The sequence below is a fragment of the Peromyscus maniculatus genome, chromosome 22 (assembly GCF_049852395.1).
Source record: "Peromyscus maniculatus bairdii isolate BWxNUB_F1_BW_parent chromosome 22, HU_Pman_BW_mat_3.1, whole genome shotgun sequence".
NCBI lineage: Eukaryota > Metazoa > Chordata > Mammalia > Rodentia > Cricetidae > Peromyscus > Peromyscus maniculatus.
In genome coordinates this window covers 6,036,881-6,181,059 of record NC_134873.1, presented here as the reverse complement: position 1 = coordinate 6,181,059, position 144,179 = coordinate 6,036,881, and the positions used below count along the sequence as shown (strand labels likewise).

At 40.9% G+C, this 144,179-nt stretch overlaps 1 protein-coding gene and 1 long non-coding RNA gene across 17 annotated transcripts; one reads left to right on the top strand and one right to left on the bottom strand.

The window, feature by feature from the left end:
* Positions 1–51,724: 51,724 nt before the first annotated feature.
* LOC102904751 (uncharacterized) lies at positions 51,725–116,405 on the bottom strand. 14 transcript variants are annotated; one of them, XM_076559067.1, is made up of 14 exons: positions 116,026–116,176; positions 112,732–112,792; positions 111,867–111,991; positions 106,392–106,640; positions 105,872–106,016; positions 104,845–104,928; positions 103,282–103,457; positions 91,647–101,602; positions 78,127–78,201; positions 77,650–77,762; positions 76,169–76,564; positions 57,960–58,086; positions 57,702–57,762; positions 51,725–57,151 (listed from the first exon to the last, which is right to left on the bottom strand). In XM_076559067.1, the coding sequence occupies exons 12-14, from the start codon at positions 57,991–57,993 to the stop codon at positions 55,693–55,695; spliced, it is 1,554 nt and encodes a 517-aa protein (XP_076415182.1). In that variant the 5' UTR covers positions 57,994–58,086; positions 76,169–76,564; positions 77,650–77,762; positions 78,127–78,201; positions 91,647–101,602; positions 103,282–103,457; positions 104,845–104,928; positions 105,872–106,016; positions 106,392–106,640; positions 111,867–111,991; positions 112,732–112,792; positions 116,026–116,176; the 3' UTR covers positions 51,725–55,692. The 14 variants fall into 14 exon arrangements, 13 of the variants coding, with proteins under 13 accessions (XP_076415182.1, XP_076415179.1, XP_076415181.1 ...); XM_076559064.1 differs by lacking the exons at positions 76,169–76,564; positions 77,650–77,762; positions 116,026–116,176 and adding exons at positions 113,664–113,766; positions 115,127–115,209; positions 115,599–116,008 and having other exon boundaries at positions 94,154–101,602; positions 104,783–104,928; XM_076559066.1 differs by having other exon boundaries at positions 76,169–77,762.
* LOC143270168 (uncharacterized) lies at positions 83,873–92,651 on the top strand. 3 transcript variants are annotated; one of them, XR_013047151.1, is made up of 6 exons: positions 83,873–84,067; positions 84,493–84,968; positions 86,303–86,462; positions 86,731–87,459; positions 87,629–87,698; positions 88,231–92,651. It is a non-coding gene; the product is annotated as an uncharacterized LOC143270168 (long non-coding RNA). The 3 variants fall into 3 exon arrangements; XR_013047150.1 differs by having other exon boundaries at positions 84,493–84,808; positions 86,303–87,459; XR_013047149.1 differs by having other exon boundaries at positions 86,303–87,459.
* Positions 116,406–144,179: the final 27,774 nt, after the last annotated feature.

Below are 144,179 nucleotides of genomic sequence, written 5' to 3'. Positions count from 1 at the left end.
AACACTTACATTTCTTAAAGAGGAGTGGTGATATAGCTTGGTTGGTAAAGGGCTTGCCTTTAGGAACATGTACCAGATAATAATAAGGCCACAGTTTGATTCCCAGCATTGTATAAACATGCTTGTAATCCAAGGACTTGACACAGGGAGAATAAAACATCTAGGTTAGGCTGGGATACAACTATTCATAGGAAAAAGAATTCATAGGAGAAAACTCACTCGCATCTCTCTTTCCTACCCCTTAACCCTCCCTACTATCAAAAAGCTCCTGTCTGAATGAATACCTCACTGCTTGTGCATCTTTTCCGTGAATGTGTATTGAAAGTCCAGGGCCCAGAGCCAATTGCTCAAAGTAGGCAGGAAAGCTGGGGTGACATAGAAAGAGGAGCCTGGACAAAATAAGAGATGAAGTTTTTTGAGACTTATCTGTGTCAAGGGGGAGATCTGCCTCTTGAGGGAATCTGAACAGAACAGGCTGTTTAAATCTTAGACTGTTGTAGATTTGGTACCTTAATGCTTGCTTAAAACATCCTTAGGAGTTAAAGAGGACTGATAATTGTGTTTGGCAACAGCAAACAGTAGAAGTGTGAAGTGAGGCTGGAGCCCTCTTCCAGGATATTACACTGAGGGATGGTTTTTGTTCAAAGCAGGGAAGAAAGGCAGGGTGGGGGTGCATGTGATCAGAGGCCTGATATGGTGCTAATGTCCATGGTGCTAGAACATTCTTGATTCCTCATTTCTCTGACTTAACTGTTTTGGTGATCTACAAAGAACAGACTAAGGCCTATAATGGCAAGTAGCTTGTCCAAGGTCACATAATCCATAGAATGCCAAAAACCTAATTCACAAAAAAAGTCAAATTCAAGAAATATATTTAACCAATGCTCTTGAGACTATCCTTGGACATATAGCCAAGCTGTGTTCAAGCTCATGATCTTCCTGCCTCAGCCTGCTAAGTATTGGCATTTCAGGCCTGTGTGACCATGCCAAGATAAGAAATATTAAACTAGAGCTTCCCAGAAGCCAGGCCTTGAACTGATTGCTTATGTGTCTGACTACGAGATGGGTTTGCTGCTACTGTTTGCATAGTTAGTGAAGAAACAGATGTGGACAGAAAAAGTGGTTTGTTTTGTTCTTTCAAAAGGAGGGTGTCTGATTATCTTTGCATTTTTATGGCTGTGAAATCTGTCAAGGAGAACATAACTGTCAGTTTGGGTCCTGAGAAATTTGTCAAAGGAGAGATTAGCTGTCAGTTTGGGCCGTGAGAAATCTGTCAGGGAGAATGTAACTGTCAGTTTGGGCCGTGAGAAATCTGTCAGGGAGAATGTAATTGTCAGTTTGGGCCCCAAGATATTTGTAAAAAAGAAAGTAATTGTCAGTTTGGGCCCCATGAAATCTGTCAAGGAGAATGTAAGTGTCAGTTTGGGCCCTGAGAAATCTGTCAGTTTGTGTCCCAAGATATCTGTCAGTTTGGGCCCTGGGAAATCTATCAAGGAGAATGTAGCTGTCAGTTTGGGCACTGCAAAAATCTGTCAAGGAGAACATAACTGTCAGTTTGGGCCCCCCAAAATCTGGCAAGGTGAACATAGCTTTCAATATGGTCTCCCTGAAATCTGTCAAGAGAGTGTAGCTGTCAGTTTGGGTCCCACCAAATCTGTCAAAGAGAAGGCAACTGTTACTAAGTTATGTGATGTTACCCCCTCTGCTCCACCACCGCCACTGGCAGCTACCCCTCTGCCACAGTATTCCTGGGGCAATCTACCCCAATACCAGCCTGCCTCAGGAGGTGGCTACTCTTTCTCGGTGCCAGATGTCTTACAACCCCTCACAGTCTGTGCCACTTTCAGTCAGTTGGCCCATAGAAGCCTTCCCAGTCAATATGGGCCAAATGCCTTTGACCAGCCATGGATTCCCACCCCCATAGCTGATCTCCCCATCATCTGAAAGGCAGCCAATGAGTCAGGCTCAGATTCCCCCTACTTTCAGCAGGTCCTTGCTCAGTGGTTGATGGAGTTACAAATATATTTCCATTGGTACCATTTGCTTAAAGCTGTGTTGGAGCCTGCAGTCTTTCTCAGTTGGAGGTCAGCCTATGATGATCAGGCAGAATCCAAGGCCTGGACTGTAGATGTAACCAACCATCTCATTAAATAAGAAACACAGAACCAATGCAGGGATGAAAGCCCAAGAGGTCAGAGGTAAGACCCTTACCTGTCACTGATGCAGCTATCCTCTTCAGCTAAGAGACCTACTTCCTATGTGTTTGTCTTTATATAGACTTTCTGTTCTGCCTTCTCATTGGTTGTAAACCCAACCACATGACCGCCTCATCACTGCCTGTCTGTACAGACCTCCAGGTCTTCTATGGTTGGTATTGAGATTAAACATAATCACTGGTCCCTCCCAATCAATCCCTAATTAAGAAAATACCCTATGGACTTGCCTACAACCTGACTTTTGGAGGCATTTTCTTAAGGCAGGCTCATTCCTCTCAGATAACTCTTGCTTGTGTCAAGTTCTCATAAAACTAGCTAGCACAGTGATGATTCAAATTAATTGGAATAAATGGAAACCCAGATGAGTGACCTCTGATGATGGAGATCACAGAAAGGAGCTGCTAGAGCCTATATCCTGCTGGATTTAACTCCTGGGATAAAAGGAGGGTAAATGCATTCTGCTGTTAGTACTTCTGTTTGACTAGGCTCTTCAGAAAATTCTTTTCCCAGGCTCTTCAGAAAAATTTTAAACAATATATCAAGCTGACTAGGTGGCACATACCTGTAGTGCAAGCCTCCAGACTAGCATCGAGGATTCTATTTCATATAAGAAGTTTTTATGAGGTGTTTCAATGGGACCCAGAGCTTTGTATATGCTAGGTCAAGGGTTCTATCCCTGACCTATATGCCTAGGACCCTGGTTTCCAAGTTTGGTGTCTTAAGTATTGCACATACTTGTGTAGTCTGACCTTTTTGTTGGGACTGCCAGATCCCCAATTATCACAGGGAGACTTACATTAATTATAAAAGCTCAGCTGACGGCTTATGTTTGTATCTAAACAGCTCTAACAATTTACATTAACCCATATCTTTTAATCTATGTTTTTTACATGGCTCAGTTAACTTTTCTCCATCCATGTTGCTTCCTCTCCATCTGCCGTGCCTTCCCAATGAGAAATCACTTCACATACTTAGAGATTAATTAAGAAAAATATGTTCAGTAATAACAAGCCTCCAGCTCTGGCTAACACTCAAAGAGGAGCTGGCCAGGAACAAATTTGCTAACATATACGCCATAGGCCTATGCATTCCACATATGTTCTCAACCTGGAGAAATGCTACTTACTGCCCTACTGCTATCATGGCTTGCTCAGTTTGCTTCCTTACACAACTCAGGATGACCTACCCAGGGTGGCAACAACCACAGTGACATGGGCCCCATTACACCAATCATTAATCAAGAAAATATCAAATAGACTTGCCTACAGGAGAGTCTGACAGTTTGTGTCATGCTGACTAAATCTAACCAGCATACCTACTGAGTCATCCCCCAACACCCTAAGACAGATTTTTAAGCAAAGCTCAACTCTCTTAACACTTTCTTTTTGGCATATACTTGTGCATGCACACACACACACACACACACACACACACACACACACACACACACACACACACAGTTTTGAAAACCTGTCAAATTTAGGACTGGAGAGATAGTTCAACAGTTAACATACCTTGTTTCTCTTGTAAAACTCCTTGGTTTGTTTCCCAACACCAACACGATGGCACATAATTATCCTTTGATGTTGTTGCAGGGGATCTGATGCTCCCATTTGTTGTCTATGGACATAAAACAAACATGTGATAAACATACATATATGGAAGCAAATCACTCATACACATGATATAAAATAATGTACAATAATTAAAAACATATACCCTCATTTCTCTTATATGTTATAATAGATAAATAAGCCAGAAATACACAGAAATGTGACAAGTATCTGTAACCAAAACTATAACATTGTAATTAAAGAAATCAAGAAACAGGATCAATAGAGAGAAATTTCATGATTGTAGACAGGAAGCCTAAATAGTATTTCAGTGCACAATTTGTGCTATAGATTCAGCAACACTCCAATTAAAAGTATATCTATTTCTTTTGCTATCAACAACAGAAAAATGATAACAAAAGGTCATCATGAATAAAAAAATGATCAATGTAAACCTGAGTAAATACCATACACAGTGACACAATCTGACTTCAAAACTTTACATACAACTACAATAAAGTCTGTACTCTGGGAAAGAATAAATAGATCAACAGAACATCAGCAAAAACTTAGAAACAAAAATCACAATTAAAACAGTGTCAATTTTAACAAATCATGGGGCCATCAAACCCAGTAAGTCTGGCCTTACTGACACATGTGACTAGACCACCCTGGCATCTAGATGCAAATGTGTTAATGAAACAGAGTTTACACCCTGCACAGAATACATCTGAATGTTCAGAGCCAAGTGCATCCATTGTAGAGGACACTAGAGGAACTAGGACTTTGAGAGGCGGCAAATCTCCTTTCCATGATGATATAAAAGCAGCACATGTGCATGCTTTGAAGAGTGAGGTCAACAACAAGGATATTTTCACATCTGGTCTTCCGGGCTCTGTCCAGGTGCAGCCTGAGGAGTGACTACATTCAGAAGCTGCAGGTTCCCTAGCATGCCTTGGGAATGGCAGGAACAACACTGGACTCATGGAACCTCAAGACCACAAGGGACTCCAGTGGATCACTCAGGACCTCACAGGACCACAGGGGACCTGAAAGGACTTCAGGGTGCTGAAAATCTGGCCTTCAGTTCCCATAGCCCCAGGAAGAGCACACAACTGCTTCCACCACTTCTCCTGGTATGGGAAGGCTTCGGCAACAACCTCTCCCCGACCTCAAAAAATGAAACAGTCTAAACAGAAAGCCATTGAAGACAGTCCTTAAAACTTGTGATAATGATGCTGAACTTAGCTCTTCACAGTTGATGGCCTCTGGTGGGCAGGGGTAAGGAAGGGACTCAGTTATCTTTAAGGGGATGGCCACTGGGACTATAGCCAGCTTTCAATGAGTATATGGACAAGACAAATACTACTTGGTATATTTCTTTTATTGTTTTTTTAGAGGGTGGGTATAGGGTGTAAAGGTGGTAGGGTGGACCTAGGAGGAATGAGAAGTGACTGTCATCAGGACACAGTGTATGAAATTCCAAAAAAAATCAATAAACACATAATGTTGAAAAAAAGAAACTAGAATAAACAAGTCATGAGGCTCAAGCCAGTAAGCAGTACTCCTCCATATCCTCTGCTTCAGTTCCTGTAATCAGGTCTCTACCCTGACTTTCTATCATAATGGACTACAACTATAAAATGAAACTAAACCCTTTCCTTCCAAGTTGAAATAAAGGAGTGGCCATGGGTGTGATGACTCGTCACAGACATTTTAAAAGAGATAAAAGTAACTAAAAGGACACTTAGCTATATTGGCGTTAAAATACCATAGGCCCTTCCCTGGAAGAGGCAATGCCATTAACAAGAGACTATATGAGATGGTCTCCTGTAAAATGTTAGCTGATAAATGTTGTATGCTGACAAACAAATTACAACAAATGCCCTGTGTCTATCCTCTTACCAGATTTGTACATACCAGCATAAGAGAGTGGCCCAGTTGGAAATTTCAGGAGTTCAAGCTAACCTCCATGCTGGGCAATGAATGGCTGGATTACAACTTGTTTTAGTCAAATGAGCTGCAAGGGTCTCTGTTATAAAGAAAGATGTGATGGGATAGAATGAGTGGCTTTCCGTGTTGCCCCATGCAGTATATATAATAAACTATTCTCTATTGTGGTCCCAAGGAAGAAGCCATGCTCCACACACAAATCCTTTTCCTGTTACTGCAATGGCGAGCACAGTCCATTACTCAAATGGGTAGTTTAAGGACTGTGTGGTACTACAAACCATTAATCCAAGAATTAAGGATTAGATTCAGGGGACAGCAATGTCAATGCCCTGACTGGGATTAAGGCAACCATAGAATACACTCTTAGAGCTTAATAAAAAGAAATCTTTTCAGTAATTACAAATCTCTAGCTCTACCTAACACACATAGAGGAAGGAGCTGGCCAGGAACAGATTTGCTAACTTATATATAGCATAAGCTTAGGCATTCTACATATGTATCAATCTGGATAAATGCTTCTTTTTTTTTTTAAAAGAGATTTTCTATTCATTTTACATATCAACCACAGATTCCCCTGTCCTCCCTCCTCCCACCCTCCAGCCTTCCCCTCAACCCACCCCCCATTCCCACCTCCTCCTAGGCAATGTCTCCCATGAGGAGTCAACAGAGCCTGGCACATTCAGTTGAGACAGTTCCAAGCCCCTCCTCCCTGAACCAAAGCTGCACAAAGTGTCTCATCATGAGCACTAGGCTCCAAAAAGCAGGCTCATGCACTTGGGACAGGTTCTGATCCCACTGCATGGGGGCCTTCTAAACAGTTCGAGCTAAACAACTGTCTCACTTATCTAGAGGGCCTAGGCCAGTACCATGGGGGCTCCTCAGCTATTGGTCCACAGTTCATGTGTTTCCATGAGTTTGGCTGGTTATCTCTGTACATTTCCCAATCAGTCTCAATATCTCTTGCTCATAGAATCCCTCCTCTCTCTTGTCGATTGAACTCCTGGACCACTGCCTGGGACCTGGTGGTGGATCTCTGCATCTGCTTCCATCAATCACTGGATGAGGGTTCTATGATGACAGTTAGAGTATTCAGCCATCTGATCACCAGAGTAGGTCAGCTCAGGCACTCTCTCTACCATTGACAGTAGTATATGGTGGAGTCATCTTTGTGGATTCCTGGGAATCTCCCTAGCACTCTGTTTCTCCCTATTCCCATGTTCATAAAGCAAATGAGTAAGCAATGATAACAGAAGGGCATAAGAAGCATGTGCTAACTCGTTTTGCTTTATGAAACAACTAAGGAACACCTGCCCAGGGTGGTATCACCCACAGTGGAATGAACTCTATTATATCATTCACTAATCAAGAAAATATCCTACGGATTTGCCTACAGGTGAGTCTGACTCTAGCTTGTGTCAAGCTGACCCTAAGACAGATTTTTAAGCAAACCTCAACTCTGTTAATACTTGCTTTTCAGTGTGTGCATAAAGATTCAAAAATCTATTATGTTTAGAACTGGAAAGAGGCTCAACAGTTAAGGCAATTAATTGTACAAGATATGAGTTTCATTCCCAGCACTAACATGCTACATACAATCATCCATAGATCCTGTTACAGGGGATCTGATGCCCCATGTCTTCTGTGGGCACCAAACACCCACTACGTGAACATACATACATGCAAGCAACAATACCCATTCACATAAAATAAATAAATGTACAAAAATGTTACATGTCACTGTAAATAAAACATCCAGAAATACATAGAAATGTGACAAATATCTGTAGGCAAAATTACAACTTTGTAATTACAAGTATCAAGGAACTCTATAAAAGGAGAAAAATTCCATGATTGTGGACAGAAAGCCTCAATATTATTCCAGTAAAGAATTTGAGCTATAGGTTCAACAATAGTCCAATGAAAAGTCTAATAATTTTTGTTATCACTAACAGAAAACTGATGAGAAAACAACTTACAAACAAGGAATAAAAAATAATTAATACAGGATTGAGTAAATAGCAAACACAGTGACACCATCTGACTTCAAAACTTTGCATACAACTGCAATAAAGATTCACTGTCTGGAAAACAATGAAGAGATGAACAGAACATAAGAGAAAACTTAGAAACAAAAACACAATTAATATAGAGTCAATTTTGACATGTGACGTCAGGAAACCCAGTAACTCATGTGACTGAGCCACCCTGGCATCTACATACAAATGTGTTTATTCCCTCAACAGAATTAACTGCAGATGGATCCTACACCTGAAAGTTCAGTGCCAATTGCAGAACTTTTAGAAGACTCTAAAAAAAAACTAAGGATCTGCAAGTTAACAAATCTGCTTTCCAAAGCAATGATGAAAATGGATCATGAATGTGCGCTGCATGGTGGCATCCCAGTAAAAAAATATCCAGTCACAGTACACCTAGCCTTGCGTTCTGCACAGCCACAGTGGCAGATGAAAGATATTCAGTGGTTGCCTGGATACACGGGTTTCAGGGAAAGTAGGGACCTCAAGGAATTCATGGACCTTACAGGCCACCAAGTCCAGCTACCTGGTCCCATATCCCTGGAATCCCACACTGGCTCTCATGGCTCCTCCCCACATGGAAATGGTGGCCTCTTGCTTATTATGGTGTGGATTTCAAGATAGCCCAGCTCTCTACAATGTAAGCATTGCAACTTGGATGAAAAGGTGTCCTGGCAGTCTGGAGCCAAGGAATATCACAAAGTCACTGTAAGCATAGCGGCTTACAGCTCTGCTCCAGGGAAAGGTTTCCATAATGCAAGTATCACAACTCTGCTCTGGCAGGGGGGGATTTCCTCAGCAAAGTTGTTACAGCTCTTCTCTGCCCTGCTCCAGCAGTGTTACAGCTCTGTTCAGGTCCCCCAAAGTGTAACAACTCTACTGACTAGGGCAAAGTTTCCCCAGCGAAAGTGCGATGATTCTGCTCCACTTTGCTCTGCCCTGGCTCCAGCAAAAGTTGTCACAGCTGGGCTCTACTCTGGCAAAAATGTCCCATGGTAGAACAAAACTCACTCAAAAGATTTATTGGGAAGGAAGAATCCGGGAGGGTGGCTGCCTCTAGGGTGAGAAGCAGCAGCAAATTGAACAGGGAACAGAGTTTATGTGGGGTTTCTTGTAGAGGGGGACAGAGCTTTATAGGGTGGCTTGGGATTGGTGGGGTTTTGTAGCCTGATTTTGGGGAAAGCTCAGAGATTGGTGGGAGTTTGTGCTCAGGGCCCCCAGGGATTGGAATATTTTGCAAACATTGATCAGCTACCTGACCATGATGAACATTTTGTGAGGATTTAATAATCATCACAAAGTTGTTCTTATTTGCACTGTTGCTTTTTATTAAATCTTCAGAGTACATTAAAGTTTCTTCAGGGGTACATATGTAACAGCATGCATGTGAAAATTATTTTCCATGTCTTACGGAATTTGAAAATGTTCTTCAATATTGTTGTCTTTCCATTTGTAGCCTAAAATACAGTACCAGAACATTTATGATGTATTACTGGAAATTATGCAAAATTTAAGTTACCATATTTCATGAACCTTAGAACAATGCCTGCTTTATTTCCAAAGTATTTCTATTTCACAGTTGAAATCACAAATCACTGATCTCCAAGGAATGCTTGTCCCTGTAAGTTAAAAAATGGACAACTCACATTCATACCTATTACTTATTGAATGAGATTCCTTTAGGTTTCCAACATCACATCTTTGTAGAGACTCTTATTGAAAGGATCTAGCAAAGCCCACTCTTTGTGAGTAAAGTTCACATGCACATCCTTATAGATCACTACAACTTAAAATATCCCATATATCTATATAATATCAATGGTGAGAGTGAGTGCATTAAAAAGCACCCAACATTGAGAATATATTTTTATAATTCTGTGCTTCATACATTAATTCCATGTTGAAGAATTTCAAATGCAGTCACTGACTCATTTCAGAAGGGAATACAAAAGAAGAATGACACCTCCCATTTCTGTGCCAACTGAATAGAATATGGTATTGGAAGAGAAATGCTTATTAGCATATATAGAGTGACATACAAACAGAGCAACGTTACTTAATCATCATCAAAATTGTATCAAAATCACTAACTTCAAAAAGGATGGACAGTATGGATGTGGTGGTTCTCACCTTTAATCTCAAAGCTCGTGAAGCAGAGAAGTTTCACACTGTGATTTCTAGGCCAGCCTGGTCTATGTTGAGATTTCCAGGCCAGCCAAAGGCACATAGTGAGACTCTGTCTAAAACAAACAAACAAACAAATAGAAAGCACACAGGGGTTCAGTCAAAGATCCTACAAAAAGGTAAACATTCACTTGATATTTATCTCTCACTTGGTATTTGCTGACACTTGCCCATCAGAAAACTGAAATGACCCCTTTTAAATGGTAAGCAAAATATAATATTCCTATGAAGGAATGCATTTTTAATAAATTAATCACTAACGGATCAGAGAATTCACAAAAGACATTAATAAAGTAAATGCTGATCCTAAAACAATAAAACAACAAAAAATGAAGTATATAAAGATGAGTCAACACATAAGATCACATGTTGCTCTTGAAAAAATGCTGGATCAATGCCCAGCACTCACTGGAGGCTCCCAACTCTTCTTAACTCCAGGTCAAGAGAACCCAATGCTCTCTAAATACCAGTCAGACAAGTGGTACACATCCATATCTATACATAGGCAAAAGATTCAGATATTTGAAAAATTAAAAAATGTAAAAATGCACACAAAGGTAGGGACAATTTTACATACCAGCAATTCAGTGATTCAGGAGATCACTATTAATGTCATGAATGTATGCCATCTTGGTTAAAAAAAAGATACCTTCTGCCAAAGTTCAAAAGTCATGATGTGGATAAGGTTCAGCACAAGAGCAAATGCTTGACATGTACAAAAATCTAATTCAATCAGCCAAAAATATGAACATAAAAATATCATGTCAATAAAATGGATCAATGAGGAAAAATAATTGCTATTTTACCTTACATTAAATATGTATGGTTCCTATAGTGGAGGTGCCTGCATGGCTACACAAGAAGGGAAGGGGCTGTTCAGATTGAATCACACAAAGAAGTGTGGTGAGGGTATAAACACGCAATGCCCTTTCCCAGGGACTAACTTCCCCTAAAAATGCTCCTACTTTTAAGGGTTTCATAAGCACACCAATGAAGGCCACAAACCAGAAACTAATGTTTAAATTCATCATCCTACATGAGAGAATTTTCATTCAACCCACATTTTGATACAGGTCATGATATGCTCATAGTCAACCCATAATGCAAAAAAGCATTTATTTAGTCTAATTTCAAAGATTCCCATATTATGTAACAGTCCCAATACTGATGTAATGTCCAAAGTTTCTGCCAATGCTCAAGGCAAGATCTTGACTATCACAGCTTGTGAAATCAAAACACAAATTATATCTACACTTCAAACAGTGGCACAGAATACATATTTCTCTTTCAAATAAAAAAGGAAATACTAGAAGAAGTCAAATATAAAAATCTTCAGGGCAAGCATCAATTCCTGCAGCTCTGTGTCAGAGACCTGGGGCTTTAGATGACTCTTTTTCACTGCAACTTCTCATACATCTTTCTCTTTTGCTACTACCACTTTCTACATGCAGCTTTTCTGTAGTTGGAGTTTCCTCCAGTCCTGCTCAGGCCTGCATCCACTCAGACCCAAGTAAACACACAGGGACTTATATTACATATAAATTGTATGGCCATGGTAGGCTTCTTGCTATCTAGTTCTTATGTCTTAAATTAAACCATTTCTATTAATCTATAAATTGCCACATGGCTTGTGGCTTACTGATACTTTACATCTTGATTCTCATGGCAGCAGGAACTGGCAGCATCTCCTGACTCAGCCTTCCACTTCCCAGAAATTTCCTCTCTGCTTACCCCACCTATACTATACTTCCTGCCTGACTACTGGCCAATCAGCATTTTATTTATCAATCAATCAGAGCAACACATTCACAGCATACAGAGAGACATCCCCAGAACTTTTCATGGCAGGTTTCTCAAAGTTTGAGTATCTTAACATATTGTGACCTCATAATACAACTCAGGCTTCATCTACATGGTTTTATGAATGAAGTCTCACGGTCTCCTCACGGGGACAATGTTTCTGCCAAACAGATGGTGTCAACTCTGCTAAACTGAGAGAGGAAGAATAAATGATCTATAAATTTTGCATCATTCTTTTTTCAAGAAAAAGAAGCACATAGATGATATCACCACATGGGTTTCTAGCTTTGGATGGACCTGGCCCCATTGGAAGGGAGCTGCAGCAGGTTCTGGGGTAGCTTTTGGGGAGTAGGAATCATCTTGGCTTTTCCTTTCACAGTTAAAAATGTTACAGGGTCGGGCAGTACCCTTACAACCCCTCTTCTACATTTCCAAAGAAGTGCAGGTGCCTTTTTATTAATGGCTCTAATGCCCTGATAATTTCCAACTGTTTCAGCACATAACTGCCATCCAAATCTAGCTGGTGTTGTTTTTCTTTCCAACCCACACAGGATTCATTAATTTCTGCCTCTATTGTTGCTCTTTTTCTCCATAGACCTGCATGAATCATCAGTAATAACTATGCTACAGCCTGAACATTTTGTCAACAATTCAGTCCATTAATCTTTCACTTAGCCATAGTCAATTTCACAGGACATGCACAGAGTACAGAGAAATAATATGCTAAAATATTACTAAAAAATCTGTCTTAGTGACAGTTCTATTGCTGGGAATAAGCACTATGACCAAGGCAACTCTTATAATGGAATACTTCTGATTTGGGGACTGATTATAGGAACAAAGGGTTAGTACATTATCATTGTGAAAGAAAGCATCACAGTGGGCAGGCATGGGGCTGACTGTCATATCCTGATAGACAGGCAGAAAGAAATATTTGACTTGCACTAGTGTTTGAAACCTCAAAGCCCACCTACAGGGACTCACCTATACAAACAAGACAAATCTACTCCTACAAGGTCATAACTCTTAATTTTATACAATTATTTCCACTAACTGGTGACCAAGCACTCAAAGAGAGGATAATTTAGACTGTTTGATAAATATAAACCATGACAGAAATACAACCTAATAGCTCTAAAGGAACAGAGTGAAAGTCATTGAGGGAAACAGAGAGAAAGAGACAGAGAGGGGGATGAATAGATAGATAAATAGACAGGTAGATAGATAGATAGATAGATAGATAGATAGATAGATAGATAGATAGATAGATAGACCAACAGATAGATGATAGAGAAGAAATATTTCCTCCAAATAGTAGGAAGCCAACTCCTCTAGTTGGGTTACAGGCTTCCTTAATATAACCTTTCCTACACCATCTAAGAAGAGATGAAACAATTCAAGACCTCCAAATTTAAGTTTAAGTCCCTATTTTTTCTGAGTTCATGATGTTAGCCCTTATTTCTCTCCCTACTCAGTTCCCTCAGAGACCCTGGGAAATCTTGGATCAGGTCTGGTGGAAGCAAGGCACTCAGTCTCTTGGTGTCTTCAGTGTGACTGCCGTAGGTGATGCCACCCAGAAGCTATAATTCTAACTGGGTAAAAGCAACACACAAGGCTACTAAAAATACTTGATTTAACAATTTCAATAAGATGAAACATGAAAGCATTGATTCCAGCCAACATGGAGAGTCAAAAATCTGCCTGTTCACAGTCCAGACCATACTCAACTGGGAGAAAATGGAGCCAAGAAACATCTTGTATGAACTCAACTGTCTCTGCTTGAGGCCATGGAATTCTTTCTTCTATTCTTTAGTGGTGTGGAGCTTACCTGCGTAGGCCATAGGTACCATCCATTACTATATTGATGGTAACCTCATGAAAGTGTCTCTTTTTAAGAGTGTAACAGAGCACACTTAACCTTTAAGAAGTGTGGATCCCACAGCAACTTGTGTCTGATGGAGGATGTCCTAGCCTTAGCAAGGAACTGAGCTAATCTTGAATAGAAAGCAACCATGTTATTTCCTGCCATCTTGGCATTATGTCAGTATTATACTATGACAATACAGAATTTGATATAAATTCAAGAAGAGTCCAATAAAAAAAACAATTTATTCTGCTAACAGAGAACTGATGACAAAAGTTCATTATGAATGAAAAATGATCAATACAAGATTGAATGAACAGTACACACAGTGACATCTTCTGACTTCAAAATATTGCATACAATGCTGTCCTGTCTTGGAAAGAATAAAGAGCTCACCAGCCAGTGGTGGCACACGCCTTTAATCCCAGCACACTGAGGCAGAGACAGGCAGATTTCTGTGAGTTCTAGACCAGGCTGGTCTACAGAGCGAGATCCAAGACAAGCACCAAAACTACACAGAGAAAGCCTGTCTCGAAAAACCAAATAAATAAATAAATAAAGAGCTCAAAAGAACATGAGAGAAAACTTTAAAAGAAATTGTAAAAATAAAGTCAATTTTTACAAATGAGTCCAGGAAACCCAGTAAGTCCGACCTTGCTAACAAATGTCACTGGACCACAGAGGCATCTGCATGAAAATGTGTTAATAACAGAGACTTTATGCCCTGCACAAAATTTGTGCCCTGAATTTCGAGTGCCAAGTGAAGAACTCCAAGAAGACACTAGAGCCACTACAGCTCTTTGAGTTGGTAAAGCTACCTTCTCTGGCAACTGTAAAGGCAGCTGAAGCTCATTGCATGATGACACCAGCAACAAGGATGTTTTCACACAAGGGGTCCCAGTCCCCACACTCTACAGAGTACAAGCAGTGAAACAAAATTAGAGGTCAAGCTGCTGCCCAGGAATTGAGGACATCAGGGCACCAAACAATATGGCACAGGATGCCAAGTCTGGCCACAGGTTCCCATCAGCATCCCTGACCCCAGGATGAACCCCACAAGGGTTCAAACAGCTCCTCCCATTATGGGTATGGTGGCCCCTTACTCCCCATGGCATGGATTCTGAGTTTACCCTGCTTGCCTCACAGCTCCCATCAGCAGATCAGTTAAACACAGAAACACCAGAGTCCCCCTCAGGCCCTGGGTTTTCTAGTCTGCAGCATGACCAACCAGAAGTACCCACCCACCCCCACACACACCAATTCTGAATGTTGAGTAGACCTAACAGGTCCAACTGGAGGCCCTGATTGACTAGCAAGGCCCTAAGTAACAGGAGCAGTTCCCTTAGGGATAGTGCTGTGAAGAGATGCAGCACAGTGGTTCTCAGCCCTGGCTTCCACCCAGGCACAAAACTGTCTTCAACATACAGAGATTGGTATTGCTGCATAACTTTTGCCTGGCCTCTAAAGCTTAGCCCTATTGTCTTCTTGCACTCACTCTTCTTATTCTTCCTGGGCATTTCCTCTTACTCCTCCTAGGTGCAGGGTCTCTAGCATATAGAGACCATTACTCAATGTGCAGTGGAGCAATTCCCCTGCCTCACAGCTTAAAAAGCACCCAATACATCCAGGTCAAATTTAATAAATACTTAGTTGATATTCACCAGGCATCAGCAATTTCAATATGGTACACCTAGGAATGCTCACACTTCTGTCAGCTGTACATTGGTAGGCAAAACTCTAACACTTTCCAAGCCTTCTGTTGTGGCACTGGTCTATCATGCCAGCATTTGTAAGGTCAAGGAAAGGCATCCAAAGGTTAAATTGGCTTGCTCTATGACACCAAGAACCAATAGTTAGGGTCCCCAAAGGGGTGGTGACTAGGGTGAGGATGTAAGGTAAGAAGTAAAGCAGAAAGTTTGGGATCAGCATGTCTTACATAAGCTGATGGGTCATGCTAAGCAAATTCACTAAAATGTACACTTCTGATACATTATTTGCAGATGGAGAATGGGATAGTCAGCAGAAAGATAATTTAGCAATGCTGGCAAGAAGAATACAAGGTACCTCAGACTGAGTTCACAGTGGCAATGAAACTGATAATCACAACCTCTCAAGCTAAAGAGCTGGTTCCCTTGAGTCATGCTCATACAAGCACCTGGCTAGACCTTGTCAAGTCAGCCTTTGGTCATGACAAAAACATAAAGTTTCCTTGGTGCTTTCATCAGGGGCTCTGAGTAATTCTTCCATGGGCCTGGCTCCCAAAAGTCCCACCTGCAACCTAAATGAACAAAAATACATATGAAAACGAAAACAAAGTGTGGTGATATTGTGTTCCCCAAAATATTATACACCCTAATAAACTTATCTGAGGTCAAAGAACAGAACAGCCACTAGATATAGAGGCGAGAAAATGATGGCACACACGCCTTTAATTCTATCACCTGGGAGGCAGAGATCCATCTGGATCTCTGTGAATTTAAGGCCATACTGGAAACAGCCAGGCATGGTGACTCATGCCTTTAATCCAAGGAGGTGAGCCTGTAATCCCAGGATATGATGGCAGAAAGCAGAAAGATATATAAGGCCTGAGGACCAGGAACTAGAGGGTTAAGCTTATAGGCTTTTGACCATACTCTCATCCAAAGATCAGATTCCCACATGTTCTCTGGAGGAGCAGCAAGCACTCTTAATTGCTGAACCATCTCTCCAGGTATCACAACTCACAAACATATGCATGTACTCCTGAACACACACACACACACACACACACACACACACACACAACTAAAATTAGTCAGACCATGGCTCCATTTCTTGAGGGTCCAGCCCTTATATGAAAATGCCAGTCCAGCCTGAACAAAAGTACATGCCACCTTACAGTACAGACAGATTCACAAACAAGATAAACAAGAAGAAAAGGTGTGTGTAGGGGTCCCAGTGCTTACCTACTGAAGGGAACAAATGCACACAATGTAGAGGGGCCTACGCACTGAAATACACCACTCAAGGGGGCTGCTCAACCAGCATTGTGCATGAGGAAAGGGAGAGAAACCATCCCTGTTTTGTTCCTGGTCAGCAAAAGGGGAGTGGCCTCAAGAGTAATCCTCCAATTGTTTTTTATGCCCATTTTGTTGGCTGTAATAGCTGGCCTAAAGTCCTCCTCTACTGAAGAGGTCATTAAGGCCCACAATAAGCATTGCCAGGAACAATGTAACACCAACTTATCTATTGCCTTCATTCCTTCCATGACTGATATTTCCTCTGCCTCTGCTGACAAGGAGACAGATGAGATAGGTGTAAAGCAAAGGAAAAGGATGAAAAGAGAGGAAATGATTGCAGCAGCATCCAAGCCTATACCAGCAGCCTCTCTCTCTGTTCCCCACATGCCTCAAGTGGCTACCGCCCCCCACTGCAGTATCCATGGAGTGATTTGCATGGATGTCTGCCTGATGAGCCAGCTGCTCTGCATACCTCCCAGCCTATTCTACCTATGGTGCTGCACATGCTCATCATGGCATTTCCAGTTAATGTGGGCAGCAATGAGGCTAACCAGCCATGCATACCTACCCCTCTTGCAGACCTGTCTTTGGTCTGTAAGGCTGCTAATGAATCGGGTCCTGACTTGCCATATTTTGATCAAGTCCTACAACAATGGGCAATGTATTTACAGACTTATTATGACTGGCACCATCTGATGAAGGCTGTGATGGAGCCTGTGGCTTTCCTTAATTGGCAAGCTACCTATGATGACCAGGCTGAGGCTCAGACTCATTTTAACATAAAGTAAAAACATTGCTGTTTCTCTTGATATGCTCACGGGCTGAGAACCATGTTAGCCCTACTGCACAAGCCCAAATTGAACAACACACTTTTTTTCAACAGGTCTCAGAATTGTCCTTCAAGGCACCTAAGTCTTGTACTCCTTGCTACCCATCTGTGTACTTTTGTAACCTCATCCAGCAGCCAGGGAATTGTTCACCAACTTCCTTGCACACATTAATGAAACAGTGGAGCAGAGGGTGGATCCTGGCCCTACTCAGGAGATGCTGATTAAACAATTGACATGGGAAGTTCTTAATGCTCCCACCTGCAATGCAGTAGCTGCCATCTGCAATGAGACTATTCATAATAGCTACTAGAGATCTTAATCCAAAGAGCAGCCCAATTGCTGCCCTCACAGCCTCCTTTAATACTCTCCTTGCTAATAAACAGAATAGGGAAGAGACTCAAGATGCCCCTGCTGATAGAACACGCTGGGGATATGGCAGACCTGGTTATCTTAGGAGGGACTGCACCCGGGCTAAGGCTAAGACGAGATGCTCAAAATGTAATAAAGGGTTCCATTGGACCAAGGACTGGCACTCCCAACTAGCCAAGGTTCCTTTAAACTCCAGGTGGAATGCTCCTCAGCCCTGCAAGTAAGCGGAGACTTTGCAAACCCAAAGATCTTTTGGACACTGCCTATCTTTCCTCACTCTCCTATGATGATCATCTTCCTGGATGGGCAGTCTGTTAAAGGATTGGTGGATATGGGTGCAGATGCCACGATTTTAACTGAGGCAGAAGCGCTCTGTTTCCCACAGTGGAAATTTAAACCTGGCCTTTCAATTAGTGGACATGGGAATCAACAAGATTCCAAAATAATTACCCACCCAGTTCATTGGAAGGACCTTTGTGGCAATAGAGAAGCCATTCATCCTATCATCTCTACTGTGCCTAGAAACTTGTGGGGCAGGGATATCTTAGAGGATTTGGGGGCTGTCCTTACAACAAATGATAGGTCCTTCTTTGATGATGCTGTTGTCCATGAAAAAAAATGGGCCTTCCTGGCCAAGAACCAAAGCAACACCCCCAATTCAAAGGGCCACTGTCCCTCCAATGTTCAGTGCTACTAAACAACCAGATCCTATTCCATTCAATTAGCTTTCTAAACAAGATGTATGGATGGAACAGTGGCCTATTATTGAGCCTAAATTATCAATATTAAAATGGCAGGTGGAGGAACAGTTATATGTTAGACATATAGAACTGTGGTGATATTGTGTTCCCCAAAATATTGTGTATCCTAATAAACTTATCTGGGGTCAGAGAACAGAAAAGCCACTAGATACATAGGATAGGCAGTGGTAGCACACGTCTTTAATCCTAGCATTCCAGAGACAGAAATTTATCTGTTCAAGGATACAGCCAAATATGATGACTCACGCCTTTAATCCCAGAAAGCAAGCCTTTAATCCCAGGCAGTGATGGTAGAAAGCAGAAAGGCATATAAGGTGTGAGGACCAGAAACAAGAAACATTTGGCTGGTTAAGCTTTTAGGTTTTGAACAGCACAGTTCAGCTGAGAGCCATTTGGATATGAGGACACAGAGGCTTCCAATCTGAGGAAACAGGACCAGCTGAGGAACTGGCAAGGTGAGGTGGCTGTGGCTTGTTCTATCTCTCTGATCTTCAAGTGTTCACCCCAATAACTGGCCTCAGGTTTGATTTTATTAATAAGAATCTTTAAGATTCCTGCTACATAGAACTGTCCACCAGCAGGCATAACACTCCAATATTTGTTATTCCAAAAAAAAATTCAGAAAAGCATCATCTATTGCAAGACCTTCATGCAGTCAATGACCAGATGGAAAAGAATGGGCTCAGTGCATCCAGGCCTCCCACACCCCAGCATAATTCCTCCTTCCCATTATATGACAATATTAGATATCAAGGACTGATTTTTCAAAATTCCCCTAACCCAGCAAGATAGGAGTCACTTTGCCTTTATAGTCTGGGAGCCAAACATGCATAAGCCAGAAAAAAGATAGCAATGGATAGTCCTCCCACAGGGAATGAAAAACAGCCCCTCAATATGGCAATTACATGTTGTTCAAGCTCTAGTTAATATTCCTAAGGATATTATATTAATATATTATTATGGATAATTTGCTATTGACACACCCTAATTCAGCTTATTTACAACAAATTGTTAAATCAATGATACAAGACTTGGCTTCCTTAAAGTTAGTTATGGCACCAGACAAGATCCAAATAATACTTCCTTTTTCATTCTTGGGCTTTGTTATTGCTAAGGATGTTTGCCCCTAATTCTTCAAATTAGATATAAAGGACAGATACTCCCTTTTGGAACTATAACAATTATGTGGGACAATAAATTGGCTTACACCCTTCCTACCTATTCCAGAACAGGAAATGAGGGAACTGTTCTCACTTTTAGAGAGCCCTACATGCCCCTCATAGAATGTCAAGCTCACTACCAGGGCCAAAAATGTTCTAGAAAAGGTTCTTACTATACTATCCACTGCCAGCCTGCAGCACCATAAGCCTATCATAGCCTTTTCAGCTTGCTGCCTTATACAACTCAGGACCACCCACCCAGGTTGGCACCAAGCACAGTGGGATGGGCCCCATTATATCAATTACTATTCAACAAAATACCCAATAGATTTGCCTATAGACCAGTTTGACTCTAGCTTCTGTCAAGTCCAAATCTAACAAGTATGCATACTGCATCATCTTCTAGCCCCCAAAGACAGATTTTAATGCAAACTTCAACTCTCTTCACACTCACTTTTCATCATAGGTTTGTTTCAAAAATCTACCAAGTTTAGAACTGGAGAGGTGGCTCAGCAGTTAAAACCATTTGTTGCTCTTGTAGAAGACCTAGTTCTTGTTCCCAGCACTAACATGGTGACACCATCCCTACATCCTGTTGCAGGGGACCTGATGCCCCCTTCTGTTTTCTATGGGCACCGAACACACTTGTGGTTAAAAAAAAAAAATGTACATGAAAGCAAATTACTCATATGCATGAAATAAAATAAAGAAATTTAAAAGCACATACCCTCGTATTTCTCATGTTACCATGGATAAATTATCCAGAAATAAATAGAAATGTGACAGATATCTATATAGCCAAAACTAACTTTGTAGTAAAAGAAATCAAGAAACTTGATCAAAGGAGAGAAATTCCATGATTATAGACATGAAGCCTCGAAATTATTTCAGCACAGTATTTGAGCTACATATTCAGCAACACTCCAATAAAACAGTCTAACAATTTTTTTCTACCAACAAAGAAAACTGGCGACAAAGGTCATAAGGAATGAGAAAATGATTAAACCAAGATTGAGTAAATAGCACACACTGACACCATCAGATTTCATTCACCTGCATTAAAGACTGTCTGGAAAAGAATAAAGAGGTCAATGGAATATTAGGGCAAATTTAGAAACGAAATCACAATTAATATAGAGTCAATTGTGACACACGAGGCCAGAAAACCCAGTAAGTCTGGCCTTACTAACAAAGTGACTTGATCACCATGGCATCTACATGCAAATGTGTTAATAACACAGAGTTTGCACCCTACACAGAATTAACTACGCCTGAATGTTCAGTGTCAAGTGCAGAACTTGTAGAAGACACTAGAGAAATTAGGGCTTTCCAAGGGGGCAAATCTACTTTCCATGACTAAAATAAAAGCAGGGCATGTGCACATGCTGAAGATTGAGGTCAACAACAAGGATCTTTCCACAAATGGATTCCTGCTCCCTTAAATTTGCCCAAGTGCAGACCCTGGAGTAATGTCATTCAGAGTATGCACGTTCTCCTCACAGCTTCTGACAGCGGGACACATAACTGCGCAGGGAACCATGGGAGCCCTCAACCTGTAGCATGATGGACCAGAAGTGCCTTCCTCATTCTGAATGATGGTCTGTCTGGTGGCCCAGATTGGCTAGTGAGGCTTGAGTGACAGGAGCTACTCCCTTAGAGACAGGGTGTTGTGAAGGGACACAGCGCAGAGGTTCCCAGCCCTGGCTTCCACCCCAGGCATAGAACTATCCCAGACTTTCAGAGATTGGCTTTGCAGTAGAACTTGCATCTGGACTGCAAAGTCGTCCCTGCCTTATTCCTGCCCACACTAGGCACTTCCACTTCTTCCTCCTTGGCACAAAACAGGGTCTCTATCATACAACGATCATTACTCATTGCACAGTGGAGTGATCCTCCTGCTTCAAAGCTGAAAGGATGCCAAAACCATCCAGGCCAAATTTAAACCATGTGATTGATACTCAACAGATATCATCAACTTCAGTAAGACATGACTAGGATTGCTCACACCTCTCTTAGCTACAAATTATTAGCCAAGACACCAACACTTTCCTGGCCTTCTGTATAAGGATGGGAGTGGTTTTACTTCAGGTTCCTTATTAGTGCTTGCTGATATTATTTAATTGATGTATATGCCTCTATGGAAAAACATGTTTTCCATGTCTGAATTGTGCTGGTGATTACATACAGCTTGAACTCATAAGAACTTTATTTATGTGATCTTTCTTAACTCAGATTAAATTGTCTGGGGCTATGAATACTTTTGGCTATTGAATGAAATTTTAGTCCACCTCATTCACCTGCTCCATTCTCCCAAGTTCTCTTGCCTCTAGTGGAGTCATAGCAGTGTGCCACTACAACCTGAAAACTTCTGTTCTTAAAAGAAGGGTCTCACATAATCTAGTACTTTTGGAATTAGAGCAGTGGTAGCTGTATAAAGTAGTGTTAATGGTGAACCAAACAGTTTAAAATGGGGAATTTCACTTGTGTGATTTATATTGCAATAAGGTAAAAACACTATAATGAATTTGTACTTCACTATTTTTTTCACTGAAATTCATTGCTTATGAATGCTTAGAAAAGAAGAAATTTGAAAGTCCAAATCTTGTGCCAGCAAGATTGCTTAAAGGTACTTGCAGTCAAGCCTAATGACCTGAGTTCATCTCTTGGAATCTATAGGGTACAAACTCCTACACTCTCCTCTGAACTCCACATGTTCACTCTGAACTCCACATGTTGTGTACAGAGCCACTTCCCAACCTGCTACATGTGTACACACACATGCGCCCACCCCAGAATAAATAAATATGCATACACAAATACATACACACATGCAAAAAGAAAAAAACCTGGAGGGAAATTATTACTGAAGAGCTTTTCTTTATTAAGCCATATGAGTGTGCCTGGTGAGGTTGCCTGGTGCCCATTGTATCACCTCATAAGGCATTGACATTTCTGTCCTCCTGAATCTACCCCTAAATTCTCAGAATAAAGGTTTGTATCATCACACAATTCTAAATATACCCTTTTGAGTCACAGAGTGGGCTGTCCATTTCTGTAACAGGAAAAAAGTTTAGATTTGGAGAATGGCTTGTTTGAGACCAGAATAGAACGAATAGTTTATTGTATGCACTGCAGGGGGAAACAGGGTACTCAATGGCTGGATTCCAAGTTCTTGACTGTATTCTTGACAGTATACATTATATATCCTTATTGTACTTATTGTATATAGTTTTCCTTATATTAGTTAAAACCTTTTATTATTTTAGACAAAAAGGGGAAATGTGGTGATATTTTGTGCATCCCAATAAAACTTACTGGCGAATCAGAGGACAGAGCCAGCCAGTAGATTAGACATAGAGGCCAGACAGTGATGGCACACACCCTTAATCCTATCGCTCTGGAGACAGAGATCTGTCTGGATCTCTGTGAGTTCAAGGCCACACTGGGAACAGAATCCAGGACAGTGTCACACACCTTTAATCCCAACACTTGAGATCTCATGCCTTTGGTTGAGAAGCACACATGCCTTTAATCTCAGAAAGTAATATGACAGGACTCTGAAAGATATATATGACGTGAGGAAACAGGAACTCTCTTGAGACTGAGGATTTTGTAGAGGTAAGAACTTGTAGCTGGCTTGCTCTGCTTCTTTGATCTTTCAGCTTTCACCCCAATATTTGGCTCCAGGTTTAAAAAAAAAAAAAATAAGACCTTTTAAGATTCATGTTACATGACTCTGAATTGCACAACCTCCCACTGCTGAATCCTGAGTGCTCAGATAACAGGCATGAGCCACCATGCCTGGTTTATGCCGCACTGAGAATGGAACACAGGGCTTTGCACATTCTAGCCAAGCAGGCTACCAACCTTAGCCCTGGTCCCTGGTTTCAATCATGTTAATTTTTATGCCTCTCTCTGCACATCCTCCTATTCCTCACACAATGCTAATGTACTATGCTTGGCCAAGAAGGAGTTCATGATAAATATGTCCTTGAAATGCTGAGTTCTTTTTAGGAAATGCATAATTGAAAATATCTAGAACTAGTTCTGCCTCAGGCTATTAGTGCACTTTTTTTTCATGAGATGGAAACTGGGCATCTTGGCTCATGCCTGTAATCTTACTACTTAGAGCAGTGAGGCAGAATGATTCCAGGAAGTACAACCCAGTCAGTAGTACATTGCAAACTGAGTTCAGTTTAGACTGCAGTGTGATATCCTATGTACAAATAAATGAACTAATGGATAAAATAAAGAGTACTGTCTTTCTGAACCATGATCTCAGAATTTTATTCATCTTTGTGCATTGGTGTTGGTATCAATACCATTTGTACTGACTGTAATAAGAGTATTGTGATGAATGAGCACAGGACTAAGAACTTGATTTTTTACATTTGTGTATGTATTTGTGTATGCATATTTATTTATTCTGAGTGGGTGCATGTGTGTGCACACATGTAGCAGGTTGGGAAGTGGCTCTGTATAACCTTCAGTTCTCACTAACATTCAAAGAGGAGCTGGCCAGGAACAGATTTGCAAACATATACAACCATAGGCTTATGCATTACATATATGCTGTCAAACTGGAGAAATGCTGCTTTCTGTCCCCCTGCTATCATGGCTTGATAAGTTTGAGTTCTTATACAGCTTAGGGCGACCTGCTCAGGGTTGCACCAACCACAGTGGGTTGGGGCATATTACATTGATCATCAATCTCTCATCCCCCAATGACAAATTTTTAAATAAACCAATTCTCTTAACAATTGGTTTTCAGTGTATATATGTATCAAGGTTAGGACTAGAGAGGTGACTCAGCAGTTTAGACCACTTATTGCTCTTGTAGAAGCCTTGGAGTTTGCTCCCAGCACTAACATGGTCATGCAAAATCATCCCTACATCCTGTTGCAAGACATCCAATGTCTGCTTCTGTCTTCTGTAGGTACCAAACATACACATGGTGAACATACACACATACAAGCAAAACATTCATACAGTTCAAGTAAAAAAATGAATAAAGCAAATTAAAAACACACACTCATATCTCTTATGTGTCACTAAAAATAAATCATAAATACATATAAATGTGACAAACATCTGTACCCAAAATTATAAATTGATAATTAAAAGAATCAAAGAAGTAGATAAAATAGAGAATTTCAGGATTGTTGGCAGAAAATCACAATATTATGTCAGAATGGAATTTGAGCTAGAGATTCAAAAAAGTCCAATATTAACTATAACAATTCCTGCCATTAAGAACAAAAAACTCATGGCAACAAACAGGTCATCATGAATGAAAAAATGATCAACACAAGATTGAACAAAATAAATGAATATAGTAAGTTAAAAACACACACTCACCGGGTGGTGGTAGTACATGCCTTTAATCCCAGCACTCAGGAGGCAGAGCCATGTGGATCTCTGGGAGTTTGGGGCCAGCCTGGTCTACTGATCAAGATCCAGGACAGGCACAAAAACTACACAGAGAAACCCTGTCTCAAAAAAAAACAAATCAACAACAACAACAAACACCCACTCATATCATAGAATACACAGTGACACCATCTGACTTCAAAACTTCCCATTCAAGTACAAAAAAAAAAGGCTATACTTATTGGGAAGGAATAAAGAGCTCAAAAGAACATCAGAATGTAGTAGGAAGGTTTCTCTGGTCCCTTCTGGCCACACAGTCCCACAGCTGCTTATAAAATAATCACTCAGAGGCTTATATTAATTATAACTGCTCAGCCATTAGCTCAAGCTTATTACTGACTAGCTCTTACACTTAAATTAACCCATAGTTCTTATCTATGTTTAGCCATGTGGTTTAGTACCTTTTCTCAGTTCTGCCTTGTCATCTTGCTTCCTTTGCGTCTTGCTGGTGACTACTGACTGTCTGTCCTCTTCCCAGCATTCTCCTACTCTGCTTGCCCCACCTAAACTTCCTACCTGGCTACTGGTCAATCAGTATTTTATTAAACCAGTATACAAGAACATTATCCCACAGCTTTTCCCTTTTTTTATCTAATATAAAAAATGTTACAACTAATATAAGAAAAATAAGTACAATAACTATATATAATATATACAGGCAATAAATAAATCAACAATATCTAGTCCATTTGCATTTGACAAATTCAATGAAAATATTCCATTATCTATTCTATTTTGGTGAGTCCAAAATGTACCTAATTTACTTTTTATCCTAACTTGTATTACCAACCAAAAGCTATCTTCTATGTCTTTCCAACTTACACACTTTACAGCTCTTGGTGAGTTTCTTTTCTGAATTTGTTAACAAGTAAAACTATAACTATAACTATCTAATCTTCAACTCCCTCAGAGACCCAAGAAAGGAATGATATTACTTAGTAAAACATGAAGTACAAACAAGCAACTTCCAAAAAATGTGAGTTATGAGAAAAACAGCTAGCTGCCTGGACAGTCACCTGAGATACTGAAGCATCCATTCTTTGGCCTATAGGCTTAGAATATCTGACAGATTCATTTGTGAATTAGGATTTTCTAAAGAGCCTTTCTACCTTGTCTTGGCAAGAATCAGTGTCCTTTGTTTTGTGTCCTACTTGTCCATTTTGGACAGCATACTGTCAGCAGTTGATGTGAGGGCACTTTCTTGCCCAGTGGCTAACTTTTGCCACAGTGAAAGTAAACTCCATATGAAGTTTCTTCAATGTCCATCATCTTCTCTGAAGTAGATTGGTGCTGCCAGGAGCAGACATGTTTCATAGTCATTAAAAAAGAAAGAAATCTATTTTATTAAAATATCTTAAATGCCACATTCTGTAGATGTCTGAAGGTTTTGAAGATGACCTGTCTATCTAAAATATTTATCTGCTTGACCTTAAAAATATACCTAATATGCCTACAAGTTCAATTGTAATGACTAACTACTAACTTACATTTCTTTATATCCTAATAGTTAGTAATAATAACTTTCAAGGACTAGCAAATTTCATTAAATTGTTAAATGAACAGTATAGGTACAATGCTTTGAACAAGATTAGAAATATATGTATAATATATTGTAACAAAATTAATCTCAAATTTGTATCAATATATAAAAATCCAATCCAATATAAAATACTTAAAACTAGTAGATGCCTTCTAAAAATAGATTCAATAATCTATCTTTTTATCTTATCATATCCATATCCTCTCTTTTTTTTCAGAGTAGATTCAATAACTTACCCTTTAGTTTATCATTTCTATGTCTTTTTTTCCATAGTAGATTCAATAATCTATCTCTTATCTATATCCTTTTTTCTTTTCTTTTTCTTTTTCTGTCCTTTTTTTCAAATAAGAACCTTAAATCCAATCTCCTTCATTTAGCCTTTTTCTGGATCATTAACAATAACTTGTAACCAACCATCCTAAACAATGACAATTATCCAAAACCCACTGAAAGACCAAAAATCACCCACCCCACCTCTTGGGATTGTGAGTGGTATGTTTTAAAATTACTTCCTGTTGTCTGGGAGAGAAAGCATCTTCAGGAGATCCTGAAAAAGACAATTTTTGAGTTAATTATTAAGTCCTGGGAGAGGTAGCTGTATCATTTGCTGTCCAGTCTCTGCATAATTCAAAAGTACAGAGCTTGCCTCAAGTCCTTGCTTGAGTAGTCTGTGAGGCTGGATCATCTCAGCTAGCCATCTTGAAATTTTCCTGAGCAGTTGGTAGTCCAAAGCTGATCTTAGTGATCAACTTAGTGGTATTATCATTGTATTGGTGGAGTCGTCATTGTGGATCCCCATCATCTTTTTGGAGACTTTAAATTTGCTGTTAGGCACAGTCATGATTCCCTGTAGAAAATTGATAGAAATTCAAATACGAAAACATGTTCAGGCAGCTAGATGAAGCCTTTTTTCTAGAACTAGTTAGTACTGTATATGACAATTAATATCATGACAAAAGTTTAAAATATATATTAATCTTATAAATATTGATATGAAATTCATACCTTAAGAAAAGTTTTAAAGAATCAAAACAGAGCCAAAGAATTATGAGATTAGTAGCAATAGAACAGTCCCTTAATTTTGGTTTTTCTTTTGTCCCATATCAGATGGCTCTTCTGACATGATACAGAGATTTTGCATTTTTTTAACAAGCATGCTTGGGTTTAGAGAATGAGAGAGCCACACTCCAATTCCCAAGCTAGTTTTAATTTTTAATTGAACTACGACTACATAAAGACCATTTATGTTAAGTGTCTGTAGAGAACAGCAGAAATAAACATTTAGAAAGACTTATGAAATTTTATATGTGATATACCAATAGGCCAATTTACTCTGTTTCTTATGACACTTTTTTTTTCTGGATGATTTGTCCTTTTTCTTCAGATGTCTCATCTTCCCAGTGTTCTTCAGATACCTTATCTGTATGCCTTCATTTTCCTGAAAAACAAAAAACAAATACCTTCCCCAACACTAACTTTGGGAAAGTTCCCTTTTGGCAAGTTATGTCTGATTAAATAAAAAGCATTTGTTAGTGTTATAAGTTAGTTTAAATTGAATGGTCATATTGATGAACTATCTTCTAATTAAGAGGTCTCTCTTGTTCAAATCAAACCTTTATCAATTTTGATGGCATCCATAGCTTTTCTTCTCCTGTAGAAACAAAAGCAAAATCTTGTCCCCAGTGTAATCCATATCCTGGTTCCCACTTTGAAGTCAGCACATCTTTAATGTATATAGACTGGGTTAATTCTGTAGTTTTTTTCTACTATCCAATGTCTCTCCATAGCTGTTGTTCCTTTCTCATCAGCATTGAGAAAATTCAAGTTAATAGAGCATTATGTAATCTTTTTTTTGGGGGGGGTGTTACCCACTTCTGTTTATTTATCATATCCTGAAGAGTTTGATTTGACCTTTCTATTACTGCTTCCCTGTAGTATTGTGTGGTATATCTGTAATATGCTTTATATTGTAACAAGCAAAAAACTGTTTCATTTTACCAGAGATATATGCTGAAGCATTGTCAGTTTTAATTTGTACAGGTATACCCATGATGCCCATAACTTCAAGCAATTGTGTGATTACAGAATCAGCCTTTTCATAACTCAGAGAAGTTGCCCATTGAAATCCTGAATATATGTCAATAGTGTGATATACATATTTCAATTTTCTAAATTCTGCAAAGTGAAACACCTCCATCTGCCAGATTCCATTCCTCTGAGTGCCCTTTGGGTTACATCCTGCTGGTAGTAGTGTCTGCTTATAAAAAGAAAAAATATGACATTTCCTTATAATATCCTTGGCTTGTTGCCAGGTTATGGAAAAATTCTTTTTTAAACCTTTACTATTGACATGATTTTTTTAATGAAATTCTGAGGCCTCCAGCACATTTCCTATCAATAGTTCATTGATCTCATCATTACCTTGAGCTAGAGGGCCTGGCAGACCTGTATGAGATCGGATGTGAGTTATATATGAGGGATGATTCTTATTCCTGATTATATCTTGTAACTGAATAAATAATGAAGTTAATTCTGACTCATCAGGGATAAATTCTGCAGTCTCAATATGTAAGACTACTCTTTAAGCATACTGAGAGTCAGTAACTATGTTGAGGGGTTCTGAAAAATCCATTAATAGCACCAGAATAGCATATAGTTCTGATTTTTGGACAGAATTATAAGGACTTTGAACCACTTTACTTAAATTTTCTGATTTGTAACCTGCCTTTCCTTGTTTGTTTGTATCTGAATAAAATGTAGGGGCTCCAGGTATTGGTGTTTCCTGTACAATGTGAGACAGGATCCAGTTGACTCTCTTTATAAGTTCAATTCTGTGGCTTTGGGGATATTTGTTGTTAATCTCTCCTAAAAAAAATTACTACAAGCTCTTTGCTGATGTTCACTTTCTGCTCATAATTTTTCAGTATCTTCATTAGTTAAAGGTACTATAATCTCTGCTGGGTCTATTCCTGCTAATTGATGAACTCTCGATTTTCCTTTTAAAATCAACTCAGAGATCTTTTCCATATAAGTCTTTAATTTTTTACTCTGTTTATTTGATAGAAATATTCATTCCAATATAATATCTTCCCTCTGCATTAAAATTTCTGTAAAAGAATGCTTAGAGGGTAAAATAACCAGAATGCATTCAAGCTTTGGATTCACATGATCCACATGTCCTTCCTGTATTTTCTTTTCTACCAAAGCCAGTTCTCTTTCAGATGGATAACTTTCTTGGACTATTTAAGTCCTTGTCACCCTGTAAGGTTTTGGACAAATTACTCAGTTCATCATTTTTTACCCCAACAGCAGCCTGTAGATAGGCATTTTTTTCTGCAGATAGGAAATGCTGTGGGATAACGCTCTTGTACACTAGTTTAATAAAATGCTGATTGGCCAGTAGCCAAGCAGGAAGCTTAGGCAGGATGAACAGACTTAGAGAATGCTGGGAAGAGGAAGAGCAGACTAAGGAGTCACCAGCCAGACACAGAGGAAGCAAGATGACACGGCAGAACTGAAAAAAAGGGTACCAAGCCACATGGCTAAACATAGGCAAGAATTATGGGTTAATTTAAGTGTAAGAGCTAGTCAGTAATAAGCTTGAGCTAATGGCTGAGCAGTTATAATTAATATATGACTCTGAGTGATTATTTTATAAGTGGCTGAGGGACCACATGGCCAGGAGGGACCAGAGAAACCTTCTAACTACATCAGAGAAAACTCAAATAAAAACAAAATTAAAATATAATTGGTGTTAGAAATAGCTCTGTCCCATGCCATGTGGTTGGGGAAGGTAGAACTCAAACAAATGCAGCCTGGCTTTCTAGCCCTAGCCCATGTGAGAAGACTCAGCAATATTATTACACCAACCAGGAGCCCCCCACTATTTTGTACACTATTTTGATCTCTTTATGATAAAGAAGCACGGGCCTTCCCAGCACCATGGGACTGAGTAGGATAAGGAGACCCACACACAGGCTTGGGGTGGTCTGCTCCAGGCTCCAAGGGGAAAGCACAGATGGGCCCCTTGTGGCTCCAGGAAGGCAGGCACTACTATGGTGAGTAAATGTATGGTGTGGTATGGGAGAGAAAGACAGAGAGAATTGTTCATGTCTTGAGAAAGAGGCATATCTAAAGAGGTGAAAGTAGTGAGGAGTGGGCTGAAGTGGGTGACCTGATTGCCAGCCAGGGACATGGTGATGTCTGGATCTGGCATGCTCCTGGGGCCCAGGTGTTGGTTCATGGCTCTGATGCAGCTGTAGTCTCTGTTGATGTCAGTGGCTCCTGATACCACTAAAGGCCAAAATAATAGGGCTGTACAGAATTGGCCCTACCTCTTACTTGCTGCAACACTAGGGAGAATTGGTCATGCCCCTCACTGGTTGAAGCACTTAGGATAGAGGGTCCCACACCTCACCTGGGCAGTACAATAGAGCTGACCCTGATCACAGGGGCATGGATGATCTGACCTTGAAGGCATGAGAGTGTGAGAGCAGGTTGGGCCCCTTGTATGCCATGTGGTGGTGTGGATGAGGGAAAGATGTCCTTCTGTCCTTGCCCCTTGACACATGCAGCAAATGGGGGACCTGACGCAACCCCTCACCAGCTGCAGCACCCAGGAGAACAGACCCTACAACTAACCTGGACAGCACAATAGAGTTGACTGTGTAAATATAAGGTGGCATGGGTAAGTGCTTCAAGCCACAGAAATATGAAGTAGAAATTCAGCTAACAATGGCAAGAGTCAAGGATTTTTCCAGAGGAATGCCAAAACTCAAGGAGTCTTGATGATATTGGCTTTTGGATGTATTAGCTGTCTCCTGCAGTGAATTTCTTGTGTGCTATTGTAGCCTTCCCATGTGATTAGTCTAACAAGAATTTCAAGCAATGTGATTCATCATTTATTTGGGTACAACTTTCCCTACACATTTGGAGTATTTGGATAACATTACCCAGCTGTGCTTATTCTTCATTAGCAAACATCTGGCCGAGGCCATTCTCTGGACAAAAGTATTTCAGCTAATGTGATGGTATTGTGTTCCTCAAAATATTGTGCACCCTAATAAACTTATCTGGGGTCAGAGACAGAACAGCCACAATATTAAACATAAAGGATAGGCAGTGGTAGCACACGCCTTTAATCCTAGCATTCCAGAGGTAGAAATCCCTCTGAATCTCTGTGAGTTCAAGGCCACAATGAAAATGGCCAGGCATGGTAACATACCCTTTAGTCCCAGAAAGCAAGCCTTTAATCCCAGGGAGTGGTGGTAGAAAGCAGAAAGATATATAAGGTGTGAAGACCAGAAACTAGAAGCATTTGGCCTGGTTAAGCATTTGGCTGGTTAAGCATTTGGCTGGTTAAGCTTTCAGGCTTTCTAACAGCACAGTTCAGCTGAGAGCCATTGTGATGAGGACACAGAAGCTTCCAGTCTGAGGAAACAAGACCAGCTGAGAAGTTGGCCAGGTGAGGTTAGCTGTGGCCTATTCTGTATCTCTGGTCTTCCAGCTTCACCCCAATACCTGGCTCACAGGTTTGATTTTATTAATAAGAACTTTTCAGATTCATGCTACAAACTAAGATACTTTTCTGCATTCAAGGACAAACAGCAGATAGATAAGCATTAGCTCATCTCACCTATAAATAAGAGAAATAACCACTAACAATTAAATCCTCAACTCCTTACCTTCATCCTAGTTTATTTACACAAGACCCTGAAAGACCCTAGCCCTTCAGGCTTACACCCCCAAGCCTCAGGAAAGGAGAAACTTCAAGCACCAGGAAATGAGAAACTAAAAATCTAGTTCCAAGAGCAAGCTGACTCAGCCATTATCCAATCTCCCCTGCAACCATATAACAATGTAAAAAGATTTCTGTTAAGAGATGTGCTCAACTGTGACTGAGATAGTTGCAGGTGTTCCAGGAAGGACCACCGTGACCTGTATGTAAACTCCACTCCTGCCCTGATACACCCCCCTTGAGGTTTCAGGAAAAATATACCTGTTGATGTAACTGTACCCCCCTCTGTGATCACTTTGTACCCACACCATGATCTTGTGAAACGAAATTGTATGGGAATTGTAATCTTATGGCTTTTGTGGGTTTTTCCTTTAAAATCCCCCATGGGGCTGCAGTAAGATGCGGCTCTTGCTCTTAGAAGCAGAGTTTGCCTTTTTATATAGAAGCTTAAATAAAAACCTCTTGCTATTGCATCAACTGGACTGGAGTCTGGGTTCTTGGGGTGCCCACTTGAGACCCTAAATTTTGGGGTCCAACAACCCTAATTTAAGAGATTTACTGCTTAAATTTCTGGGATGTTTTTGGCCACCTGATAGTTACTGTGTAAAGGTAATTATTTTCCACTGATCCAAGGAGACTACTGATAAGGCCAGATGGAGGAACGGTGCCAAGCTTCATTTCTTGTGCAAATCAAGCTTTTATCTTCACTCTTTTATCTCTGTCCAAATGCTAGTTCTACTTCTAAAGATTTCCCCTTTAGCAATTAGCTCAGAACAAAAGTGCTTTTACTAACCAAATTTTACACATTGTGACATAGGTTGCCTAGTAACTGAGGAACTTCTGTCACTCTACCAGAAAGCTGCACAGCCAGAGACTTGCTGATTTGATAGGTATATAAACTAGAAACTGCAAAACAAGAGGAATGAAGATGGAAAGAACAAAGCTAGAACAATGAGAAAACAGCAGAAGAAGGGACAGAGAGGAGCTAAGTATGAGAAGAGAAAAGAAGCTGTGTAGATAGAATTGACTTAGAAGAATAAAGTGAATGGACTAAAGAGTTTGGTGTGTTTAGATTCACTTGATATACCTCAGATTAGTATCCCGGGCACTTGTATTGTCATTCCCAGCAATATGGGAGAAATCTCCTCAGGGCAGGCACCTGAGGGGAATTTGATAGATGAGCCAGCCCTGAGGGTGTGAAAAGAGCTTGTGGTTGTGGGAGTGAGGGAAAATGCCCTCCCCTCTTGCTCCTACCAACTCTAGGTGGTGAGGGAGCAGACCATACCCTTTACCAGCTGCAACACTCAGAGAAGCAGGCCTTGCACCTCTTCTGGGCAGCACAGTAGAACTGACCCTGTTGGCAGAGGTAACAGGGCAGGTTAACTGGCCCTGAGGGTATGAGAGTGGAATAGTTGGCCACATTCCCCTCATCTGCTATGTGGCAGAGAGAGAAAGGAAAACGTGCCTTCCCCTTTTGCCTCTGCCACCTGTGGTGGATGAGGGAGGTGAGCCTCCCCCTTACAAGCTGCAGCACTTGGGAAAGGGGGCCTTGCACCTCACCTGTGCAGCACAGCACAGCTGACACTATTGACAGGGCTACTGGTAAACTGCTCCAAGAACATGCATGTGGGGAATCTGGCCCTGCCCCACATCTGCCATATGGTGGTGCGGGTGAGAAAGAGATTCCCTTTCACCCATCCCCCTTACCACCTGTGGTGAGCCCTGAGGTCATAAGACTGTGAGAGCTGTCCCTGTCTCTCACTAGTTGCAGCACTCCAGAGGCCCCTCCACCTCACCTGGGCAACACAATAGAGCTGGCCCTAATAGTCCAGGTGTGGGAGAGCTGACCCTGAGGGCATGAAAGCAGAACTGGCCCCACCCCTTGCTCATCGCTGCAAGGGGTGAACTAGCCAATGCAATGCTGGAGAGCTCACTCTGGTGGTGAAGACAGGAGAAAACTGGCAGGAGAACCAATCCTATACTTACCCAGGCCCAGAACTAAGGTTATGAGTTAACCCACACCAACATCCACCCCATCTATGATCTGTGAGACAATGTGAAAGGATTAGTTCTACAGATCCAAAGCTGCAGGATCTCCATAACACAGGGCAACAACAGGATATCCAAAAGCAGTTCCAGTGAGGGCCCAGCATTAATAGTATAGTAGAAACCAGAGACCTCAAACCAGACCAATGACTCTTCTTTTTCCTTTTTGTTTATTTATTTTTATTTAAGTTTTTTTTTCATTTTACATACCAACCACAGTTCCCCCTCCTTCCTCTCCTCCTGCTCAACCTCCACTTACTCCCCACCCTACCTCCCCATCCACTTCTCAGAGAAGATAAGTCCTCCCATGGGGAGTCAACAAAGTCTGGTGTATCAAGTTGAGGCAGGACCAAGCCTCCCCCCACCCAATATCAAGGCAATGCAAGGGTTCACTCCATAAGAAATGGGCTCATGCACTAGGGATAAATTCTGAAAATCAATGACTCTTTGCAATGACTCTTTTGCATGTGAAGATATATTGACAAAAGGGTTTATTGTGTGACTCACTGTGTCAAACTATAGCTTCCATTTTGAGATTTTACCTTTTCTTTTCTTTTTCCCTTAAATTTTATTCTATTTAGGGGGTTGCAAGTGTGGACAGTGGATACAAAGGGATAGGGAAATGAATGGGATCAAGATGCATGATGTGAGAAACATAAAAAATAAAAGAAAGTCATTTCCGGCTTCTGATCTTGTCTGATGTATGGTCAGAGCACAGCACATAGGACCACTAGTGCCCCCCTCAACCCTGGATACCATCCTGCAGCATGGCAGCCTAAAAGCTCTCTCCTACATTTTGACTGGCAGGCCTTCCTGGAGGTCGTGATTGGTTAGTGAAGCCTGGGTGACAGGATTAGCTCCCTTAGAGACAAAAATTTGGGGACAGAATTGACTTTGACATTCTGAAGTCATTCAGGAATTACATAAATATTAAAAGCTAGCAGTGGTCCTACCTCAGGTGACATATGACTCTGTGTGTTTTGGAGAATATCTTCTCCCTTGGTATATCGTGGCTTACTTTGGCCCCTGTTGGGTCAATGAGTTTGGATGATATGGTTGATATTTCCTTTTGTCCTATTGTTGGAGGGGTGCTATATTTCTAATGACTTCCAATGTCTCCTTGCCCTGCACCATTTTTCTCGATGTCCTGAGGCTGGAGAAGCCAAAAATCCATAATGTTTCACTAGATATATCTACCAGGACAGAGACATGACCCTTTGCAGCCAACTCAACCTCCCAGTCTCAAATTGTTTAAATCACAAAGGCTTATCCAAAGGTAGGTCAGAATATTCTGTAGAAAAATGTTTTTTAGCTCTCAAACATATATTGCCTTGAGACAAATTTTTAAACTTTAGAGCAAATAAGAAAAGTACAAAAGCACCCCTTGGCACTCTGCATTTTTTATTTTTTAATAATTGTTGTTTTACCAGAAGGGTCATGTAGTTGGAAGTTTTCCTGTGTCCCAGCCAGCCAGTAGTTGGGACAAATCTCTCCCATTTGCATCACCCAAATAAGAGGCTTATATTAATTATAATTGCTTGGCCATTAGCTCAGGCTTATATTAATTATAATTGCTTGGCCATTAGCTCAGGCTTATTACTGAGCAGCTCTTACACTTAATTTAACCCATAATTCTTACCTATGTCTAGCCAGGTGGCTTGGTACCTTTTTTCAGTTTTGTCTTGTCATCTTGCTTCCTCTGTGTCTGGCTGGCAACTCCTGACTCTGTCCTTCCTCATCCCAGAATTCTCCTCATCTGCTTGCCTGCCTATACTTCCTGCTTGGCTACTGGCCTATTGGCATTTTATTTATCAACCAATCAGGGCAACACATATTCACAGCATACAGAATGACATCCCATAGCAGGGTCAAGGATACCATGGAATATGGCCCACATAATCAATGGACCAGGACTCATGGAGGCTCACAGAAATCACAGAGCCTGTAGGGATCTGATATAGGTTCACTTCATATGTTATGACTGAGAAGTTTGGCATTCTAGTGTGGTTCCTAACAGTGGAAGTGGGAGCTATTTCTGACTCTGCCTACTTGTGGGACCCTGTTCTTTCTATTGGGTTTCCTAGTGATGCCTTGATATGATTGTATGTGCCTTGTCTTATTGTAGCTTCTTATGCTGTGCTTGGTTGATGTTCTGGGATGCCTTCTCTTTTCTGAGGGTATATAGAGACAGGGTGCATCTAAGGAAAAAGGGAGGTGAGAGGAAAGACTGCAATGAGTGGATGGAGGGGAAACTGCAGTTGGAATACATGAGAGAAGAATTAAAAGGTAATAATAATATTTGTATTAATGCTCTTTGTGCTCCTTCATTTATGCCTTGTCCTGGCAGATAATAAGGAATGCCTATAATATGATTAATAGTCCTTTCTTTACAGGGATGTTAGTGTGCATAAGTATGAGTAATAAGGAATAGTTGTGGTTCTTAACTAGATATTGTGTTCCTACAGGAGTATAACAGGATGTGAAGATAAAATTAAAGCAGTTTCTATTGCAGAAAATATTGCTACAACATACACAGAATCTGAAACAATATTTAAGGGTTCCTATATTAACTATAATACATAAATCAAAACAGCCAGTTCCATCTGTTGGGCTGAGGAAAAATAAGTACTCATAGATGAATGAATCTCTGGACCATGAATCCTTCCTAATCCATTAGATGAGCCATCAATAAAATAAGTATCTGCATGTAAACAGGAGAAGGTTGGGCAATTTTTGCAAACACAAATTCAGTTCTTATATGAAAATCTCATAGCTTGCCAGTTGGGTAATGATTTCCTATCTGTCCATAGTAATCTGCAAATGATTTGAAAGTTGAGAGAGTTATTGAACTTGCTGAAAGAGTGTTTGTTAGTTAAGAATAATATAATACAGCAACAATCAAATCCTTGTATTGTAGATATCAGGCTCTGCCCTCATATACTAATTGAGCAAGAAGAGGAAGATAAGCAGTTAGTGTCTTCTTGACCCTTATTATGGAAATATTTCCAGTCCAAACATTTATCATCTTTTGCTATAATACCTGTAGGAGAAAGTTTAGTGGTGAAAATAAGTTAAGTTTAGAGGCAGCAGAGAATACACATGCTATATACAAATGCCTCTTTTAGTCTGGACTCAAATAGCTGTACTTATTTTGCTTCTCAAAGTAATATTCAACTATCAAATGCCATTCCTCACTCCTTCTGCGGTTTTCAATAAAATGATTAATGTATAATTAGTTATTTCAAAAGGATGACAAATCCAATATGCCCCAGTAATTTCTAAAAATCATTGTTTTTAAATTGTCTAATGAACATTTTTTTTGTAGTTTAGTAGCTGTTCTGATCATTGGTTGCCCCAAATATTGCAATGTCTAATCTTTTAACCCTTTCCATGTAATAATAGGCCCATTTTAATGTAGCATATCCCAAGACATGCCATATATCGATTGTTGCCTTTTGGAGGTGACTAACAGGATGTCACCTTTATAATAAATAATATAAGCCAGAGGAAAGGCCTCCATCTTAGGCTCTAAAACCTTTCTAATGTAGTATTAAAACATAGGGAGTCTGTCATGTCTTGAGTTAATACAGTCATTTGACATGGGAGCTGGGATTCTTTATGATTGGGTGAGGCAATGGTGGTGGTTTGAATAGGAACGTTCCTATAGACTCATGTGTTTGAATGCTTGCCCCATAGGGAGTGGTACTATTAAGAGGAGTGGCCTTGCTGAAGGAAGTGTGTCTTTGTGGGGGCAGGATTTGAGGTCTCAGGATCTCAAGTCACTTCCTGCTGCCTGCAGATCAAGATGTACAACTCTCAGCTCCTTCTTCAGCATCATATCTGCTTGCACACTGCTATGTTTCATGCCATGAAGATAATGGATTAAACCTCTGAAACTGTATACTAGCCCGAATTAAATGTTTTCCCTTATAGGAGTTGCCACAGTCATGGTGTCTCTTCATAGGAATAGAAGTTAAGACAGAAATTGGGATCAGGGACTGGAGTATTGCTATGATAGGCGTGACCATCCTTTTGTTTACAGCAATATGGACTTCCAGAGTTTGGATTAGAAAAGCAGTTGGGCACTTTAAGTGGGTGCTTAATGGGCCATACAAGTAGGAGCATGGACGACACTAGTGCTGAGAGTGATTTGAACTCTGCAGGCCCAACTCAAGAGGTTTCAGAGGAGAAGAATTTTAGTAAGCTGTCTAGAGATTATTCTTGTGATATTATAGTGAGGAATGTGGCTGCTTTCTGCCTTTGTCCAAAGAGTCTGCCTGAGGCTAAAGTGAATTAATTGCATTGGCAAAGGAAATCTCAATACAGTGTAGTATGGACTCTGTCACATGGTTACTAGTGTTCACTTTTGTAAAGATTTATAATGAAAAAGGAGCAAGCTGAGCAAGGAAAACTGAAAAATGTACAATTTGAGGAGAAAAGGGGGACAAGGAAAAGGTTCGGAGCTAAGTTCAAAGAGATAAACAAATTAAGAAATGGAATAAAGGGAGTGGTGGCTTCAGGACAAGACCCCAGCCAGATAAGCTTCCAACTTGTGGAAAAAAATTAAAAAAAAGCTTAGAGCTGGATGTGGTGGTAAACATCTTAATCACAGCACTCCAGAGGCAGAGCAAATGGATGTCTGAGTTTGAGACCAGCCTAGTCTACAGAGCAAATTTCAGGACAGCTAAGCTCAGGCAGAGAAGGAAACCATCAAAAACAGAAAGCTGGTGAAGATGAAACTGAACAAGGGGGCCATGCTCCAGCCTCAACAAGCAGCAGAACTTGGCAGCTTTGGCCTCATAGGTCTGGCTTTAGAGTCAAAGATACAAAAAAGGGGTTATAGAACCTCCCTCCACAACTAGGGAAAACTGCCAAGGCCAGGCAAGTGACAGGATTGTCCATGAATGGAGGCCGAGTGAGGGCATTGTGAGAAGCTGTGACAGTGAAGCCTGGATTGCCTTGGAGACCCCAAGATGTTGGAGATACCAGAGTCATGGTCTACCTGCTGAGGAAGCTGTTAATAGGGAGTGGAACTAGCCAAAGGGAAAGTGTGTTATGGTGAACAAAGCTGAAAGGAGTTTGAGATCTGAAAAGCTCTCTGTCATGGAGATGCAGACTTTGGAGTCTGTCCAGTTGGTTTCAGTATTTCCTCACTATTCTCCCTTTCCTCCATTTTGAAGTGGAAATGTACATACTGTGCCATTATATTTTGAAAGTACATGGTTTGCTTTTTGACTTTGATTTTATGAGGGATTACACTTAAGAGATTGCATGAATCTCAGAAGAGGCAGTGACTTTTGGACTTTTAAACAGGGTTAAGACTGTAATAAACAATAGGGACTTTGAAGTTGCACAGAATGCATTTCTTCATTGTGGTATGGCTATAAGCCTATGGGGGCCAGGAATTGGAATGTAGTAGTTTAAATAGGAATGGCCCCCATAGACTCAAATGTTGGAATGGTTGGCCCATAGGGAATGGCACTATTTAGGAGATGTGGCCTTGTTAAAGTGGGTGTGGCCTTGCTGGAGGAAGTGTGTCACTGTGGGGGTGGGCTTTGAGATCTCAGAAGCTCAAGTCGTTTACTTCCTGCTGCCTATGGATCAAGATGTAGAACTCTCAGTTCCTTCTCCAGCACCATGTCTCGCTACATGCCACTATGCTTCCTGCCATTAGGATAATGGACTACATACTTCTGAAACTGTAAGCCAGCCCCAGTTAAATGTTTGGAGGAATTTGGACTTTGGGAGTTTGGGTTAGAAAATCAGTGGAATGCTTTAAGTGCTGCTTAATGAGCCATAATAGTAACAGCATGGAAGACATGGGTACTGAGGGTGATTTGAACTGGGGAGGTGGGGGTGGGAGGTAGCTGTGATGGAGGAAAGTCTTTCTGTATACTGAGAATATGTGTTGCTCTGATTGGTTGATAAATAAAGCCGTTTGGCCTATGGCAAGGTAGCTTAGAGGCAGGCAAGAAATTCAAAGAGAGAGACAGGAAGAAGGCAGGGAGAGATGCCAGTGAGCCGCCCAAGGAGGTACATGTAATGGGAATCAGGTAAAGACAGGGAACATGTGGCAATGCATAGATTAATAGTTATGGGCTAATTTAAGATATAAGAGCTAGCTAGCAAAAAACTTGAGCCATGGCCATGCGATTATAATTAATATAAGCCTCTGTGTGTTTTCTTGGGGGATGCAAGTGGGAGAGATTTGTCCCAACAGCTGGCAGGCCAGAACACAGGAAATCTTGTGGCTGCAGGCCTGACTCAGGAGGTTTCAGAGAAGCACTTTAGTATGTTACCTGTCCTAATCCAATGAAAGTAGAAGAGGTGATTTGTGTTTGCAAAGTAGAGGGCCATTCTTGTCCAGCTTTGCAAGAGGCATCAGCTCTAGTGTCTATTAATTCTTCAATATCTTTTCCTTGGATTTTCAAAAATTTTATAGGTTAAGAGGCCTTAATCTCTTGGACCCAAAAAGCCATGTCATTTCATCTGAACTCTTGATTTCTTCTTTCATTAAGTGAGATGGATTGTCCCATTGATAAATTAGGCAATAAAAATAGTTGAGCTATAAATTAACCTGCATGAATATGAATAGTTTTTGTGGGAGGTTGTATAACAATCTTAATCTGACCTGTGAAATCTAAATCTATAATTCAGGGACAATATTGATCCCCTGGAGAGAGATGGAACTTTTGTCTAATATTAGTACTATAGTTCGTGAAGTTTAGAGGCCAAACACTCCAGTAGGCAGACACACTACAGGAGAATCAGAAGCTAATATTGTTATAGAGGCGGAGGGGGGCTGGAGAAATGGCTCAGAGGTTAAGAGCACTAGCTGCTCTTCCAGAGGTCCTGGGTTCAATTCCCAGCAACCACATGGTAGCTCACAACCATCTGTAACAAGATCTGGTGCCCTCTTCTGGCCTGCAGTCATATGTGCTGTATACATAATAAATCTTTAAAAAAAATATTATTATGGAGTTGGATGAGAGGTCTACTTGTATACTGCCTTGGGTGGCCCTGTGGAGTTGGTGGATTGACCTAGGTCTATGAAGGGATTCTTGCTTGGTACTTAGAAGACCCCCATTATTTGAGGGGTCAAGGGATGGTCCTGCACCCAGCTTCCTGACATTGAAAATGGCTGAGGCACAGAAGCAAGAATATTATTGAATGTAGGAGTAGGAGAGTTGGGCAGAGGCAGAAGAGTGCTGTTTTTATGAAATTTATACCTATAGTCTTTCTGCTAGTGAAATCCTTTTTGACATCAAGGGCATGAAGTCCATGGTCCTGACAGTTAGGCTGGTTCCCAATCAATTGCCCCTGCAGGCTTTTTTAATCTTCCATTGGTACAAACTCAACTAAAATGCCCAAGTTGACCACATGTAAAACAAGCTCCACTTTGTAGATGTAACCAATCGTATTATTAAAATAAGAAACACAGAGCCAAGGTAAAAGAGAAAAGCCGAGAGGTCAGAGCTCAGAGATAAAATCTTACCTCCTGCAGTGCTCCTAGCTTCCCCGAGAGAGGGAGGTACTTCCTGTGTCCCTGTTTAAATAATCTTTCTGTTCTGCCTTCTCATTGGTTGTAAACCCAACCACATGACTGCCTCATCACTGCCTGTAAGTACCGCCCTCCAGGTCTTAAAGGCGTATGTCTCCAATACTGGCTGTATCCCTGAACACACAGAAATCTACCTAGCTCTTCTAACCACCACGCTCTTACTATGGCTCTAATAGCTCTGACCCCAGGGCAACTTTATTTATTAACATAAAATTAAAATAACATTTCAGTACAAATAAAATATCACCACATTTCCCCTTTTCTATTTTAATAAAAAGAAAAAAGGCAAAAGGTTATAACTAACAAAAGAAAAACTATATACAAAAGTACAATAACTATATACAATATATACAAGTAGCAAATACCTAAACGATGTCTAGTCCATTTGTATTTGACAAATCAGAGAAAATAATTCCCTTATCTATCCTATTTTAGTAAGTCCAAAATGTATCTAATTCACTTTCTATCCTAATTAATCTTCAACTATAACTAACTAATCTTCAACTCCCTCAGAGACCCAAGAAGGAAATAATATTAGCTAACAAAAATAAAAACAGGAAGTGCACAAAAGCAACTTCCAAAAATTTTGTGAGTTGACAGAAACAGCCAGCTGCCTGGACAGTCACCTGAGGTTTCTCCACAGTGTTGGGGCATCATCTTCAGCCTATAGGCTTATGGTATCTGACAGACTCATTTGTGAAGTAGGTTGTACACAAGGTCAACAGTTCAACCTCACACTGGGTGAGAGCAGTCCATGTACCAGAAACACCTGAATTCCACTAGTGTCATGTCATGATTCAGGATTTTAAATTTTGGAAATTGTTGATGGTTTTTGAATTCAGCTGTCCATTCTTCTTGGCTGTGTATATATGGCTTCATCTAAGCATCCCTTCTCCACATCCCTCTATTAAATGCCAGTCTACTATTGAGAGGCGTGAGCTTTCAGTTGCTGTTCCATTGCACAACAGAAGCCATCGGCCCACTGCCTGTTCAGCTGCCTTCAAAGAAAAGGGCACTGTACCTTTTCCAGATTGTGAAGGCCACTTCAGGGATGGTGCCATATTGTCCTGGCCTCAGAAGATGCCGTCTGATAAAGCCATAACCACACTTGTTTTGGCAGGAATTGGTAGTCCTTTGTTTCGTGTTCTGTCTGTCCATTTTTTCTGTTGATTTGAGGATACTTTGTTGTCCAGTGGCTAACTTTTGCCACAATGAAAATTAACTCCATATGCAGTTTCTTCAATGCCCATATTTTCTCTGAAGTAGATTGGTACTGCCAGGAGCTGACATGTCTCAAAAAAGAAAAATTTCTAAGTTATTAAAATATTTTAAATGCCATATTCGTTAGATCTCTGAAGGGTTTGAAGATGACCTGTCTAAAATATATCTGCTCAATTTTTAAAACATATCTAATATGACTACAATTTCTATTGTAATGTCTAACTACTAACTTTCATTTCTTTATATCCTAATAGTTGGTAATAATGTAAAGTATTTAAAACTAGTAATTGTCTTTTTCTTTTCTTTCTTTTTTTTTTTTTTTTTTTTAAACAAGAACCTTAAATCTAATCTCCTTTGGTTAGCCTTTTTCCTAACCCTTGACAACAACTTGTAACCAACCCCCCTAAACAATTGAAAATTATCCCAGACCCAAAACCCATTAAAAGAACCAAAAAACCACCTGCCCCACACCACTTCTTTGGCAATGTGGGTGTCATATTCTTAAAATTGCTTCCTGCTGGGTATGGGTGAAGTTATCTTTATCCTGAAAGAAAAATTTAGGTTAATTGTCAAATTCTAGGAAAGGTAACTATATCCTTCATTATTATCCAGTCTGTGTATAAAGCCAAAGTTCAGGGTTTATCTCAAGTCCTTATTCAAGTAGTCTTTGAGACTGGATCATCTCAGCTAGTCATCTCAAAATTGTTCTGAGCACCTTGTAGTTCAAAGCTGATCTGTAGATGATGTTTGTCAGCTTAGTGATATTATTATTGTCCACGTGGAATTGTTGTTGTTGTTGTTGTTGTGGGGCCCCATCTTCTTTCCGGAGACTTCAGTTGATGTTAGGCCTGGCCGTGATTTCCTGCAGAAAACTGATAAGAGACTCGAACACAAAGACATATATATGCAGCTAACTGAAGCCTTTTTTCTAGAATTAGTTAGTACTCTATATGACCATTCATATCTTAACAAAGTTTAAAATGTATATATATACTAATCTTGTAAATTTTGATATAAAATTTATACTTTAAGAAAAGTTTAAAGAATCAGAATAGAATCAAAGAGTTGAGATTAGTAATAGAATAGTCCCTTAATTAATTTGGCTTTTGTCCTGTCCCATAGCAGAAAATGGCTCTTTTATTCTGTCATGATACAGGGAGTTTGTATTTTCATTTTAACAACATGCTTGAGTTTAAAGAAGGAGAGAGCCATTCTCCAACTCCAAAGTCAGCTTTAAATTTTAATTGAACTGGGACTATTAGAAAACCAATAGTGTTAAATCTTTAGAGAAAAGCAGAAACAAACATTTAAGAAGACATAAAATTTTTTAGATAATATATACCCATATGCCATATACTCCAATATACTCTGTTTCCTGGGATAGATGATTTGTCCCTTTTCTTTAGTTGTCTCATTTGTCTTGTGTCCTTCAGATTCCTTAACCTTCATTCTCCTAAAAGACAAAAACAAAAACCTTCCCCCAAGACTAATTTTGGGGATGTTCCTTTTTGGCAAGTTATTATCTGATTAAATGAAAAGACATGTGTTACAGGTACAAGTTAGTTTAAATTGGATGTTCATGCTGGTTGATGAACTATCACCTCCTCTAATTAAGAGGTTTTTCTTGTTCAAATCGAACCTTTATCAATTTTGATGGTACCCACAGCTTATCTTCTCCTATAGAAACAAAAGCAAAACCTCGTCCCCAACGTAATACATACCCTGGCTTCCATTCTGAGGTCAGCACATCCTTAAAGTATATAGGCTGATTTAATTCTGTAGTTTTTTCTATTACCCAATGTCTCTCTGTAGCTGTTGTTCCTTTCTCATTGGCATTCAGAAAATTCAAAGTTAATAGAGCATTATGCAGTCTATTTCTGGGGGTTTTTGTTACTCCTTTCTGTTTATTTAGCATATCCTTTAGAGTTCTGTTTGACCTTTCTATAACTGCTTGACCTGTAGGATTATGTGGTATACCTGTAATATGCTTTATATTGTAATAAGCAAAAAACTGTTTCATTTTAACAGAGACATATGATGGAGCATTGTCAGTTTTGATTTGTGCAGGTATACCCATAATGGCCATAACTTCTAGCAAATGAGTGATTACAGAATCAGCTTTTTCAGAACTCAAAGCAGTTGCCCATTGAAATCCTGAATAAGTATCGATAGTGTGGTGTACATATTTTAGTTTTCCAAATTCTGTAAAGTGAAACACGTCCATCTGCCAGATTTCATTCCTCTGAGTACCCTTTGGGTTACATCCTGTTGGTAATGGTGTTTGATTATAGAAGGAACAAGTAGGACATTTCTTTACTATTTCTTTGGCTTGTTGCCAGGTTATGGGAAAATCCTTTTTTAAACTTTTACTATTGACATGATGTTTTTTATGAAATTCTGAGGCCTCCAGCACATTTCCTATCAATAATTTATCAATCTCATCATTGCCTTGTGCTAGAGGGCCTGGCAGACCAGTATGAGATCGGATGTGAGTTATATATAAAGGATGACTCCTTTTCCTGATTGTATCTTGTAATTGAATAAATAGTGAAGTTAATTCTGAAGCATCAGGGATAAATTCTGCAGTCTCAATATGTAATACCACTCTTTCAGCATACTGAGAGTCAGTTACTATGTTGAGAGGTTCTGAAAAATCCATTAATACCAACAGAATAGCATACAATTCTGATTTTTGCACTGAATTATAAGGACTTTGTACCACTTTACTTAAATTTTCTGATTTGTAACCTGCCTTTCCTTCTTTGTTGGCATCTGTATAAAATGTACGAACTCCAGATATGGGTTTTTGCTGTACAATTCGAGGCAAGATCCAATCAGCTCTCTTTATAAAATCAATTCTGTTGCTTTTGGGATATTTGCTGTTAATTTCTCCCAAAAAATTACTGCAATCTCTTTGCCAAGGTTCACTTTCTGTCCATAATTTTTCAATGTCCTCCTTAGTTAAAGGTACGACAATTTCTGCTGGGTCTATTCCTGCTAATTGACGAAGTCTCAATTTTCCTTTCCAAATCAAGTCAGAGATTTTTTCCCCATAAGTTTTTAATTTTTTATTTGGTTTATTTGGTAAAAATATCCATTCCAATATAATATCTTCCCTCTGTATTAATATTCCAGTAGGGGAATGCCTAGAGGGTAAAATAACCAAAATGTAATCCAGCTTTGGATCAATACGATCCACGTGCCCTTCATGTACTTTCTTTTTTACCAAGGCCAATTTTTTCTCAGCTTCAGGTGATAATTCTCTTGGACTATTTAAGTCCTTGTCACCTTCTAAGGTTTTGAACAAATTAGTCAGTTCATCATTTTTTACCCCAACAATAGTTCGTAGATGAGAAATATCTCCAAATAATCTTTGAAAGTCATTAAGAGTCTGTAGTCTATCTCTCCTAATTTGCACCTTTTGGGGTCTAATTTTTTGTAGCTCTATTTTATATCCTAAATAATTAATAGAATCTCCTCTTTGTATTTTTTCAGGAGCAATTTGTAATCCCCAGCAAGGCAAAATTTTCTTTACTTCTTCAAACATTCTTTCTAAAGTATCTGCATTTGAGTCAGCTAGTAAAATATCATCCATATAATGATAAATTATAGATTTAGGAAATTTTTTACGTATCACTTCCAATGGCTGTTGTACAAAATATTGGCACAGAGTTGGGCTATTTAACATTCCCTGTGGGAGGACCCTCCATTGAAATCTTTTAACCGGTTGAGAATTATTATAAGTAGGCACTGTGAAAGCAAATCTTTCTCTGTCTTTTTCTTGTAAGGGTATTGAAAAGAAACAGTCTTTTAAATCAATAACTATGAGAGGCCATCCTTTTGGTAACAGAGTAGGCAAAGGAATTCCAGATTGTAGAGAGCCCATCGGCTGAATTACTTTGTTAATTGCTCTAAGGTCTGTTACCATTCTCCATTTACCAGATTTCTTTTTAATAACAAATACAGGAGAATTCCAAGGGCTGGTTGACTGTTCAATATGCTGAGCATTTAACTGTTCTTCTACCAGCTCTTCTAAAGCCTGGAGTTTCTCTGTTGTTAAAGGCCATTGCTGAACCCATACAGGCTTGTCTGTTAACCATTTTAAAGGTAGAGCTGTTGGTATTTTTGGAAGATTATCAGTTGTTGTGCCCTGTTCTTGTATAATATGGATGGCTGGTGACCACTCAAAATAATGCCTTCTAATATTTCTCTCAGAAACATGTGCTAGTTTATGATTTGTTTCTGAGATTGGAGGGATTTTAATCTGAGTATTCCATTGTTGCAACAAGTCTCGACCCCACAGGTTCATAGCTATGTTAGCGACATATGGTTTTAATTTTCCTCTCTGTCCTTCTGGACCTATACATTCCAGCCATCTTGCACTCTGTTTCACCTGAGATAATGTCCCAATTCCTAACAGTTGAACGTTTACCTCCTGAAGAGGCCAAGCTGGATGCCAAAATTCTGGTGCAATTATGGTAATGTCCGCACCTGTGTCTACCAGACCAGACAACAAAACACTATTTATTTTTATCGTTAATTTTGGTCTCTGTTCATTAATAGAAGTTTGCCAAAAAATTTTCTTTATGTTTTCTCCTGAATTTTCTATTCTCTCTTTTTCATCATCCTGACCAGCCTGATTTATTCCAATAGTCATTTGGTTATTTAATCGCTCAGAGCAGGGATTTCCTCTACAGCTGCAGGAAAGGTTTGAACTGGTTTTGCTATGGGGGCCTGCATGAGGCCCCTCCGGGAGTTTCCCGAAAACTGAGGCAAAGGATTACCCTGTCTGTCCTTTGTTGATCTACATTCGTTGGTCCAGTGTTTTCACTTACCACACCTTCTGCATACTCCAGAAGGAAGGGGCATTCTGTTGCCATTGTTCCTTGAAGAAACATTGCTTCTAGGATTGACATGTTTACAGTCCCTTTTAAAATGTCCTTGCTTTCCACACCCAAAACATCTAACACTCCTCAAACCTTTTGAAATTACTTTTCCTACCCACGTATCATGCTCATCAACCTCAACATTAATTGTTTCTCTAATCCAATCTTCCAAAGGTGCAGATCTTGCCCTTAACGGCCTGATTATTCTTTTGCATGCTGCATTCGCATTCTCAAATGCCAAAGCTTCAATTATTGCCTTACTAGCTTCTGATCCTGAGACCATTCTGTTTACTGCTGAAGCCAGTCTTTCTAAAAAATCTGTGAAAGATTCTTTAGGGCCTTGCATAACCTTTGTGAATGACTCATGTTTTTTTCCTGGTTCATCAACTCTGTCCCATGCATTCAAGGCTGCCATTCGACATAAAATTACGGTTTGAACATCATATAAACATTGTGTTTGTATTGAAGCATATTGGCCTTCTCCAATAAGCTGATCCTGACAAACTTGTATTCCTTTATCCCTCCATTGTGTTTCTACGTTTCTAGCTTCCTCCTTAAACCAAGTCAGAAATTGAATTCTCTGGCTGGGTTCCAGAACAGCTTGTGCAAGGTCCCGCCAGTCCTGTGGTATAATCCTATTATATGTTGACCAAGAGTTTAACATTTGCTTTACATATGGGGAATGCATGCCATAAGATACTATTGCCTCCTTAAACCTTTTAAAATCCATCAGTTCAATTGGAGCCCAGATATTTTGTGTAGCCATTTGATCAGGCATCTGCTGTACGGTTACAGGATAAATTAAGGATGACTGTGTGAAAACAGGCTTTCTTTCTGTAACCTTATGATCCAAACTTGAACCAACTTCACTGTTAAAATTAACAGGTTTTTCTAAAGCTGTTATCCTGGCACTTAAATCGACTATCTTTTTAAATAGTAAAATGAGAATAAGCATGGTGATTAACTGCATAATTCCCATAATACTAATCTTTTCATATAGTTGTTCCATTGTCAGACTGCCTAAAATTTCAAACAAAACCCAATTTTCTTCCAATGTACACAGGAAACCCATTTTTTTAAATGTGGAAAAAATTTGTCTTTTAAATAGTTTCCTTTATGACTTACCAAATCTGCGTAGAACAGTAGAAATCCGAGCGAATTTCAAAACAGCCACCTAGAGTCCTAGGTGTAAATCCAGAGAGAGAGAGAGAGAGAGAGAGAGAGAGAGAGAGAGAGAGAGAAACAGAGAGACAGAGAGAAAGCAAGAGAGAAAGCAAAAGCGAAAGTGAAAGTGAAAGTGAAAGTGAAAGCGAAGGGGTAGCCGGCTAAAGCTTAAAGCCAGCCACTTGTTCCCTCTGAGCCGAGTCAAGGCTTGGCTTTACAGCCAAGGGCCCTGTTTAGCAGGGCAGGCCTGAGCTGTTTGTAGCACTGGCTTTAAGCAAGCAGCTCACAGTCCGGCCTGAGCCCAAGCAGACCTGGGCTGGGGCTAGGGAGCCGGCTGCTCCGGCTAGGGAGCCGGCCCCAAGCAGTTTTTAATGGATTCTTGTCACGTTGGGCGCCAGATGTAGATGTAACCAATCGTATTATTAAAATAAGAAACACAGAGCCAAGGTAAAAGAGAAAAGCCGAGAGGTCAGAGCTCAGAGATAAAATCTTACCTCCTGCAGTGCTCCTAGCTTCCCCGAGAGAGGGAGGTACTTCCTGTGTCCCTGTTTAAATAATCTTTCTGTTCTGCCTTCTCATTGGTTGTAAACCCAACCACATGACTGCCTCATCACTGCCTGTAAGTACCGCCCTCCAGGTCTTAAAGGCGTATGTCTCCAATACTGGCTGTATCCCTGAACACACAGAAATCTACCTAGCTCTTCTAACCACCACGCTCTTACTATGGCTCTAATAGCTCTGACCCCAGGGCAACTTTATTTATTAACATAAAATTAAAATAACATTTCAGTACAAATAAAATATCACCACACCACTTTGGGAAGAGTTGTCTCCACTTCTGATTCTTTAGGAACTGGGTACTTGTCTGACCCTGTAAGGCTGCCACAATTGCCACTCCCTATAAGTAGAAAGGGGTCACTTCCCCACATGCCTTGATAAAGTCACTAAGGTCCTCTAATTTTCTTATGGGACACAAAAGTGCTTTACTGGTGTATTTGCATTTTCAAAATCCAGTTATTTGATAATTAGCTGTGCTGACTCAGGAGTACAAACCATATACCCTATAGCCTCAGACAACCTAGCAAGAAATTCTTCGTATGGCTCAACAGGCTTCTGTCTAGCATTGACCAGCCCTGTGGCTTTGATGTCTGAAGGATATGCTTTCAAGACCACAGCAATTCCTCAACTTGCAGAAAGTACACCTTTATGTAATCTTAAATGTTCTGCTGCACCTCCCAAGTACCCCAATCCTACAAGCATATCATAAGTCATTCATTTTTTACTTTTTTTTTTTTTTTTTTTTTTTTGCTGTTTTTCTATTACCTCTTTTTAAGCAACCTCTTCATAGTCTACCATCTATAGGAGGAAATTTTTTCTCAAGAGACAGGCTCTGGCCACTTGAAACCAGTCATAAGGTGTCCTTTACCTATTAGTTAAACTTTCCATTAAAACTAATGTGTAGAGAGAGGCAAGCTCATAATCAACTATTGCTTGTTTCAGCTCCTTAAGTAATTTATAAGGTAGAGGTTACCAGAGGGGCTTTTCTTCCCGTTCCTCACCAAACATAACAGAGAATCATGTAAGATCTTCTCCAAGTGGTCAGATTTTCTTATGAGCTCCTCTAAAACCTACTGAGGTGGGGTGGGGTGGAGGGACTACCAGGGGTAGTGTACCTTTCAAGGTCCTTCAGCCTTTGAGGTCAGTGGAGGAGGGTGCCAGTCATAATTATGATACTTAGTAGCCACCTCCCCAAGATCTACTTCTTCAACAGGGAGTAAGATATCATCTCCCTTTTTGTCATCAGATGGCTCATGTGTCAAACTTACCTTTGAACCACAGGTGGATTCCTTTTGTAGCAAAGGGGTCCCTTCATGTGACAGAAGAGGGGCAGAGGAAATAGTCTTCCCCAGTGGTTCACCACTAGTGTCTAATGCCTGATACAAGGCATTCCATAAAGAAAAGTTAGAGGCAGGCATCTCTTCTCCTTTCTCTATATACCAGGTCTGAATGTCAGTCTCCACTATATCCCATATTTTCAAGTCCAAAGTCTCTTGTTCTAGAAACCAGCAACTACACTATAGCACAAATAGCAAAAAAAAAGCTAAAAGTTGAGATGTGTTAACTTTTGTGCTCTCTTTCTTTAGGGTGTGTTGCACAATATCTATAAAGAGCCTTCTCTCTTTAGGCTCATTCTGCCCCATCTTGTGCAAATCCTTTTTTAACTTCTCTAATGTTCTGGCTATTCATCCTCTTTATCTGGTCTATTCTCTACCAGGGGATCTGCTGTGCCCATGGGTGAAGTCCTACCCAAACCACCAAAAGGTGGGCTTACTTACATCTTTTATGTTTCCATTCTAGTACCACCTGATGAAGTCCAGCTCCAGCAGGGTTCAGGTCCAAAGGAGAAGGTATGGAGTCAGTGCAGGAAGAATGGAGACACACATAGGAATGTGTTGATTACACACTCTTTATTTGTCTAAGAGAGGACCTCTTTTATTTATCCTTCTAACAATGAAACTATTATGTGCAGCAAGGTATGAAAAGCATGGGCTTTACACAATGGATTCCCAAGAACTTTCAAGATTACATCACAATGTTATCAAAGTCTTCTATCCACCTTCTCCTTCCAGTGTCCAGGGAACAGATAAGTTACAGGCTATCAATTCTATATTGAAAGAGCACCACCCCTCTGGGAAGGTTGGGAAGGAAACAGCTGGCCACTGAGGTTACCAAGTGAAAAAGTCTTTTTATACTAGCTAAAATATTTTAGATGGTTGCCATTTGTGGTTACAAGGTACTAGACATTGACTTTTAAGAAACAAATATAACATAGTTATTTTCATTACACTAATCAGGAAAAGCCAAAAACTGTACCCTATGGGGGACCCATCAGAACTGAGACAAACAAGTACTAAATGTTCTAGAACATTAAGGATAGCTTACATAACCTGTATATAGGTTGCCATTTTACTTATAGCAACACTAGTACCAATCCCTATTTGACAAGACTTTTGTTGTCCCACTCCTGACCAATCAGGATTTCAACCCCCATTTGAATCTGGAATTGTTCTACTCCCCCCCCCATCCTTTATTCTTTAAAACCTCTGCCTCAAATGAGCTGGATGTTCTCCCCATCCAACTGCTATGTCAGAAGGGACAGATGGCACAAGCGCAAACTTGCGATAAAGGCTCTTTGCTTTTACATATGAACTCAGACTCCTAGTGGTCTCTGGGAGTCTCATGACATGGGCATAAATAACAGGGCCCAGGAAGTTAGCTTTTTCACAGGCTGTGGCAGAATCATGAAATTGGCCTGACCTAGCTGCCTTGAGTCATAGTTGTTTTTTTTTTTTTTTTTTTTTTCAAAATATTGGCTTCTAGGGCACAATGTGCCTTCCATTTCCTGAGAGACAGATACACTCCCTCAGGCAGTGAAGCATTCAAGCTGCTTTGTGTTTCTCCATATGTACCCCCAGAAGTCAAGGAAACATGGAAGCTGGACAGGACTATTGGTCTTAGACATTAATCTTATTTATCCTGTATATCTTGCAAATGTAATTGTATCCTGCAAACTACAACTGTACTGGTGCTGGCCATTGTCATTATATTCTGTTTCTGATAAAATTATAAAAAATCTGAATGTCAATAAAATTGTCACAGCCTCAGTCTTGCTGTGACCACTCCAACCAACATGATTTGATTCCTCATAGTCATATTAGGGAATCTTGGCCAGATAAGTAAGTGTGGGCACTTAGAATAGGCTCTCCTAATACCTCATCCAAATATAATTCAAAATTAGGTTGATTAGCAAATTACTCACCCAATGCTTCATGGTCTTTTTCAGAAAATGGAGGATATGTATCTAAAGGAGGTTTCAATAAGAAAGGTGATGAAGCTATAACCTGCATAGATGTTGGTGATTCCATCTTTACTTTCAACTTTGCCTGAAAAGGAAAAATTGCCTTTTTTTCCTCTTTGATGAACTCAAAAGTGTGATCATAAAGTTTATATTGATTCATATTGAGTCAGACTAAAGTCTCATGCAATAGCCAGTTCTTTGAGAGCTCCAGATAATTTATACTCTATGAGTTAAGTAAAGTCACAAAAGTAAAGTTCTCATGAGTTCAAGCTGTATACAATGACAAAAACAAGCCACATGGGAGAAAAAAATGTTCCATACAGCCATACAAAGGCTAGCTTAACATTTAAAGGAATAAAAACAGCAAGCAATAAGAAGTAATATGAGCCGGGCGGTGGTGGCGCACGCCTTTAATCCCAGCACTTGGGAGGCAGAGCCATTGTGAGTTCGAGGCCAGCCTTGGCTACCAAGTGAGTCCCAGGAAAGGCACAAAGCTACACAGAGAAATCCTGTCTCGAAAATAGATTGTTAAAAAAAAAAAGTAATATGAAGTAACCTCTCACTTCTTTTTGCTATATTAGGAGGGGCACAAAACCACATTCCAAGAATAATTCTGTGTTTTGAAGAAACTGAGGTCACATGACTCTTGATTTCATTGCTTGGCATGTTCAAGTATTCAAAATTCTCCTCATATGACTCCATTCCAGGACAATATTCTGACAATGCACACAAAAATTAATTTTATTTTAATTAAAAAATAACACATACACGAAAAAGTCCTTTTTTTAAATATGGAGTTGCAACACATACAAACATATAAATACATACATACACATATACATGATTTTATATAAATATATAATGTATATACACATTTACATCATTAGCATATCTGGTTCCAAGAAGACAGAAAAGTACATCAAACATCCTAGACTAAGATTTACAGGTATTTTTGCACCACTGATGTGGGTACTAGGAACTAAACTTAGGTACTGAATGACAGCTGTACTACTGACTCAAATCTACAGCTCCCAAAGATGCTAGTATAATGCAAAAATTAAAGATGCCCCATTACTCCTGTCTTTTATTACTAGCATGATGGAAGTCCCTGCTACAAGGTGAATGAAGAATTGAATGGATTTCTATACCTCTGTGAATGGACTCTATACATTGCTTCTCATTGTCATTGTTAACACAAGGAATAATTTAGTAGAGTCCACATTATGTTAGAGAAACTTTAATAATGTGATATATGGTTTTTAAAGTTGATCACTTTTTTTTCATGTGCAAAGATGTTTTGCCTACATTTGTGTCTCTGTGAGGGCGTTGATCATTGGAACTGGAGTTACAGTTGTGAGCTTCCATGAGTTATAGGAATTGAACCTGGGACCTCTGGAAGAGCAACCAGTGCCCTTAACCACTAAGCCATCTTTCTAGACCCCCTTTTTAGTTTTTGAGAAAGGGTGTCTCTACATAGATATAGGCATCCTGAAACTCACTATGTGGACAAGGCCACCCTCAAACTCAGAGAAATCCACCTGCCTCTGTCTCCCAAGAACTGGATTACAAGTGTGCACCACTCTGCCCAGCAGAGAGATGTTTTAAATATTATCCATCTTTGAATCAGCCAATGAAAGTATAAGAGTTAAATAGGAACCATCATTATTTTCATGAGCAATAATACTTCTTAAAATTTTTGCAATGTATTAACTTCAACTATGTTCTCAACATTTTGGTTGAGTTTTTTCTTCTTTAATTTTATCTATTTAAAAAATTTTAACTGTGTGTATATACTTGTGTCATGATGTGCATATTACCAGTCAGAGCACAATTTACAGATGTTTGTTCTCTAGTTCTTCTGTGTGAGTACTAGAGATCATACCAAGCTAGTCTCCTAAGCTGGTGTCCTAATCATTTCATTATCAAACATTTTTTATGCATGTGCTGGTGTAGGTGTATGCCATAATCCAAGTGTAGTATTAAAAAAAAAACTTCTATGAGGAATATTGTTTTCCCAGAGAATGAAATCAAGCTTAGCAGTAACTACCTTTAGCCACTGAGACAATTCTCTGCCATTCATTTGTGTTTCTGAGAAAGTGTTAGGAACAAGTATTTTAGTCCTCAGAATAAATTACCATAAAAAAAGGATGAAAACATGAATACCATTTTCATTTGTAAATAGGTCTTATTATTTAAACTGTCCTACATTCCTATATTCTTGGATGACACTATGTTTATAATTTGAAAAAGAGACAATATTTTAAGATGTTGTGCTTCTACTAATCTTAATCAAGGACCAGTATGATAGCTCAGTGGGGAAAATATATGTGGAGTGTAAGACTTTACCTCATTTATTAGCATCATGGGGTTTTTCACAATTGTAAATTCTGTCATGCTTTCTAAGTTGCTGCAACATGCAAAGTCTCTACCACATTGTTTCCATCCATTGGGTTTCTCTACAGTATGACTTCTGTCATGCATTTGAAGATTACTTTTACATGCAAAGGCTTTACCACATTAATTACATTAATTGGGTTTCTCTCTAGTATGCCCTCTTTCATGCCTGTGAAGATCACTTTTACGTGTAAATGATTTACAACATTTTTTACATTCATAGGGTTTCTCTCCAGTGTGACTTATTTCATGCCTGTGAAGATGACTGTTCTGTGCAAAGGCTTTACCACATTGTTTACATTTATAAGGTTTCTCTCCAGTATGACTTCTTTCATGCCTTTGAAGATTACTGCTACGTCCAAAAGCTTTACCACATTGACTACATCCATAGGGTTTCTCTTCAGAAATATTTACTTCATGACTTAAAAGATGATTGTTCTTTGCAAAGGCTTTATCACACTGATTAGATTCATGGGAATTTTGTCCAGTAAGACTTTTTTCATGACTATGAAAATGACTGTTCTGTCCAATGGCTTTATCACATTGATTACACTCATAAGGTTTCTCTTTAGCATGATTTCTTTCATGGCTTTGACAATTACTGTTACGTCCAAAGGCTTTACCACATTGCTTACATCGATATGGTTTCTCTCCAGTATGACCTCTTTCATGCCTGTGAAGATGACTGTTACGTGTAAAGGTTTTACCACATTGCTTACATCGATATGGTTTCTCTCCCGTATGAGTTCGTTCATGCATTTGAAGATGACAGTTACGTGCAAAGGCTTTACCACATTGCTTACATCGATATGGTTTCTCTCCTGTATGAGTTCGTTCATGCATTTGAAGATGACAGTTACGTGCAAAGGCTTTACCACATTGCTTACATCGATATGGTTTCTCTCCTGAATGACTTCTTTTATGCCTGTGAAGATGACTTTTATATGCATAGGCTTTACCACATTGATTACATTCAAAGGGTTTCTCTCCAGTATGAACTCTTTCATCTCTTTGAAGATGGCCAGGACGGGCTTTACCATGTTGATGATGTCCATGTCTTTTCTCTTTAGAATGAGTTCTGGATATTTGATGAGGACTATGAGATACAGAGTCTTTATCCCTTTCATTAGATTCATGGGATTTTGTTTGCAAATGAGTTCTTTGTTGTAATTGTAAAGACGAATCAGATCTGAAGGCTTTATCACATTCATTACGATCCCCTTCATTATTGGTTGTTTTGTGTGTTTGAAGATGCCTGTGATGGTTAAAGCCTTTCATACGTAGCCCAAATTTATCACTTCCTTTTCCCATATGAGTATTTTCATGTCTTTTAAAAGAACTGGAAGAACTCAGAGTTTTACCATACTTATTGCGTTTGTAACATTTTCTTTTACTGAGAATCATACTACGTGTATAAAATGAACCAGTTGGAAAACCAGTTAATTGTAAACCTGTCTCACATTCACCTTGTCTTCTTATTGTGGGGACTGTTACACATCTTCTAATTGTTTTGGTAGAGACAGATGGACATTGTTTCTTTCCATATCCCTCACGATCACATGGCTTGTATCTAGAGTGACCGATGATATACCTATTAAAGGGAGAATAATATATAGAAGATTTTCACATTGCACTCACACAGCTGAACCTTTTTGTTATTCATAGAAATGTGGTATAGGGATTGAGGGCTCTCTGACAACAACCTTTTAGACTCTCACAAACTGCCCCTCTCAATAAACTATGGTAAGTCACTACAAGTATATCAGTAACAATAGGTTTAATATGGACGATTTGCTTAGAAAAGGTCTTGGACATATACTAAATCCCTAATCAATGTGTGTGACTTTTACAATACTTTAATCGTGTGAAAGTAAGTGGATGGGCAGTTCTACAAAATGGTTCTCATGGGGCCATGATTAAAACTGTGTCATCTGTTAAAGTGTTGATTCCTTGTCTTGTTTCTTAAAGGAATATTTTGTAAACATTGATCAGCTACCTGACACTGAGGTATATGCTGTTGTGAGAATTTAATAATCATCACAAATATGTGCTTATTTACACTGCTACTTTTCATTAAAACTTCAGGGCACAGTAAAATTTCATCAGAGGTGCACATGTATCAGTTTGCAAATGAAATTTACCTTTTAAGTCTTCTAGAACTTTGACAATGTTCTTCAATATTGAGGTCTTCCCATTTGTAACCTAAAATACAGTGCCAGAAAATGTATATTACTGGAAATTGTGCAAAATTGAAATTAATATTTTCAGTGAACCTTAGAACAATGCCTGATTCATTTAATATATTCTTCCTCTTACACAGTCAAAATCACAGAAGAACATGTCTCCAAAAATGGCTTGGCACCTTAAGTTTAAAAGTGAAGGAAAATTCACATTCTTACCTATAGAAGTGAGGTTCCGGTAGGTTTCCAGCATCACTTCTTTGTATAGACTCTTTTGGGAAGAATCCAGCAAAGCCCACTCTTCAGGAGTGAAGTTAACATGCACATCCTCATAGGTCACTGCATCCTAAAATGTCCCATATATGTTCATAATTGAAATGGTGAGACTGACTGAATTGCAAATGTACACTTCATTGAGAATATATTTCCATAATTCTGCATGGTCATTATATTAATTCCATGTGACAGAATTTCAAATACAGTCATCAACTCATTTTATAAGGAAACATAAATGTAGGATAACACCTTCCATTTCTATGCCAATTGAACAGAATATGTCATTGAAGGAGAAATGCCTATTAACCTATACAGAGAGACATACAAACAGAGCAACACTATTGAGTAGATAAACAAGATTGTATCAAAATTATTAACTCCAAAAAATAATGGACAATATGGGTATGGTGCTGCAAAGCTTCTCAGGAGAAGAGACAGGTGAACCTCTGTGATTTCCAGGACAGCCAAGTATACATAGTGAGACCCTGTCTCAAACAAACAAACACACAAACACAAAAACAAACAAAAAATAGATAGCACTCAGGGGCTTGCTCAAAATTCCTCCTAAAAGGTAAACATTCACTCCAATTCTGTATTTTCTATCAAAAAACTGGAGTGACCCCATTTAAACTCTAAGACTAATATGACATTCCTACAAAAGAATGCTTTTTTAAGAAGTTACTGACTGACAGATCAAAGAGTTCTCAAAAACATCAGTAAAGTAAATGCTGATCGTAAAACAATAAAACAGCAACAACAACAATGAGGTCTATAAAGATGGGCCAACAGGTAAGAAAACCTGTTGCTTTTGAAAAGGACCTGAATCAATCATCAGCACTCACTTGGAGACTCACAACCATTCAAACCTCTAGTTCAAAAGAATCCAATGCTCTCAACTAATTTCAATAAATGGCAGGCACAGAGGTGGTGTACTCCATATATATTGGCAAAAGATTCATACACATATTACAAAAATTTTAAATAAAGCAAAAACATATACACAAACATAGGAAGAATGTGACATGCCTGCAATCCAGTGATTCAGGAGATCAATAGTAACGTCATGAATGCATGCCATCTTGGTTTGAAAAATGATACCTGATGGGTTCACAACATGCCCCCATGGTTGGCTGTGTTTGCATATGCCTGGTGGACCTGGACACTTCCGCCTAGCCAATTCCAGGTCAAAATAGCCATTTCTGGGTCAAGGTGTCTTGTGTGACCAGGATCCGTGAGTTTGCATGGTTATGTAAGTGCACAACGTAGCCATGTGATCTACGTACATGCATGGAGTAGTTACGTCGACCTGTGTATGCACCTACGCCACCCAGCCTTTATAAGCCGGCACCATATTCCTGGCTCCTTCTTCTCCTCTACACACATGTCTTCCACAGGCCTGGGCACTCTCTGTCCCTTTCATCTTAATAAAACTCTTATTAGCGGATTCTGTTGTGTTTCGTGACATTTCCTCGCAGAGTAAGATCACCGCAAAATAACTAACAATACCCTCTATCAAAGTTCAGAAGACATGATGAAGGTAAGGCTTAGCACAAGAGCAAATGCTTGACATGAATAAAAATCCAATTCAATCAGCCAAAAATATAAACACAAAAATATCAGGCCAGAAAAATGGATTACCAAGGAAAAGCAATGGTTTCTATTTTACCTTACATTATTTAGGGATGGTGTCTCTGATAGTGGTGATGACATGGCTATATGAGAAGGGAAGGGACTGATCAGTTTCAAACACACAAACAAGTATGTTGAAGGTATAAACATTCAACGTCCTTTCCCAGGTACCAACTTCCTCCAGAAATGCTCCTCCTCCAAAGGGTTCCATTAGCACCCCAGTGAAGGCCACAAACCAGAAACAAATGCTCAAATACATTATCATTTCTGGGAGATTTTTTTTTCATTCAACCCACATTTTGACACAGGTCATGATAGTACCACAGTCAACCCATAATGCAAATGCATTTATTCTAATTTCAAAGATCTCCATATTATAAAACAGTCCCAGCACTGTTTCAATGTCTAAAGTTTCTTCTGATACTCAAGGCAATCTCTTGACTGTATTATTTTGTAAAATGAAAACACAAAGTATATACTCCCAACACACAATGGCACAGAATACAAATTTCCATTTCACAGAAATTAGCCAAATTTGGACCAAGTCAAGCCTGAAACCTGCAAGGCAAACACCAAACCCTGCAGCTCTGTGTCAGACACTCGAAGCTTCAGTTTCAAAGGGCGTAGCTGGCTCTTTCTCACTGAAACTTTTCATACATCTCTGTTGTTGCCGACTTCCACTTCCTACATTCAGTTTTTCATGTCAATAATCTCAAAGCTTGGGTATCTCAACATACTGTGACCTCAAAATGCAACCCATGCTTCATTTTCATGGCTTTATGCAGTGCAGTCTGACGGTCTCACCAGTGAATCAATGGCTCTGCCAAACAGATGGCTACAACAGTGCTGAACCATAGAGGAAGACTTCATGACCTTTAAATTTTGCATCTTTCTTCTTTTAAAAAAGTACCACACAGATGATACCACCAATGGTGTTCTAGCTTGGAACTGACTTGGCTCCAGTATAGAGCAGCAGAAAGTTTTGTATAAAGTAGCCTCTGGGACTAGGAATCACTTTGACTTTTCCTTTCATATTTAAACACTTTGCTGGGTGGTATAGTGCCCTTACAATACCTCTTCTGTATTTCCAAAGAAAAGTAGGAAACTTCTCCTTAATGGCCTTAATCTCCCTGATAATTACTGACTATGTTTCAGCACAGGACTGCAGTCCAAATCTACCTAATGTTGTTTTTCTTTCCAAATAAACAGGTTTTGTTAATTTCTGCCCCTATTGTGGCTATGTTTCTCTATGGATCTGCATTAACCTTCAGTAATAATCATGCCAGAGACTGAATATTTTGTAAGTCTATCACTCTTTCATTTATTCTTATTCAACTACACAGGAAGCAGACCAAATGCAGAGAAATAATATGCAAAAATATTAGGGACTGTTTTATTGCTATGAAGAAGCACTATGACCAAGGCAAGTCCTGTAATGGAACACTTTTAATGTGAGGATTGGTTAGAGTGAGAGAGGGTTAATCCGTTATCATCTTGAAAGGATACATCCCGACAGGCAGGCACGGGACTGAGAGTTACATCCGGATACCCAGGCAGGTGCCCAGAAGGAAACACTTGCCATTCACTGGTCTTTTGAAACCTCAAGGCCCACCTGCAGTGCCAAACCTTAATAAACAAGACTAACTCACTCCCAAAAGGGCATAGCTCCCAATTTTACACAATTAGTTCCACTAAATTGGGACCAAGCATTCAAGGATAGGTGCATGAGGAGATTGAGAAAATATAAACCATGACAGGAGTATCACCTAAGTAGAAAGAACTCTAAAGGAACAGTGGATGATTTTTTTTTTTAGGGAAACAGAGGAAGAGAGGGAGAAGTAAGACAAAAGGATAAAAATATTTCCTCCAAAGGTGGGGGGAGGAGCAGATCCTCTGGCTGGGTTAAAGGATTTCTTAATATAACATTCTCTAGCCCATCTAAGATGAAATTTAAAAAATCAAGGCCTCCAAACTCAGGTTTAAACACTGTCTGAGCTGGCTTGATGCAAGTTTTACATTCAGTATATTCAACCAGTACACTGAAATAGGTGGATTAGAAAGGAGTGCTACGAGAGGAACCAGCTGGTAGGCTCAGTGAGTAAAGACACTTGCAACCCCAGGGTCTGAGTTGATGTCCATGACCCCCTTTACTGCTGAGGACTCTGCAGATGCCCAGGGTCTGGTCAGCCACCTGAGACTGTGCTGGTGTCTGAGGGCCATACGGATCTGGGTAGCCTGTGCTGCCACCAGGGCCATGCTGATGCCCAGGCCCCAGCTGCTGCCATGGGCCATGCCTGGGTCTGTGATCCTGCTGTGGCTGGAGTCTGTGTTGATGTCCATGGCCTCTGTTACCATAGTGGGGGGGGGGTCACAGGAACCAAGTTTGTTGAAATCTGAGGGCCATGCTGAGCTGGCCCTGCCCCTCAGTGGCCCTGGGATAGCTGACCTGCCCCTTGCTGGATACTGAAGCAGGAGAGCTGCCCCACCCTCTGCAATAGGAAAGATGCCCTCACCTCTCACCATAGGTGTGCATCTCACTTGGGCAGCACACTAGAGCAGACCCTGTTGTCGGAGACCCAGGTGACCTGTCCCTGAGGGTGTGAGAAGGGCAGAATTGAATGCCCCCTTTCCTCTGTCTGCAGTGAGGTAGCATGGGTGAGGATAAGATGCCCTTCTTCTCCCACCCCTTGCTACCTGCATCAGGTGATAGATCTGGCCCCAGGGTCATGAAGAGTGGGAGAACTATCCCTCCTCCTTACCAGCTTTAACATACAGAAGAGTGGACCCTGCACCCTGCCAGGGCAGCACACTAGAGCTAACCCTGTTGTGGGGGGGATGCAGGTGAGCCATCCCTGAGGGCATGAAAGTAGGAGAGATGACTCCCCTCCCCATGTTCCCCCTTACAATAATGGGGGGGAGGGGAGTGCTGCACCTTGCCTGGGTAAGACAGTGGAGCTGGTGCTGGTGGTGTGAAGCTGGTGGAGAAGCCAGACTCGAGGGCCTGGAAGAGAACTGGCCTCGATCCTTGCTGCAGGCTGCTCTGGGTGAGCTGAGGCTGTGCTGGAGAGTTCACCCAGGTGGTGACAGTTGGGGAAAGCTGGTGGACTGATCAGCCAAGCTACCATCACCCAAGCCCAGAAGCAGGGCTCTGTGTTGGCTCACCCCAACATCCACCTCATCAATGAACTGTTGCAACAGGTGATGGGGACAAACCAACAGATACAAAACTGTAGGATCCCCATGACATAGAATAACAACCAGATATCCAAGAGGAGTTCCAGTGAGAGTCCATTATCAATGGTGTAGCAGAAGCCAGAAGCCTCAAAAGAGACCAATGACCCATGGCAAGGAACACTTGCAGGTGAAGACTAAGGGTAAATTGTGTGGCTCAACAGGCCACACTACAGCTTCCATAATGAGATTTCTTTTTGTTTGTTTTGGTTTGGTTGTTTTTTCTTCTGTTTTTGTTTTGTTTCCTTTGTTTAGTTCTTGATTTTTCTTTTAAATTTTGTTTTGTTTTATGGGGAAGGTTGCAAAGGCAGATGCTGGGGGATGGGGAGATCAGTGGGATCAAGATGCATGATGTGAAATCTGAGAAGAATCAATAAAAGTTAAAGGAAAAAGACACTTGCAATCAATTCTGAGAACCTGAGGTTGATATTCAGGAAGGAATTCACTCCTCCAACTTGTCCTGGGCTCCACACATCTACTTTGACATGTGTGTTCATGCACATGGCAAAGGCCCAAATTCAGAATCTTGAAAACTCAAAATAACAATAACAAAAATGCACCAAAAATAAAAAAAAATACAGCCAAAAAGCTAGCTATGTAGTAGTACAAAAACTGACTACCATGGAACTCCTTTCATCTCTATGCCAGGACGGCAGTAGCAAGCAAAGGACTCATAGCTAACATTAAGTTCTCTCTGCACACCTTCCTCAGGGGAAGTGGAAACAAATGAAGAGTTCTTCATGAAAATACTTACCTCCGGGGCACTTTCTTTTGCATTAAAAAACTAACTCTACTCTAAGTTGGTAAAGAAAAAAACTAAAAGAAAGACAAAAAGCAAAGAAATTTGTAATCAAGTGAATAATTTTAATATAGGGGCTGCTCAATCAACCCCTTAGCGGGATGCACCAAGGCCTGCCTCTGCGTGTGGACATTGTCTCAGGCCTGCTCAGGCAGTGCTTACACGGCATCCAGACTGAAGACTGAGTCTGCTCTACTGTCATCAGCTCATTCCTGACCACATTTGTGACAGGAACAGTTTATTGTGGGCACTTCTCACCTCTGAGAATCTGGAATCTCAAAAGCCACTGGGCAGTGGCATTCCCCCAAGGAAAGGTGTCGAGTGTCACATGAATCCTCCACACTGCTGTCCTGCAAGACTTACCTATGCTACTGGGATCTCCACACAAGTGCTGGGTGTATGACAACCATCCATGGCCAACCTCCTACTGTCATGTAGTATACATGTGGGACAGGTACCAGAGCATTTGCCTGCATGCCTTCCATCTGAAAGACACCAGCCTGCAGTCCTGAGATTACCACCAGGAATCATAATCATGCTGCACTGTATTACAGCCTCTGTCTTCTGGATGGTTAAAACTCAGGACGGGCTACCATTTCCTGAAGGCTTTCCAAGTAAACCACTAAGGGGTCTTTCTTGTGCAGCAGGTAAAATGATACCTTGATCCTTTTCCCAGCCCTGCTGTGCTCCTAGATCTGATTCTTTAACAACTGGGAATACAAAGTAGTGAGTGGTAGAAAGAACTGGTTTGTTTTTTAACATTATTATACATGTATGGGTACTTTGCCTGCATGTATGTCTGTCCTCCACATCTGTGAAGTGTCCTTGCAAGCCAGAAGAGGCTTATTAGAACTCCTGGGACTGAAATGGCAGACAGTTGATGGCCACCATGTAGAGTCTGGGAATTAAACACAATCCTCTGGAAAAAACCACCAGTGCTTTTAACTGCAAAGACATCTTTTCATCCCCAGTAGAAACGATCTTTAAACCAACCTGAAAGGGAATGTTTTGGCTGTTGGGAATAAAAAAAAAATAGTATTAAGTCTCTGAATAAAGGGCTGGAGATATGGTTCACTGGGTTCACAGCACTGCCTGTTCTTGAAGAGGAGCAAATATCAATTCCTTGCATTCAAATAGCAGCTCAAAACCACTTGTATCTGCAGTCCCTAAGGACCTGACACCCTCTTCTAGCTTCTTCAGGGCCTTGCATGCACATGCTGCACACACGTATATGTAGGGAAAATATCCATAACATAAATAAAATTTAAGATCATAAGAAAAGAAACACATGATCACATCTAGATTTGAGGTACAGAGGCACACATTGCAACTCAATGTAAGCCCTGCCTGAGCTACAGAAGCAATGCTAGACCAGCCTGTCACATGTTTAAACACTTGATTATGGAGCTTCTGTGAGGTGTGTAGTTGGAGCATGGGCATGCCATAGTGCTTTGGGGGATTAAAGGATAACATTGTGGAGTCTCTCCTTACCAGTTTTATGTGGGCTTGGGCGATCAAATTCAGGTGGTCATGTGCTTCATACACCTGAAAACCCTTTCACTAACTGAGCCATCTCATTGGCCCAGCCTATCCAATCACATGTGCCTTTATTGTTGGTTGGTTGGTTGTGTGGTTGAGACAGTAACACACTGGGTATGTATTCTTGCTGGCTTGAAACTCAGCATACAGCCTGGGTGACCCAGAACTCAGAGGACTCTGCCTGCCTCTGCCTCCAGAGTGCTGAAATTAAAGGGATTGTTAGAAATGCTGGGCTGTAAGACAAGAATTTATGCAGTGACCTTGACACTCTAGTAGTCTTAACCAAAAATGGCCACAGGAAAACCTGAACTGTGAGGGTGATGCTGGTACCCACTGTCTTAAAATCTTAGAGTCATGAAAAGCCATTTCAAGGTCGAAATCCGGAAGATGCCAGGATTAGATTTGTGTTTGGAAAACTATAACCATATAGAGTTGATTGGGAGTTGGAAAGTGTCAAACGTAAAGCCAAACTCTGGGAAAAATCATTAAGACAGATCTTAGTACACTATTGAAATGGAAAAAAAAGAATAAACTAAGATTGAACTTAGCCTGAAATTGTAGACTAGGAGAATTAAGGATATTAATAGGGTGTGAAGGCCCAGTAAAGTGAAGGAACTGAAAATGTATGTATAAAGGTGGTTTAAAAATCATGGGCTTGCTGTCCTCAGACTTGATCTTCCAATACAGCGTCCTGATGGCTGGGAATTCTGACTTTGTTTGATTCCCAGGACCCACATAGTGGAAAGAAAGAACCAACTCATATAAGTTGTTCTCTGGGTTCCACATGGGGACCATGACATGGGCATACTCTTTCCCATACAAGCTAGTAAACAAATATTTAAAAAATAAAATGTATCTAGATTCTCACAAGGAAAGCCACCCATTCCCTCGAACTTGGTAAGAATCCTGCCCCAGTTCAGTTCTCCATTGTTGACATATAAGGTATGCTCCATGCCTCTGCTGCAGGATATTTGGTCACACTGTGAACCCCAAGATTGAGTTATTTACTGGAAAAATATGTTTCTAGTTGTGGCTCAGCTCTAGCACACACCTTTAATCCAAGAGATTTCTGCTTATTTTAATCAGGATTAAATAAAGTCAATCATAGGTCAAGAGGCAGAGCAAGCAACCAGTTGATAGGAAGTGAACATAGGATTATTTAGAAAAAAATAGAGAGTAAAAAGGAGTCAATAGGATGGAGAGAGACACACAGGAAGTGGAAAGAAGGGGCATGAGGTTAAAAAGGAGAGTTGTTTGAGCTGGCAGAGGAGGAAGAAGTATTTTCTGAGATGTCAACTGAAGAGGAAGGTCAGCTGGATACTTTCTCTGCCTCTGTGAGCTAGGAGGCTTTCACCCCTGCATCTGGCTTCTGAGTCTTTATTGATAAAATTGAATGGCTGAGATCTGGATAAAAGCAACATTAAACACCCAACATGGGACTCGAATCCTGTTTACAATATTCAAGCCCAAATCTCTAGGATTAAAGGTGTGTGCTAGGGCTGAGACACACCACAACTAGAAACAGATTTTTCCAGTAAATAACGAGATCTCAGGGATCACAGTATGATCAAATATCCTGCAACAAATGGATGGAACTAGAAAAAATCATCCTGAGTGAGGTAACCCAAACCCAGAAAGACAATCATGGTATGTACTCACTCATAAGTGGATTCTGGATATAAAATAAAGAACAATCAGACCACAACCCATAGAACCATGAAGGCTATATATATAGCATGGAGGTTTCCTAGGACAACTGTGGCTTATAATAAATTTCGGTTTTATTCAATTTTTGAAAAAAAAATAGCCAAATGAATGGAAACACATGAACTATGAACCAAAGGCTGAGGGGTCCCCAGCTGGATCAGGCCCTCTGAATAGGTGAGACAGTTGATTGGCTTGATCAGTTTGGGAGGCATCCAGGCAGTGGGACCGGGTCCTGTGCTCATTGCATGAGTTGGCTGTTTGAAACCTGGAGCTTATGCAGGGACACTTGGCTCAGTCTGGGAGGAGGGGACTGGACCTGCCTGGACTGGGTCTACCAGGTTGATCGCAGTCCCCGGGGGAGGATTTGCCCTGGAGGAGGTGGGAATGGGGGGTGAGCTGGGGGTAAGGGGAGGGTGTGGGAGGGGGGAGAATAGGGGAACCCGTGGCTGATACGTAGAACTGAATGGTATTGTAAAATAAAATAAATAAAATTAAAAAAAAATATCCTGCAACAACATTCCTTTAACTCTACCTTAGAATTCAGCTTAATGATCATCTGTTTCATTCAAGGCATCTAGTAACTGAAATACTCAAGAAAACAGAAATCCAGTTCATCTATAACATGCAGATATTTTGGTGTTCGTGCTGGGTGCAACACTCATGTTAGAAACCACTGTCTAGTTGTGTGTGTTTATACCATCTAGATAGTGTATAAATATTACTCTTTCTTGTAAATACTGTGTAGATATATTTAGAATTTTGATAAGGCAACCCTATGGCGCATGATGGAATGTTGTATGATGAAACATTTCAATATTAGTTTTAATGTTGCACAGTAATATTTGAGAACACAAAACATCACTGGGCCCAGTATTTCAGTATCATCATAACATTAATATTTCAACCTTTTTATATATTAATTAATTCTTTATTTATTCAATTACGAGACAAGGTGTCATGTATCTCATGATGGCCTCAAGCTCCCTCTGTGGTCAACGATGTTCACAAACATTTGAATGTATTTGGTTAGTTGATGTTGTGATATATATGTATATATATATCACATACATATGACAAGTTCTCTTAGTGTAGTCCATACTGGCCTATAATTTGTCACCTCATTGTTTCAGCCTCCTAAGTACTGGCATTGTAGCTGTTGACCCAGTGTATGCTACACAAAGGACCAAATCAAGGGCTGGTACAATGCTAAGCCAACACTCGACCTGCTGAGCTTCAAGCCCACCTTTGATGTTTTGTGTAAAGTGTAGATTTTTGTGTTTAAAAAAGGAAAGATGTATTTATGAAGAAGATACAGCCACCAAGACCTGTAAATGTAAGTAAAGTGATTTCCTAGTTAAGGCAAGTCACACCACTGCTACAGTAACCACTGTGAGCTGTCTTAAAAGTTATGCAGGAGGAGAAGGTCACCAAAACCCACAGTTGATTAATAGCTGATTGATCAGTGTGGAAGGCATGGATATATAATGGATATCCAAGTGAGGGCTCCTCTGAGTCTGAACTCTTTACTTTGTGGGATCTAACTTTTTCCAGCTAATGTCAGAAGGGGATTAAATTACAAACAGATAGCCTGTGTCAAGAGAACTGATGGTGTGAGGGAAATCATATCTAGTGTCTGAAGAATATGTAGATAAACTGTGCTTCAAGGACTGAAGGTGTAGCTTATTTGGCAGAGTGCTTGTAGCATGAGACAAACACTGGATTCAATTACTAATACTACATAAAACATCTGTGATGGTGCATGCCTATTATTTCAGCAACTGATAAATGGAAGCAGGGAGATTGGCATGTCATCCTAGAAGACATGAAGTTCTAGGTCAGCCTGGAAGACATTAGACCCACCTACCCATACAAACTGCAGACTGGACGGGGGAGACTAATTTTCTCCAAAATCAGTCCTGTTAACCATCATATCATCACAACACATATATTCAGCTCCCACTGTTCAGTCATGGAGATCAGGATCTTTCTTTCTACTGGTAAATACAATGTCTGTCCTGCCACAATGACTCATCGTTATAATTTCAACATTCCTTAGGCTGAGGCTAAAGGATTTTGATTACCGAGTTATCTTAGGATACATAGCAGAAAGGTTTTAAAAAGGGGGGGGGGCTTGGTGTAATAGAGAGAGAACTTTGTGCATTTGTAGAATTCTGTCTTAAAAGTGATCTGCAAGCCGGGCGGTGGTGGCTCACGCCTTTAATCCCAGCACTCGGGAGGCAGAGGCAGGCGGATCTCTGCGAGTTTGAGGCCAGCCTGGACTACCAAGTAAGTTCCAGGAAAGGCGCAAAGCTACACAGAGAAACCCAGTCTCAAAAAAACCAAAAAAAAAAAAAAAAAAAAAAGTGATCTGCAATCTCAGTACTTGGAGGCTGAGGCGGGAAAACTAAATTCAAGATCAGGCTGGGCTAAGTGTGTAAAGTAGTTCCTGGCCAGCTTGGGCTACAAAGATAATTCAAAGTATATCTCTGAAAGATAAAGCCTCTTTTAAAAATAAAGCAGTGGGCCAGTGATTTGGACTAGCAGGCCAAAATAAAGTTATTTGTCATACCAATATAAGCCAAAGGACCTGATTTTGAACACTGGTATACATGTGAAAGTGGAAATAAAGAACAACCTCAGAAAATTTGTCCTCAGACCCCACCATATATGTGCCCTAGTGCCTGTCACAATGCAGGAGGACTGTGCTTTCCAGCAGGGAAAAGAGGGAGGGAGGTCAGTGCTGGAGGCTCTGGCAGCCCTCCTGCCTCAGGCTCCCAAACTACTGGTCCTAGATGCATGCATCAGGAGACTTCTGAATCAACATTATTTATTAAACAGTCACACAACACAGAAAACTCTCTGCTACACCATAGAAATTGCTCAAATCAATCAGTTCCTTGGACATTTTCAGGATTTCTCCAGAATGTCTATACAGTCCTGCTTCTGTCAGCTGCCACTTGACCTTTCTAAAAGGTAGCTCTTCCTGTCCCTGCACCTTAAGGTCTCCTTCCTTCATAAGGTCTGCTGGGGCCAGTGAGCTCAGTGCCCTGCTTATGCTTCAGTATAACCTGAATGAAGACAAATACACTTTCCACAGTTACATTATCCGTGACAGAAGTGATACTGAGGCTGAGGGACAAAAGGTCAGTTAGGCAACCCAGGCTTCCTTATAGAAGAATGCAGTGTGGAAGGACCCCCTGGACCTTCAAGTGAAGGAGAGATGTCTAACAGCTAAGTAGTGCTGCTAGAGCAGAGAAGCCAATACAGCTCCACTGATTGAAATAGAAACCACTTGAGGAGGAGGAGGTGGGGGGAGGCGCACATGGGGGGTTCAAGTGTGGGGAGGAGTGAGGGGGATCAGATGCAGTCTTGAGACCCTTGATTTAGTTTTGGAATTGTGACTGTGGAGATGTCAGCCACAGGTGCAAACAAGACACCTCCAGCACACAGGGGCAAACAGCCTGTCTGCTAGGAAGTAACCCAGCTAGAGAGAAATGGTCAGCTGTTCTTACCAAGGTTTTCAGAAGAAAAGCCTGACCTAGGTAGGCCCAGGAAAGTAGGCTCTACTAAGGGTCCACCATATACAAATGAGAGACCAGGAAAGGTGAAGAATAGGGATGGAGAATGAACCCAGGTGTGGTTGCTCAAGGCTTTATCTCCAGCCCCTGGAATGGATGAAGAATCCAGATCTCAAGATCACCCCTCAGCTACTGATATGTAATAACTTCATTACACAAGTCTGGGCATATACGAGTTGGCAAAGTGGTGGCTCGGCAAGCGAACCTGGTGTGAGCTCCAGGTTGCAGTAGAGAAAGCACTGGGATGATAGCGTGCAGGCTCGCACAATTAACTGCCCCTGGTTGCGGTGTGTCTGGCTGGTCAATCTGTCTTGGTTCTGAAATGGGGTCACAAGTCCTCATCACTGTCATTCTTGAGGGGATCAAGCTGGCCCTTGGAAAATGATCACTCAAGCTCAAGGGTGCAGCCTGACATCAATGAAGGTAACTGTTCCCATCTGGTGTATGTAGGTATGGGGTAGGGGATTGTAGGGGCTGAGTCATGGGAAGTTATGTTCTCCCTCGAACCAAGGAGACTCCAGGTTTAGGGTAATGACTTATACCTATGCCCTGAGCCAAAGAAAATGGCCCAGGGCATACTGAGATGGCAGCTGCTGTGGGATGTTCTGTATGGCAAATGTGTTGCTCTGACTGGTCAATAAATAAAACACTGATTGGCCCGTGGCTAGGCAGGAAGTATAGGCGGGACTAACAGAGAGGAGAAAAGAAAGAACAGGAAGGCAGAAAGAGTCACTGCCAGCCTCTGCCAGGACAATCAGCATGTGAAGATGCCAGTAAGCCACAAGCCATGTGGCAATGTGTGGCATTTGTGGAAATGGATTAATTTAAGCTATAAGAACAGTTAGTAAGAAGCCTGCCACGGCCATACAGTTTGTAAGCAAGATAAGTCTCTGTGTTTACTTGGTTGGGTCTGAGTGGCTGTGGGACTGGCAGGTGACAAAGATTTGTCCTGACTGTGGGCAAGGCAGGAAAACTCTAGCTACAGGCAGCCTTTTTCCTTCATTTACATACCTAGTGCACTCAAAGGAAGATTCAGTGACCTCTACAAAAGTAACTTCTAAATACTGATTTACTATTGTCACTTACATTTCCTGTTTATTTGGGGAGATGGTCTCACTATGTAGCTCTGGATGGCCTGAAGCCTTGACCACATAGAGATCTGTCTGTCTATTCCTCCCTCCTGAGGGTTGGGATTGAAGGTGTAGACCACCATGCTTGGCTTTAGCACTTAAGTCTTTCTGTTTTCCTTCTTTCCTTTCTTTCTTTTTTGAGACAGAATTTTGCTGTGCAGCCCTGATGTACTGGAACTCACTGTATAAACTGGCTATCCTAGAACTCAGGGGTCCATCTGCCGGTGCCTCCTGAGTGCTGAGATTAAAGGCATACAACACTTATATTTCTTAAAGGGGAGTAGGGATGTAGGATGTAGCTTGTTTGCTAAAGGGCTTTCCTAGGGGCATGTACATATAAGAAGCCCACAGCTTGATTCCCAGCATTGTGTGTATAACATGCTTGTAATCCTAGGAGTTGAAACAGGGAGAACACAACATCTAGGTTAGCCTGGGCTACAAGAATTCACAGAAGAAAACTCACCCCTAGCATCTCTCTTCCCTGCACCTCACCCCTTCCCACTCCCAGAAAGTTCTCGTCTCGGTGGGGTCCTCTCTACTTGGGCATCTTTTATATGAATGTGTGTTGAAAGTCCAAGGCTCAGGACCAATTACTCAATGTAAACAGGAATTCTGGGGTGACATGGGAGGTGGAGCCTGGTTTCCCAAGGCTTCTCTGTGTCACAGAAGAAATCTGCCTCTCCAGGGAATTTGAACAGTTCCAACCTTTTGAATTTTACTCATTTATCGTGGCTTTTGGTATCTCAATCCTTGCTTAAAATATCCTCAGGAGTCAGAGGATTATTGACTATTTGGGTTCAGCACTCGGAAATGATGTGAAGTGAGGCTGGAGCCCTCTTCCAGGATGTTACACTGAGGCTTGGTTTCTGTTCAAAGCAAGTAAGAGAGACAGAGGTGGGATCAGAGTCTTGATATGGTGCTAATGTCCACAGTACCTGAATACTCTTGATTCTTCATTTTCCTGAGTGTAACTGTTCTAGTAGTCTACAAAGAGCAGGCTAAGGCCTGTAGAGGCTAGTAGCTTGTTCAAGGTCACACAACCCACGGAATACCAAAAACTAACTCACCAAAAAACAGATCCAGCTAATATGTATTTATCCATTTATTCTCGAGACTATCTTTTGCCATATAGCCAAGCTGAGTTCAAGCTCATGATCTTCCTGTCTCAGCCTACAAAGTATTGACATTTCAGGCCTGTGTGACCATGCCAGGACAAGAAATGTTTGTTGTAGAATATTATTTTAAGGTGTGTTACTTTTGTTTATGTTGCATTTGTTTAATTCTGTGAAGCTGTGTTACTATGCCTGTGTATAACACCTGATCGTCTAATAAAGAACTGTCCAATAGCAAGTCAAGGAAAGGATACGAAAGGCTGGCAGGCAGAAAGAATATATAGAGGGAGAAATTTTGGAGGAGAGAAAAAAGCTAGGAGCCAGAGAAGGGAAGGACATCAGGGGCCAGCCACCCAGCTATACAACCAGCAAGCCATGGAGTAAGAGTAAGATTTACAGAAGTAAGAGAATGGGAAAAGCCCAGAAGCAAAAGGTAGATGGGATAATTTAAGTTAAGGAAAGCTGGCAAGAAACTAAGCCAAGCTAAGGCTGGACATTCATATGTAAGAATAAGTCTCCATGTGTGAATTTATTTGGTAGCTGGGTGGTGGGGCCCCCCAAAAAGAGTCAAGAAATAAGCAACAACAAATGTTGAACTAAGGCCTATCAGAAATCATGCCTTGAACTGACTGCTTAATCTGACTGTGAGATGGGATATGCTCCTACTATTTGGATAGTGAAGAAACAGATCTGGACACCAAAGATGGTTTTGTTTTGTTTGAACAAAAAGGGGGTGTCTGATTATCTTAAGGTTCCTATGGCTGTAATAAGCACCATGACCAAAAGCAATTGGGTAAGAAAGGATTTCTTTGGCTTACACTTCCATAACATAGTCCATCATTGAAGGAAGTCATGACAGGAACTCAAACAGGGTTTGAGGCAAGAAGTGTGATGCACAGGCCATGGAGGGTGCTGCTTACTGGCTTGCTCCCCATGGCTTTCTCAGCCTGCTTCTTACAGCACTCAGGACTATCAGCCCATGGATGGCACCATCCACAATGGGGTAAGCCCTCCCTATCAATCACTAATTTAAAAATCACATGCAGTCTTGCCTGAAACCTAATCCTATAGAGGCATTTTCTCAATTGAGGCACCCTCCTCTCAGATGACTTGTGTCACGTTGACATAAAACCAGCCAGCACATGGATGATTCACCTGAACTGAATTAAATGGAACTCTGAAGTGGGGGAGAACAGAAAGGAGCTGACAGAGCCTATGTTCTGCTGGATTGAACTCCTGAGGCAAGAGGAGTGTAAATACATTCTGCTGTTAGTACTTCTGTTTATTTATGAAATCTTTTCCCAGACTCTTTAGGAGATTTTTTTTAAACAATATATGAAGATTTCTAGGTGGCACATGCCTGAAATCCAAGCATCTAGACTAGCCTGGGCTACATAGAAAGGGGCAGGGCATCATTGGCAACATAGAAGGAGTCTATCTCATAGAAGATATTTTTCTGAGGTGCTACAATGGGACCCAGAGTTTTTTAAATGCTAGGTCAAGTGCTCTACCCCTCCCCTACATCTTAAGCACCCTATTTTCCATGCTTGGTGTCTTAAGTATTGCATACACTTGCAAGTCCACTTGTAGATATTCATTTTTATGAGTTATGACATCTTTTGTTGTTTTGGTGTTGGGGACAAAATCACCTTATGTAGGCCTAGCTGGTGAAGAAGTCTATGTAAACAGTAGGCTGAACTTATTCAGTTCCTTCTGCCTCTGCTTCCTGAGTCCTGATATCACACTTGTACATCAACAAACACAGCTGTTTATGTTTGGGGGGGGGACAGGTCTCAACTAGTTGAGGTTGGTCTCAAGTTCAGTAAAAAGCTGATATTAGCATTACATTTTTTCTCTGCCTAGTTACATCATCTAGGTAGTGCATTTTAATAGTAAAAACTAACACTGAGCATTTTGAGATGCATTTTAATATCAACACTGGAGAAGCAAGTGCCAACCTGGTCTATATAGCAAGTTCTAGGTAAGTATCCAAGAGTTAGTAAGACTCTGTCTAAAGGGGAAAAAAATTAAGAAAAGCAGTAAACACAGAAAATAATTTTGTAAACTTGTTTGTTCTGTTCCTTTTTCTTTTAATTTTTTTATTCATTTTACATACCAACCACAAATCTCCTTTCATCCCTCCTCCCACTCCCCCCGCCACTTCATCCTTCATCCCCTCTTCCAAAAGGGTAAGTTCTCCCATTGTGGGGGGGGGGGTGCTAAGCCTGGTACATTCAGTTGAGGCAGGACCAAGCCCATCCCCGCTGCATCAAAGCTGAGCAAAGTGTCTGATCATAGGTAATGGGATCCAGAAAACCAGCTAAGGTTCCAGGATGGATTCTGATCACACTGCCAGGGGCCACTCAGACAGACCCAGCTACACAACTATCTCCCATATGCAGCGGGTCTAATCCAGTCCCATGCAGGTTCCACAGCTGTCAGTTCAATGTTTGTGAATTCCTATGAGCTTGGTTCAGTTGTCTCTGTAGATTTCCCCATCCATGACCTCCCTTGATCATATAATCCCTCTTCTCTCTCTTGCCCTGGACTCCCAGAGCTTGGCCTGGTGCTTGGTTGTGGATTTCTGCATCTGCTTTCACCAGATACTGGATGAAGGCTCTATGATGACAGTTAGGGTATTAACCAATCTGCTTACCAGGGTAGGCCAGTTCAGGCACCCTCACCAATATTGCTAGTAGTCTAATTTGGGATCATACTTGTGGATTCCTGGGAATTTCCCTAGCACCAGGTTTTTCCCTTACTCCATAATGTCTCCCTGGACCCTAAGAGGGACATACAGATCACCTTGGGAAGGGGAAACAGAGGAGATCTCCATGAGTAAACTAGGGATGGGTGGATAGTGGAGGGGACAGGATGGGGATGAGAACCTGAGGGAATGGGACGGTCAAACTAGGGGAGGGACGGAATAAGAGAACAATGAAAGTTTGTTCTGTTTCTTCAATTTTTATTAACATTTATTTTCCATGCATGTATATGTGTGCCTGTATACACATGTATCATAATGTGGGTGTGTCAATCACAGGACAAAATGTGGGTCCCTGGGACTGAAATCAGATCATCAGGCTTGGCACCTTTACCTTATGAATAGGTTTGTGTTTTCAGATTGGGTTTCTAGGCTGGCCTCAAAATCAGCTGTGTCTCTAAAGATGACCTTGAGTAGGATGTCTTTGCCTCCATCTCTACCTAAGATTAAAGATGTGCCTCATCAAACCATGCAGGGGTTCATTTTTATTTGTGTATTAAGGGTTATCTCTTTTCTGGGTTTTTACTTTATAAGGTATTCTGTGGCACATTTAATTATAAAGTAACAAACATGAAAAATGAAAATCAGATTTAGTGTGCAGATTTTTTTATTAAGAAAAAGAAAAGAAAGGTGAAAGGTTATGGCAAGATTATCCTTATTTACCTGAATCCAAAGTATGGCTGGTGGTTGGGATACAACTAGATCCTTGATGTAACTCCTGCTTAGCCCAAGCAAGGCTCAGTGGTTCATCTCTAGCATCCTTAAAACAAAAGACCCACCCAGCAGTATGTGGATTTAATCCCAGCACGTAGGAGGCTGAAACAAAGGGCACTGCTTCAAATTTCATGCAATCCTGGGCTGTCTGTATTCATGGGGAGTCCCGGGTCATCCTTGGCTACAGTACGAAACTCCGGCAAACTGAGATCCAAACTGAGCCTAATGGTGCATGCTTTAATCCCAGCACTTGGGATGCAGAGGCAGGTGGATCTCTGTGAGTTTGAGGCCAGCCCCTTCTACAGAGCGAGTTTCAAGACAGCTGGAGTTACATAGTGACACTGTCTTGAAAACAAAAACGAAAACCAAGAATTAAAACTAAGCAAAACAAAACAACAAAAAACAAAACCAACTATGGGCTAGGGACCGAGCTCGGTTTGTAGAGTGCTTGCATAGCATGCTTGTGGCCCTGGGATTGATCCCCAGCAGGACTCCTGTAATCCCAGCCATTTAATTTCAGCTCTTGGCAGGCGGAAGCAGGGGAATCAAGAGTTACAGAGAAATTTAATCAAGTCTGTGCTCTGCCTTGTTTATTGTCAGTCTGCCTTGGGGTTCTCTCCTTCCCCCAGTCCTGCTGTGGGGGCAGGCAAATAGGCAGAGGAATTATGGCTCCACATTACAGGCTTGGGAACAACAGACAGGGACATGTGATGCTGCTCTGAGTTTGACTGGAGTTGGGCATTGAGTGTAAACATCCAAAGTAAACTTTTTTAAGAAATTTATTTTTATTCAACCCAACTGTGAGTTGCCAGAGTCCAGAACAGTAGCTGTCCACCTGAGCTGTCACTGGCTGTGGGCCCATGCAAAGGACCTTGTTGACAATGGAATTAGAGTCTAAAATCTCAAAGGCCTCAAGGCTTCCATCACTGAGGGAAACACAAGAGACATCAGTGGGACCACAGCTGTTTCCAGGAGGAACTGTGAAAACTATAGGGCAATTGAGTCTGTTTGTTCCTGCTGAGTACCCAGAGACAATCCTCAGAAAGAAGCCTACCTGGGTCCAGATGGGCTTCATTCCCAGCCAAATGGCACTGGTGGTGACCTTGGAAAGTCTCCAGGCAGAGGACAAATTCCCCTTGTGTCTGGATGAGCTGACAGACCAAGTCACCATCCAATGTGCACACAACTTCAGTCAGTCCTGTATCAAGGACTTAGGGACAGATCCACAAGGCAAGCTCTACTGTCCTGTCTGTTGACAGCAGTTCCAAGAAGGGAACTTCCAAGAAGCAATGCCCAGCTTGGAAGGATGGTTGGGATTACCCAGGAACTCCATAGCAGGAAGAGCAAGAGCAAAAGCAAGAGGCAGGAGACCAGGCCCAGCGATGGGAAGCACAATCAAGTCTTGACCCACTTCTGTGAGGACTACTTACAACTACTGTGTGATCAGTGCATCTGCCTGCTCTAGAAGACTGACATCAGGTGACATCCATTGCTCAGGCTCCAATATCATCACAGAGAAAAGCTTCAGGGCTTCATCAAACCCCTTAAGAGGCAAATGAAAGAGGTTTGTGAAGGCAATATGAAGGCCTAGAACTGACTTTACAGACTCCATCTTGGGGAAGGGCCACCATTTTAGACTGCCTGGTGACTGCGGGCTGTACTCAGTTCCAGGAAGAATCTCAGGAATGTGCTGTGACAATGAAACCGATACCCTAGAAGCAGCCAATTAGTTTCAAATAGGGTTTCCTTCCAAAAGTCTAACCCAATAGTTTCAAATGTGGTTTCACACCAAAAGTCTAGACCAATAGTTTCAAAAAATCGCCCTGCCCCATATCCCTTCATCCAATCCCAAAATGCCAAGGCATGTAATTCCCAGCTGGTGGTTTTCCCTTTAAAAACTCTCCTACCTGTGAGCCTGATGCTGCTGCCACATTTCTCTCCATCTGCTGCATTGGAGCACAGGGTAGTGGTCGGGTTCGAACCTGAAAATAAAAAGACCCTTGTGTGACTAGTGGTCTCTGGGAGATTCGCAACATGGGCATAACATTTGGTGTGTTGGCTAGGAACCCTCATGACCCCATGGGTTCCAGACCAGAGGGCCTCTGACCAGCTGGTAAGTGTCTGCTTGTCTGCCCTGTCTGTCTGTCTGTGTTTAGTTTCGTGCGCACCTAAGTCAGTAATTGTGGTCAGGAACAGTTAAGGGCAGACACGCCAGAGAACCATGATCACAAGGGGCTGGAAGACATTCAATAGTGGGGACAGAGAGCCCCACATCTGTTTGTCTGGATGGCATTTGGACGCACACGTGGGTCGCTCCCACATGACAGCAAGCCATCACTCCATTTAACACCCTGCTTTCAGTCTTGTTAGTGCAAGCTTTTCTCTTGTGCCTTTGGTCTCCTTGGTGTCTGTTTCTCTGTATTTGTGTTTCTAACCATGACGAACACTATGGGACAGACAACTTCTTTTCTGGACTTAGTCTTAACTCATTACCGAGATATAAACACAAGCGCTCGTAATCTTTTGATTCTGATTTAAAAGTCTAAACTTGTCACCTATTGTAGGTTGAAAGAGCTGGCACTCAATGTCGGCTGGCCCTGGCCCTTACTGGGGCAGTGGAGGAGACTGTCTTCAGACCATGAGTGGGGTACCCCAACCAAGTGCCCTACATAGTGGACTAGAGGGACCTGGTAGAGGACCCCCCTTCCTGGATTAAACCATTCTTGCCCCAACAGGTTAAAGTCCTGGCTGCTCCTGAGAAAGACTTAGCCACCAAGGCCCCTTCAGCTCCTAAACCGGAGGTCCTTCAAGGAGGCAACACAGAGGAAGAGATCTTTCCATCCCCCCTTCTGCCCCCAATCCTGGTGCAGCCATCCCACTACCAGCCCCCCTGCAAATCCAGCTGGCTCCTCCTCCTCTGGCTCCGAATGCTCCAGCCCCTGGGGCAAGAGAGGGACCAGTTTTTGGGACCCACAGTTGTAGGAGAGATACCCCTGATCCTGGCACAACAGTCTTTCCTCTTAGGGTAGCAGGACCTCCCAACCAGGATGGGAATCAATCACACTACTACTGGCCCTTTGACACTAGTGAGCTTTACAACTGGAGAGCCCAAAAGGCACCCTTCTCTGAAAATCCCAAGGAGCTGATTAGCCTCTTTGAAACAATTCTCTTCACTCACCTTCCCATGTGGGATGACTATAGGCAGTTTTTGCAGGTCCTCTTCATGACAGAGGAGAGAGACTGGATACAGACTAAGGCCCTACTGGAGAGCCCACAGCTAACCGGACTCTCAAAGATGCGGCTTTCCCCCTGATTTGCCCGGTGTGGGACTACAACAGGTCTGAATCCTCCTGCTCTATCACCACACTCTGCTGGCAGGTCTCAAAGCAGCCACAAGGTGGCCTGCAAATTTGAGTAGGGTCTAAGATGTTAGACAGGGAGCAGATGAAAGCCCAGCATTGTTCCTGGAGCACCTCCAGGAGGCCTTAAGAAGGTATACGCCTTATGATTCTGAGACCCAGGAAAATGCCACTGCAATGACCCTGGCTTTATTAACCAGTCAGCTCCAGACATCAAGAGAAAGCTACAGTGGCTGGAACGCCTCGAAGAAAAAAAGCATTAGGGATTTAGTAGGGGTGGCTGAGAAAGTGGATAACGGACGGGATAGTGAAGAGGAAAAGAAAATCAAAAGTGAGCGACACAAGAATCGGCACCTCACTAGTGAGCTGCTGGCTGCTACTGCACAACTGAAAGAGCACCTCGGGCGGGCGACTGCGGCGCCTGGCAGCTGGAGAGGAGGGAGGATACAAAGCCGAGAGGTAACAAAGGCCCCAGCTGGGAAAAAAACAATGCGCGAACTGTAAAGAGGAAGGGCACTGGGCCAGAGAATGCCCCCCCCCAAAGGCAGTTAGGGACAATACTATAGTCCTTAGCCAGCAGGATATGGACAGTGATTAGGGGGAGACAGGGTTTGGCCCCCTCCCCGAGCCCAGGTTAACACTAAAAGTGGAGGGGAGACCAATTAACTTAATGGTGGACATGGGAGCTCAGAACTCTCTGCTACTGAGGGCTGATGGACCCATGACAGACAAAAAGACTTGGCTTCAGGGTGCCACCAGAGTCAAACCTTATTCATGGACTACCCAAAGAACTGTGGACTTGGGAACAGGCCAGGTAAACCACTTATTCCTGGTAATTCCAGAATGCCCATACCCCTTGTTAGGCCATGATTTACTGACCAAAATGAAAGCCCAGATATATTTCTCTAATGAAAGAGCTAAATTGCTTAATAAAAAGGGAAACCCCATTCCTGTACTGGTGACCAGAAATTTGACTGAAGAGTACAGGCTGCATCAGGTAGCCACTGAGCCTGACACCCAGCTGGGGAAATGGCTACTGGACTTCCCATCAGCCTGGGCCGAAACAGCGGGATTGGGGCTGGCGATGCATTGTCCCCACCCCCCAACTATGTGGAAATTAAGTTGGGGGCAGACCCAGTCAAGGTTCGTCAGTACCCCATTCCCCTAGAGGCCAAAAAGGGCATCACACCACACAAAGGGATAGCCAAGGGAGTCCTAATGCAAACACTTGGCCCCTGGCAACAGCCTGTAGCCTATCTGTCAAAGAAACTGGATCCTGTGGCAGCCAGATGGCCACCCTGCCTCCGCATAATAGCGACCGTGGCCCAACTGATCAAGGATGCTGACAAGCTGATCTTGGGACAAAGTCTCACCATAACCAACACCCCATGCTCTTGAGGGAGTTCCCAAGCAAGCCCCCTCCCCGACTGATAGCCGAGTAATGCCCGAATGACTCATTGTTGGGCTTTCTTGCTTAACCCCACCAGAATAACTTTCCAGGTGCCCTCAACTCTGAATCCAGCTACTCCACTGCCTGATCCTGACCTGGAAGCACCGCTGCACAACTGCTCCAGGATCCTGGCCCAGGCACATAGTGTAAGGCCAGACTTACAGGACACCCCATTGCCCAAGCAGAAGTGGCCTGGTATTGACGGCAGCAGCTCCGCACAAGATGGCTGGAGGTATTGGGGGCGGCAGTCACCACTGCAGAGGAAGTGATATGGGTGGAGCCAATGCTAACTGGGATGTCTGCCCAGTGGGCGGAGCTGATAGACCTAACTAAGGCATTAGAACTGGGGCAAGGGTGGAAGGTTAATGTCTATATTGACAGTCAGTATGCTTTTGTCACAGCACATGTCCCTGGGGCAATATACAAAGAAAGGGGACTACTAACCACAGAAGGAAAAACTATCAAAAATAAAGACAAGATCCTGGCCCTCCTAAAAGCCCTATGGTTACCCAAGACACTGGCTATCATCCATTGCCCAGGGCACCAGAAAGGGGATGGACCTATCCCCAGGGGCAACAATCTGGCTGACAAAACCACCTGGCAGGTGGCACTCCAGACTGATACAGTCTTTGCACATGTACTGGTGGACCCCAGGCACCCAATCTACCCAAACATGCTGGGTATAGTAAGGAAGACCTTACCTGGATCAAGACCCTCCCTATGACTCTGTCTAGACGGGTGGTGGGGGACTGCAGACAGTACAATCATCCTGCCTGACCATCTGGGAGAGTCTGCTCAAGATCCACCAATCTTCTCATAAGGGAACACAGAAAGTGCAGGACTTGGTTAGACAGTTGGGAATAAAAATCAGAGATGCACAACAAAAAATTGTAAACATGATCACCAACTTCAAGGCTTGCCATCTCGCCAATGCAGTGACCAACCCCCAAAATCCAGGAACTAGGGTGCTGAGTTAGCAAACTGGCCTTCCATGGTGACAGTAAAAGAAGCTGAGGCTCACTGCATGTTTATGTCCGCAACAAGGATGTTTCCACTTAAGAGCTCCAGCTCCTCATGCTCTGCAAAGCTCAACAGTGCAACTAAGTCATTCAGAGGTTCCTCTTTCACCTAGGAGTTTCAGGGACCTCGGGGGACCAAACAGTGTGGCCACAGGTTCCCATCAGCACACCTAACTCCAGCGAACCTCATACAGGCTCCCGCCACTCCTCCCCTTGTGGGGACAGCTGTCCTTGCTCACCATTTCTTGGATTAGAGCTCACCCAGCTCTCCTCACAGCTCTTTGCAACAGATCACAGGTAAACACACAAGAGCACCAGAACCTTCCTCAGCCCCTGGACCTCCTAGCTTGCCGCATTGCAGACCAGAAGTGCCTTCCCCCACTCTGGATGTTGGGTCTGCCTAGCAGGTCTAACTTGAGGTCCTGGTTGGCTAGTGAGGTCTGAATGATAGGAACAGCTCTCTTAGGGACAGAGTGCTGCCACTCCAGACATGGAATTATCCCAGAACTGCAGAAATTGGCATTGCAGTAAAACTTGTGTCTGAGCTCAAAAACGTGGCCCTACAGTCTTCCTGCACTCAGAAGGCACTTCCCTCTACTCTCCCTAGGCACTGTGCATACACAGACCATTATTCAATGTGCAGTGGAACAATCCCCCTGCCTCAGGGTTGAAAGGATACCCAACTTATCCAGGTCAAATTTAAAACACCTAATTGATATTCATCAGGCATCAGCAATTTCAATATGGCACACCTAGGATTCAACACATCTCTCAGCTGCACATTGGTAGTCAAAACAATAACACTTTACCAGCCTTCTGTAGTAGCACTGGCCTATCTTGCCAGCATTTGGAAGGTTCATTAAGATCTACAGGTCCTATATGCTAATTGTAGGTATAGAATGGGACAGTCCAGCAGAAAGATAAATTAGCAGTGTTGGCAAGAAGAACACAGGATACCTCAGGCGGAGCTCACAGTGACCATGAGACTAATAACAACAGATTCTCAGGCTGAAGAGTCAAGGGAACTTGACTCACTCAAGATGCTCCCTCTAGTACCTGACCAGACCTTGCCACATCTGCCTTAAGGCAGGACACAAAAATAGTGTTCCTTTGGTGATTTCATCAGGGCCTCTGAGGAAGCCTTCAATACACCTGGCTCTCATAAGTCCCACCTCCAACCTAAACAAACAAAACACACATAAAATGAAAGCAAAAGGAGTAATGCATGGAAAGATAGGGCTTAGAAAGACTAGTAAAGATTAGAGATGAAAGCCACATAATAAGGAATAAGAAAATATTAATGACACCAAAAGTTGACTTTTAAAAACAATAATTGAGGCCAGGCGGTGGTGGCGCACGCCTTTAATCCCAGCACTCGGGAGTTCGAGGCCAGCCTGGGCTACCAAGTGAGTTCCAGGAAAGGCGCAAAGCTACACAGAGAAACCCTGTCTCGAAAAACAAACAAACAAACAAACAAACAAAATAATTGATACACCTTTAGTTATATTACTGTTTAAAAGAAAGCAGACTCAAATTGCTAATTTCCCACATGAATTTTTAGCTGAGAGTGGTGGTACACACCTGGAATCCCACCACATGGAAGGGTGAGGCAGGAACAACACAAGTTTACGGCCTGGCATGGCTAAACATTGAGTTGACAAAATATTTCAGCAACTTAAACAGTCCCTGCCTCAAACTACCTTCTTCTTATTAAGACTCAGTAGACACAGACTCTGCCAGCTCTGATTGGACCAAGAGGTGAGTCTTTATTCTCCTAGCCAATCACCCCAGCCTCTTGGCTTTAGGCCCAGAGGCACAACCCATGCTCCCACACCCCCACACACTGCAGCCCCATTCGCAGGCCAGCAGGCAGGACTCCTGCAGGCCACCCTGACTGCCACCACCCCTCATTGGACCCTGTAACCTACAAGCCCCGCTCCACCCGCCAACCCCACCCATCCTGCGAGACCACAGCTGCTCCCTGAGACACAGACGCTGACAGCCCCGATTGGACCATGAGGTGAGTCTTTGTTCTTTTAGCCAATCACCCCAGCCTCTAAGCTGTAGGCCCAGAGGCACAACATACCCCCCCACCCATTGCAGCCCCAGGTACAGGCCAGCAGGCAGGCCTGGCTACCCCACCCCCCATCCCCGCACTTACAAGCTTCACTCCACCCCTCAAACGCACCCCTCTGGGGTCCCCTAGGCCCACAGTGCACAGCAAGAAGGCTGGAACGAGGACTGGGGGAGTCGGGGTGGAAGATTGGGTAGTCGGGGTGGAAGATTGGGTAGTGACCGATCTGTGTGCTGTGTGGCCCTCGGAACACTGAGTCCTCTCTGTGCCTGTCTCCGTTCCCTCTCCCCGTCCCTAGGAGCTAATCCAACTTCTCGCCATCATAATTCTGGTGGGTGTCCCCATCGTGTCCGTTCTTGTCCTCCTTATAGAGGTGGGTCTGAGAGCTCAGCACCAAGTGACAGCAGGGTCCGCGTTGACTGCAGGGAGCGATGGTTGGCTGGAGCCCTACGGGCAGCGGCAGCGATTGCAGCGGCCGCGGCCGCGGAGGTGGCGGCGATGGTGGCGGCGGCGGCAGCGACAGCCGCGGCAGTTAGGACAGATGGTGAGACAGGAGCTACTGTCCCAGAGCAGGAGCCGTGACCTGCTTGGCTCTCTCAATGGTTCCCAGGACCTGATGCTGATGTTCCTGTGACAATAAGGCAGAACCTAGGCACAGATTCCAGTTTCTTCACGATTTCAGCCTGTGTATGCTCTCAATATTCAATCCCTATGACATCTGGTAATACATGACGTAATGCCGCTGCATTTGATTTCTCACTGGCCGGCGTCTTTGTTGCTGGCCAGCGTCTTTGATGCTCAGCAACTCAGGGATGCCAAGCGGCTGCGCTTTGTTCCCGATCGGCAGGTGCCCCCTTACAGCTTTTATTTATTTATTCTATTTTTTATTAAGATAATTTGTTCATTCATTTTACACACCAAGCTAAGATCCCCCTCTTCCCTCCCCCCGCCCCCCACAGCCTGCGCCTCCCAACCCCCTTTGGGGGTTGAATACAAGTGGTCATGTGCCTTCTATGGTGTACCTCTCCCATACAAGCTAGTAAACATATAAATATCATTTAAAATGTATCTATAGTCTCAAAAAGAAAGCTATTCATTCCCTCAAACTTGGCAAGGAGTCAGCCTCAGTTTTCTTGCCCAGTGCTGAGTTCTAAGGTATGCATAACACTTTTCCACCCCTACCTTACAACTCTGTAGCAGGAATCTTAAAAGTTCTTATTAATAAAATCAAACCTGAGGCCAGTTATTGGGGTGAATACTGGAAGGTCAGAGAGACAGAACAAGCCATAGCTATCTCACCTCGCCAGATCCTCAGCTGGTCTTGTCTCCTCAGAGTAGAGGCCTCTGAGTCCTCATCCAGAATGAATCCCAGCTGAACTGTGCTGCTTCAAAGCCTGAAAGCTTAACCAGGCCAAATGCTTAACCAGCCAAATGCTTCTAGTTTCTGGTCTTCACGCCTTATATATCTTTCTGCTTTCTACCACCACTCTCTGGGATTAAAGGCTTACTTTCTGGGATTAAAGGCGTGAGTCACCATGCTTGGCTTTTTCCAATGTGGCCTTGAACTCACAGAGATCCAGAGGGATTTCTATCTCTGGAATGCTAGGATTAAAGGTTTGTGCTATCACTGCCTAACTAGTGACTTTTCTGTTCTCTGACCCCAGATAAGTTTATTAAGGTACACAATATTTTGGAGAACACAATATCACCACATTTCCTCTCTTTTTGTCTAAAATTAAAGAAAGCTTATAACTAATACAAGAAAAACTATCCAATAAGTATATACAATATATACAGCCAAAAATTACATTAATGATATCTAGTCCATTAACATTTGACAGATTCAGATAAAACCTCCATTATATATATTAACAATGTCCAGTCCAGTAACATCTGATAAACTCAGACCAAAACATTTTCATTACTTATCTTATTTAAAACAAGTAGTTCCTTTTTAAAAGTAGATTCCATAATCTCCCTTTTTATCTTATTATATCCATATTCTTTTTTCTTTCATAATACATTCAGTAGTCTACCTTTTGTCATTTTTATATCTTCCCCTTTTCTTCAGTGTAGATTCAATGATCTACCTATTTATCCTATTATTTCTTTATCTTTTTTCTCAGAGTAGATTCGATGATCTATCTCATATCTTATTCTCTTTTTCTTTTTGCTTTCTAGGGGTGAAGATATCTTTAGGGAATCCTGAAAAGAAAATTTTTGAGTTAATTTTCAAGTCCTGTATCATTTGTCCAGTCTCTGCATAAAAGGAAAGTTCAGGGCTTGTTTCAAGTCCTTGTTCAAGCACTCTGTCAGGCTGGACCTCAGAATGGAAACCAGGGTATGTATTACATTGGGGACAAGGTTTTGCTTTTGTTTCTACAGGAGAAGATAAGCTGTGGGTACCATCAAAATTGATAAAGGTTCGATTTGAACAAGAGAGACCTCTTAATTAGAGGAGGTGATAGTTCATCAACCAGCATGAACATGCAATTTAAACTAACTTGTACCAGTAACACATGCCTTTTCATTTAATCAGATAATAATTTGTCAAAAAGAAACATCCCCAAAATTAGTCTTGGGGAAAGGCTTTTGTTTTTGTCTTTTAGGAGAATGAAGGTTAAGGAATCTGAAGAACACTGGACAAATGAGACCACTGAAGAAAAGGGACAAATCATCTATCCCAAGAAACAGAGTGAAATGGTGTATGGGTATATATTATCTAAAAAATTTTATGTCTTCCTAAATGTTTGTTTCTGCTTTTCTCTAAAGATTTAACACTATTGGTCTTCTAATAGTCCCAATTCAATTAAAATTTAAAGCTGACTTTGGAGTTGGAGGATGGCTCTCTCCTTCTTTAAACTCAAGCATGTTGTTAAAAGCATGTTGTATCATGCCAGAATAAAAGAGCCATCTTCTGCTATGGGACAGGACAAAAGCCAAATTAATTAAGGGACTATTCTATTACTAACCTCAACTCTTTGATTCTATTCTGATTCTTTAAACTTTTCTTAAAGTATGAATTTTATATCAAAATTTACAAGATTAACATATATATATAGATAGATAGATATTTATACATTTTAAACTTTGTTAAGATATGAATGGTCATATAGAGTACTAACTAATTTTAGAAAAAAGGCTTCAATTAGCTGCATATATATGTCTTTGTGTTCGAGTCTCTTATCAGTTTTCTGCAGGAAATCACGGCCAGGCCTAACATCATCTGAAGTCTCCAGAAAGAAGATGGGGCCCCACAACAACAACAATTCCACATGGACAATAATAATATCATTAAGCTGACAAATGTCATCTACAGATCAACTTTGAACTACAAGGTGCTCAGAGCAATTTTGAGATGACTAGCTGAAATGATCCAGTCTCAAAGACTACTTGAATAAGGGCTTGAGATAAACCCTGAACTTTGGCATTATACACAGACTGGATAATGAAGGATATAGTTACCTTTCCTAGAATTTGACAATTAACCTAAAATTTTTCTTTCAGGATAAAGATAACTTCGCTCATACCCAGCAGGAAGCAATTTTAAGAATACGACGCCCACATTCCCAAAGAGGTAGTGTGGGGCGGGTGGTTTTTTTGGTCTTTTTAATGGGTTTTGGTTCTGGGATAATTTTCAATGTTTAGGGGGGTTGGTTACAAGTTGTTGTCAAGGGCTAGGAAAAAGGCTAAGCTAAGGAGATTAGAGTTAAGGTTCTTGTTTTAAAAAAAGGAGAAAGAAAAGAAAGAAAAAAAGACAATTACTAGTTTTAAATACTTTACATTGGATTGGATTGTTTTATATTGTATACAGATTTGAAACTGATATTGTTAGAAAATGCTATATGTATATTTCTAATTGTATTCATACCATTAATTTAACAATGTAATGCAATTTTATGATCCTTGAATGTTATTATTACCAACTATTAGGATATAAAGAAATGAAAGTTAGTAGTTAGACATTACAATAGAACTTGTAGTTATATTAGATATGTTTTAAAAATTGAGCAGAGATGTTTTAGACAGGTCATCTTCAAACCCTTCAGAGATCTACAGAATATGGCATTTAAAATGTTTTAATAACTTAGAAAATTTTCTTTTTTGAGACATGTCAGCTCCTGGCAGTACCAATCTACGTCAGAGAAAATATGGGCATTGAAGAAACTGCATATGGAGTCAACTTTCATTGTGGCAAAAGTTAGCTACTGGACAACAAAGAATCCTCGAATCAACAGGACAAAATGGACAGACAGGACACGAAACAAAGGACTACTGATTCTTGCCAAAACAAGTGTGGTTATGGCTTTATCAAAAGGCATCTTCTGAGGCCAGGACAATATGGCCCCATCCCTGAAGTGGCCTTTGCAATCCGGAAAAGGTACGGTGCCCGTTTCTTTGAAGGCAGCTTAACAGGCAGAGGGCCGATGGCTTCTTTTGTGCAATGGAACAGAAGCTGAAAGCTCACGCCTCTTGATAGTAGACTGGCATTTAATAGAGGGATGTGGAGAAGAAGGGGATGCTGAGATGAAGCCATATATACACAGCCAAGAAGAATGGACAGCTGAATTCAAAAACTGTCAACAATTTCCAGAATTTAAAATCCTGAATCATGACAGGACACTAGTGGAATTCAGGTGTTTCTGGTACATGGACTGCTCTCACCCAATGTGAGGTTGAACTGTTGACCTTGTGTACATCCTACTTCACAAATGAGTCTGTCAGATACACTAAGCCTATAGGCTGAAGATGATGCCCCAACACTGCAGAAACCTCAGGTGACTGTCCAGGCAGCTGGCTGTTTCTGTCAACTCACAAATTTTTTGGAAGTTGCTTGCACGCACTTCCTGTTTTTTTGTTAGCTAATATTATTTCCTTCTTGGGTCTCTGAGGGAGTTGAAGATTAGTTAGTTATAGTTGAAAATTAATTAGGATAGAAAGTGCATTAGATACATCTTGGATTTACCAAAATAGGATAGATAATGGAATTATTTTCTCTGATTTGTCAAATACCTGTTTAGGTATTTATTACTTGTATATATTGTATATAGTTATTGTACTTTTGTATATAGTTTTTCTTTTGTTAGTTATAACCTTTTGCTTTTTTTCTTTTTATTAAAATAGAAAAGGGGAAATGTGGTGGTATTCTAATTGTACTGAAATGTGATTTTGATTGTATGTTAATAAATAAAGTTGCCCGGGGGTCAGAGCTATTAGAGCCATAGACAGAGTGTGGCGGTGGTGGCACACGCCTTTAATCCCATAGGTCTCTGTGTGTTCAGGGATACAGCCAGCATTGGAGACATATGCCTTTAAGACCTAGGGGGCTGTACATTCAGACAGTGACGAGACAGTCACGTGTTTGGGTTTACAACCAATGAGAAGGCAGAATGACTATGAAATGACTTACACACAGGAAATAGCTCTCTTTTCGGGAAGCTGGGACACCGCAGGAGGAAGGTTGAGATTTTAGCTCTGAGCTCTGACCTCTTGGCTTTCTCTTTTACATTGTTTCTGTGTTTCTTATTTAATAAGACGGTTGGTTACATCTACACAATTCAGTTTGCTGATCATCTGTCTCATTGAAGGTACCCAATTCCTCAAGCCCACAGAAATTCAGTTTATCAGTAACATGTAGCAATATCAGTGGTAGTGTAGAGTCCACCACACCTATTAAAGACCACAGTTTAGTTGTATGTATTTATGTCATCATATATAGTAAAAATGCTGTACCCCTGACCTACATCTCCAGTACCCTTGTTCCCATGCCACAGTTGCCCTGAAAACCAAAACACCTAAAGACCCAACAAAGAAAGAAAACAACAGACCTTTCCCCTTATGAACATACATGTAAAACTTGTCAACAAAATATCCACAAACCAAATCCAAGAACACATCAAAAAGAATATCCACCACATTTAAGTAGGCTTCATCCAAGACATGTAGGAATGAGTCAAGATACAAAAATCAAGAAATGTAATCCACCATATAAACAATCAGAAAGAAAGAAAGAAAAAACCTATATCATCACCTCATTAGATGTAAAAAGGGCCTTTGACAAAATCCAACACCCCTTCATGATAGAAGTTCTGCAGAGATAAGGGATGCAAGGAACATACCTAATCAGAATAAAGCAATTTCCAGCAAGTCTATAGCCAACATCAAATTAAATGCAGACACTCAAAGTTATTCAACTAAAATCAGGAACAAAACAAGACCTCTAATCTCACCATGTCTATTCAATACAGAACTGAAAGTCTTAGCTAGAGCAATATGACAACTGAAGGAGATCTAGGGGATGCAAATTGGAAAGAAAGAAATCAAAGCATTTTTCTTTGCAGATGATGTGATAGGATATGTAAGTGACTCAAAAAATTCCACCAAGGAACTCCTATGCTGAAAAATACTTTCAATTAAGTAGCTGGATACACAATTAGCTCAGAAAAATTAGCATCTCTCCTATGTATAAATGACAAAAGAAATGAGAAGGAAAGCAGAGAAATAATACCTTTCAAAATAGCCTCAAATTATATAAAGTATCTTATGGTGACTAAGCAAGTAAAAGACTTATATAATAAAAACTCAAGTCTTGTAGAAAAAAATTGAACAAATGAGAAATTAGAAAGATCTCCCGTGCCTATGGATCAGTAGGATTAACACAGTAAAAATGGCAATCCTACCAAAAGCAATCTACAGATTCATTGCAACCCCCATGAAAATACCAACACAATTCTTTACATACCATGTAAGGACAGTTCTCAACTTGAAATAGAAAAACAAACAACCCAGGATAGGTAATGTAATTCTGAACAATAAAAGAACTCCTGAAGGTCTCACCATTCTAGATTAGATGTTGTACTACAGGATTATAGTAATAAAAACCACATGGTGTTGTCATAAAGAGAAACATTTATCAATGGAATAGAACTGAAGATCCAGACATGAACCCACACACCTATAGACAACCAGTTTTTATTAAGCCAGAAATAGGAACTGGAAAAAAGACAGCTTCTTCAACAAATGGTGCTGGTCAAACTGGATGTCTGCATGTAGAAGAATGCAAATATTCTCATCACCCTGCACAGAACTCAAGCCCACATTTGTAAGAGACTGTATGACCCTGCCCTGTGTAAACTGTTAGCTGCTGAGTGCTGTATGCTACACACAAGCCACAGCCAAATGCCCTGTGTCTCGGCCCTCTCACCTGACTGAAGTGGGCCAAGCAGGTTTGCACTTACCAACATGAGAGTTTCCCACTTGGAAATTCCACTGGCTCAAGCTGACCTCCACAAATTGTACACCTATCATTTTGGTTTTCCTTTATTCATATGTATCAATTAACAAATACAGGAAAAGTACACAGAAAGGCACTCACCCTGCCCAATCAGATCCTTCTTTATAAAGACACCTGCAGCTCAATGACTTAATCTCTAATCTAGCTATTGCTTATTAAGCTCAATCCACATGAGTCTATTTAATGGGTAATAGGGATTTATTAAAATATAAATTAAGGAAATACACTCACGAATACAGAACAGAGTAGACAGCTGAAGTTGTCCTCTGATCGGACCTGGAGTGAATCCACCTCGCAGGCAGGAGCAAAGAGAAGGGCATGTGACCTTTCTCCCTTCCTTTATAAGAGGTCTTGAACAATTATCAGGAAGCACCACCTCCTTCGGGCACTATAGCCCAAGGTCATGGGCAGAGCAAATATCACTACAATTGTCTAGACTATTTCCTGTGCAAGTGTATACAATAAACTATTCCTTCTAGTCTGATCTCAATAGAAAAGCCATTATCCACACACAAATCCTTTTCCTGTTAGTGCAATAGACAGCCCATTCTGTGACTCAAATGGGTACTTTTAGAAGTGTGTTTGACAAATCTTTAATCAAGAATTAAGGAGGTTGAGTCAGGAGGACAGCAGGGTCGATGCCCTGGGGGCCTAACCACTGAGATCAAGGCAACGAAAATTCACATAACAAATCTTGTCTCAAAATATTTTTCTAAAAGCTTGAAGGTGCAACTGTTTGGGAATTAAAATGCCTTCCCAATGAGATACCATGCCACACACTTAGAGATTAATTCAGAAAAATCTCTTCAGTAATGACAATTCTCCAACCGGCTGACACTCCAAGAGCAGCTGGCCAAGAACGGATTTGCTTACATATGTACACCATATTCTTATACATTTCACATATACTGTCAACCTGAAGCAATGCTGCTTACTGCCCTCCTATCATGGCTTGTGCAGCTTGCTTCCTCAGAGAACTCAGGGCCACCTGCAGAGTGGCCCCACCCACAGTGGGATGGGCCCTATTACATCAATCATTAAGCAAGAAAATAAACTATAGGTTTACCTACAGGCCAGTCTGATTCTAGGTTGTGTCAAATTGACCAAATCTAACCAGCATACCTACTGAGTAAACGGCAGACTTTTGTTGTTGCTGTTGTTGTTGTTGTTGGTTGGGGTGGGGGTGGGCCACTGGTTTTTCAAGACGAGGAGGTTTCTCTGTGTGTAGCTCTGGATCCTGGAACTCCCTTTGTAGACCAGACTAGCCTCAAAATCACACACATTCTCCTGCTTCTTCTTCCCAAGTGCTCAGATTAAAGGAGTACAATACCAGCACACTGTTTTTTGTTTGTTTGTTTTGTTTTGTTTTGTTTGTTTATTTGTTTGTTTAAGAAAGATTATTAAGCAAATCCCAACTCTCTTAACAGTCAATTTTCAGTCTATGCTTGTGCTAGCACACAAAAAGTTTTTGTTGTTGTTGGTTTTGGTTTTTTGAGACAGGGTTTCTCTGTGTAGCTTTGGCACCTATCCTGGATCTCGCTCTGCAGAGCAGGCAGGGAGATAAAGGTGTGCACCACCACCACCCAGCTACAAAGTTTTGAAAATCTGTCAAGTTTAGGACTGGAGAGATCACTCAGCAGGTAAGACCAATTATCGCTCTTGTAGAAATTCTGGGTTTGAATCCCAGCACTAACATGGTGGCACACAGTCATCCATAGATGCTGTTGCAGGGGATCTGGTACCTCCTTCTGTCTTATATGGCCACCAAACACACATGTGGTGAACATACGTACATGGAAGCAAAACATTCATATGTATGAAATAAAATGAATGTAGAAAAATTAAAAGCACATAATCTCCTATCTCTTATACATCACAAATGATCCAGAAATACATAGAAATGTGACAAAGGTCTGTAGCCAAAACTATACCTTTCTGATTGAAGAAATCAAAAAACGTGATCAAAGGAGAGAAATCCCATTATGTAGACAGGAAGCTTCAATATTATTTCACTACAGATTCTGAGCTATAGATTCAGCAACAGTCCAATAAAAAGTCTAACAATTTTTGTTATCACTAACAGAAAATTGATGAGAAAAGGTCATAAGAAATAAAATAATTAATACAGGATTGAGAAAATAGCAAACACAGTGATACCATCTAATCTCAAAATTTCTCATCCACCTGCAATAAAGACTGTACTGTCTGGGAAAGAACAAAGAGATCAACAGAACCTAAAAGAAAACGTAGAAATAACACAATATAGAGTCAATTATGATACATGAGGCCTTACTGGACCACCCTGACACCTGCATGCAAATGAGTTAGTGACAGAATTTACGCCCTGCACAGAATTAACTGCAGATGGCTTCTACACCTGAATGTTCAGTGCCAAGTGCAGAAGACAATAGAGAAAGCAGGGCTCTGCGAGAAAGCAAATATGCTTCCATGGCGACGATGAAAGCGTCGCATGCACTCCCTGCAGAGTCGTCAGCAACAACGATTTCCACACTTGGCCCCTGCTCCATTGGAGCAGCCGATAGTGTCATCATTCGGAGTATGCAGGTTCCCAGACTGCCCCTGTAGTGGCAGAAACAGCGGATTTCACCGGACTTCAAGGGACCTAGACGGACAACGGAGGGTCCCAGGGAACATCACGTGACCTTGCAAGAATTTAACAAGACACTAAATCCAGTCGCCAATTTCCACATTCCCGGGAGACCCCCACACCAACTCACCATGGCATAGATTCCAAGCTCAGACAGTTCTCACAGCTTCAGGCAGCGGGATCACAGCCCAGCAACCAAAAACCAAGAGATCCTCCCTCAGTCCTAGGACTCCAAGCTGCTATCACGATGGACCGGAAGTGCCCTCCCCTATTATAATTGGTGGGTACATCTGGAGGCTGTCATTGGTTAGTGAGGAATGAGTGACAGGAGCTGCTCTCTTAGGGATAGAATGCAGTGAAGGGACACATCACACAATGCTTGCCAGCCCTGGCTTCCACTCCAGGGGAAAAAAAAAACTGTCCCAGACCTACAGAGATGGGCATTGCAGCAGAATTTACACCTGGACTGCAAAGTTGTCCCTGCACTGTAACTGCACACAATAGGCACTTCCCTTTCTTCCTCCAGGGCACACACACACACACACACACACACACACACACACACACACACCAGTGTCTCAAGCATACACAGATCGTTAAACAATGTGCAGTGGAGTGATCCTCCTGCCTCACAGCTGAAATGGTACCCAGACCATCCAGGTTAAATCTAAGCCACCTGATTGATGTTCACCAAGCATCGACAATTTCAATGAGGCACACCTGGGATTGCTCACACCTCTTTCTGCTGCACATTGGAAGCCAAAATACTATCCCAGCCTTCTGTATAAGGGTTGGGGTGCTTTTACTTCAGTTGCTCATTTATTTGTGCTTGCTGCCGTTATTTAATTAAATGTCTATGCCTCTATGGAAGACCTGTTTTTCACATCTGAATTGTGCTGGTGATTGTATAAAGCTTGAACTCGTGAGAACTTTACTCATGTGACCTTTCTTATCCCTCAGTTTAAATTGTCTGGGGCTATGACTAAAGGTGGCTATTAAATGAGACTGTAGTCCACATCATTCATCCGCTCCTTTCGTCCAGATTCCATTGCCTATAGTGGGGTCACAGTGGCGTGCCAACACAACCTGAAAACTTTTGTTTTTAAAGACAAGGGTCTCACCTAATCCTACACTTTTAGAATTAGAGCAGTGATGGCAAAATAAAGTGATGTAAATGGTGAAACAGTTTAAAATTGTGAATTTCCCTTGTGTAAGTTGTATTTCAATAAGGTAAAAACACTATAATGAATCTTTATTTTTACTAACACTTTGTCTATAGATGCCAAGAAAAGAAGAAATTTGAGATTAGAATTCCTGTGCCAGCAAGACTGCTTCAAGGTACCTATATCCAAACTTGGGTTAATCTCTTGGAATCTATAGAGTACCAACTCCTGCACATTCTACTCTGAACTCGAAAAGTGCACTGTTGCATAAAGAACCACTTCCCAACTGGCTGCATGTGTGAAAATGCATGCACTGCCCAGAATAAATAAATGCATACATACGTGAATGTAAAATCATCAAATTCTCAGTCCTGTGTTGAGTCATGACAATGCCCTTACTCCAGGTGAGTACTAATGGTCTTGACACACCAACCACAACGTACCAAGATAAAACAAATTCTGAGCTCATCATTCAGAAAGGCTGCATTCTATCCTTTTAAATCCATTTGTTCATTTATTTGTACACAGGATATCACACTGTAGTCTAAACTGGCCCAGATTTACAATGTACTACTGACTGAGCTGTACTTCATGGAAACACCCTGCCTCAGCATTCTAAGTGAAATGACAGGTATGAGCCAAGATACCAGTTTCCATCTTTTAAAAAATGGACTAATAGCCTGAGGTAGGACTACTTCTAGATATTTTCAATTATTTATTTCCTAAAAAGAACTCAAAATGTCAATGACAAATTTGTCATGAACCCCTTTTTGGCCAAGTGTGATGCATTTAATATTGTGAGCGGAACAGGGGGATGTGCTAAGAGAGGCATCATGATTAACATATGAAGGAAGACAAGGATAACTGGATGTCAACATGTAGAAGATTGCAAACAGATTCACATCTATCGCCATGCACAAAACTCAAGTCCAAATAGATCAAAGACGTCAACATAAATCCAGTTACACTGAACCTGAACCTAATAGAAGAGAAAGTGGGAACTAGCCTTGAACACATTGGCACAGGAGACCACTTCCTAAATATACCAGTAGCACAGACACTGAGAGCAATTAATAAATAGGACCTCCTGAAACTGAGAAGCTTTTGTAGGGCAAAACATCAGCCTACAGAATGAGAAAAGATCCTCACCAACCCCACATCTGACAGAGGGCTGATCTCCAAAATTCATAAAGAACTCAAAGAAACTAGACAGCAAAATACCAAATATTCCAATTAAAAAATGGGCTACAGATCTAAACAGAGAATTCTCAACAGAAGAATCTCAAATGGCAGAAAGACATTTAAGGAACTGATCAACATACTTAGCCATCAGGGAAACACAAATCACAATGACTCTGAGATACCATCTTATAAACCTGTCAGAATGGCTAATATCAAAAACACTTGTGACAGCTTATGTTGAAGAGGATTCAGAGTAAGAGGAACACTCCTCCACTACTAGTGGGAGTGCAAACTTGTACAGCCACTCTGGAAATCACTATGGCAGTTTATCAGAAAACTGGGAATCAATCTACCTCAAAACCCAGCAATACCACTATTGGACATATACCCAAGGGATGCTCAAATCATTCCACAAGGACACTTGCTCAACTATGTTCATAGCAGCACTATTTGTAATAGCCAGAACCTGGAAACAACAATCTAGATGCCACTCAACTGAAGAATGGATAAAGAAAATGTGGTACATCTACACAATGGAGTATTACTCAGTTGTAAAAAACAATGACATCATGAAATTTGTAGGCAAATGGAACTAGAAAAAAATCATCCTCAGTGAAGTAACCCATACCCAGAAAGACAAACTTGATATGTCCTCACTCTTAAGTGGGTATTAGACACAAAGCAAAGGATAACCAGCTACAAACCACAACTCTAGAAAAGCTAGGTAAAAAGGAGGACCCTAAGAGCCGCAAGCATGGAGGGCTCCAGGAATGGGAAACAGTTAAGATCTCCTGGATAAACTGGGAGGGGGTGGTAGGAAGGAGGGGATGGGAGATGGGAACATGAGGGATCCAGACGGCTGAGTTGGGGGAGGAACGGAGAGGGAGGACAATGAAAGAAATATCTTGATGGAGGGAGCCATTATGGAGTTAAGGAGAAACCTGGTGCTAGGGAAATTCCCAGGAATCCACAAGGATGACCCCAGCTAAGACTCCTAGCAATAGTTGAGAGGGCGCCTGAACTGGCCTTCCCTGTAATGAGATTAGTAACTTCTCTAATTGTCATAAAATCTACATCCAGTAACTAAGGAAAGCAGATGCAGTGATCTCCCGCTAAGCACTGGGCTGAGCTCCTGGAGTTCAGCTGAAGAGAGGGAGGAGGGATTATAGGAGCATGGGGGGTCAAGATAATGATAGGGGAAATCACAGAAACAGCTGACCCGAGCTAGTGGGAGCTCACAAACTCTGAACTGACAGCTGGGGAACCTGCATGGGGACCAAACTAGGCCCTCTGAATGTGGGTGACAGTTGTGTGGCTTGATCTGTTTGTGGGGCCCCCGGTACTGGGACCAGGACTTATCCAGGGTGCATGAACTGGCTTTTCGGAGCTCATTCCCTGTAAGATAACTTGCTCAGCCTTGATGCAGGGGGGAGGGAGTTGGTCTTGCCTCAACTTGGTATGTCAGTTTGTTGTATCCTCATGGAAAGTCTCACCCCCTCTGAGGAGTGCATGGGGGGTGGAGGGTGTTGAGGGGGAGAGAAGGGGGACTTGGCTTGATATGTAAAATAAAAAAAAAATTAAATAAAAAAATAAGAAAAAAGAAAAAGAAATAAGCCAGGGGCTGGGGCTGAGACTCAGTTGGTAGATTGCTTGACTAGGATGCTTAGAGCCCTGGGTTCCATTCTCCGTATGGCATAAACCAGGTATGGTTGCTAATGCCTCTCATCCCAGCACTCAGCAGTGGGAGACTAATTTGGGGTCACTCTGAGCTACATAGAAGAGTTGAAGGCATCCTGGGTTACATTAGACCCTGTCTCAGAACAAAAGCAAAGAAACCATAAAATCCAGTTGGGAGGAAAAGACTGGAAAGCTTCTCCCACTTCGACCTCATGTAACTAGTAACATGTATAAGAAAAGCCAAGTGTTTGAAACCTGGAGCTTATGCAGGGACACTTGGCTCAGTCTGGGAGGAAGGGACTGGACCTGCCTGGACTGAGTCTACCAGGTTGATCGCAGTCCTCAGGGGAGGATTTGCCCTGGAGGAGGTGGGAATGGGGGGTGGCTGGGGGTAAGGGGAGGGGGGTGGGAGGGGGGAGAATCGGGGAACCTGTGGCTGATATGTAGAACTGAATGGTATTGTAAAATAAAATAAATAAAATTTTAAAAAAAGAAAGAAAGAAAGAAAGAAAAGCCAGGATAAAGTAGAAATGCTGGGTGTTATGTAAATAACCTATAAAAGATCAGGAGCTGGGAACATGGCTCAGGGAAAAGCACACTCACTGTGTAAAGCAGGACGCTGAATACATTGTATCCACTGAGTAGATCACAGTGTAGGTAGCAACAAGCAGGCCTTTAGTCTGCATCCTAAATCTAGAAGACACAACTTTATTCTGGGCCACACCTGCTGGAAGGACAGGGACAAAGAAGTTTCTGCTCTATGCCTGCTTTCCCTTACTTTGGTGGCAATTCTGTTCCTTCACTGGCATTAGAGCATACTTCTTCAGAATTGAGGGATTTATTGAAGAGCAGCAGAGACAGACACTCATGGGCTGAGCAAATTCTGGATTATTGGACTTTCCATTCACACCCAGTGACTGTTGGGTTCGTTGTACTGTTGCCTATAGTCACTCAAATAAACCATTTTTTCTCTGTCTCTCTCTGCATGTGTGTGTGTGTACTATAATTTTGTTACTCTAGAGAATAGAGACTAATGCAGATTTTGATAGTAAAAGTACTTCTAGAACATCAGAACTATAAGGCTGAATCTTTAACTGTCAGGAATAGGCTTTTCAATTTGCAACACCTACAACTGCCAAAGCCTCTCCAGGGGCCTCAGTGAGTATCTAAAGCCCACTGTGTGAACTGTCATATAAACAAACTTAAGAAGATAAATGCAATTCATTTATCCTGTTCCCCACAGTGATCTGTAACTCCTTATTTATATTATAGACTTAAAAATGATAGAAAGAAAATGTCTTAAACAACTTACTAGTAAAGGGCCTACAGAAAACATTTGTGCCATTAAATAAATTGAGGTTAATTATTTGTTTCACAGAGGTAATTGGCAGGTTGCATTAGCATGTTACTTGGGATCCATAGATAATCATTATCCAACAGATCCATTTTTAAGATTTTTTTTTTTAAAGATAATACATGGGTATTGCCTAAAGTTACATCTAAAAATCCTATAGAGTCCTTTTAATGCTTTTGCAGATGGCTCTTCAAGAGGACAAGAAACATGTTTTACATATAAATTCCACATGCTCCTCAAAAAGGGTTATACTCACACCTAGCTGTACAGTTCAACTGTCTGAATTTGCTGTAACCAAACATCTATTAGACAGCCCTGACCATTGAATACTTTAATGGACTCTTCATACTGCACTCAATCAGTTCCTCTATTAGAAATTGCAAGATTTAATCTACAATTATTTCTGTCCCTTCAGACATCTATAAAAAAATGAACTCATCATTTTTTTCATAACTCATAATCATGCTCATCCTAATTTGCCAGATGCATAAACATCCAACAATGCCCAAGCCGATGGACTGGTCTTCTCCTTGCTCTACTTTTTTCTTTCCAGGAAGAGAAATCCCACACAGGGCTGCTCAAGAATCTAATAAATCTTCATCAAAATGCAAATTCTTCACAGGTAAAATTCTCTTTGCCTCGTGAGCAAGCTCAGCAAATTATCAGGCCCCATCTTTTTTTTTTTTTTTTTTTTTTACTTTTTTTACTTTTTCAAGACAGGGTTTCTCTGTGTAGTTTTGGTGCCTGTCCTGGATCTCGCTCTGTAGACCTGGCTGGCCTCGAACTCACAGAGATCCGCCTGCCTCTGCCTCCCAAGTGCTGGGATTAAAGGCGTGCGCCACCACAGCCCAGTGCCCCATCCTACTTGTTCTTTTACTCTGCTGTCATTAACTAATCGTTGGGTGTTAAATCCAACACCATTTGGCAAACAGAAATTACCCATATCTTAGAATTTGGTCATTTAAAATATATTCACATAAGTCGGTAGCTTTTCAAATATGACCCTTGCTTCTGTTTACAGAGGTGAAACAACCTCCGATGCCATTAGACATTTGTTATACAACTTCCCCTTTTGTTCCTAACACAACAAATAAAAACTGATAATGACCCTGATTATACCAGCGAACACTTTAGACAATTTTGCAGCTTATGGACTGTTAATCATGTTACTGAAATCCCTTACAATCCACAAAATCAAACTGCTGAGGAACTATAATATCAAATACTTAAATGAGAAAAACTTAAAATGAAAAGGGTGTTTATATACCCACCAAAATCCCCCATAATACGCTGCATCTACCTATCTTAACTTTAAATTTTTTCATTTTAAAGGACAATGCTTCTACTGCTGCCCAAAAGCATTTTCCCCTACAGGAGACAGAGTCTAAAGAATAGGGTAAATGGAAAGACCTAAAGACAAAACAAAGGAAATGTCCTGATGTCCTACTAACATCAGGGTGAGGTTATGCTTGTATCTTTCCAGATTCTTCTGACCCTAGACCATTACCCATTTTAGAGGAGTTGTCACATGTACTCTATGGCCTGCTGACGTCTATGCTATCTCAGAGACCACATTAGATTCTAGACTTTTACATATAGAAGCCCCCCATGGTCATATGGACTTTGTAATAGTGTTTCTCTGCAGTCACACCTTAAGCTCTGTTGTGCAACTGGAAGTGGAATGACTATAGGAACTGTTGTTAGTGTAGAGACACGTCCCCAAATTCTACTGTGTTTAAATATGCCTACAATAAGATGCCTCGTATTAGACTCCCCAGAGTCTGATGCAAGTTGACAAAGTCAATCTGAGCCAGGTTTTCACTCTCATCTCTTCCTGTGGTTGGCTTTCCTGACACCTGCAGTGACACCCTCACTAATCTCTGATGTTCACTTCATTCTTGCTGGACAAAGAACAGATTTTTGTATGTTATTGATTGAACTTTCTCCCAGAGATAACGGTGAAGAACCTGAATTCTGGCCAAGGAAATATTTGTTGGAGTGTAAAGGCAGTATTCTGCCATAACTCTAAATACATCCTCTTGTTTTCAAGGAACTTCTGGCCAGTGCATTGTCCTGGCCTGGTGTCAGTTCAGCAAATCTCCTTCATTTCCCCCTTTTTGAATAGCCAAATTTTATAAAGTTATGTTGAATAGAGCTGCTTGATGTGGAGTCATTTCTTGATGTTGGGAGGTTTTGTTGCAGACTGTTAAAAATAACAAAGGCAAGCAAACAATCAATATAAACATTATAGATAGGAAGGGCTTGAAACTTAAGATGGTGAAATGGATTTAACTTCCCCAACCCATTAGCAATACCCTCCAATATCCATAGCCAATATACTATCCATGGTAGTCCATGCAATGTTCTGCCAATATGGGATTATTTCATTTCTTGAGTCATATTGCCAAGATTTAATAAATGTTTTCTATCCTTGTCCCAAGGGAACAAGGTCCCATGCCAATGCACATGAGTAACAGAACTGAGTCACAATCCAGTCACATCTTAATGATAATTGTCTTTGTAAGCTAACAATTTCATCACCTAACATAACCACAGCAGATTCTATATCAGTGATTTCAGTATGCAATATACTATCTATATGTCTTTGAGTGGTCCTTAATTTCTTTTTCTAAATTAGAATGCCATCTTTGAATTTAATGTACATTTTGCATGCTTTGATAAAGGACTACTTTTTCTTCATGTAATCCAATACATGATGAAGCATAAAAATGGAGAAAGATTCTTCTCAGGCTTGATCCATCTGTACAGCCACACCAATTTGGGCTCAAAGTACATAAATGCTCTGGAAGCTCAAAATGGTAGGAGTACTAACATTTAAACATATATATATATATATATATATATATATATATATATATATATATATAAAGAAAAATTGGAACAAGATATATATCCTTAAGATTGATTTCAAGTAGTTTTCCCAATCATAAATAAATAAGGAAGATGAACACATGCCATAGTATTATCAGCTACATTTTGTGTGTGTGTGTGTGTGTGTGCAAGGGAACATAGTTTCATTGTTAGAAGTATTTCTCCATAGATTCGCCTTCCAAGACAAAATCTTACCCAATGCTGATATTAGTTTCCATAGATATTTTTGCGTAGCTCCTCCTTCTAAATGAGGAGAGGTGGGGAACATCCTGGCTCTTGCCATACTAACACCTCAGAACCATTACTGTGGGTGGTGATGGTATTATTTTTACAGAACCATCTTAATTCTTTGCCTTGCAATTTGGTGTGAGCAGAAACTACAAGGCTCCAACCAATGACACTACCATCAGAAGTATAACAAGAACTTGCACCACTGGTCCCCAACATTGTTCCCGATGTACCTATTCACTTACCTCTGAGACAATAGGAGTCAGGCAAGGGAGAAAATGAGGTGGGATCAAAAGATCTCTAGTAATATTTCCTTTTAACCCTTTAGCTACTAAAATGAACATGGTCTTCTTCCCTTCATTTTTTGTTACATTATGAATAATAGATAACTTTCTACTAGATTCAACTTTTAAACAATGAACTTTATGCCCAAAAGAAATAGGAAGTCCTTCTATTTCTATATCATAAGATGAAATTAAATTTAAACACTCTTCATTGGATGGCAAAGAACCTTCACTGTCATAGGATCCTTGAATCCAATTAGAGTCATTAATATAAATTGGAATACTGGAATCCCCCCAGTGAACCACTGGGTTTAAGGGAGGGTTAGGAATAGAAGCCCAAGAAGAAAATATTTTTGCCTCACTTACTTGAACAGTGGTGATCACTAACATGGCCAAGAACAAGGATTCAGGTGTTTTATTTAGCCCCACCCATATAATGAACCATCTCTTCTCCTTCATTGGCTAATTTTTTACCTACCTCCAGGTAGGAAAGATACAGTTGGTTTTTAGAAGGTGATGGTATGGCAATTATTCAGGGAGTCCGACCCAAAGTCAGATGAGCCATTTCTTCAGGAGACAAATCAGGGTCAAGCCATAGTCACTTACTCATCTTTTAATTTCCGCACTCTGTCTGAAATCAACAATCACCTCTATCTGTTGAAACACAATCATACCCTTTTCACATTTATAACATTCCCATTAAAATATTTCCTTTTTTCCATTGAAGACATTCTTCCCCTACAAATAGGATGTAGTACATCATGCTCAATACTTTCTCCAATTATAGACTGACAATGAATTTTGGCAGGCATAAGATCATTATCATTATGATTCATAAAAGTTAGTAAATAGTGAGTCAAATAGGATGTTCACAGGATTAAGGGCTGTCTTTCCCCCTTTTGGTTTAATTAACATGCTTTTAATTTTCTATTAGTTCTTTCAATGATGGCCTATCCCTGAGGACTATAAGGGATATCAGTAATATGTTTAATATTTCAATGCTGTAAAACATTTTGTGACCTATAAACTGGAACATTATCTGCCTAATTTTTAAGCAACAGGCATATACTTAAAGCTTTTTAAAAATGTTGGGGGCTGGAGAGATGGCTCAGTGGTTAAGAGCACTGGCTGCTCTTCCAGAGGTCCTGAGTTCAATTCCAGCAACCACATGGTGGCTCTCAACCACCTGTAATGAGATCTGGTGCCCTCTTTTGGCCTACAAGGACACATGCAGAAAGAACACTGTATGTAGCCGGGCGTGGTGGCGCACGCCTTTAAGCCCAGCACTCGGAAGGCAGAGGCAGGCGGATCTTTGTGAGTTCGAGGCCAGCCTGGGCTACCAAGTGAGCTCCAGGAAAGGCGCAAAGCTACACAGAGAAACCCTGTCTCGAAAAAAAAAAAAAACCAAAAAAAAAAAAAAAAAAAAAAAAGAACACTGTATGTATAATAAATAAATAAATCTTTTAAAAAAAAGTAATATAACTAATGAAGCCTTTTTATTACTTAAGACAGTGCCCCATTGAAATGCTGAAAATGCATCAATACAATGATGTATATCTTACATCCTTTCAAAAACTTTTCTTTGTTTTTAACAAGGGGTTCCCCTGTGTACCTCTGGCTACACTAAACTCATGCTATAGACCAGGCTGGCCTTGAACTCAGACATTTACTACTTTTGCTTCCCAAGCGCCGGAATTCAAGGCATGAGCTACCACTGCATACCTACAAGAAAATTTTAATGTTCATTATATCCATTAACAATACCTCATTCTATATATTACCCCTGCGGTAGTTACCAGAAGGCAGCCAAAGCCTATGAAAAGTTTGGCAAGTTTCACAACATGAACTTGTTGATTTTGCCATTTTTGGGTTAAGGGAACTCTTCTTCTTAAGGCTCTCCATTTAGAATGTGTATCTGTATGAAATTTGATAGTTTCAGGGAAAAAGGTACAAGAATATTTAGTTAAGAATCTACTAACCTGTTTCTCAAAACAGGGAGTTGAATCAGCTGAGAAAGTGGCTTGCTGCCAGTATTACTGACCTGAGTTTGCTTCTAACATGGTGAGAACCAATTCTCAAGTTGTTCTCTAACTGCCACCTATGCTCTGTGGCATGTATTCACCCCCTGCAGACACACATAAAATAAACGTGATTATCTTTACACATAGCACATAGTTACAGCTGGTATTCTCTCATTCTAGGGGTTGGGGACAGGCAAACATTCAGGTTCTACCACAATGAGGGGCTTGGGGTATGGTCACCTGTGGAGCCTCTACCTAGAGTCTCTAAGACAGGGAATGGGGTGGCTCAAGTGGGGAGCCTTGTCCTGGCTGTAGAGGCAATGCGACCTGGAAGAATGGAGCTGATAAATGAGGCAGAGTAAAGTCTTATGCAACAGACAACATCATACAGAGCCCCAAATAATTTATACTCTCAGGATTAAAAAGTGTCACCTCAGTAAAGTTCTCATGCGTTCAAGCTGTTTACAATGAGAAGGAGCTGCACATGGCAAAAGAAGTATTTCCATAGAGGTATGATTATTTAATACAAAAACAAGAAATACTAAATAATCTCATGTAAATTGATTCCTAACTGCTATCTACGGAAGGAATACAAAAACACATTCCTTTTTTTTTTTTTTTTGGTTTTTTTCGAGACAGGGTTTCTCTGTGTAGCTTTGCACCTTTCCTGGAACTCGCTTAAGAGACCAGGCTGGTCTCGAACTCACAGAGATCTGCCTGCCTCTGCCTCCCAAGTGCTGGGCTTAAAGGTGTGTGCCACCACCACCCGGTACAAAAACACATTCTAAGACCAATTCTGTGTTTAAAAGAAACTGAGGTCAAGCCAGGCGGTGGTGGCTCACGCCTTTAATCCCAGCACTCGGGAGGCAGAGGCAGGCGGATCTCTGTGAGTTTAAAAGTCTACAGAGTGAGATCCAGGACAGGCACCAAAACTACAGAGAAACCCTGTCTTGAAAAACCAAAAATTAAAAATAACAATAATAAAAGAAAAGAAAAGAAACTGAGGTCACTAGACTCTTCGTCTTGATTTCTTTAGGGAATACTCACAAACACCCAGAAATCTGTTCACAGTAAGTACTCCACTCCAGTGGTGTCATCTCCCCCTTTGTATTTTTTAAATGCAGGATATCCAGGGTGGTTTTGGTTCGAGATGTTGTAAATAAGTGTCACTGTCATTTCATGCATGAGCATCCTGAAAGCAAGCAAATTAAAACCGTAATGAATACTATTAGAACAGTGAAAGCAAGAACAGGAAATCAATATGTGTCTGGTACTGTCGGTTACCATTACTGTACTGATCAGAAAAATCTAGAGAATAGCTTGAAAAGAGAACCATATATAAGGAGTTCTGATATCTCAGAAAACTTAAGCCCATATTTTCTTTTAAAAGAAAAACAAATGTTATAATGTCCTATGCAAATGAGAAGTGATCCAAATACCAAGGAAAAATTAAATGCAGTCCCTTCCTCAGATGGATAAATGAGTCCATTATGGTCTCAAGTTCCAGTCATAAACAGGCATTAGTAAAGATAACAGGAGCTGGAGAGACAAGTTCTGAGGCACTCACCACAGACACACAGGTCAAAGAGGATAGCATCACCAGAAAGACATTCCGGGGGGACGTGGGGCTCTGTGTGTTTCGTAGAATAACTTCTCCCTTGATGTTACAGGGCTTTAAAATGGACCCAGGTGGGCAGACATGAATTCTGATGATACAGTCCTTTTGCTCTGCAGCTGGAGGTTTGCTATCTTTCTGGTGATTTCTACAGACTCTTTGCACCAAGTCGCTGTCCTTGATTGCACAGAGCTGGAGGAGCTAAAAGAGAAATTCATAATGTTTCAGTAGACGTATGTGCAACCATAGACGAATACCCCTTCCCTACTGTCTTCAGTCAAATGGGCTTCCAAGTCTCAAACTGTTTAAATGACATCGGCATATTTAAAGGCCATTCACAATGCTCTGTGGACAAATGTTTGTGAGCTCTCAAATATACATCACATTTGAAAATAATGAACTTAAGAGTATATAAGTAAAGTGCAAGCATACCCCTTTGTGCTCTGCTTTTTATCCATTTATTTAATTTTTTTTTTTTCAGTTTTTAGAGAGTTTCTCTGTGTAACAGCCCTGGCTGTCTGTAACTCACTTTGTAGACTATGCTGGCCCCAAATTCACAGAGATCCACCTGCCTCCAACTCCCAAGTGCTCAGATTAAAGGCGTGTGCCACCACACCCAGCTCCCCTTTTTATTTTTCAGTAATTGTTGTTTTAATGGTCTATGTGCTCTTTCAATTTTTTCCCTGGCCTTGAGGATTATATGGAATTCCTTTAATATCATTGATACTCTGATCTTTAATGTAATTTTTTTCAAAAATGTATTTATTTTTCATCCTGGCTGCAGTTTCCCCTCCCATGTCTCTTCCCAGTCCCTCTCCATCATTCCCCCCGCTTTTCCAAATCCCAATCCACTCCTCCTATTTCTACTCAGGAAAGGGCAGGTCTCCTTTTAGGATTAACAAAACATGGCATATCAAGTTGCCATAAGACTAATTTTTTACTGCTATAGTCTACTCCAGTTTCAGTTTTTATAGTAGTAGGAATTCCCATAACAGAAAGAGTTTGGATGAGAGAAGAGCATGCTGCAGTACCATTTTCTGAGGATTGAGGTAGAGCCCAAAGAAATTTAGAATGTGTATTAATACATACATAGAGGTATAGTATCCAAGGCACAAGAGCAAAGTGAGTGACATCCCTTTGCCACACTTCATTAGCACTTTTACCTCTGGGATTAATTCCAGCTATGTGACTACGACAGTGTCAGGGAGCACAAACAGGACATCCCTGCACTATTTGTCTCACTTCTCTGAATGGGATGTGGCACTGTACATGAAGAAATTATGGAGAAGTAAAAATAGGGCAGGTTAATGCATCACCCTGCTGATTTCTTTCTTCAACAAAACCAGGGAGGTTAGGGTGTGCATGAGAATGAGCAATGAACAAAGGATGTGTGCAGGCTTTAACCAGAGGTAGCAGGAGGAACATAAAAGAAAAGGAAGATGAAACTGAAGCAGTCTGTACTACTGGAGTGGTCCTCCATAAGGTCCAACATAAGGAGATGGAAAAATGACATTAAAGGGTTTATGAATTAACCATACTAGATTAATCAAAACAAACAGTTTACCCTTTGGACTGAGGAAAAAGAAGAATTAAGAGACTGAAGAATATTTGGACCACAAATCCCTCCTATTCCATTAGATAAGTTATTATTAATAAAATAAGTATCTGCCTAAGGAATGGGAGGTTTGACAATTTTTATAATCACAAATTCAGCTCTCATGATAAAAATCTCATAGCTTGCCAGTGGAAAATGATTTTGTATTCTTCTATAGCAATCTACAAATCAAATCTGAAAATCCATAGGGTTACATAAAACTTTTTCTTCTTTTTTCTTTTTTTGGGGGGTGGGGTGGAGGAGAGTAATTGAAACAGGGCTTCTCTGTTTAACCCTGGAAATCTTTATGTAAATCAGGCTGGACTCAAACTCACAGAGATCCACTTGACTCTGCCTCCCAAGTGCTAGGATTAAAGGTATATGCTACCACTGCCTAGGTGAGGTGTATAACACTATTTAAAACTGAGTCAGCTATAATACAATACAGCAAGTATCAAATCCATATAATTGTTGACATAAGTTCTTCTACTGATCTAATAATTGAGCAAGAATAGTAATGCAAGCATTTGGTATTTTATTGCCCTTATCATGTAAATAAATCAATTCCAGATGTTTATCCTCTTGTGCTATAACAACTATAGGAGACAATTTAGTGGGAAATTAAGTTGAAAGGCAGTGAAGGACCCCCATGATACACAAATGCCTCTTTTAGTCTGGATTCAAATAGCTGCAGTTCTTCCCTTGCCTCTTGAGATAAGATGTGAGAACTGTTTGATGCTGTCTCTCCTTCTAGAGTTTTAAACAGGTTGGTTAGTGAATAATTAGGTGTTAAATATTTTGATTTTGCAGCAATTGACTTGAAATACCAAGTGCATTTCAAAAGATGGGAAAGGAATTGGTGAACAAATTCCTTTTCTCTGCATACCCAAGCTTGCCTGTGTTATACCACTGGCTTTTTCACAGGCTCTCCAAAGTTCTCCTCAGAAACAGGAGGGAATTTAAGATTACATTATTTATCAAATTCCTCACCCTGTGCTTCAGGGCCATTTTCAGGTAATGGAGGATATCTATCTAAAAGAGGCTACAGTAAGGGATCTGGGACAGTTATCATCATCATCATCTTAGCTTTTGTGGTGAAATGTTTACTTTTGATTTTGCATGAACAGGGAAGATATTCTTTTTTGTCTCATTTACCAATCTTAAGGTTTGATCATCCATTTTTATTCATTCAAGGACTTTGTTATCTCTTCCTCCTGATTAATATCCTCCTTATCTTCCTTAAGTATTTCGATAACAGTCTGAATTAATGGTCAAGTGACCCCAAACTACCAGGGAATCTTTCCCCCTTGTTTATATGCCCTTTCAATATTCTTTAAGACTCTGTGCCATACTTCTTCATCTCAAGTTCCTTCTTCAGGAAAACTGGGATTTTAATCAAAAGCAACTTATAAGCAATCTAGTAGATGTGATTTTAATACTTATGTTCTTCCTTTTCTTAAAAAATGATACATAAACTCAACATAATGCAAAGCCTTCCTTGGTTTATGCCCATTATTCTCACTCACTTCCTTCTGTGAGGGTCCCCAATCCCTTATCTCTTGGCTGATTTCAGGTCCCTGTCCAGCAACCACTTAACCATGACTCTAGAGGTAGGGGAGCTGGTAGAATAGAACCAATACAAGCAGTAAACTAAAGTCTTATATAAGAAACAAATTTGTACAGAGTTGCAGACAATTTGTACTCTGTTGGTTACGAAAGCTCACATGAGTAAATTTCTCATGAGTTCAATCTATAGACAATCACAAGGACTAGCCATGCATGACAAAAATGTTTTTCTGTAGAAACATATAAAGATAGTCTAACATTTAATGGAATAAGGAAAGCAAGCAATAGTGAGTAATCTTAGGTCTACTCACTCCTATCTGCTACACCTAGGAGGAACAAGGAAACACATTCCAAGAACAAACCCCTGTTTTGAAGAAAGTAAGGTGATAAGACTCTTGTCTTGTTTTCTTAGTATTCCCACAATACTCAGAATTCTCCTCACAGGGCTCCATTTCAGAAACGTGTTCTCACAATACACTGAATTAAATTTTCATTTTAATTTTGTAAAATACTGATGAAAGCCCTTTTTACAAGGCTGAGTCATATATATAGATATATAAATATATTTATTTTATATATACTATATAAAATATAAAGATATGCATATATATTTGCATACCTGGTAGCCCAGGAAGCCACAAGATGGCATCAGATCTCCTGGATGTCAAATTACAGTTGGTTCTGAGCCATCTGATGTCCAGGCTATAAACCCAAACTTGGGAACGGACCAGGAGCAGTGCCACTGAATCAGCTCTCCAGCCCCAAATGCCATCATGATGCTGAAGATGTAGTTGCTCCACTACTCCTATCTTCTACCACTTGGAGGTGATAAAAGTATCTGCTACATGGTTATGGAAGGATTGAATGGATTTCTATCCCTCTTTGAATAGACTCTGCAAAGCTTTTTATCATCATTATTAACAGTTCTCTTGATGTCAATAATGACAACAAAAGGATTAGTTGAGTAGAGTCCAGATTATATTAGGAAAAGTTCCATAATATGATATACACTTTTTCTTTTTTTAATTTACATTTTTTTAAGACAGGAACTCTCTACATCGCCATGGTTGTCCTGGTGATGTGGACCAGGTTAGACTCAAACTCAGAAAGATCTACCTTCTTCTGTCTCCCACTTGGTGAAATTGCAAGCATTCATCACTATACCCAGGTAAGATATGTTTTGAAATGACCTACATTTGGCCAGGCGGTGGTGGCTCACACCTTAAATACCAGCACTCTGGAGGCAAAGGCAGATGGATCTCTTTTAGTTCATGGCCAGCCTGGTCTACAGAGCGAGTTCTAGGACAAGCAGGACTGTTTCATAGAGAAATCCTGTCTTGAAGAAAGAAAAAAAAAAGACCTACCTTTGGATCAAAGAATGGGAGGATAATGTAAGATTTAAGGAGGAACTGTCATGCTAGTAATGCATAGTAATACTTCTCGTTATTCTACAAATTGACTCTGTTTTGCAAAGGCTTTAGCACATTGATTACATTCATAATGTTTCTCTCCAGTATGACATCAAGATTCATGTGTTTGAAGACTACTGCACTATGAAAAGGCTTTACTGTATTGATTACATTCATAGGTTTTCTCAACTAGCATGATGTTTTCTCGTATTTTCGAAGACTATTGAAATGTGCAAAAGCCATACCACATGGATTACACTCATAAGGTAAAATACACACACACACACACACACACACACACACACACACACAGATGACTTCCTTCATGTCTACTTAGAAAACTAGGACATATAAATACATTACCATATTGACCACAGTGGTGAATGTTTTCAATTGTATAAAGTCTTTCATAAAACCAAAGAGAAGTTTGGAATGTTAAAAAATTTACAATGAGGTTTATGCTCATAGGGTTTTACTTCTAAATGAGTTCCTTCCTGTAAATAGACCTAAACATTTTTTCATGTTTATTACATTCATAGGTTTTTCTCTTCATTAGGGGTCTTATATATGTTTTAAGATACCTGTGATGGTTAAAGGTTTAGTACATGGCTCATACTTATCACTTCCTTTTCCCATATGAGTTCTTTCACATCTTTGATGAAAATTAAAAAAACTCAGATCTTTACCACCATGCATTCATAATGTTTTCTGTAACGCTCCATGTGTAATGTAATCCAGGACAAACCAAAGAATTTCTACATTCCTTGTCCTCACAAGGATCTTTTCCAAAGTGAGTCTGTTCATGTATTCCCACTGAAGTTGGAAAACAAATTAATAGTAAACTTGTATCACACTTACCAAGTCTATGCATAGTAAGGACTACTATATATTTTCTAACTGTTCTGGAAGACACAGCAGTACATTGCTTCTTTTCATGCTGCTCAGGATCACATGGTTTGTATCCAGAGTGACAGATGACACACCTAGTAAAGGAAGAATAACAAATAAAACTTTTCACACTTCATTCAAGCATTTAACTTTTTGTTCCTCATAGAGATGTGGTATAGGGATTAAGGTCTGTCTTTCCACCAAAGCAACCTTCTTGACTCTCAAAAACTGTCCCTCTCATTAAACTATGGTAAGTCACTTCAAGTATATGAGTAACACTCCTTTAATATGTTTGATTTGCTTATAAAAGTCTTGGACATACACTGATCCCCTAATCAAGGTGTGTACCTTTTGCTAAACTTGAATGAAGCTTATGAAGGTATGAAACTAAATGACTGAAAGTTCTTCAACTTTTTTTGTGTATGTGGTTTTTTGAGACAAGGTTTCTCTGTATATATAACATCCCTGGCTGTCCTGGAACTCACTTTGTAGACCAGGCTGGCCTCAAACTCACAGAGATCCACCTGCCTCTGACTCACAAATTCTAGGATTAAAGGCATGGTCCACCATGCTCAGCTGTCAACATGGTTAGTTCAGGGCTATGATTAAAACCATGACATCTGCTAAAGTATTATTTCCTTGTCTTCTTTCTTAGACATATGGTTGGCAAACAGAGATCAGCTATCTCACATGAGGTACATGGTACTAAGAGAATTTAAGAGTTATCAGTACACGTGAAGCTGTGCTTATTTACACTGTTGCTTTTCCTGAAGGTTCAAGGCACATTCAATTTTTTTCACAGGCACATTTGTATTAGTTTTCATATGAAAATTACCTTTCATGTCTTCTAGAACTTTGACAATGTTCTTCGATGTTGTGGTCTTCCCATTTGTAGCCTAAAATATAGTACCAGAAAATATATGACATATTGAAAATTATGCAAAATTTGTCTTACTATGTTCAGTGAACCTTAGAAACAACCATACTTTTCTTCTTTCACAATCAAAATCACAGGAGCACCAATAACCAAGAAACTCCTGTCCTCCTTTTTTTAAAAGAAGTGACTCACATTTATACCTATAGCAATGAGGATTCTGCAGGTTTCCAGCATGCCATCTGTGTATAGACTGTGCTAGGAAGGGCTCAGCAAAGCCTACTCCTCCCTCATTACATTCAGGTTACTACATCCAAAAAGAATCCAAATATGTATATAAAAGAAAGGGTGATACTGACTGCATTGTATACATACCCTTTTTTTGTTTGGTTTTTTTTTTTTTGTTGTTGTTGTTGTTGTTGTTGTTTTGTTTTGTTTTTTGTTTTGGTTTTTTCGAGACAGGGTTTCTCTGTGTAGCTTTGCACCTTTCCTGGAACTCACTTTGGAGACCAGGCTGGCCTTGAACTCACAAAGATCCACCTGCCTCTGCCTCCCAAGTGCTGGGCTTAAAGGTGTGCGCCACCACTACCCAGCATGTATACGTACCCTTTACTGAAAATAAGTTTATGTAATGTGTGCTCAATGCATTTAGTCCATGTCACAGAATTTCAAATGCAAACACAAACTCATTTTAGAAAGCAAACAGGAAAGAAGGATCATGGCTCTCATTTCTGGGTCCACTGAATAGGATATGGTATTGTAAAGTGAAAGACTATTAAAGATACACAGAGAGACATTCAAAGAGATTAATGCTATTGAGTATACATCAGCAAATTTGTATCAAAATTATTAACTTCAGAACATAATGACAAAATGGACAGGGTGGTACACACCTTTAATCCCAGACCTCAGTTGGCAGAGGCAGGTGAATATCTATGGTTTCCATGCCAGCCTGGTGATTTCCAGGAGAGCCAAAGCTACATATTGAGACCCCGGCTGAACAAACAAACAAACAACAAACTATAAAGCTAATATACTTCTACAATGCAATGCATTTGTAATAAGTTACTGCCTGACGGATTAGAGAATTCTCAAAAATACTGGCGGAAACTGCAGGACTGCAGGTAGCTCCTGGAAGGAGGAGACAAGGAAAGGGTCACAGAGACCATCTGTGCGTAAGGAAGTTGTGGAACTGCAGGAAAGAGCGGGAACAAAGAGAAGTGTCTTCTTGACAAGAATTTCAATAAGGGTGTCTCCAAGTAGAATGAAAGACTTGTCTGAGAAAATTTCCCAAATCACAGAGAGACATCCCTTCCCACGTGATCAGGGATGAGAGCAGGGTGAGAGGAGACTTGTGGGACACTGGTGTGGCTTTTGTAGTAGTAGCCGACAAAGCAGGCAGCTCTAGAGTGACACCTAACCAGTAAACAGGGCAGGAGGGGAGAGAGGCTTTGGGGAAAAGGTAGATAGTGTCTTTAGCAGGTGTCCATGCGGGTTTAGAGAAAAATCACACTCCACACACCAATCCTTTGTCTTACTGCAATGGAGAGACCACTTCATGACTCAAATGGGTAGTTTCAGGACTGTGTGGTGCTACAAACCTTTAATCCAAGCATTGAGGAGATTCAGGGGGACAGAAATACCAAGGCCCTGTAGGCTACACACTGGGATCAAGGCAACCATAGAACACCCTCCTAGAGCTAACATAAAGAAAATTCTCTTCAGTAATTACAAGCTTCCAGCTCTACCTAACACACAAAGAGGAGCTGGCCAGAAACAGATTTGCTGACTCACATACAGCAAATGTTGCTTACTGTGCTCCGGCTATCATGGCTTGTTCAGTTTGCTTCCTTACACAATCGGGAGCACCTGCCCAGGGTGGGACCACCCACAGTGAAATCGACGCCATTACATCAATTATTAAGCAAGAAAATACCCTATAGATTTTCCTACAAGCCAGTCTGACTCTAGCTTGTGTCAAGCTGACCAAATCTAACCAGCATACCTCCTGAGTCATCTCCCAACCCCACTAAGGCAGATTTTTAAGCAAACCTCAATTCTCTTAACATTTGATTTTCGGTGTGTGCCTGTGTGCGCACACACATAAACTTTTGAAAATATTATGTTTAGGACTAGAGAGATGGCTCAGCAGTTATTACTCTTGTACAAGACATGAGTTTAATTCCCTGCACTAACATGGTGATGCACAATCATGCCTACATCCCGTTGCAGGGCATCCAATGCTCCCTTCTGTCTTCAGTGGGCACCAAACACACAGATGGTGAACATACATACATGCAAGCAAAACACTCATACACATGAAATAAACAAATGTTGAAAAACTAAAGACACATACCCTCATATCTCTCATATGATTCTGTAGATAAAACAGCCAGAAATACAAAGAAATGTGACAAATATCTGCAGCCAAAACTACAACTGTAATTATAAGAATCAAGGAACACAATAAAAGGAGGAAAATGTCAGGAATGTAGACAGGAAGCCTCAGTTTTATTTCAGTACTGAATTTAAGCTATAAACGCAATAAAAGTCCAATAAAAACGCTAACGATTTATACTATGAACAACAGAAAACCGATGGCAAAAAAAAGTCATCAGGAATGAAAAAATGATCAACACAAGAGTGAATAAATAGCACACAAAGTTACATCTAACTTCACAACTTCACAGACACCTGAAAAAAAGTCTGTACTGTCTGGGAAAGAAGAGATCAACAGAACCTAGGGGAAAACTTAGACATAAAAACACAGTTAATATATAGTTCATCGTGACACATTACAACAGGAGACCTAGTAAGTCTGGCCTTACCACCCACGTGCACATCTGTTAATATCACAGGCATTATGTCCTGCACAGAATTAACCCCAGACGGATCCTACATCTGAATGTTCAGTGCCAAGTGCAGAACTTCTAGAAGACACTACAGTGACCAGGGCTCTGCGAGTTCAGAAATTTGCTTTCCAGGGCGCCAAGCAGCGCATGCGTGCACGGTGAAGTCGCAATAAGCAGGTAATCCACACACCGAGTACTCCCCCTACCCCATCCCCATGTCATGCGCAAGTGCAGACCAAAGGTGGAAGTTATTCAGAGGTCGTCAGGAAAAGGAGCAAGGGCAGCAGGGACCTCAGGGACCACACGGGCACCGCGTCAGGCCGCCGATTCTCACTGCCTCTGGAGGACCCCACACCAGCTCCCTTGGCTCCTCCCTGCGTAGGGACAGCGACCCCGTGCTTACCATGGCGGATTCCGAGCTCACCCGGCTCTCCTAAAAGCTCCCGGCAGCGGGTCACAGTCCAGCACACGGATCAGGAGAGTAGCCCGCACTCAGGGAGCCACTCAGGGAGTCTGCAGCATGGCGGAACAGAAGTTTCCGCTCCTATTCTGGCTGGCTGTCCATCTTCAGGTCCTGATTGGCTAGTGATGCCTGAGTGACAGGGACAGCTCCCTTAGAGAGTTTCCCAACGGCACAGCAGTTAACAATCCTGAAGTCCACTCCAAGCACAGAACTGCCCCCAGACTTGCAGAGAATGGCACTGCAGCAGAACTTGGGCCTGCACTGCAAAATCGTCCCTACATTTTTCCTACAGTCAGTAGGCACTCCACTTTCTTTCTCCTGGGCTCAGGGTGTTAGGTTTCAAACCCCAGACAACCAGCTAAGGAACCCATTTAATATATCAAAGCAATTTTATGAGAATGAACCTAAACTCGGATGTTTACCCAGTAGGACCAGAGTAAGTGTCTGGACTGGCAAGACCAACCCTGCCACCAAACCCATGGCAGCCTGCAGCGTGCAGTGAGGGGCTCCCACCATCCAGCTAGAAATCAAACGGGCAGCTTGAACCTTTGCATGGACCAGGCATGTGCTGAGTCAGACCTCAACTCTTACCAGGTTCCTGGGGGCTGAGGACACACTTCTGGGGCACCAGTTCCGTTTTGCTATGAAACTGAGAAAGGACAAAGGAAATCTGCCCATATCTCGGCTAGCCATTCCTCAGGCCAGGCTGTGAAAAACGTGTTGTGATTTAAAGAAAGAAACTTTGATTTAACAATATGCACCAAAAATCTGTGGTCTCTTAAACTATTATTCTGTAGAAAAAGTCCATCAATGTAAATACAGGATTTTATTCAACTAATCCCCATGAGATCAAAGTGAGTATTTATACGTAATCATTCCACATTTACTATAGAGCCTCAATATTCTGATGACTAAATTATGCATATTTTACTGCTCACTTGATATATGAGTCTACAGGTTTGCTTTTCTCTCAATTCTGCATCGTTAGTGGAAATTAAGTAAACCAAATAAGAAAAAAAGTTTTCACATCATGCTCCTATTGTTTCATTTTCTTTGTCAGGGTCTCACTCAGTACCCCTGTCTGGATGGGAACTCACTATGCAGACCAGGCTAGCCTCGAGAACATGAGGATCAGTTTGCCTCTGCTGCAGAGTGCTAAGATTAAAGGCCTGCAAAACCACGCCTGACTTGTATTAATTCTGCACATTTACTCATTAAATAACAAAAGCTAGGTGTTGTTGGTTATGCCACGGCACTGCCCCTCGTGGCTGGTCGCCACCTGCAGCGACCATGCCGTCGGAGCAGCGTGCTGATTAAAAGAATCATAGCCATGGTTACCTTTTTAGAGCTTTATTGGGGGGTGGGAGAGGGGAGAAAGAGAGAGAGAGACAGACAGAGACAGAGACAGAGACAGAGAGACACAAAAGGGGGAGGGAGAGAGGGGAGCCGACGGGAGGAAGGAGCGGAGAGGAGAGGGGACAGAGAGAGAGCCCACAGAGGGCTCACCCTCTTTTTAGGCTGGGAAGCCAGGGAAGGCTGATTACGTAATTAAGGATCAAATCCTTACAGGTGTGGCACACAACTGTCCTCTGTACTGAGCACACTGTGGCAGGAGGATCACTGTGAGATTTAGGCAGTCCTGGGTTAAAAGAAAGACCCTATTTCAAAAGAGCAAATAGCAAAGCATGTGCAGGCTCTGCCACCCCAGCTTTGGGGACCATTAGTGTCAGTCTTTGTCCTGGAGTCCACTTGGATCTATGGCACCCTGGCCTTTGCCCCCCCCCCCCCCCCGCCCCCAGTCCACGGTCCACTTTTTGACACCCTGTCTGGCATCTGTGACGGTGCTGAAGCAGCAGCCAGCAGCAGTGGCAATGGCCTGAAGAATCCCTGTCCAGCTGTTTTACTGCTGTGCTCCACTGCTCTGTAGAGGAATTTTATCCTGTGTCCTGCCTGCAGGCCTTCCACTGAGGGTTCTTTAATGCCACACGATCACTTGACTGGCATGTTCAGTCTGGCTCACCATATGATTTCTGGCTCACTTATCTAGTTTCTTGGGGCTACTCATTTCTACCTGAATTTGGAAACTAGCAGGAAACTAGTCAGATGCTAATGGTGATTAAGAAGTGCTGGACAGTCACTGACAGCCTCTGAATGGGCCTGAGGTGCACATGGGTCTATTGTCACAACTTGTAAACAATTGCTAAAAAGACCAGAAAGCAAAAGGTGATGGGTGGCTAAATCACCTTAGCTCCTGGGAGAGTCACTGGCCAGGTGCATGGTAAACTGCAGACTCTTAAGATCCCATATTCTCAGAGGTGAGAAATGCGCACAATAAACTATTCCTGTCACAAAGGAACTCAATAATGAGTGGATAACAGTAGAACAGATTCAGTCTTCAGTCCAGATGCTGTGTAAGTCCTGCCTGAGCAGGCCTGAGGCAAAGTCCATACCAAATAGATACTTCTTGGTACATCACACTAAGGAATTATTATTATGAATTTCTTTGCTTATGTCTTTGTTTTTTTTTTTTTTTCTTTCATTGCCAACTCGAAGTAGAGTTAGTTGTTTAATCCAAAAGAAAGTACCTAGGAGATAAGTATTTCTGTAGAAAACTCCTTTTGTTCCTGTTTTACCCTAAGAGAGCTATGACATCCTGACAATGTTCTGAAGGAATTCTATTTTGGTCAGTTGTTGAGTTACCACATAGCAAGCTATTTTGCTGGATTTTTTTTTTTTTTTTTAGTTTTAGTGCATTTTTGTTTTTCTTGTTTTTATTTTTCTTTTAAAAAATTCATATTTGAGCCATTGAGGCATGTGTGAACACACATGCCAGAACATATGTGTGAAGGTCAGAGGACAAGTTGGAGACATGGGTTCTCTCTTGGGTTGACCTCAGACCTTTACTAACTGGTTACAGTGCCTCTACTCACTCAGCCGACCAGCTGGTCCCTGCCAGAGCACTCCCTTCTAACCCACCCATTTCAGTGTATCAGTTGTAGTTGCTCTATTTTCATTTGGGGGTAGAGACTACGGGGTACTCATCTAGAGCCCCTCCAGTGTTTGGCTTGGGTATGTCCACAGTGTTCTGGTGGAAGAGCTACCTCAACTCCCCTCCCCGATCTCTTTCCCCAAACCTGCCCCTTCAAAGCCCTCCAAACACAGCTCCTCCCCCAGAGAGGCTCAAGACCACAGGGTATATAAGCTGCATCCCAGAAAACAGACAGGGGGTTCTTCCGGTCTCCTCTCAGAGGGGCTAGGGAATCACCAGGGAATGCTTTACTCGTTAAACCTGGCCATTTCTAATTCAGTCTGATTCGGTTTAATTTGAATTACTGCGTCAGCAGAGAGGCCTTCAGGGTGCAAAGACTTATCACATAGAATCTTAATAAAAAGTTATTTAGAGACAGGGACTGTTTAAGGTGCCCAAATATTTTGTCAACTCAGTGCATAGCCATGCTAGGCCTTAATCTCGTGATGCTCCTACCCCAGCCTCCCATGTGGTAGGATTCCAGGACTGCACTACCACTATCTCAGCTCTAAGTTCATGTAGGAAATTAGCAATCTGAATCTGTCTTCTTTGAAAAATAATGTACCTTAAGGTGTATCAGTTATGTTTCTTAAAATCACCTTTGGTGTCATTAATATTTTCTTATTCCCTATTATGTGGATTTCATCTGAAATCTCTAGAAGTCTTTCCGAGCCCTATGTGTCTCTCGGTCCTATCACAGACCGAGAGACCAGCTCCCAACCTGCTCAAGGGTAGCAAAAAGAAGACCTCATAGTAGCGAGGGTTTAGGAAATATTCTTGTCTGAGGGCTAGACCTTTTCTATCTGAGGGGAAAAATAAAGAAACACAGAGGCTTTCTGATGGTAACTTGCTCTTCATCTCGAAAAATCTCTCTGAAAAACCTCTCTTCACACTTCCTAATTAGCTCTTCATCCTTCTCCTTCTCTACTGAGCAGCTTCTCTAACTCACTTTCACTGCCTCCACATCTCTCTTTCTACACCTTTCCTCTTCTCTCTCTCTCTCTCTCTCTCTCTCTCTCTCTCTCTCTCTCTCTCTCTCTCTCTCCACCTCCGTTGCCCTGCTCTCCTTTGCTGCTCGTCCTCAGCCACTCTACATCGCTCCTGCTCTGTTCCACAACCAAAATCTGGACAATTATGTTACATTTTCAGGGCCTTACCCATTCTCAAAATACAGGATAAGTCAAGTATCTTAGGTTAGTAAAGTCACATTGACCCAAGCATGTAGCTCTAAGTTGGTGAGGGGTCCCAGACAGTAAACAATTGTCTGAACCTTGAGTCGTCAGAGTACTTGAAGAAAGGGAGCTACTGCAAGGACTGTGTCTTGATGTAAACAGCCTGGCCTTGACATAGCAATAAACAACACCTGGGAAATGGTCTCTGTGTATTCTCTGTAGGGGCAGCTTATTCTGTTTTGGACTAGTTCTAAGGTCTTTGCAAAATGTGTAAAAAGCTGTCTTTGAGACTGAGAATATTGTTGCTTCTCTGTATCAGTAAAAAAAAATATTCTGGTAATATTTCTGTACATCAGAATTAAACAGCTTAAACAGAAATCCACAACTAAATGTGTGCCCAAAGATATAAAACAATACCAAAGGGCTATAGAAATGTGTAAAAAGCTGTCTTTGAGACTGAGAATATTGTTACTTCTCTGTATCAGTAAAAAAGAATATTCTGGTAATATTTCTGTACATCAGAATTAAACAGCTTAAACAGAAATCCACAACTAAATGTGTGCCCAAAGATATAAAACAATACCAAAGGGCTATAGAAAGCACCCCACAGCTGTCTGTTCTTATAGGGACGTATAATGGTGGCACATGAAAGTTACAGACAGAAAACAACTGTTTCCACATCCAGTGACCCCACAGCTTTGCCAGGTGGGGCTCCCCATCAGGAAGTTATATGTCTGGTGGGTTGACTTGACAAACAATAGTTGTCACCTGCTGTATACTCCCACAGCCCTCGGCAATTCCCCCTTTTTTATTTTATAAAATGAAGTGTGTAAATCTCTGTGGGGCATCAAGGAATGTGGATAGTTAAAAGTCTGAAGATGATTGGAAGATTGACAAGCAATTATTGTAATGACTTTGAAATTAATAAGAATCAATAATTGATAGTCAATATTTGTAACCTATAATCTATAATCAATAAGCTATATGTACAATCAATAACCAATATTTATAATCAATAATCTGTATTGATGGCAAATTGAGGATTAGTTAATATGACATGATGTTGTTGAGTGTGTCTAAATATTTTGAATCTGAGTATCATAAAAGAATAGAACACTGACTTTATAAATCTTGGATCAATTTCTTTTTGAGTGGCCAATTGCAATGAGATATATATTTAGATAGAGTTTACCTGAATAATAGTGTGTATTTGCTGAATCAATGCTGTGGCTGAAAAATCTCTTTAAACTTGTAATCAAGGCAATTAATGAACCAATTTGGCTATGAGAAGGCAGTACCAATCTGTCTCAATACATACATAGCAAGATTTCTATAACAGAACAATTGTCAAAAATACATATCAAGACTGTGTGACAGCACATACATAACAGGACCATGGGTAGAATTTACACACTCAATAATAGAGCATTTTTTAAGGTCAGCCCAGCATCTGGGCTGGAGAGTTCAGTATAGAAAGAGGGGTAGGTGACAAAAGGGCTGTAGAAATCGTTCATGGTTGCTTCCTGCTGATATGGGTGTGAAGCTGGGGGTCCTGAAGGCTGGAATGCAGTGGAAATCAAGGAAGAACAGGCTGTTTCAGGCTCTGTGAGACATACAAGCAACTTAGGAGCAGTCTCTGCTGGAAGGGTACAGGCAGCGTTTGGGTCAGTCTGTAACCTTTAATTGATTAAAAAATTAATACATAACAAATATGTATTAATAGCAGAACATGAAGTTAAGGAATTTTAAAGAAGAAACTTCTCTTTGGTGTACATTGGGAATTTTTTAAGTGCAAGGTCCTGGTAGATGAGAAAGGTGAGTTCCAATATTCAGAGAGAGAGAGAAAAAGAGGTGCCCCTTTAAAGAAATAGGGTGGTAAGGAAACAAACCGTAGTTTGGTAATACTTTTCTCAAGTTTATCTCGGCCTGTGGGCATTGGTGGGTTAGATCTCTTGAAGTCTATAAAAACTTTCTTGCCAGGTGGTGGCGGCGCACATCTTTAATACCAGCAATCAGGGGCAGAGGCAGGAGGATCTCTGTGAGTTCGAGGCCAGCCTGGTCTACAAATTGAGTTCTAGGAGAGGCACCAAAACTACACAGAGAAACCGTGTCTTGGGAAGAAAAAAAAGCAACAAAACCTTCTTAAAGAGACAAAAATTCCAGATAAATTAGCATTATTATTATTGTTGTTGTTGTTGTTTGTGGTTATATAATAGTGATGATATTTTGTCAGAGCCAGATTAGTAGTTTATGAGGATTTTATTAATTAATGTTAAAACTATGAACCTTTGGGGCTGGAGAGATGGCTCAGAGGTTAAGAGCACTGGCTGTTCTTCCAGAAGTCCTGAGTTCAATTCCCAGCAACCACATGGTGGCTCACAACCATCTGTAATGAGATCTGGTGCCCTCTCCTGGTGTGCAGGCAGAACACTGTATACATAGTAAATAAATAAATCTTTTAAACAACAACAACAACAAAAACTATGAACCTTTGTAGTCTCAATATAAAAGCAGAACAGCAAGAGAAGGAAATCTCAGACATGTTTCATCCTTTTAATGAAAAGTTACTTTGAATCCTGTTTGGTGAGCTATCCTCTAGTTGGAATTCAATACAAGGCAAATTATTTTTAGAACTGGCAATTGGAAATATAATCTAAATGATCCAAAAGTGTAATTTGTGCAAGACCCTGGCTATAAGTAAGAGGCATGGCACAATTTTGTCTATAGTAAGACACTCAAACATTTAAATGCCTGGGGGCTAAGTAAGGAGTTGTTCATATTAATACTTATCATGATATAATATAGTTTTGAATACATAGAAAATTATAAGGTGATTAAGCATTAATTTGCATCCTTACAATCATCTTTAAATAGCTTATAATTTAAGTAAGGGTTATCTATAACTGTTTACGGTTTAGACTAAGTCGCTGGATGACTAGTATTAACTATTCCTTAACACAGAGGATACACAAACTCAGACATTCAAAACCAAACATACTGTGGCCACATTTTCATCCATACCTACAGAGCAGACAGACATTTTTACAAGAAGACAAATAGACTTTCAAATGAAACAGCCCACCACAGACAGGTAGAATTTTAGCTTGGTATGGGGGGAATCAGAGATCAGAGCAGGCTGGAACAGCTAGAGGGAGAGACACACAGAGAGAGAAGTAGGAGATTGATTACAGGCAGTTAGAAGCAGAGAGAGGGTAAATGCTTATTCAGTCAGATCTTTGAGCCTGGAAATGGTCTCTATAGGGTTAATCGGAACTTTCTGTAAATAGCCATGATTTTATAAACAAACAAAAAGCTCTGAACAAGTTACATTTATCCAGAAAGAGAAAGCGAAAGAGAGAAAGAGAAAGAGAAACATTTTTATAGTAAGGGGGAAGGCAATTGGAGAAACACCTCCAGAGTGTTGGTTAAAAGTGAAAGTGGGGGAATCTTCTTTAGAATTTCCAGATAGCCTAAGTCATACAGAGAAACTGCTCTGTTATCTCTTGCTATTGCAAGCTGAATTCCAAGCCACAAGCAGTTGGCAAGTTAACTCTTTCCTTTCCAGTGAATCATTCCAGCGAAAGCTCTGATTACAGAGCGATCCCAGTGGCCGGTGTTTGTGAAAGCGTGGCAAACTCCATTAATTTTTATTTATGATCTCAGGGAGTCTTGTATAATGATTTATAAGTAGGCATACCAGATGAAGCCAAATAATATTACAGTATCTTGCTGCCCTTTTTTAAGAACCCAAACGAAATAGCAGCGGAGTTCTTTTTTGTGTGTGTGAAAGGAGGAAATAAAGCCTCTGCTGCCTGTCACAGTAGGTCCCCTTTGTCTTTCTTTATGTTTCTTGGGGGTCATTTGGGATGCATGGTTAAGCGGTGCAGAGGAAGGCGTTCAGGGGTGTGATACTCTATTGTCTCCTCTCCCAAATCATCTTCCTCCTCTGATGTTGATTTTTTTCATGCCTGATTTATCAGAATCAGAATCTGAGTTGTTTGCTTTGGGATTTGTTACTGAAGGATAAACCATTTCCTGTATAACAGAGGTGTTCCCTCATGGGGGGGGGGGGAGAGTTGGTCCTAGATCTGGTTTGTGCATAGGTGCCAGATTATTAACCAGTGCTTTTCTAAGTGCATTCCAAATGGCAAATGCTGTACAAGGCATATCCATCCCTTTATTCTTTGCACAGTAATTTGTAATATTTTTACCTATAGCATCCTATGTCTTTAAATCTATGGTCCCCTGGTCAGAAAACCAGGAGCTGACATTTTGTATGAACGAGAGGAAGTCATTAAGTTAGCTAGAATTGATTTCAATCCCTCTCTTTTTAAGTACGTATTTTATAGATTTTGTAAGAGCTGTCTTTTCTCAGATCCTGTCTGGTCCATTCTGAGGGAAAGGAAGAAAAAGAAAAATACAAGGAAAGGACTCAAGGAAGGTTGGGGGAAACTACTCACCCATCTTTTCCCGGTGCTCCTTTCTTTGTGGTTTTGTTTTGTTTTGTTTTTTGAGACAGGGTTTCTCTGTAGCTTTGGAACCTGTCCTAGAATTTGCTTTGTAGACCAGGCTGGCCTCGAACTCACAGAAATCCTCTAGTCTCTGCCTCCCGAGTGCTGGAATTAAAGGTTTGCCACCACTGCCCAGCCTTTCCTTGTATTTTTATATATTTTTTTATTTTGCAAAGACCTTAGAACTAGTCCAAAACAGACTAAGCTACCCCTACAGAGAATACACAAAGACTAATTCCCAGGTGTTTGTGGTATATTATTCCCCCAAATATTGTGCATGCTAATAAACTTATCTGGGGTCAGAGACAGAGCAGCCACAAAGGATAGGCAGTGGTAGCACACGCCTTTAATCCTAGCATTTCAAAGGCAGAAATCCATGTGTTCAAGGATACAGCCAAGCATGGTAACTCACACCTTTAATCCCAGAAAGCAAGCCTTTAATCCCAGGGAGTGGTGGTAGAAAGCAGAAAGGTATATAAAGCATGAGGACCAAAAACTAGAAGCATTTGGCTGGTTAAACATTTGGCCTGGTTAAGCATTCAGGCTTTTGAGCAGCAATTCAGCTGAGACCCATTCTGGATGAGGACTCAGAGGCCTCCAGTCTGAGGAAGCAAGACCAGCTGAGGATCCGGCGAGGTGAGGTAGCTGTGGCTTGTTCTGTCTCTCTGATCTACCAGCATCGACCCCAATAACGGGTTTGATTTTATTAATAAGAACTTTTGAGATTCATGCTCCATCTGGCGCCCAACGTTCGTGGTACGAATTCTCGAAAAAGGTACTTGCCTGTGGGCCTTGTGGACCCCAGCTCAGGCCCAAGCTAAACTTGGCCGGTTGTTGCGGTGCATGCTGGTTGGATTTGCTGAAGGAGGCAGAGGCAGGAGGATCCCAAGTTTGAGGCCAACCTAGGAGAAGCTTTGGCCAGGACCGAACCACAAACAGTGGTGGGACCATGGAGGCAGTGGCTGCTACTCCGAGTTGCCGGCTCCTTCTCATCATGTTGGTGACTGTGGTGATGCTGCTACCTGGGACAAAGGGTTTACTGCTGTTTGTTCACAGAATAATTGCCTGGACCGTCGTGTTACAAGAAAGCATCGGCAAAGGTCAGTTTGAAAAGTTTGGCAAGACAAATGGTGGGGAGAAATTGCTGTGAAGATATTCTCTTCTAGGGAAGAACATTCGTGGTTCCAAGAGACAGATTTATCAGACTGTGATTGCTCCAAACCACAGAGGAGGCACACACACACACACACACACACACACACACACACACACACACAAAAGTCTTCAGGGAACCATGACCACGCCTAACAGTGACTTTGAAATCTTCAAAAGGATGACAGGATCCCACAATGATGATTCCACATGGACTATGGTAAAGCCATTAAGCTGATTAACACCATGGAAAGATTGCTCAGGACAATTTCGAGATGACTACCTGAGATGATCCAACCTGACAGACCACTTGAACAAGGACTTGTGACAAATGATACAGGACTTGACAATTAACCTAATTTTTTTTCTTTTCAAGATTCCCTAAAGATATCTTCACCCCTAAAAAGCAAAAAGGAAAAGAAAATATAGATATGAGATAGATCATTGAATCTACTCTGAGAAAAAAGATAAAGAAATAATAGGACAAATAGGTAGATCACTGAATCTACACTGAAGTAAAAGGGGAAGATATAAAAATGACAAAAGGTAGACTACTGAATCCATTATGAAAAGAAAAAAGAGAGAATATGGATATGGTAAGATAAAAAGGGAGATTATGGAATCTACTTTAAAAAAGGAGCTACTTGTTTTAAATAAGATAAGTAATGAAAAATTTTTGTCTGAGTTTATCAGATGTTACTGGACTGGACATTGTTAATATATATAATGGAGTTTTTATCTGAATCTGTCAAATGTTAATGGACTAGACATTGTTAATGTAATCTTGATTGTGTATATTGTATATATTTACTGGATATAATTTTTCTTGTATTAGTTATAAGCTTTTTTAAATTTTAGACAAGAAGAGAAGAAATGTGGTATTGTATTCCCTCAAATATTGTGCATGCTAATAAACTTATCTGGGGTCAGAGACAGAACAAGCCAGAGGTGTTGTTTATTGATAAGTCAAGGCCAGGCTGTTTACATCAAGACATAGTCCTTGCAGTAGCTCCCTTTCTACAAGTACTCTGACAACTCAAGGTTCAGCCAATTTTTTTTCTTTTCGGTTTTTCAAGACAGGGTTTCTCTATGTAGTTTTGATGCTTGTCCTGGATCTTGCTCTGTAGACCAGAATGGCCTCGAACTCACAGAGATCTGCCCAGTCAATTGTTTAATGTCTGAGACCCCTCACCAACTTAGAGCTAGTGCATGGGTCAGTGTGAATGGGTCAATGTGACATTACTAACCTAAGATACATGACTTATCCTGTGCTTTGAGAATGGATAGGGTCCTGAAAATGTAACATCATTGTCCAGATGTTGGCTGTGGAACAGAGCAGGAGAGATGTAGAGAGAAGAGCTAAGGAGGAGCAGCAAAAGAGGGCAGGGCAGTGGAGGTGGGGAGAGAGAGAGAGAGAGAGAGAGAGAGAGAGAGAGAGAGAGAGAGAGATGTGGAGGCAGTGAAGGTGAGTTAGAGAAGCTGCTCAGTAGAGAAGGAGAAGGATGAAGAGCTATTAGGAAGTGTGAAGAGAGGTTTTTCAGAGAGATTTTTCAAGATGAAGTAAAAAGAAAGTTACCATCAGAAAACAACCGTTTCCACAGCCGGTGACCCCACTACTTTGCCAGGTAGGGCTACCCATCAGTGAGTTATATGTCTGGTATGTGGACTTGTCAAACACTAGTTGTCACCTGCTGTATACTCTCACGGGGCCCTCGGCAATATTTCCCTGCATTAATCCCTTTGTTTCCATTTTCCTATGTGTTTTTGTTTGTTTAGGTTGGAGGAGAGCTTTTTTGTGGGCCTGGCCTATTCAAGGCTTTCTCAGAGGACTTGATGAAAGCACCAAGAACAGTAGTTTTGTGTCCTGCCCAAGGGCAGACTTGGCAAGATCTGGTCTAATGCTTGAGCATGCATCTTGAAGCAGGCTCTTCAGTCAGTGAATCTGTTGTTATCAGTCTTCTTGCCACTGTGAGCTCAGTCTGAGGTATCCTCTATTCCTCTTGCCAATATGGCTTAATTATTTCTTCTCCGACTGTCCCATTCTCCCCCTGCAAATAGTGTGTCAAAGCTGTAGTTCTTTTTTTCTTTTAAAGATTTATTTGTTTATTTTGTACAGTGTTCTGCCTGTATGTATGCCCGCAGGCCAGAAGACGGCACCAGGTCCCATTAAGATGGTTGTGAGCAACCATGTAGTTGCTGGGAACTGAACTCAAAACCTCCAGAAGAGCAGCCAGTGCTCTTAACCTCTGAGTTAAGCTGTAGTTCTTTTTTTTTTTTTAATACTTTATTTAAATTTATTTTATGTGCATTGGTGAGAAGGTGTCATCCCCTGGAACTAAAGTTACAGACAGTTGTGAGCTGCCATGTGGGTGCTGGGAATTGAACCTGGGTCCTCTGGAAGAGTAGCCAGTGCTCTTACCCGCTGAGCCATCTCTCCAGCCCCGAGAGCTGTAGTTCTTAATAAACTTGCTTAACATTAGCCATCAGTTGATGCAAGACCTACTGATACCTCCCTGGTCATCTCCCCTTTCAGGACCCTCATTGTTGTTTTGTGTCACAGACAGAGGAAGCTTCTTTGAACTTTTGATGTCCTGCTTCCACCTCCCAAGTGCTGGCATGATACAGCAATGCCACCACAGAAGGCTAAGAATGTGTGCACATGTGGCTGAGAGAGCTGTGAGCAATCCTAGGTATGCCTTATTGCTGGTGCCTAGTGAATGTCAATTAGGTGGTTTCAATTTCACCTGTATAAGCTGGGCATCATTATCCCTGTGAGGAAGGGGGATCAATCACTCCACTACACATTGAGTAATTGATCTGTATATGCTAGAGACCCTGTGAATGAAGAAGAGGAAAAAAAGGGTGGGGGGGGGCATGACTGGTCAAGAGATTAGGCACCAGATGAATGAATAAAATAAATAAAAAAGGAAAAGACATGACTGCTCCTAGGTATGGTGGAGGAGAAAATTTATTGTAGATATAAGGGAGGGTGTAGAGAGAGGCAGGGACATCTGGGAGGGTCCAGAGTGGACACAAGTCTGAGTCATGTGATAAGAGGAGGACGGAGAGAGGCGAGAGACTGACCAAGAGGTCAGAAAGCTAAAAAATAGATGGAAAAAAAAAAAGCAGATTACCAAAATGGTGGGATATGTAAGGAAGGGCAGCTGGGGGAAGGGCAGCCTAGTCTCTGGGCTGGAGAAGTTCAGGGTAGTGGGCAGGGTATGCCAGCCATACCCTGCAACAGGTTGGAACTGAGGAGATGGAGAATTGGGCAGAGAGTGTCTTGCTTTGATATGGTAATTAGGCGATTCAGCTGTTTGTCCCTGGTTTGAGACCTAACATCCTGTACCCAGGAGAAAGAAGAGGAAGTGCATACTGAGTGCAGGAATGGTTCAGGAACGACTTCGCAGTCCAGGTGCAAGTTCTGCTGCAATGCCAATCTCTGCAGGTCTGGAGCAGTTCTGTGCCTGGGGTGGAAGCCAGGGCTGAGAACTACTATGCTGAGTCCATTCACAGAACTCTGTCCTTAAGGGAGCTGCTCCTGTCACTCAGGTCTCATTAGCCATTCAGTTCCTCCAGGCAGACTGTCAATCGGAACAAGGGCGGGTACTTTCGGTTGCCATGCTGCTGAAAGTGATTCTCCTGTGCTGTGGAGAGCCGGGAGAGCTGGGAATCCCTGCCATGGTGAATGATCCTCTGGGAGGAGCCACGGAAGCCCGTGTGGAGTCCTCCCGTGGCTGTGGGAACCAGAGGCCGGACTCTGTGACCCGTGAAATCCATGAGTTCCCTGATGTCCCTGCAACTCTTGTGTTTAGATAGTCTCTAAATAACTTGCCTCTACAGTTACGGCAGGACACAACACGGGGATGGTGGTACTGTGCCTGCCTATTTTTTTTTTATTGTGACATCACTGTCCAGTGCCCAAGCATGCGCCGTTTTCATCTCCTCTTGGAAGGCAGGTTGTTAACTCGCAGAGCCCTAGTCTCTCTAGTGTCTTATTGAAGTTCTGCACTTGGCACTGAACATTCGGGTATAGGATCCGTCTGCAGTTAATTCTGTGCAGGGCATAAAATCAGTCATTAACACATTTGCATGTAAATACCGGGGTGGTCCGGTCACGTGTGTCAGTAAGTCCTGTCACATGTGTCAATAAGGCCAGACTTACTGGATTTCCTGACCTCATGTGTCAGAATTCACTCTATATGGTGTTTTTATTTCTAAGTTTTCTCTCATATTCTGTTCATCTCTTTATTCTTTCTCAGACAGTACAGTGTTTATTGCAGTTGAATTGAAAGCTCTGAACTCAGATGATGTCACTGTGTTTGCTATTTATTCTGTCTTTATTTGGATCATTTTTCATTCATGATGATTCTTTGTCTGTTGTTCATAGCACAAACCATTAGACATTTTATTATATTATTGACTATAGCTCAAATTCTTTCCTGAAATAATATTGAGGCTTTCTATCCAGAGTCATGGGATTATTCTCCTTTTATTGAGTTCCTTGATTCTTTTAATTACAGAGTTGTAGTTTTCGCTACAGATATTTGTCATATTTCTATGTATTTCTGTTTTATACATAGAGACATATAAGAGATATGAGGGTATGTGTTTTTAATTTTTCTGCATTTATTTATTGCATGCATATGAGTGTTTTGCTTGTGTGTATGTATGTTAACCACATGTGTGTTTGGTGTCCACAGAAGACAGAGGGGGCATCAGATCCCCTGCAACAGGATCTAGGGATGATTGTGTGTGGCATGTTAGTGCTGGGAATGAAACTCATATCTTGTACAATAAGTTGCCTCAACTGCTGAGCCATTTCTCCAGTCCTAAATGTGTTAGATTTTCAAAACTCTGTGTGTGTGTATGCACATGCACACACTTAAAAATAAGTGTTAAGAGAGTTGAGGTTTGCTTCAAAATCTGCTTTGGGGGCTGACAGATGACTCAGTAGGTATGCTGGTTAGATTTGGTCAGCTTAACACAAGCTTGAGTCCAACTAGCGTATAGGCAAACTTATGGGGTATTTTCTTTCTTAATGATTGGTGTAATGGGGCCCATCCCTCTGTGGGTAGCCCCACCCTGGGCAGGTGTTCTTGAGTTGTCTAAGGAAGCAAACTGAGCAAGCCATGATAGCAGGGGGGCAGTGAGCAGCATTTCCCCAGGTTGACAGCATATGTGGAGTGCATAGGCCTATGGTGCACATGTTAACGAATCTGTTCTCAGCCAGCTCCTCTTTGTGTGTTAGGTAGAGCTTGAGGTTTGTGATTACTGAAGAGATTTTTCTTTATTAAGCTCTAAGAATGTGTTCTAAGGTTGTCTTTTTCCCAGTGTGTAGCCCCACAGGGCATTGATGTTGCTGTTCCCCTGAATTCAATCTCAATTCTCAGATTAAAGGTTTGTAGCACCACACAGTCCAAAAACTACCCATTTGAGTTGTGGAGTGAACTCTCCGTTTCAGTAACAGGAAAAGCATTTGTGTGTAGAGGAGCATGGCATCTTCCTTGAGAGCAGAATAGAAGGAATAATTTATTGTATATACTGCAGGGAGAAACAGACTAGGCAATGGCTGGATTACAAGTTGTGTAAGAGTGAACTGCAGGGATCTCTTGTAAAGAAGGATGTGATGGGGCAGGATAAGTAACTTTCTGTTTTCTTTCCTCATATGGTTTAACTTATGCCATATAAATGTTGGAAAACTGAGTTGGTGAGTGTCCAATTTCTCAAGGATAGCTTGAACCCATGAAATTTCCAGTTGGGCCAATCACTTCTGCTGGTAATTGCAGACATAGTTGGCTCACTTTAGTCTGGTGACAGGATTGAGACACAGGGCATTTGGTATACTTTGTCAGCATACAACACTTGCCATATAACATTGTGCAGGAGACAAGCTCATACAGTCTTTTGTTAATAGCATTTTCTCCTCTAGGGAAGGGCCTATGCTATTTCAACATCAAAATAGCTAAGTGTCCTTTTAGTTATTTCTGTCTCTTTTAAAATACCAGGTATTGGTATCTGACTTAGTCAGTGTTCTGTTGCTGTGAAGATTCACCATGACCATATCAACCACCCCCCACCCCCCACCCCCACCACCTACCCCCCCACCCCCGTGCTTTTTTTTCCAACTTGGAAGGAAGGATTTTATTTCATTTTACAGTTGTAGTCCATTATGATAGGAAGTCAGGGTAGAGACCTAATTGCAGGAACTGATAAGAGGATATGGAGAAGTGTGCTTACTGGCTCACTCACTGTTCACTCTACTTTTTCTTCCAACATAATATTTTTATTGATTATTTAGGAATTTCATACCCAGCACTCTGATCACACTGGCTTCCTATTCCTCCCAGATCCACTCTACCATCTTTGTGCCCTCTCTCCCCGCCAAAATTTAAAAGATGTACACCAGGTACAATTTGTCTTGCCCATATACTTATTGGAGTATGGTCAAACTCCCAATGGCCAGCACCTTAGAGATAACTGAGTCCTTTCCCACCACACCCTGCCAGAAGCCATCAACTGTGAAGAGCTATAGTTCAGCATCTTTATCACAGATTTTAAGGACGCTCTTCAACGGCTTTCTGTCTATACTGTTTCTTTTCTTTTTCTTTTTTTTCTTTCATGAGGGTGAAGAGAGGTTGTTGCTTCATTGTCTCTCATTCTAAATTATGAGTCTAGGCACTTCTATGCCCCTGCAACAGAATCTTCCTACCAATAACAGCCAGCGGTGGCATAGATTATTGACTTCAACATGGCTTCCAGTGGCTGCACAGGATGGGCAAGATTAATGTCTAAGACCGATTGTCCTGTCAAGCTTCTATGCTTCTTTGACTATTAAAGGAACATAGAGAACCACTAAGAGGCTGAGGGAGTGCTTTGGTCTCTCAGGAACTAGAAGGTGCACAGTACCCCAGGAGCCGTGGACTCCAATCTGAAAAACCATGACTCATGCCTCTCAAGGCACTAGACCAGGCCAACCTCATGGCTCCCACAAATCCGGACTCTTCCAGATGCCTCTGCCACTGCTCCCCCCCCCCCCAATACATCTATAATAAAAACCTCATCCCCTTAAGAACAATCGTGTCATCCTTTTCTTTCTTTCTTTTTTTTTTTTTTTATTCATCTGGTGCTGAAACCCCAAGAGTGGCATAAATGACTTGACCACCTTGAACCAAGCTGCAGATTTGACACTCCTAAAATATGGGTGGATCTTTTTTTTTTTTTTCCTTTCCTTTCCTGCTTCTGGCATGCATCAAATTGATTATAAATTCTAGATTTTGATTCCTCATCCCCTAGTTTTCACCTACTTTACTACATGTGTCTCTCTCAACTCTATCCTCCGCCATCTTCACTCTCCTGGGAGATCCACCTGGGAATTCATCTCACATCTCTCTGGACTGCTACACCCATCTGAGTATCACTCTAAGCCAATGTGGACATCTACTAAAGACACTTAAACCATCTCCCTTTTCCTAAAATCCTCACCTGCTCTCTCCCCTCCTGCTCTACTGGTTAGGTGTCACTCTGGAGCAGCCTGCTCTGTCTGCTATTATTACAAAGGCCACAGCAGGGTGCCAGGAAGCTCTTTCCACCCGGCCGGGGCCCTGATCTCCTAGGAGGGGGATGCCTCTCCATGATTTGGGAACTTTTCTTTCATTCTGCTTGGGGAAACCTTATGTTGAAATCTTGTCTACAGGACATTGCCCGTTGTTCTCAGCTCACGCCTGTAATTCTGCAACTTCTTTAAACCCTAATGGGTCGGGTCACCGTGACCCTTTCCTTGTCGCCCCCTCCCAGGCGCTCCCCGCAGTCCTGCAGTTTCTCTAAGCCCATTTGGGCTGCTGGGGTTTCTCTCACCTCCTGACCGCAGTCCCACACCTCCTGCTCTCAGCTGCTTCCTGCAGCTTCTCTTTGCCCTCCTGGGCTTCTCTCTTTTTCTCTGTGACCTCCTTCTTGGAACTTAGAGAATCTCCCTCCTGCAGAGTTCCATTTTACAACTCTCCCTCTCTCCTGAGTTACCAAGCAGTTTGTCCTCAAGCTCTTTATGTCTAATCTTGATCCGTTCTACATTTCCAAAATCTGTTAATCTACGGTTTTATACTTTCCACTCTTAAAAATCTTTTCTCTCTATGGCTTTTCTGTGCTCTGCTCTTAAAAAATCTCCTAAGTGCTACAAACTCTGTCTCAGGATTTGTGAATTCATTAGGTATGGCTAAAAGTCTATAAAATCTGTAACAAAATTTAGCTTTAGCTTTACAACAAAAGGCATGTGGGTTTAAAAACTTTGATAATCTTAATTTATTACAATTTACTCTATTTGTGATTCAACTCTTGTTAAAAATAGATTTACTTATTGTATATGTAACTTAAATACAACTTTAGTTTAAACAATATTTTTAAACAACTGCTATGTGGCTCTCCTCCATTTTCTCACCAGGAAGGACCTTTTATTTTTTTTAAATTATTAAACCATTTTCATGAGTCTTTTGCGCGCGCACGTGTGTGTGTGTGTGTGTGTGTGTGTGTGTGTGTGTGTGTGTGTGTGTGTGCCACGTGTGTGCCTGGTATTTACTGAAGTCTGAATGGAGCTTTGGATTCTCTTCACCTGGAGTTACAAATGGTTGTGAGCCTCCTGGTGAGTACTGGGGATTGATCCAGGTCCTCAGCAAAAGCAACATGTGATATTAACTGAGGAAACTCATTTAGAAACTCATTTGACCCATCTTTATATTCTATGGATTTTTTTTTGGGGGGGAGGGGTTGGTCTTTCTGATCAGCAATTACTTTGCTAATATTTTTAAGAACTCTTTGATCTGTCAGGCAGTAACTTACTACAAATCATTGTGTTGTACAAATATATTAGCTTTATAGTTTGTTGTTTGTTTGCTTAGTCAGGGTCTCAATATGTAGCTTTGGCTCTTCTGGAAATCACTACATATGCCAGGATGGCATGGAAACCATAGATATTGACCTGCCTCTTCCAGCGGAGGTCTGGGATTAAAGGTGTGCACCACCTCGCCCATTTTGTCCAGTATGTTCTGAAGATAGTAATTTTGATTCAGATTTGCTGATAATGTACTCAATAGCGTTGATCTCTTTGAAAGTCTTTCTGTGTATCTTTAATAATCTTTCCCCTTGCAATACCATATTTAATGTACCCAGAAATGACAGCCATAAACCTCCTTTTCTGTTTGCTTTCTAAAATGACTTCGTGTTTACATTTTGAAGTTCTGTGACATGGACTAAATATGTTGAGCACATATTATGCAAATATATTTTCAGTAAAGGGTACAATGCAGTCAGTATCACCCTTTCTATTACATATATATTTGGGATATTTTAGGATGCAGTGGTCTATGAGGATGTTCATGTGAATTTAAGGAAGGAAGAGTGGGCTTTACTGAACCCTTCCAAGAACAGTCTATACAAAGATGGCATGCTGGAAACCTACAGAATCCTCATTGCTATAGATATAAATATGAGTCACTTCTTTTTAAAAGAAGGGGAGAAGAATTTCTTGGTTATTCATGCTCTTTGGTTTCAGTAGTGCAAGAGAAAGACTATGGATGTTTTTAAGGTTCACTAAAAATAGTAACTCAAATTTTGCATAACTTTCAATAATATGTCATACATTTTCAGGTACTATATTTTAGGCTACAAATGGAAAGACCACAACATTGAAGAGCATTGTCAAAGTTCTAGAAGACATGAAAGGTAATTTTCATATGAAAACTAATACAAATGTGCCTATGAAGAAAACTGAATGTGCCTTGAACTTTAAGGAAAAGCAACAGTGTAAATAAGCACAGCTTCATGTGTATTGATGACTCTTAAATTCTCTTAATACCATGTACCTCGTGTGAGATAGCTGATCCCTGTTTGCCAACCATATGTCTAAGAAAGAAGACAAGGAAACAATGCCTTAATATGTCATAGTTTTAATCATAGCCCTGAAATAACCATGTTGAAGAACTGTCAGTCATTTAGTTTCATACCTTTATAAGCTTCATTCAAGTTTAGCAAAAGGTACACACCTTGATTAGGGGATCAGTGTATGTCCAAGACTTTGATAAGCAAATCAAACATATTAAAGGAGTGTTACTCATATACTTGAAGTGACTTACCATAGTTTAATGAGAGGGACAGTTTTTGAGAGTCAAGAAGGTTGCTTTGGTGGAAAGACCTTAATCCCTATACCACATCTCTATGAGGAACAAAAAGTTAAATGTTTGAATGAAATATGAAAAGTTTTATTTGTTATTCTTCCTTTACTAGGTGTATCATTTGTCACTCTGGATACAAAGCATATGATCCTGAGCAGCATGAAAAGAAACAATGTACTGCTGTGTCTTCCAGAACAGTTAGAAAATATGTAGTAGTCCTCACTATGCATAGACTTGGTAAGTGTGATACAAGTTTACTATTAATTTGTTTTCCAACTTCAGTGGGAATACAACAAACTGACTTTGGAAAAGATCCTTGTGAGGACAAGGAATGTGGAAATTCTTTTGTCTGTCCTGGATCACATTACACATGGAGCATTACAGAAAACATTATGCATGCATGGTGGTAAAGATCTGAGTTTTTTCAGTTTTCATCAAAGATGTGAAAGAACTCATATGGGAAAAGGAAGTGATTAAGTGTGAGCCATGTACTAAATCTTTAACCATCACAAGTATCTTAAAACATACCTAAGACCCCCTAATGAAGAGGAACCGTATGAATGTAATAAACATAAAAAAATGTTTAGGTCTATTTACAGGAAGGAAACTCATTTAGAAGTAAAACCCTATGAGCATAAACACCATTGTAAATTTTTAACATTCCAAGCTTCTCTTTGGTTTTATGAAAGACTTCATACAATTGAAAACATTCATCATTGTGGTCAATGTGGTAATGCATTTATACGTTCTAGTCTTCTACACAGGTATGAAGGAAGTCAGTGTGTGTGTGTGCGTGTGTGTAAAACCCTATGAATGTAATCCATGTGTTATGACTTTTGCACATTTCAATAGTCTTCAAAAATATGAAAAAATCACACTACTGAGAAAATCTGTGAAGGTAATTAATATGATAAAGCCTTTTCATAGTGCAGTAATCTTCAAATACATGAAAAAATCATATTGGAGAGAAACATTATGGATGTAATCAAGGTGCTAAAGTCTTTGCAAAATAGAGTCAACTTGTAGAACTCCGGGAAGCATTACTGTGCAATGCAAGAATGACAGTTCCTCTTTATATCCTCCTTTAACTTCTCATTCTTTGATCCAAAGGTAGGTCATTTAAAAACATAATTCATCGGGGTATAGTGGTGAATGCCTGTAATTTCACCAAGTGGGAGACGGAAGAAGGTAGATCTTTCTCAGTTTGTCTAACCTGGTCCACATAGTTCCAGAACAACCATGGTGATATAGAAAGTTCCTGTCCTTAAAAAATCCAGGTAGAGGGGCTGGAGAGATGGCTCAGAGGTTAAGAGCACTGCTTGCTCTTCCAAAGGTCCTGAGTTCAATTCCCAGCAACCACATGGTGGCTCACAACCATCTGGTGTCCTCTTCTGCCCTGTGGGGTTATGTGCAGACAGAACACTGTATACATAATAAATAAAACTTTAAAAAAAAAATCCAAATAGAGAAAGAAAAAGCATTTATCATATTATGGAACTTTCCCTAATATAATCTGGATTCTAGTCAACTAATCCTCTTGTTGTCTTTATTCACATCAAGAGAACTGTGTTAACAATGACAATAAGAAGCATTTGCAGAGTCGATTCACAGAGGGATAGAAATCCATTCAATCCTGCCAGGCAGTAGTGGCACATGCCTTTAATCCTAGCACTCAGGAGGGAGAACCAGACGAATCTCTGTGAGTTCAAGTCCAGCCTGGTCTACAGAGTGAGATACAGGACAGGCATCAAAACTGTGCAGAAAAACCCTGTCTTGCAAAACCAAAAAGAAATCCATCAATCCTTCCATGACCATGTACTGGAGACTTTTATCACCTCCAAGGATAGAAGAGAGTAGTAATGGGGCAACTACATCTTCAGCATCATGATGACATTTGGGGCTGGAGAGTTGACTCAGTGGTACTGCTCCTGGTCTGTACCCAAGTTTGGGTTCATAGCCTGCCCATCAGATGGCTCAGAACCAACTGTAATTTGACAACCAGAGGATCTGATGCCGTCTTGTGGTTTCCTGGAGTGCCATGTATGCAAATGATAGAAAGATATATATACATATCTTTATATTTTATATAGTATATATATATATTATATATATATATAATATATATATATGACAGCCTTGTAAAAAGAGCTTTCTTCATGTATTCATCAGTATTTTACAAAATTAAAATGAAATTAATTTAATTCAATGTATTGTAAGAACACGTTTCTGGAATGGAGCCATGTGAGAAGAATTCTGGATACCTTGGGAACACTAAAAACAAGAAAAGAGTCTTATCACCTTACTTTCTTCAAAACAGGGATTTGTTCTTGGAATGTGTTTCCTTGTTCCTCCTAGGTGTAGCAGATAGGAGTGAGTAGACCTAAGATTACTCATTATTGCTTGCTTTCATTATTCAATTAAATGTTAAACTATCTTTATATGTTTCTACAGAAAGACGTATTTTTGTCATGCATGGCTAGTCCTGGTGATTGTCTACAGATTGAACTCATGAGAAATTTACTTATGTGACCTTTCTTAACCAACAGAGTATAAATAGTCTGCAATTCTGTATAAATTTGTTTCTTATACAAGACTTTAGTTTACTGCTTGTGTTGGTTCCATGCTACCAGTACCGCTCGCTACCTCCAGAGACTGGAACAGGGACCTGAAATCAGTCAAGAGATAAGAGATTGGGGACCCTCACAGAATTAAGTGAGTGAGTGAGTATAATAGGACAAAAACCAAGGAAGGATTTGTGTTATGTTGAGTTTATACATCATTTTTTAAGGAAAGGATGGACATAAATATTAAAATCACATCTTGGGGCTGGAAAGATGGCTCAGAGGTTAAGAGCACTGACTGTTCTTCCAGAGGACCTGAGTTCAATTCCTAGCAACCACATGGTGGCTCACAACCATCTGTAATGAGATCTGGTGCCCTCTTCTGGCCTGCAGGCAAAACATGCTGTATACATAATAAATAAATAAATAAATAAATAAATAAATAAATAAATAAATAAATAAATAAATAAATAAATAAAAAATAAATAAACAAATAAATAAATAGATAAAATCACATCTTGAAGCTGGAGAGATGGCTCAGAGGTTAAGAGCACTGACTGCTCTTTCAGAGATCCTGAGTTCAATTCCCAGCAACCACACGGTGGCTCACAACCATCTGTAAGGAGATCTGGTGGCCTCTTCTGGCCTGCAGTGAAACATGCTGTATACATAATAAATAAATAAATCTTTAAAAAAAATAAAATCACATCTACTAGATTGCTTATAAGTTGCTTTTGATTAAAAACCCTGTTTTCCTGAAGAAGGAACTTAAATAATGTTGAAAAGGCATATAAACAAGAGGGAAAGATTCCCTGGTAGTTTTGGGTCACTTGGCCATTAATTCAGGTTGTTATCGAAATCCTTAAGGAAGACAAGGATAATATTAATCAGGAGGAAGATATAATAAATTCCTTGAATGAATTAAAAAAATGAATGATCAAACCTTAAAATTTATAAATGAGGCAAAAAAAAAATCTTCCCTGTTCATGCAAAATCTAAAGTAAAAATTTCACCACAAAAGCTAAGATGATGATGATAATAACTGTCCCAGGTCCCTCACTGTAGCCTCTTTTAGATAGATATTCTCCATTACCTGAAAATGGCCCTGAAGCACAGGGTGAGGAATTTGATAAATAATGTAATCTTAAATTCCCTCCAGTTTCTGAGGAGAACTTTGGAGAGCCTATGAAAAAGCCAGTGGTATAACACAGGCAGGCTTGGGTATACAGAGAAAAGGAATTTGTTCACCAATTTCCTGTCTTTTGAAATGCACTTGGTATTTCAAGTCAATTGCTGCAAAATCAAAATATTCAACACTTAATTATGCACTAACCAACCTGTTTAAAACTCTAAAAGGAGAGACAGCATCAAACAGTTCTCACATCTTATCTCTAGAGGCAAGGGAAGAACTGCAGCTATTTGAATCCAGACTAAAAGAGACATTTGTGTATCCTGGGGGTCCTTCACTGCCTTTTAACTTAGTTAATTCCCCACTAAATTGTCTCCTATAGTTGTTATAGCACAAGAGGATAAACCTCTGGAATCGATTTATTTACATGATAAGGGCCATAAAATACCAAATGGTTACATTACTCTTCTTGTTCAATTATTAGATCAGTAGAGGAACTTATGTCAACAATTATATGGATTTGATACTTGGTGTATTATATTACAACTGACTCAGTTACAAATAGTGTCACCTAGGTAGTGGTGGCATATGCCTTTAATCCTAGCCCTTTGGAGGCAGAGTCAAGTGGGTCTCTGTGAGTTTGAGTCCAGTCTGGTTTACAGAAAGATTTCCAGGGTTGAAAAGAGAAATCCTGTTTCAATAACCACCCCCCAAATAAAATAAAATAGGAAAAATTTATTATGTAACCATATGGATTTTCAGATTTGATTTTTAGATTTCCATAGAAGAATACAAAAATGATCATCTGGCTGGCAAGCTATGAGATTTTTTCTCATGAGAGCTGAATTTGTGATTATAAAAATTGTCAAACCTCCCATTCCATAGGCAGATGCTTATTTTATTAATAATAGCTTATCTAATGCAGTAGGGGAGATTCATGGTCCAAATAGTGTAGATGTAACCAACAGTATTATTAAATAAGAAACACAGAACCAATGCAAAGAAGAAAGCCAAGAGGTCAGAGCTAAGAGCTAAAACTTTACCCTTCCTGCTGCAGTGGTCCTACCTCTCCGAACCAGAGCTAATTCCTGTGTGTCTGTCTTTTTTATAGTGTTTCTCTTCTGTCTTTTCATTGGTTGTAAACCCAACCACATGACCGCCTCGTCATGGCCTGTCTATATAGACCTCCAGGTTTTCTATTGATTGGTATTGAGATTAAAGGCAGGTTTATCCAATACTGGCTGTATCCCTGAACACACAGAGACTTACCTAGCTCTGCCTACCAAGTGCTGGGATTACAAGCGTATGCCACCACTGTCCTGCTTTCCTATGGCTTGCTAATAGCTCTGACCCCCGGGCAACTTTATTTATTAACATACAAATAACATTTGAATACAAATAAAATATCACTATATTTCCCCTTTTCTATTTTAATAAAAAGAAAAAAGGAAAAAGCTTATAACTAACATAAGAATATACAATATATACAAGTAATAAATACCTAAACAATGTCTAGTTCATTTCTCTGAATGAGAAAATAATTCCATTATCTATCCTACTGTATCTAATTTACTTTCTATCCTAATTAATCTTCAACTATAACTAACTAATCTTCAACTCCCTCAGAGACCCAAGAAGGAAATAATATTAGCTAACAAAAATAAAAACAGGAAGTACATGCAAGCCACTTCCAAAAAATTGTGAGTTAACAGAAACAGCCAGCTGCCTGGACAGTCATCTGAGGTTTCTCCACAGTGTTGGGGCATCATCTTCAGCCTATAGGCTTAGCATATCTGACAGACTCATTTGTGAAGTAGGATGTCAACACAAGGTCAACAGTTCAACTTCACATTGGGTGAGAGCAGTCTATATACCAGAATTCCACCTGAATTCCACTAGTGTCATGTCATGATTCAGGATTTTAAATTCTGAAAATTGTTGATGTCTTTTGAATTCAGCTGTCCATTCTTCTTGGCTATGTGTGTATGTGGCTTCATCTCAGCATCCCCTTCTTCTCCACATCCCTCTATTAAATGCCAGTCTACTATTGAGAGGTGTGAGCTTAGTTACTCTTCAAGAACAACTGTTTCAGCTGCTGTTCCACTGCACATCAGAAGCCATCGGCCCACTGCCTGTTAAGCTGCCTTAGAAGAAAAGGGCACTGTAACTTTTCCGGATTGCAAAGGCCACTTCAGGGATGGTGCCATATTGTCCTGGTCTCAGAAGATGCCTTTTGATAAAGCCATAACCACACTTGTTTTGGCAAGAATCAGTAGTCCTTTGTTTCGTGTCCTGTCTGTCCTGTTTGTCAGCAGTTGATTCGAGGATACTGTGTTGTCCAGTGGCTAACTTTTGCCACAATGAAAGTTAACTCCAATTGCAGTTTTTTCAATGCCCATATTTTCTCTGAAGTAGATTGGTACTGCCAGGAGCCGACATGCCTCATAGTCATGACAAAAAAGAAAAATTTTCTAAGTTATTAAAACATTTTATTTTATTTTATTTATTTATTTATTTATTTATTTATTTATTTATTTATTTATTTTGGTTGATTTTTTGAGACAGGGTTTCTCTGTGTAGCTTTGTGCCTTTCCTGGAGCTCACTTGGTAGCCCAGGCTGGCCTCGAACTCACAGAGATCCGCCTGCCTCTGCCTCCCGAGTGCTGGGATTAAAGGCGTGCGCCACCAACGCCCGGCTAAAACATTTTAAATGCCATATTCTATAGATCTCTGAAGGGTTTGAAGATAACCTGTCTATATCTATTCAATCTTGAAAACATACCTAATACAACTACAAGTTCTATTATAATGTCTAACTACTAACTTTCATTTCTTTATATCCTAATAGTTGGTAATAACAACATTCAAGGATCAGAAAATTGCATTACATTGTTAAATGAACAGTATAAGTACAATTAGAAATATACATATAGCATTTTCTAACAATACCAATTTCAATATATATAATTTGTATACAATATAAAACAATCCAATCCAAGGTAAGGTATTTACATTTTTCTTTTCTTTCTCTCTCTCCCTCTTTTTTTAAACAAGAACCTTAAATCTAATCTCATTTGCTTAGCCCTTTTCCTAACCCTTGATAACAACTTGTAACCAGCCTCCCTAATCAATGAAAATTATCCCAGACCCAAAACCCATTAAAAGACCAAAAAAACCACCCGCCCCACACCACCTCATTGGGAATGTGGGCGTCATATTCTTAAAATTACTTCCTGCTGGGTATGGGCAAAGGTATCTTTATCCTGAAAAGAAAAATTTTAGGTTAATTGTCAAATTCTAGGAAAGGTAACTATATCCTTCATTATCCAGTCTGTGTATAATGCCAAAGTTCAGGGTTTATCTCAAGTCTTTATTCAAGTAGTCTTTGAGACTGGATGGTCTCAGCTAGCTCTCTCAAAATTGCTCTGAGCACTTTGTAGTTCAAAGCTGACCTGTAGATGATGTTTGTCAGCTTAGTGATGTTATTATTGTCCATGTGGAATTGTGGTTGTTGTGGGGCCCCATCTTCTTCCTGGAGACTTCAGTTGATGTTAGGCCTGGGCGTGATTTCCTGCAAAAAACTGATAAGAGATTTGAACACAAAGACATATATATAATTGAAGCCTTTTTTCTTTTTCTTTTTCTTTATATATATATTTTATTTTACAATACCATTCAGTTCTACATATCAGCCATGGGTTCCCCTATTCTCCCCCCTCCCACCTCCTCCCCTTATCCCCAGCCTACCCCCCATTCCCACCTCCCCCAGGACAAGTCCTCCCCCGAGGACTGCGATCAACCTAGTAGACTCAGTCCAGGGAGGTCCAGTCCCTTCCTCCCAGACTGAGCCAAGTGTCCCTGCATAAGCTCCAGGTTTCAAACAGCCAACTCATGCAATGAGCACAGGACTTGGTCCCACTGCCTAGATGCCTCCCAAACTGATCAAGCCAATCAACTGTCTCACCTATTCAGAGGGCCTGATCCAGCTGGGGGCCCCTCAACCTTTGGTTTATAGTTCATGTGTTTTCATTCATTTGGCTATTTTTTTCAATAATTGAGTAAAACTGAAATTTATTATAAGCCACAGTCGTCCTAGGGACCTCCATGCTATATATATAGCCTCTATGGTTCAATGGGTTGTGGTCTAATTGTTCTTTATTTTATATCTAGAATCCACCTATGAGTGAGTACATACCATAACTGTCTTTTTGGGTTTGGGTTACCTCACTCAGGATGATTTTTTCTAGTTCCATCCATTTGCCTGCAAATTTCATGCTTTCATTGTTTTTCTCTGCTGCGTAGTACTCCATTGTGTATATGTACCACATTTTTTCCATCCATTCTTCTGTTGGTGGGCATCTAGGTTGTTTCAAGGTTC

Excerpts from the sequence above, each read along its gene's own strand:
- LOC102904751 (XM_076559058.1), bottom strand. Across the intron at positions 58,087-78,126 it reads CAGCAGCATCAGGCTCACAG|GATGCAGTGACCTATGAGGA; the intron begins GTAGGAGAGTTT and ends GGGACATTTTAG. Across the intron at positions 57,763-57,959 it reads CCGGAACCTCACTTCTATAG|GTTACAAATGGGAAGACCTC; the intron begins GTAAGAATGTGA and ends ACTGTATTTTAG.